The sequence below is a fragment of the Lacerta agilis genome, chromosome 6 (genome assembly GCF_009819535.1).
Source record: "Lacerta agilis isolate rLacAgi1 chromosome 6, rLacAgi1.pri, whole genome shotgun sequence".
Lineage (NCBI taxonomy): Eukaryota > Metazoa > Chordata > Lepidosauria > Squamata > Lacertidae > Lacerta > Lacerta agilis.
In genome coordinates, this window is record NC_046317.1 from 95,375,530 (window position 1) to 95,499,011 (window position 123,482).

The window sequence follows — 123,482 nt, forward strand, 5'->3', positions numbered from 1 at the left end:
GCAAGGGCAATTTTCCTCTCCAGTGGGAGGAGAAGTCATCCTTGTTTACTCAGAGGAAGTGCATTCGCTTGCGCAGGGATGACATGCAGGACTTCCTACATGGAATTCCAAGGCAAGGAGTCACCCCCAGAGGCAAGGAAACAGGTGGGAAGGGAGAGAAACTGCAGGAGGAAGAGAGAGCCTCTCTCCCCACACCCTTCCATTAGGCAGAGCCCTGCGTCTCCTTTATTGCACAAGCCCAGCCACCTCCCATTTCCTAATGGGGTTCCTGCCTGTGTGCAGACATCCCTTTGGCCTTCTTCCCTTCCCCCAGGAAGCTGGCATGACCCCCATTTGCTCCTCACAAGGTAACTGTGCTTCCAGCATTGCAGGGGGTTGGGCTAGATGACCCTTTGGGTCTCTTGCCAATCTACAGTTCTGCTCAAAGAGCCTCTTGAGGCAGTTTCAGCTGAGAGGGAGGGAAGGAGGGGCTGCTAGGCTGCATTGGCAGTAGCCTTGTTTGACCAGAGAGAGACCCAAAGCCACCAAGTGAGTTCCATGGCTGAGAAGGGGCCGAAGCCCACCCACCGCTGGCTCCATTGGGCCTCTTGCGCAATGCCCCATTGGCATCGACATTCTCTCCTCCCCATTTTCATTTCTCCTGGGCTTGAGGTAGTACCTCAGACAGCGGAGGAGCCTTTCCTTCTCCTCAGATGAGCTTTACTGAGGCTTCTAGAAATGGTGTTTTGGCCGAGGAAAGTGAAATACCTTTTGCCAGTGGAGTATTGATCTTCTCTGAGGGTCTCCAGGGGCCCTTGGTTGCTTTGCATCAAGAATGTCTTCCAGGCTTGGAATTCAAAAAGACTCAGTTAGGAAGATGTGAGAAAAGGAGGGAAGATGTGGCTACGTCACCTCTCATCAAGGCTTGTCTAACGGGTGACATTGCCATGGCCAACCTGGGGTCATACCTTCCCCCACCCCACTGGGTGCCCCAAGGGGTGCTGGGCTCCCTCCTTCTCTATCTGCTGGGGACCTTCATGGTACCCTCCAACAGGAAGGTGCCTTCCATCCTCTCAGGTCCTCTCCATCATTTGTCCAACCAGACATCCACTTTTCCTTCATCACTCAACAGACATCACACCTTCCTTTATCCTCTCAGGCTGATGCCTCCCCCCAGCAGGACCTGGAGCAATCTCCACACTACAGAGCCACAGAAGACAAGGAACTGCGCAGCCCTCCCCCCCAGACGCACCAGGGGAGCTTCACCCTCCCGCTGCCCCATTTCACCTGAGAGCATGAAAGAGCACTGTGGCTGGTTCTGGCCAATGGCTCACTCCACAATGGCCCATCAGCCTGTTGGGCGTGAGCAGCCTCTGGGCCACCTCTCTCGGTCTGGCTTCCTCTGGGGGCAGCCCCTGCTTCCTACCGTGGCACCTACTCCTTGTGCTGCTGCTGTGATGCCTTGGGGACGACCTGCCACCGCCTCCTCTTGCTGCTCAGGCAGTCTCAAGCGGTGGCGTTGCCTCGGTCGTGCTTTACTCACTCCACCCCTTCATTACAAGCCACGCGGCCGGGTGTTTGATCCCAGCTTCCTCCCAGCTCTGGGGCTCCTGCAAACTACCTGCTCTGAGCCTTTCGCCTGCTCAAGAACTTGACCTCCACACCTTTACTGCTGGCAGCCATGCTTGTCCCAGCCCAGAATTCCCAGCCCAGGCATTCTCCCCGCTGTGTGCAGATCCGTATCTGTCTGGCTTGACTTTCCAGTTTGGAGATTCATCTGCTGAACTGCAACTTTGTCCTTGTTTGCTTCCTGGATTCTTCACCGGGAATCATCCCCAGCCCAGCCTGAACTCCATGATGGCTTCTGGAAGTCTGCCACAGGGCTGGAGTTGAGCAATGCTGTTGCCACTTCCCCGCCCAACTTAATGGTCCTGATGTTGCTCAATGTCCTACTCAGGAGGAAGTAGCCTGCTCCAAAGCCTTCTTTGTGAATCACAGAATGCTGGGAAGATGTCTAAGGCTGTTGCTCTGCTCAATTTCCCCTCAGCATCCTCCTCCACCCCAGCTGAGCACTTCCAGCTGCCTTCCTCTTCTTCGGAAGGCTTCTGTTTCTGTGCCACTGCAATTACAGGGACCCACCTTTTCTCCACCTTGCACCCCTGCAACTGGGCAGCCGCCTGACATGGTTGCCTTACTCTCCTTCTACTGCTGCAAGGGCTGCATGTTCAGAGCAGGTACAGAGTCATTTCCCAGGGGATGGACAGCAAGCACACAGGTTCACAACAACACCCTCTTCCATTCGGAGCCTTATGTCCAAAAAATCAGCTTTATACCACCACCACCACCACCACCACCACTACTACTACTACTACTACTTATTATTATTATTATTATTATTATTATTATTATTATTATTATTATTATTTCATACCCAACCCTTCCCCCCTGACAAGGACTTAAGGCTGCTTACAGATACAATAAGAACAGCTAAAAATATAGGGGAAATCATTTTTTAAAAAATAAGCATTAATAAAATTTTGTACACACACTCACATAACAGACAGATAATTACAATAAAAACAGCACGGTGCCAACCCGTTCATTAAAAGCAGTCAGTTCCCCAAAGCCTGTTGAAACGAGAAGCGCTCCACCTACTGGTGGAATTGCAACAAGGAGGGAGCCAGCCTGACTTCTCTAGGCAGGGAGTTCCAAAGTTGCCTCTCTTCCAAGCTAAGCAGATTTGTTTTCCCAAAGCTGCTGGTTTCAGCCATGTTTGTTGCAACTACAACCTCTTGTTTTACTGTAACTTAGAAGTGTTTTCCTGCATGTAAACTTTTTTGTCTATCTTACTAAAAAAGCTGTGTGGTTCATTTTCTGCAATGGAAAGGTCAGAAGACCACAAATAAAAGCGGTAAAAGGTATGATTGCCTTGTTGCTAAGCTTTACTAAGCTGCAAAACATGTAAGCGTTTTACTCTGTTACAGAGGCTTCACAACCTGTTTACTTTTGCATTTTCCCCACACATGTGAGATAGGAGGTTTAAATTTTAGCCTGCAGATTTAACCCTCAATCCATCTCCCACAACCACCGCTGAGATAGCTTCTGATAGCTTGGACCTAAGCTGTGCAGGGCTTTATATCTTACAGCCAGCCCTTTGAAAAAAGAAAATAAATCTTTCATTAGCTAAAAAAAACTGAAATTGGATCTTATTTGTTTACCAGAAGCATGTATTAGGAAAAACAATATAAAATATTTGATTTAAAAAAAGTAGCTGAGGAAATTGTCTGCAGAACTGAAGGAAAAAATGGAGTTATTCTACATATACATTCCCAATTTTGCCCAAAACTGATATTTTCTGATGAACAAGGTAAATATGTTGGGGTGGAAGTTAGCATCCAAGGGAATAAAACTGTGGTTTTAGGCATTTATGCTCCAAATGAAGACAAATCAATATTTTATAAATGATTTATGAAAAGTTGGTGGATTTTTCATATGGAAATTGGTGCCTTATGGGAGATTGGAACGGAGTGGTCTTCACAATGCAGGACAAAGCTTCAGAGAAAAATATTAAAACTTCCTAGGGTAAGGCAGGGGCGTTCCTAGCCCCTTGGCTGCCCAGGGCGGGAAGCCAAGGGGCACCCCTGGGGGGCGGGGCATCGCGGCGCGTGCGTGCGTCATGACGTCATGACGCACGCACGCGCGGCGACGGCCCGGCATCCCCGGGGCGGGGCATCGCTGCGTGTGCGTCATGGCGCACGCAGCGACGGCCCCGCCCCTGGGGTATGCCGGGCGGGGGCTTGGGGGCATCGGCGGGCTACAAAGAGCCCCGAAGCCGCTGCCATAGCGCAAAGGGCTGCCAGGCTGCGGCTTCGGAGCTCTTTGCAGCCCACCGAAGCTCCGGAAGCGGCGGCCCGGCATCCCAGGGGGCGGGGCATCGCTGCGTGTGTGTCATGACACACGCGCGCGCAGCGACGCCCCCGCCCCTGGGGTATGCCGGGCGGGGGCTTGGGGGCATCGGCGGGCTACAAAGAGCCCCGAAGCCGCTGCCATAGGGCAAAGGGCTGCCAGGCTGCGGCTTCGGAGCTCTTTGCAGCCCACCGAGGCTCTGGAAGCGGCGGCCCGGCATCCCAGGGGGCGGGGCATCGCTGCGTGTGCGTTATGACACACGCGCGCGCAGCGACGCCCCCGCCCCTGGGGTATGCCGGGCCGCCACTTCGGGAGCCTCGTCCGTGCAGCGCTGCTGCTCCCGGGGTGACGGAGGGAGCGGTGGCGCATGGGAGTGGTGGGACGCGCCGCCGCTCTCTCCGTCACCCCGGGAGCAGCAGCACCGCACACACCCGCCTAGGGGCGGCACGAGGGGCGGCCCGCCCCCACCGCCCCCACCCTACGACGCCCCTGGGGTAAGGAACCTAAACATTAAAAAAAGATGGATAATTTGGAACTTGCTGATATCTGGAGAGATAAAAATGGAGATATAAAGCAATTTACATATTTCAGCAAAAGGCACAGATGTTTCTCAAGAACAGACATGTTATGGTGGACAGATATTGGCTACTTGGGTGCATAAAGTTGACATATAGTTAATAAGGAAAATCCTGGTGTGCAGGCTGACTCTGCTGCCCAGCTCGTTGGGGTGCCACTCCCCATGGGTCCCTCCAGTCAGTAAAGAAGGAATTTCCAGCCAAGTTTAAAAACCGAAACTGTAGCCAGTAGACCCAATCTTTATTGGGTCTCAAGGTTCAAACACACAAAGGGTAGGAACCTCAAACATGGGTTGCATGTGATCCCTCATAGCCAAGTAAGATTGTCTTCCATGAACATGGCCTTAACAGTGAGTTCGTAAGTGACTGTGGAGGCCAATTCTGGATCCACACGTCCTTCCACAGTGGGGACATTGGTTTCCGGGCAGGAGTTGGTCACGGTGTGGATTTGCCAAGCGTGCCTTCCTCTTAGTGTGTTTCTCCCTTGTGTCCTGAGTTCAAGTGTATTCAAAGCTCATGACACCTTTGGTAAAGGCTGTTCTCCTATTGGAGTGATCACAGGCCAATGTTTCCCAGTTGTTGGTGTTTATACTACTGTTTTAAGATTTACCTTGAAAGAGTCTTTAACCATCTTTTGTTGACCACCAGCATTACGTTTTCCATTCTTAAATTTGGAATAGAGTAATTGCTTTGGAAGACGATAATCTGGCATCTGAACAGCATGACCAGTCCAACAAAGTTGATGTTGAAGAAATATTGCTTCAACACTGGTGATCTTTCCTTCTTCCAGTACACTGGTATTAGTTTGCCTGTCTTCCCAAGTGATACGTAAATTTTTTGGGAGACACTGTTGATGGAATCTTTCAAAAAGTTGGAGGTGGTGTTTATAAGTGGTCCATGTTTCACAAGCATACAGTAAGGTTGGTAGTACAATAGCTTTGTAAACAAGTGTTTTTGTTTCCCTGTGAATGTCCTGGTCCTCAAACACTCTGCATTTCTTCTTCTTTTTTAAAAAAAGAAAAAAAATTATTCAAAAAATACAACATACTTACATTAACAAAATTGATATACATCATCACATCTTATAACACAAATAAAATTTAAAACTCTTAATTTTCCTCACTTGTTTATATGACTTCCTCAAATCCCTATTTGTTGAATTTCTTTATAATACATCTTTAGCAGTTTTCCAAATTCATTATTAAAATTTAAAAATCCTCAAGATTAACCTCCTTTTTAACATCTTCTATCTTTATTACCATAATTTTTTATTTTTGCTATTTTCATTTTAAACCTAAGCAGCCTCTAACTTCCAAAATCTTTCCAATTTTCAAATATTACAATATTTTTTAAAATATACTTAAAATTTTCTGCAATCTTCCTCCACTGTCTCCTCCTTCTGTTCTCGGACCCGTCCAGTCATCTCGGCCAGTTCCATATAGTCTAACATCTTCATCTGCCATTCTTCTATCGTCGGAATGTCCTGTGTTTTCCAATTTTTGGCAAGCAGTAACCTCGCAGCTGTCGTAGCATACAAAAAGAATCTTCTGTCCTTTCTGGGCAATTCTTCACCAAGTATTCCAAGTAAAAAGGCTTCTGGTTTTTTAATAATGTATTTTTAAATGCTTTTTTCAATTCATTATATATCTTTTCCCAGAAGTCTTTTACCTTTGGACACGTCCACCACATATGGTAGAACGTTCCTTCTTTCTCTTTACATTTCCAACATTTATTATCATATGAATGATACATTTTAGCTAATTTTACAGGTGTTAAGTACCATCTATACATCATTTTCATCATATTTTCTTTCAACACATAACATGCGGTAAACTTAACACCCTCCTTCCAAAGCCTTTCCCAATCTTCTAACATTATATTGTGCCCTATATCTTTTGCCCAGTCAATCATCACTGTTTTCACCATTTCATCTTTCGTATGCCACTCCAACAACAAATTATACATCTTAGATAGGTTTTTGCAATTTGTATCCAACAACTCCATTTCCAGCTTGTAAATATAGTAAATAGTAAAACCATTTTTTCCTATCTTGCTTAAACATTTCATTTATCTGATGGTATTGCAACCAGTCATTCAATTTGTCTTTCAATTGATCATAAGATTTTAACCTAAATCCTTCTTCTTTTTCCTCCAGTACATCCACATATTTTAGCCATTTACTCCCCATATTCGACTTTTTCTTAACTTTAGCCTCCAGAGGTGATAGCCACCTGGGTGTTTTTCTTTCTAAGAGATCTTTATATCTTATCCACATATTATACAAAGATTTCCTGATTATATGGTTCTTAAAACCTTTATGAACTGTTATTTTTTCATACCATAAATATGCATGCCATCCATAAACATTATCAAAACCTTCCAAGTCTAATATATCTGTATTCTCTAACAAAATCCAACCCTTTATCCAACAAAATGCAGCAGCTTCAAAATATAACTTTAAATCTGGCAGGGAGAATCCCCCTCTCTCTTTCACATCTGTTAATATTTTAAACTTAATACTGCGTTCCCCCCCCCCCACCAGATAAATTTTGACATTACTTTTTGCCATTCCTTGAAGCATTTCATGTTATCAACAATAGGTATAGCTTGGAATAAAAACAGCATCTTTGGCAATACATTCATCTTAATCACAGAAATTGTACCCAACAATGACAATTTCAAATTTGACCGTATTTCTAAATTTCTTTTTATCTCATTCCATAATTTATCATAATTATCCTTATACAAAGTAAGATTCTTATTTGTTATATTTACATCCAGGTACTTCATCTGTGTTTGAGGATTGAAAATAATATTGGTGGAATTCTGGGAGTTATCTTGGAATGGATGCTTTGAACAATTTTCTATATATAGCTGACAGACAAAAAATCAGACGTTATCGTTCTTCTTTATTTCTTTCTTTTCTTTTTTTGTTTGTGTTTTTGTTTAGATTAGTTTTTTATCTTTTATGTTGACCTTTGAATTCATTTTCAAACTTTAATAACATGTATTTTTAAAAAGAGTGAGAAAGAAAAACTTGTTTACATTGAATTGTACTTGCCCCTTTCCTCCCCATTCCCTGAGGGGAATGTTGGCATCCAGGGCATTGCATTCCTACTCCCCCCCCCCCCGAAGCTGCATCCATGTGCTGTTTGCCACAAGTTGTATCAATTCTGTAGGTTCTTGGCAAATCCTGCTCTTTGAGGCATTTTCTCTCAAACCAGTTTCAGTCCAAAACTGGATGAGGAGCAAGTGGTGACATGAACAGCAGTGGCTCAGGCAAAGATGGAAGCCTGGATAATAGGAGTTCCAGGTGGATTGGGGGAAACCAAAAGGGTCATGTGCTTCATTGGGTAAAGACATCCCCACCCCACCCCCTCTCTGGTGCAAACAACTGCTCTGTGCTTCAGTGTAGCCAGGAGGAGGCACGACCTCACTGCATGCCAAGCTGTTATTGTGAACATCCTCTCAGTTTGGAGAGTTCCTCACAGTCCTTCTTTGTTTCAACCACCTTGAGCAATTTGTGGGAAATTGTAGTCAAGCTTTTGTTGTTGTTCAGTCGTGTCCAACTCTTCGTGACCCCATGGACCAGAGCACGCCAGGCACGCCTATCCTTCACTGCCTCCCTCAGTTTGGCCAAACTCATGCCAGTCGCTTCGAGAACACTGTCCAACCATCTCGTCCTCTGTCGTCCCCTTCTCCTTGTGCCCTCCATCTTTCCCAACATCAGGGTCTTTTCTAGGGAGTCTTCTCTTCCCATGAGGTGGCCAAAGTACTGGAGCCTCAACTTCAGGATCTGTCCTTCTAGTGAGCACTCAGGGCTGATTTCTTTAAGAATGGATAGGTTTGATCTTCTTGCAGTCCATGGGACTCTCAAGAGTCTCCTCCAGCACCATAATTCAAAAGCATCAATTCTTCGGCGATCGGCCTTCTTGACTGTCCAGCTCTCACTTCCATACATTACTACTGGGAAAACCATAGCTTTAACTATACGGACCTTTGTCGGCAGGATGATGTCTTTGCTTTTTAAGATGCTGTCTAGGTTTGTCATTGCTTTTCTCCCAAGAAGCAGGCGTCTTCTAATTTTGTGACTGCTGTCACCATCTGCAGTGATCATGGAGCCCAAGAAAGTAAAATCTCTCACTGCCTCCATTTCTTCCCCTTCTATTTGCCAGGAGGTGATGGGACCAGTGGCCATGATCTTAGTTTTTTTGATGTTGAGCTTCAGACCATATTTTGCACTCTCCTCTTTCACCCTCATTAAAAGGTTCTTTAATTCCTCGTCACTTTCTGCCATCAAGGTTGTGTCATCAGCATATCTGAGGTTGTTGATATTTCTTCCGGGAATCTTAATTTTGGCTTGGGATTCATCCAGTCCAGCCTTTCACATGATGTATTCTGCATATAAATTAAATAAGCAGGGAGACAATAAACAGCCTTGTCCTACTCCTTTCCCAATTTTGAACCAATCAGTTGTTCCATATCCAGTTCTAACTGTAGCTTCTTGTCCCACATAGAGATTTCTCAGGAGACAAATGAGGTGATCCAGCACTCCCATTTCTTTAAGCACTTGCCATAGTTTGCTGTGGTCGACACAGTCAAATGCTTTTGCATAGTCAATGAAGCAGAAATAAATGTTTTTCTGGAACTCTCTAGCTTTCTCCGTAATCCAGCGCATGTTTGCAATTTGGTCTCTGGTTCCTCTGCCCCTTCGAAATCCAGCTTGCACTTCTGGGAGTTCTCGGTCCACATACTGCTTAAGCCTGCCTTGTAGAATTTTAAGCATAACCTTGCTAGCGTGTGAAATGAGTGCAATTGTGTGGTAGTTGGAGCATTCTTTGGCACTGCCCTTCTTTGGGATTGGGATGTAGACTGATCTTCTCCAATCCTCTGGCCACTGCTGAGTTTTCCAAACTTGCTGGCATTTTGAGTGTAGCACCTTAACAGCATCATCTTTTAAAATTTTAAATAGTTCAGCTGGAATATCATCACTTCCACTGGCCTTGTTGTTAGCAAGGCTTTCTAAGGCCCATTTGACTTCACTCTCCAGGATGTCTGGCTCAAGGTCAGCAACCACACTACCTGGGGTGTATGAGACCTCCATATCTTTCTGGTATAATTCCTCTGTGTATTCTTGCCACCTCTTCTTGATGTCTTCTGCTTCTGTTAGGTCCTTTCCACTTTTGTCCTTAATTGTGGTAATCTTTGTATGAAATGTTCCTTTCATATCTCCAATTTTCTTGAACAGATCTCTGGTTTTTCCCATTCTGTTATTTTCCTCTATTTCTTTGCATTGCTCGTTTAGAAAGGCCCTCTTGTCTCTCCTTGCTATTCTTTGGAAATCTGCATTCAATTTCCTGTATCTTTCACTATCTCCCTCACATTTTGCTTGCCTTCTCTCCCCCGCTATTTTTAAGGCCTCATTGGACAGCCACTTTGCTTTCTTGCATTTCTTTTTCATTGGAAATTCTTTCTAGTAGCACCTTAGAGACCAACTGAGTTTGTTCCTGGTATGAGCTTTCGTGTGCATGCACACTTCTTCAGATACCAAGAAGTGTGCATGCACACGAAAACCAAGAAGTGTGCATGCACACGAAAGTATCTGAAGAAGTGTGCATGCACACGAAAGCTCATACCAGGAACAAACTCAGTTGGTCTCTAAGGTGCTACTAGAAAGAATTTTCGATTTTGTTTTGACTATGGCAGACCAACACGGCTACCCACCTGTAACTTTTTCATTGGGGTGGTTTTCGTTGCTGCCTCCTGTATAATGTTACGAGCCTCCATCCACAGTTCTTCAGGCACTCTATCCACCAAATCTAAGTCCTTAAACCTGTTTTTCACTTCAACTGTGTATTCATAAGGAATTTGATTTAGATTGTATCTTACTGGCCCAGTGGTTTTTCCTACTTTCTTCAGTTTAAGCTGGAATTTTGCTATAAGAAGCTGATGATCTGAGCCACAGTCAGCTCCAGGTCTTGTTTTTGCTGAGTGTATAGAGCTTCTCCATCTTTGGCTGCAGAGAATATAATCAATCTGATTTCGATGTTGCCCATCTGGTGATGTCCATGTGTAGAGTCGTCTCTTGTGTTGTTGGAAAAGAGTGTTTGTGATGACCAGCTTGTTCTCTTGACAGAACTCTATTAGCCTTTGCCCTGCTTCATTTTGAACTCCAAGGCCAAACTTGCCAGTTGTTCCTTTTATCTCTTGACTCCCTACTTTAGCATTCCAATCCCCTATAATGAGAAGAACATCCTTCTTTGGTGTCATTTCTATAAGGTGTTGTAAGTCTTCATAGAATCGGTCAATTTCAGTTTCTTCAGCACTGGTAGTTGGTGCATAAACTTGGATTACTATGATGTTAAGAGGTCTGCCTTGGATTCGTATCGAGATCATTCTATCATTTTTGAAATTGCATCCCAGTACAGCTTTCGCCACTCTTTTGTTGACTATGAGGGCCACTCCGTTTCTTTTACGGGATTCCTGCCCACAGTAGTAGATATGATAGTCATCCGAACTGAATTCACCCATTCCCGTCCATTTCAGTTCACTGATGCCTAGGATGTCAATGTTTATTCTTGCCATCTCATTTTTGACCACATCCAGCTTACCAAGGTTCATGGTTCTTACATTCCAAGTTCCTATGCAATACTTTTCTTTACAGCATTGGACTTTCCTTTCGCTCCCAGGCATATCCGCAACTGAGCGTCCTTTCGGCTTTGGCCCAACCGCTTCATCAGCTCTGAATCTACTTGTACTTGTCCTCCGCTCTTCCCCAGTAGCATGTTGGACGCCTTCCGACCTGAGGGGCTCATCTTCCAGTGTCATAACTTTTATATGCCTGTTGTCTTTGTCCATGGAGTTTTCTTGGCAGGGATACTGGAGTGGCTTGCCAGTTCCTTCTCCAGGTGGATCACGTTTGGTCCAAACTCTCCACTATGACCTGTCCATCTTGACCTGTCCATAGCTTCTCTGAGTAATTCAAGCCCCTTCGCCACGACAAGGCAGTGATCCATCAAGTCAAGCTTTGTTGTTGTTGTTCAGTCGTTCAGTCGTGTCCGACTCTTCGTGACCCCATGGACCAGAGCACGCCAGGCACGCCTATCCTTCACTGCCTCTCGCAGTTTGGCCAAACTCATGTTAGTAGCTTCGAGAACACTGTCCAACCATCTCATCCTCTGTCGTCCCCTTCTCCTTGTGCCCTCCATCTTTCACAACATCAGGGTCTTTTCTAGGGAGTCTTCTCTTCTCATGAGGTGGCCAAAGTACTGGAGCCTCAACTTCAGGATCTGTCCTTCCAGTGAGTACTCAGGGCTGATTTCTTTGAGAATGGATAGGTTTGATCTTCTTGCAGTCCATGGGACTCTCAAGAGTCTCCTCCAGCACCATAATTCAAAAGCATCAATTCTACGGCGATCAGCCTTCTTGATGGTCCAGCTCTCACTTCCGTACATTACTACTGGGAAAACCATAGCTTTAACTATACGGACCTTTGTCGGCAAGGTGATGTCTTTGCTTTTTAAGATGCTGTCTAGGTTTGTCATTGCTTTTCTCCCAAGAAGCAGGCGTCTTCTAATTTCGTGACTGCTGTCACCATCTGCAGTGATCATGGAACCCAAGAAAGTGAAATCTCTCACTGCCTCCATTTCTTCCCCTTCTATTTGCCAGGAGGTGATGGGACCAGTGGCCATGATCTTAGTTTTTTTTATGTTGAGCTTCAGACCATATTTTGCGCTCTCTTCTTTCACCCTCATTAAAAGGTTCTTTAATTCTTCCTCACTTTCTGCCATCAAGGTAGTATCATCAGCATATCTGAGGTTGTTGATATTTTTTCCGGCAATCTTAATTCCGGTTGGGGATTCATCCAGTCCAGCCTTTCGCATGATGAATTCTGCATATAAGTTAAATAAGCAGGGAGACAATATACAGCCTTGTCGTACTCCTTTCCCAATTTTGAACCAACCAGTTGTTCCATATCCAGTTCTAACTGTAGCTTCTTGTCCTACATAGAGATTTCTCAGGAGACAAATGAGGTGATCCGGCACTCCCATTTCTTTAAGAACTTGCACTAAGTCAAGCTTAGTGCTCGTTAATGATCCATCAAGTCAAGCTTAGTGCTCGTTAATGCATGAAATGGTTAAGACCACAGAATTGTATTCCTAGACTCATCTATCTCACCCCCCTCACCTGGAAGGAAGTTTCCTCCTTTGTTCAGTCTCTTTGTCATGAGAACTCACTGAGATAGAATGGGCCGGAGCTTGCTCACTACCAGCTCAGACCACGTGCTTAGAGCTATTTCACTATATTTTGTCATCCAAGATTTCTGCTGCATCTCCCACAGGGCGTGTTTTCAGAAAGACTGGTCCAGCGCACCACTAGCGAAATGCTCAGTTTATCTAACATTCAACCACAAAGGGGTTCCAGCCCAAACACCCTTTCCACATTTGCAGTCCTGTCCCATCTCCTGTGAAATACAACTTGGACATAAAACTTGGGATAAAATCAAACAAAACTAATTAAATAAATAGATCAAAATACGAGCCATCTTCTTCCCTAGAAATGCTTTCAGCTGCTAAGATGGAATTAGTTTTTAGGTAACTGATCAAACCGCATGGTCAAATAAATTACCAAGTTTACCACAGAGGTATGCTGTTTTACTGCCAGAACTTTGCAGCCAATGTTTTGTTGTCGTTGTATGAAAGAAAAGGACCAAGATGCATAAGTGACTCAACAGGAATGTTCAAAATTAAAAGACAAATTAAAATACAACTTGGACTCAGAAACCCCTCCAATAGAAAGCAGAATGAGGAACAACCTCTGCTTTCTGGCCTCACCAGGCATCTTGGAAACCAGGGAGCCAGAGAGCAAGAAAATAAACTGGAAGGAGAGTGTGATGCTCAAGCTACATTTGGGGCACCTGCAAATTACAGGGACAGGAAGGTGTTCTGCCTTAGGCAACCTCAGTCTTGCACAGATCAATTCCATTAATGATGGTAATTTGCAGCATAAGTAGTTTATGTATGATGAACCAGAACCACAACAAGGAGCATTGAGAAATTCTTGTGCCAAGGGTTATTCCTCTGCAGCTTCTGTTTTCAGGTTCTGTTATTCTCCTTTATTCTGCAATATTTCTGGGGAAACTTGCCGGTAACTTTACTGCCAGCTTCCCAGTGGGAGAAGTTTTGTCTTTTTTCTGCTTTTAGTCCTACCAGTACTTTGGTATTACCCTCTGGACTGCCAATCCCAGCATCATAACTGCAGGTGAGGGGGAGGCATGTGGCCCTGTGAGGATTTTTCTTTTGAACATCACTGAGAGCTGGAAGGCAAATCCTCAGAGATGCCCTTCCCCCAAAGCCATTGGGCCCCATTGAGAGGAAGCGAACAAGGATTAGTCTTGATTGAATGTCTTCCTTCTTGCACAGTCCCTGGATTGGGGCTTACCTCAATAGGCTTGCGGCATTTGGCCCTTGGCTTTTATTCCTCTGCAGGCAAAGGCAGAGGTGAGAGTCTTGGACTGGGGCAGTGGGCCCCTTTCCCTGCACACTGCCAGAGGTTGGCGGGGCACAATGAGCCGCTAAGCCCTATGGCTCCTCTACCGCTTCCTAATTGATTTATTAGCAGCAGTTTAAGTAAAATAAGATGTAAGGTTTGATTTAAGAAGTAATATGTTGTATTATGAAGTAAAAATAAATATTAAGAAGTTATATTTTGGATATTTTGATGGTGATAGATTTAAATTTTAGAGATGAGAAGTTATTAAAGTAAATTAGAATTGGAAGCAAAGGAGAGAAAACGGGGGAAGTCCCCCAAGTAGATTCGAAACAAGATTTTTTAGTTAGTAAAAGGAATGTTGGTATTCCAGTTTAGGTTTGTATCTTTGTTTATTCTGTTTTAATTGTTGTATTTGTTGATGTTGTATTTGTTGTATTGTATTGTTTTTTGTCTTTGTGGAAAACCAATAAAATCTTTGAAGAAGAAAAAAAGTAAATCTCGCGGGCAGGGCCTCAGAAAGACCAAGAGATGTCCACTCTACCGACCGAGCAGAAACGCGGCCCATGTTCCATGTTTTTTTCGGGGGGGGGGGGGGGTCAGCATCTCTCCTGCACGTGTCAAGGTTCACGGGGTAGCTAAAGGCAGTTTGGATATGTATGAAGCCTCTTTGGAAAGGGGCAGTTTCAGGTACTGCTGGGGACAGAGGGAAAGCGGGGCATCTGGCCAGCTCTGTTGGAAACGGGGGATGGGGTGCTGTCAGGGCAGGACTTTGGGGGCAGAAGTCCATGACCCCATTCATAGGAAGAAGCACAACCCACACTATACACAGCAGGGCTATTAAAGCATTCCCCCCATTTTTTCCCCCAGAAGCATTCCCCCCCCCCCGGTTTAGCACCATTTCCCCCCCTCTCCCTCACTGCATACTCCCTCCTCCCTCCCTCCTCCCAGTGCAGCCATTGGCTAATTGAGGCACAGGCCAATGGGCGGGCAGCTCTGCATGGCTGAGAGCAGGAAGAGGGCTGGGATGAGCTGACTCAGCGCCATTTGCAGCAGCCAACCATGCCCAAGCCTGCTGTCAGCTGTTTCAGGTAATCTGTGCGTTTTTCCTTTGATTTTTTTTTTAATAATGGATGTGGATGGGGTCTGGATTGAAATGAAAGTTTTGAGCAAGTTTTCTTCAAACCCAAGAAAAATGATATTAGTATAAGACATGTAACTAGAATAAAAATTATTTTTTTTCCAAGCAAATCATTGTAATAACTACCGTAATAAAGCACTGCTATAATTATATATAATTTTCTTAAAATTTTGGTTTCATTCACCTTTTCCGTGCTGAAATGTCACAACTTGAACAACCATGGCTTGCCCCCCCTAGTTTTGATCCTTGGTACGCCCCTGGATCCAGTGGCGCTTCCCTGGCTGTGCCTCCCACTCTGGGAAGAGCCAGGCGTACTGGGCCACCCACAGAGCAAATCTCCTTGCCACACCTGCCCAAGGCGGCTAATCGGGAAACTGCTGAACATGCAGCCAATGGCTGAGGGGGCCAGCAGGACACCTGCAGAGCCTGAGCAAGAGAATCCCACTGCAGCCTGCCTGGCCCAGCAGCAGACGGGGAACAGAACAGGGTGTGCTGGGGCACAGGTCTGCTTGCCTCAGCTGAAAAAGTGTGGGAGATTAGCAGCCAAACAAAACAAAAGCCTATTCTTGCTAGTTAGCCTGAGAAGGGGCTAAGATCACAGAGCAGTACTGCTGACAGGCAGAGACTCAGACCATAGAAATACAATTAGTAGAGAGGGCTCTCTCTGAGGGTTAGAATAAAAAAAATACTGTATATACTTGAGTATAAGCCTAGTTTTTCAGCACATTTTTTGTGCTGAAAAAGCTGCCCTCGGCTTATACTCAAGTGAGGCGGGCGGTGGGGGCGGCGAGAAAGAAGCCCTTTCTCTCCGCTCGTGCCGCCACCCGCTCTCCCCAGTCAACCATTCCTTAAGAAGCGTACAAGAACAGCGGTTCTTTACTCTCCCCAGGCAGCTTGTTCCATTCCTGAACTGCTCGCATAAATGCAAACTTGGCAAAGGAGGAAGAGGAAGGAGCAGCCCAAAGGGCTGCTTTCGGGCTGCTCGTTCCTCCTCCTCCTCCACAGCGGCAAAGGTGAACTGGCTTATACTTGAGTCAATAAGCTTTCCCAGGTTTTTGTAGGAAAATTAGGTGCCTTGGTTTATATTCGGGTCGGCTTATACTCGGGTATATACGGTAAGTTTGTTCTGGGTATAACCTTTTGTGTGCATGCACAAACTAAGTTTGTGCTACTGGACAATTTTTTTATTTATTTTGACTGCGTCAGACCAACACGGCTACCTACCTGAATGTGAGGGTTGGGGTTAGGGTTAGGTTGGCAGTCCAACCTAAAAAGTGCAGGAGAATGGGCTAAGACTACAGTTGAAAGCTAAGGACCAAGACCATCAAAATGCAATTGGTAGAGAGGGCTCTGTGTGTGATGTCATTTCCCTTCCTCTCCTGGAGGAGGGGTACTTCCTCCTGGTACTACGTCCTGCTCCTCTCTCTTCCTTTGGCCAGCCAAGAGGACAGACATCCCCTTTGCCTGCTCCAGTTCAAGCAGATGCCAGAAACTGGTTATACAGTCAAACCTCGGCTCCCGAACGTCTCTGTTTTGGCTCCCGAATGCCGAAAACCCGGAAATAACTGCTCCGCTTTTTGAACAATTTTCGGAAGCCGAACAGCTTCTGTGCAGTTTTTTTCTTTTATTGCCATTGACTTTGTCAGCCACCCTTTGATCCTCGGTTGTCGAATGTTTCGGAAGTCAAACTGTCTTCCGGAATGGATTACATTCGACAGCCAAGGTTTGACTGTACTGTAAAGGTAAATATTGTTGGGGGATTGATCATTTGTTTTACAGACAACTGAGTGAGTTTCTGTTCTGTATGTGATGCAACTTTCAGATGCTGGCCAGAGAAACCAGAATGGTTACACAACTGCAAGATAAGAAGAATGAGATCATTCTGAGCTTGCAGCATCTGGAAGAATAGCCTTGAAAAACTGTGCTTTTATTATTTTATTATTTATTGAATTTATATACTGCCCTATACCTGGAGTTTCTCCTTAGACTACTGCTGTGTGCCACAGTATGCTAAGTGAGACGTTCCACTGTTGGGACCAGCAGCCATAAATGGACTTTCTGTATATATTGCAACAATTACGCTTAATACGGGCAATAAAGAGCTACAGTAATTGCCTGGTCTGCTCTTGCGTCTTGATAAGGAAAAGTTCCGGCTGTCACCTTCCCCCCCCCCCCCCCGACGATGAGCGGGCACCCCTTCACCCTGTTCTGGACTTCCCCACACACACAAGTTGCACAAGCACCCACATAAGCCCTTGCGATAAAGGGTTTCCCCAAACGCCCCGATTTGCGCCCCTGAAAAGCCTCTGAACTCACTCCTGTCAAGCCCGTTCCTCGCTCGGGCCATTTTATCAATGAACGGCAACCCACCAATCAGGAGCATGCATTCAGCTCAGCCTGCAAAATGGAACGTTCAGCTGCCGCTCTGCACGCCTCGTTTAACCCACTGACGAGGTGATGACAGGTTAACAATGGAACTGTTACTATGATGTTCTTTGAGAGGAAGTTATTAATTATAACTGGATACAATGTAACTACTGGACAATTTAGACTCTGGGATGGTCTGTTTGACATTACAAATGTTTATTATTGTAAAAATCCATATCTTCGGAACGCAATGTCCGATTTGCTCCATTCTGGTGTCTATCTTCTCCTTAGGAGATGGCCTCTCTATCCCCTCGGTCCCCGCCATTCTCCGACCATCGGAAGATTATTATTTTGATACTGTATGGTTTTCTGACATCCATCTCAGTGTCTTTCATAATCCCCTAAGCGGTAGAACACATACACACTAGGTGCTGCCCCCACCCAGGTGATCCAGTCAAACACCTACTAATCTGTTGCCATGGTTGCAGACATCCTCCTCAGTGTTTCCCCATTGTTCTCTCCCAGTAGAAGACCTGAATGTATATTGTACCCACCCTTAACCCATTCATCAGTTCCTGCCACCCTTCCTGATATGTAAAACTTGTTTACCCGTATGTAAATCTTGCTAGAACCTACTCTCTCCCCCTCCCTTCCCTGACGTAGTGATGATGTATTTTGCAGTGTATTCTGGGCAATTGCGGGAAGTTTTTAAAAGTTCATGACACGCTTTGTTCGGGGTTCGGATCCTCCTGAACCTTGTTGCGCAATAAACTCCTTTGCTTTTGCTCCAACCTCCGGCTGGTCTCCATTGACTCCGCAGTGAACCACGGGCTTCCTCCGTAGGACCGGGAGCTGAGCAGCCTCTACCCGGTAATTTCTGTAACAGTCTTGAGCTGTTTATCCATCAGGGCAAATCCGCTTGCAAAAGCTGCATGTTTACAACTCTGCTGGAAGTGTGCTGGGCGATTGGTTTATGGCAGGAGTTTGGAGGCCATAGGTATTTTTGCCTGCATAATTTTTACTCCTGCCATTGTTATGAACCAATGCATGATAATAAGTAAATTATATTTTAAACTTACTTCCCATGTTGTTGACTTTGTTAATCAGGGAAAGAAAGGGAGAGTCAGTTGAGTTGATAGCTGGACATGCTCAAAACAAGGTTTCATAGCCTAATCCCTGTGCTTTTAATGTTGCAGCCAAGGATGGGATTCCCCCCCCCCCCTTTGGTGTCCTCTGCTGTGGGCTGTCATTGGGGTCCAAGGATTACACACACATGAAGGAGATGGTTGGTTAGTGAAGGAACGGCCGCTGCTGCTTCAACCATGACGGTCCCTGGCAGGGCTTCGCTGCCCCACAGGGGACTTTCCTTGCCAGGTTCCAGCCCCCCTCCCTGCAAAGAGGCTGGAATCCTCCCCCCCCCCAGTCCTGTTGATTGCATGGGGGCTGCTTTTCATCTCCTGTTTCTGCCTGCTGCGTCGGCAGGCCGTGGTGTTCCAAGAGTCAAAATGACATAGAATCAGAGAGCCATAGAGTTGGGGGAGACCAAAGGGGTTAAGGTCTCAGAGCTAATGTGTTGGGTTTTGGGGAGGGGTTCTCAACGGCACCCACCAGCCAGAAGAAGAGGACATCACACAGTGGAGATATAAGAAGAAAACTTGTATTAAAATGCTTATGAAAACAATGGGGCTGAGGCCCCCCCCTGTGCTCAGGCTCCCCATTCCACCGCTTGGCTCCATCCTCCTGGCAGCTGCCCCATGGCTAGTCATGCTCAGGCAGACACGTTAATGGGCTCAAAGGCTTTGATATCTTGAAATTGGTCACAGGAGAAATTAACCAGCAGCTGCTTCGTCCCACTCTTGCTGGGCTTGACCTCGAACTCAAGGCGGGTGCTCTGCTTGGCCGGCAGGGGTGGCGCTCTGCAAACAAGGAGCAAAAGGAGCCAGTCAGCTGGTGTTCAGGAGGAGCTGTGGGCCTGGCATGGGCAGTGGCGGAGCTTCATGCACCGGCACCGGGGGCAGGGAGCTGGCGGGGGCGGGGCTGGCACGCGTCCCGGGGGTGAGGCGTGCTGCCTGCAGGGGCGTGGTGCATGTTCTGGGGTCGGGGGACGCCGCCCGCAGGGGCGGGGTGCACATTTTGGGGCGGGGCGCGCAACCTGCGGGGGCAGGGTGCCCAGTGCGGGCTGGGGGGGGCAGCTGTGATGGAACCCCACCGGGATCACGCCGCCCGGGGTTGTGCGCTCCCATGGCCCCCCTTCCTTTGCCCCTGCGCATGGGGGCTGCCTGGCCCACCTCTGCCCTTCAGGACTCCAGGGCTAGCTCCAGCAGCAGCAGCCACCAAGCCAGAGGCTCTCCCAGGCCCAGCCCACCAGGCGGGGTCTCCCTCTGGCTGCTGGGCTCCCATGCACAGGCTAGTCTGCTTCTTCATTTGTTTTTCACTACTACTTAGATTAAGCACAATAACTGTGAGTTGGGGGAGGAGCTTGGAGGCTAGGAGGGCAGCTGCCAAAGGGACCAGGGCAGGGGGGTTGGGGCTAATGGGGTCCATGTTGGACATGCCATGATCATTCAGGTGGATCAGAAGGTACAGCCTGAGGTACAGCCAGTGGGGGGACTCTGAGCTTGGAGAAATGATGAATGGCAGCCCTAGGCTGAGCATTGCCCAAAGGGATTGCATGATGGACCCACTGGGGGGGGCAATGGGTGCTGAGCAATCTTCTATTACCCACCACCTCCCTCTCAGACCACTCTAGGAAGAGCAGCTCTGGACGGCCCCTCCTTCCCCCATCACCTTGTGGCAGCGGCAGCAGATGGCAGGAAGGGTTGGAAGCTGCCCAGAGTGGCTGGGGAAATCCGGCCAGATGGGCGGGGTACAAATAATAAATATTATTATTATTATTAAGGGTATTTTGGGGGGCGTATGCCTGGGAATTTATCCTACTTCTGATTTGAGGGTCAAACTAAATGTTCCCCAATTAAGCAGCTCAGGCTGAAGGTAGCCATGAGCTCCCACATACACGCCAGCCAGGTGGGGAGCCCGGGAGCCAGCCTGGGCCCAGTTGAGCACACAAGTGGCTTGTGGGACCTTCATTGCTCCAATATGGAACACGGGTCCCTCTCCCCACAAAATACTTCAACATCCCATGGAAAGCTTGCTCATGAGGAAGCAGGGACCCAGGGTCCCAATTCCTCTCTGGAAGGATCCTCCTTGAAGTCTTTCTTCCAAGATCACCTTTCTTCCTCAGAGTAGTTTGTCCTCATTGGCTGCCCAGCCACCTCCTGACTTTGGGTGTGCCAGAGAAACAGCAGCCCAGCTCTGCCTTTGCCAGTTCCTGGCTGGAGTGTTGAAAGGCAGTGTGGACACCCAGCCCCAGCCCCACACAGCTGCCACCAGGTGGGGTGAGTGACAGCACCAGTGCTAAGCACTGCCTGGGGTGGTTGGCAGGCAGGGATGGGGTACAAATGAGCCGTTTGAGCAGTGGGGTACTGGTGGGGGGGAGGGTTTTCACCACTATTCATGCAAACATTTCTAAAAGGAGGCAGAAACCCATGACTGCAGCAGAGGCTGTCTGTACACAGCTCTCTCTCTCTCTCTCTCTTACACACACACACACACACTCATGATTCCCTGAAGCAATTTCTCAACTATTAAAAGACATCTCTGAAGCAAAAGGCCCCCACCTCTGTCACTGACAATTCCTGGCACACGTAGAAAAGTGGCCTTGGAAGGTGATAGAAAAGTGGCCTGTGACTCTTTCGGGTAGTGAGCAAAGGAAGCCCCACATGGCCAGGAAGACACAGGAGTCCCTTCTGGGCGCCCCTTTCCAGACCCCCCCAAGGAGACTGGAGCCCCAACTTTGCCTGCTCTGGAAGTGCAGCTGAGGAACTGGGAGGTCGGAGCACCACAAGGGAGCACCCCAGCAGCCACCCCCAGTCCTGGGGAGGGGACATGGCACCCCTTGGAGGTGGCCGCCTGTCTGGATGTCCCAGGTACTTACTCCAGCTTGAGCTTCTCTGTCAGCAAGTCACTGCCCTCTGCCTGCAGCACACAGTCCTTCACTTCTTCATTGAGAGGATTGGTGAAGACTACCTCCACCTTCAGCGGCTGGTTCACCTTCGCCGGTCCCAGCACCTGCCCAGAGAAAAGTACCCATTGAGCAGGATGGCCACTACCCAGGCCTCCCAGGGGGCAGGCCAGGGGGCAAAGCCAGGAGGGCACAGACCTCCAAAGGCATGCCTGGGAGGGCCACGCATCGCCCAGCAAGCAGAGAGAGAGAGAGAGAGAGAGAGAAACTCGAGAGGTAATTCTGTGAGCATCAAGGCAGGGAGGCACTCAGGAGCCTCTCCTGGGCACAGAGACAGCTGAGGAAGGCTTACTTTCAAGGTGATGGAGGGGTTGCTCAGCGTGATGTCTCCTTCCACCACAGCTTCGCTCCCCTCTGAGAGTTGGCACAAGGCTGTGGCTCGAATCATGTTGTCTGGTGTCAGGCGTTGCTGGTACTCAGCATATGAGATCTTGAGAGGAAACTTTTTCTCTGAAAGTGACAAGTAACCAAAGGCCCACATCATGAGATGTGGGTCACGCAAGCAGGCAGGGGCAGACTTTGGTCTTCCATAGTTCAGCACAGGGCCGTCTCATCATAGGGGCTGGGTGGCGCGGTGCACCAGGGCGCCAGGCCCCCCCAGGGGCGCCCCCGCGAGCCCGCCGGCATACCGGGCGCCCCCTCCCCAACCCATGCCCACCCCTACGGGCGGGCTCTCGCGCACCGGCGGGCGAGTTACAAGCCAGCCGCCCTCCAGAGCCCCAGCTGGAGCGCTGGGAAGGGCGCGCAAAGCCCCGCGCAGCGCCACGCCCCTCATCCCCCGCTCGCCTCCCTCCCTCCCACGCTGGCCGTCCCCTTAAGACGGCCCTGGTTCAGCAGCACCCGTGGAAGGCCAAATTTGGCCTTCCTACCTCATGCACATGCACTGCATCATAGTTGCAACACCTTGTGGCTCAGCAGCTGGTGCAGAGGAACCTCTCGTGGTGCCCTAAATCCCCCTCTGAAGCCAGGAAGAACCCCAAAGCGTTGCCCTTTCTTCAGGGGAAGATGAGTCCCATAGCCCTTGGTGGAGAACAGTCAGGGGCTGCCAAGGCAGGAGCTTGGCTAGTGGGGGGGGGGGGGTCTGGGGAGCATTGATCCCCCTCTTCCATGTCCCCTGCTCCCCAACATTGCCCATGGGTGCAAAAAGAGGAGGCCCCCATCTCTTGGGGTAGAGCAAGTGGGAAAAGGGGGCAGGCCAAGCACAGACGTCAGCACACACCAGCAGTGGGTGTTCCTTGCACCCCAAGATCTGAGGAGGTCGCTGGAACTCGCCATCCCCTGCCCCAGCAAGCCAAAATGGAGACCTATGAGAAGTGCCTCTACCACCACCCCCACCTGAGTGGGGCTTCTCCAGATGGCCCGGCTGTGGCTTGGGGGCGAACTGAGGAAGAGGGGGCATTGGAGGCTGCCCCTTTGCTGTGGGGAGCCCACAAAAGGCTTACCTTCTTGCGGGCCCAGAGTCACTGCGAGAGAGTCCTTCCAGACTTCATGGATGGGCTTCCCATTGTAGACAATGGACCAGGCGGTCATCTTGGCCGTCAGGCTCCTGGCCTCAGAGGCGAGGTTCTTCAGGGTGAAGACCAAGTCAACATCCTGACCAACCTTTGGCTCAGGGCTCTTGGACTTCAGAGTCCCTGAGAGGTTGGGGTTCACAGCATCCGGACCCTTGGCAGATATGGCATTGAACGTGTTCAGGTTCAGCTTCTCGCTGGCCTTTTTGAAGATGGCTCTTTCCTTCTCTGAGCCTGGAAGAGAAACAGCAGGTGGCAAAGCCCAGCGGGGCTGTCAGGCCCCAATGCAGGAACCGTAGGGGCCAGCAGTTGCATGAAGGGCACCATCCCTCTCCTTCCCCAGGCCAGGGGCTCTTGGGGCCTCGGTCTCGCAGCCATCCTAGCAGTGCAGGGCCTGGTGGCACAGAAGGGCTGGGGTCCTGAGGGCTGGCAGGCAGGCCATGGGGCTCTTTGCTCAGGCCTGGCTTGGGTGTGGCGCATGGACTGAAAACCTTTGCCTGCCCTCCCTCCCTCTCATTGATGGGCAATGCCACCCACGTTCCACCCTCCCTGCCCTGCCCAATCTGCTGACAGGGCGCCCAAAGTAGCTTCTGGGAATTGCTTCTGAGAAACACCTGAGCCTCCATGGGTGTAGCCAAGGGGGAGTAGGGGAGCAGCTGCCCCCCCATCAAGTAAATCCATAAAAAATATTTAACTGAGGTTCTGCCCCCCCCCCCAACAAAAATACTGGCTACACCCATGTGAGCCTCCCTCTGCTTTTCTCTCCTGATGGGCCAGTCTTGCTCCCCACAACTTGAGTGAGTGTTCATTTCCTTGGCAATAATCCAGATACCTCAACATTTCCAGTTTCTGTCTCAATTTGCATGCCTTACCTTCTGGGTATTTATAATTGTTGGTGACATCCTGGCGGGCGTAGCTGCCCACGGCCTTGGTGCTTGTGTTTTGGCCAATTGTCTTGGTCTCAGAGTAGACCTTTGTTTTCTTTCCCGTGTCCGTGTCATACGTCCAGGTGACGCGGTCGGCATTGACCTCTGCATAGACGAACGGGCAATCGTAGTTCAAGTCGACGTCTCCTTCCTTGATGGCTGTCAGCGAAGCTGGACCACACTGGAAGATGCCTGCAAGAAAGAAAGGGAAGGAGAACCAGTGGGCATTCTGCACCTCAAGGCCACATGCAACAAAACAGTATTTTTGGGGGGGGCAAACGAAACCCCAGCTCGCAGATACATTTAAAACACAATGAAAAGCATACAAATAAGTTTTCATAGCAAAGACCCACTAAGTCAGCTGGGAAAGCCTGTCAGAACAAAAATATATTCAGCTGCTTCCAAAAAGTGCAGATCACAGCTGCCTGTCATATCTCAAGAGGGATGCTACTCCACAGAAGTTGCTTTTGGTGAAAACCATTGTTGTAGGCATTGTGAGTTTGGGGGTGAGAGAAGGGGCAGAGAGAGAGGCAGGGGAGATTTTTGGAACTTGCAGGAGAAACCTGCCAGCTGCAGCCACCTGCTGGACAGCCAGTGCCAGATTTACGTAGAGTCAAAAAAAGCTTTAGCTTAGGGCCCCACTCACTTGGGGGCCCTCAAAAAAAATTAAAAGAAAAAAACCTGGATGTACATTTCCAAAATATAAGATAAAAAACAAATAAAATAAAACCTACATACAGCAAAAGTGTTTTGTGTTGTGTATGGACCTATTAAAATTAATTTTATGTATATTGGTAATTCAAAATTATTTTGATGTGAATGGACAATTTGTTGTTGACAAAGGACAGCTGGACATATAAAGGGCCCCATTACCTTCTGTAGCTTAGGACCTCATCAAACCTAAATCCGGCCCTGTGGGCAGCAAAGGGATAAGATGGTCTCTCTTGCAAGGAACCTGGTTCCAAGCTGTATAGGGGCCGTGTATTTAAGTACCAAGGCCTTGAACTTGGCCCGATAGCAGAATGGTGGCTGGTGCAAATTCCAAATGTTGCTTCTGGTTGGTCCCTACAATCAACCTTTTTTCTTCTGCACCCCACAAAATCTTTCCTTTCAAAAAATACATATTATTGTACACAACACTCCAGCAGGTTCCGTAATATGATGGGCAAAAGGTACCCCTGCTTAATTTTCTTTAAAAATTAATTCCATTTTTCATTCATTTTCCTTCTGTCATTGACTGCTCCCACAAATCCCCCACCAGGATGACATTGCAGCAAAAGGTTGTGTGCGCCCCTTTGCCAGGCCCCCTAAAATCGGTACATGTAAAACAAAACAATCAACATTTAATAGTGAATGATACAAAATTATATTTAAAAATAAGAATAGCTGGTGGGAAACCTTGCGAATCACTGTTCCTATAGCACTGACTATTCCAAAAACACTGGGGGGAGAAAAATTATGACTCCCCCCCTTTTTTTTAGATAGCATAGGTAAGCTTCCCTAAAACAAGAGCTCCTGGACCTCTTTGTCTGAACTTTGGCAGGTTTCTTAAATAAGGGCGGCTCCCAGTCTCAGGTTCCCAGTTGCCCACATAAAATGGGGAGAGGCAAGGGGGCTTCTCCCCACCTGCCCCAAATGCCAACGGCAGCCCCTGAGGAGGGACCACTGCCCTTCCTTCTGAACCTTCACAGAGACATTTCGTTGTTTCCCGCAAGGGGACAATGACAATAAAGATTTATTCTATTCTATTCTCTCAGGACGGGATGCCTCTTATTCCAATTCTGCCACAAAATAAACAAGCAACCTTCTTTTGCTCCCATGGAGAAAAAATAACCCTTAAAGGTCTTGTGGGATGTGATCCATGGGTAGCAGTCAAGTACAACATTCCTTCATAGAATCATAGAATCCTAGAGTTGGAAGAGACCCCAAGGGCCATCCAGTCCAACCCCCTGCCAAGCAGGAAACACCATCAAAGCATTCCTGACAGATGGCTGTCAAGCCTCTGCTTAAAGACCTCCAAAGAAGGAGACTCCACCACACTCCTTGGCAGCAAATTCCACTGCCGAACAGATCTCACTGTCAGGAAGTTCTTCCTAATGTTTCGGTGGAATCTTCTTTCTTGTAGTTTGAATCCATTGCTCTGTGTCCGCTTCTCTGGAGCAGCAGAAAACAACCTTTCTCCCTCCTCTACATGACATCCTTTGATATATTTGAACATGGCTATCATATCACCCCTTAACCTTCTCTTCTCCAGGCTAAACATACCCAGCTCCCTAAGCCGTTCCTCATAAGGCATTGTTTCCAGGCCTTGGACCATTTTGCTTGCCCTCCTCTGGACACGTTCCAGCTCGTCAGTATCCTTCTTGAACTGTGGTGCCCAGAACTGGACACAGTATTCCAGGTGAGGTCTGACCAGTGGTACTATTACTTGATCTAGATGCTATACTCCTATTGATGCAGCCCAGAATTGCATTGGCTTTTTTAGCTGCTGCATCACACTGTTGACTCATGTCATCCACCTTTGCAAAAATGCAGGTGGAGAATTATTGCTGATTTTAGATTTCCCATTATAGTCAAGGAGTAGGGGACAGAGCTTGGGATTTAGCAGATCAGAATTGGTCCCAAATAGTGAATTGAACTGGAACAACACAGATCTTTGATTCTGCTGCCTGCCACTTAGCCCCTTGCCAAACGTGGGCATTTCTGCCTTGGGGAACAGTGTGGCAAGAAGGCAAAACCCAAATCAGCCCCCCGCCCCAGTCCTCACCTGTGCTCCTCTCCTGGGGAGTTGCGTCCAGAATTTGCCACCCATTGAACTGGGATCCAAGGTCCGGCCGGACAAACCAGCCTTCATTCCAGACATGGAAGTTCCTGGGCCAGAGAATAAACAAGCCTGAGCTGAAGGTTTGCAGTGAGATGAGGGCAGATTGCGGCTTCCACCATGGCAACTTCCTCCTGCCGAGGGAAGCAAGGAAAGGACCAAGAGATCCCTTTCACCCTCCCCCCCCCACCCAGGGCCCTGCCTCTCTCTGCAGAAATGCGACTGGTGCTGGTGCAGGTGCAGGTGAGGTGGGGGGAAGAGTCAGGCTGAGTTACCAGACACTGTCGGAGGCAATGTTCACGGGGTTCCCAGAGCTGTCATAGTACTCGTCCACAGTCAGGTTTCTGTCGGTATCGTGGGCAGAATTGAAATTAGAGATCATGCGTGCTGGAATTCCCAGGCATCGGAGGACTGAGAGGGAATGAGAGAGAGAATACGAACTTTGTGAGGCTGTTCTGCAGAGGCAGAGGCAATGGCTGCAGAATACTCTTGGCTGAAACATCAACTTCTCAGGCAGGTGCTCTTTGCTCTGTAGCCTGTGAGCGCTCCTTGGGAGACATTGCCATTGACCAAACCCCCCCCCCCCCCGGTGGACTGGCACAACAGCAAGCATGGAAAGGGGTTGGAGACCAGGGAGGGGTCACTGGAAGGAAGTAGAGCAGTGCCTGCCATTCCCACTTTCAGGTGCTGGGTGCAAGAGGCAGGTGCAAAGTTGAAACTTCATCACTAGATAGATGGCTGCCTCGTGCCCCACTGCCCTCTTTGTCAGGGCCAGCACTTTTTCTGCCTCCTCACACATCTGAAATGCCAGGGGGACCCAGCAGAGCCTGTCAGATGACTGAGACCACCAGCCCGGAAAGAGCCCCACCAGGGGAGTTTGCAGATCCAGAGAGGGTGACGCTTCTCTCCCCAGTCACAACACACACAAACACACCCAGCCCAGTTCCATGCCCAGGATCCTAGGCAGAAATGGCCACAAGTCTGAATCAAAGCTCAGACGAGAAGGACAAGTGCAGGTTGCTCTGAGCCATGAGGAGGAAGGGGAGCCGTGGAGCAAAGGGCTCTCTGGACCCAGCTATGGCCCCTTCTCCTTACTTCCAGTCTTACTGGTGCAGCACATCCTTCTGTCCAGCTCCTAGGCCTGTGTGTGATTGTGACCCCTGGACTGGACATTTCACTTGCCACAATTACATCAAATGATAGGAACATAATGAAATGTTGAAGCAGAAAAGCATAAATCAAGGAGCTGGAAGGGACCCCAGGGATCATCTTTCTAGTGCAACCCCCTGCAATGTAGGAAACTCAGCTAAAGCATCCCTGACAGATGGCCATCTAACCTCTGCTTAGAAACCTCCAAGGAAGGAGAGTCCAGAACCTCCCAAGGTTTCATGTATTATAAAAAGTAAACACTTATTTGACCTCAGTTATTGACATAGAGGGGGATACCTACAAATACAGTCCAAAAGGCACACAGGGAGTTCTGCATGTATGGGAGAAATTTAAAAAGCAAGTGATCTTCACTGACCTGGTGCAAAAAAATCTTGTCATCCAGAGGAGCCCTGGCTGCCTAGATAAAACACTATAGCGTGCGCCCCCCCCTTACCTGAGAGTAAGGCCCACTCACCTCACAGAGTGTTTGTTGTGGGGGAGGAAGGGAAAGGAGAATGTTAGCCGCTTTGAGACTCCTTCGGGTAGGGATAAAGCGGGATATCAAATCCAAAAACTCTCTCAGTGCAGCTTTCTTCTGAGTAGATAGTTATTTGCTAGATGCAATTCAGCTGCACCAGATGACCTTGTTTAGCTAGGAGCTGGGGTGGATTTCACCCCACGCCTTGCAGAGCTGAGCAGACGCTGCCAACGGGCCTTGTGCCCCTTGGCAACATCCGAAGACCCTGATCCACCTGATCCAGTGCTGGGTGGATTGGACACTGTGCCTTGCAGAATCAGGCCCAGGCTGCCACTGGGCTCAGCACTGGTGGCAGCAACAAGCAGCTCTGGTTCGCCCAGCCCTACCCATTGCCACCCCACCTGATCTGGGGGTTCTGAATCAGTAGCTCTACTGGTCAAAATGGGAGCATCAGCGATCGCCCTCTCCCAGCAGAAACAACCCAGGACTGCCCCAAGAAAACACATGTGGCAAAGAGGAGTGCTAGGCCCTAATGGGCCTCCCCCTTATCCACTTGCTATTGACCAAGCGGATAGCTAGCTAATCAGGAATATATATATAACCTATCCATTCTTAAAGAAATCAGCCCTGAGTGCTCACTAGAAGGACAGATCCTGAAGTTGAGGCTCCAGTACTTTGGCCAGCTCATGAGAAGACTCCCTAGAAAAGACCCTGATGTTGGGAAAGATGGAGGGCACAAGGAGAAGGGGACGACAGATGATGAGATGGTTGGACAGTGTTCTCGAAGCTACTAACATGAGTTTGGCCAAACTGCGAGAGGCAGTGAAGGATAGGCGTGCCTGGCGTGCTCTGGTCCATGGGGTCACGAAGAGTCGGACACGACTGAACAACAACAACAAATATATATATATATATATATATATATATATATATATATATATATATGCCTTTCCCCCCTTCCCTTCTCACTTCCCTCTGTGGCCCCCTAGCCTTGTGCTATGGTCCCCCATTTATGTGATTTTCACCTGTGGCCCCCTTGGAATATCCTGGGGGCCCCCAGGGGGTCATATGGTCCCCGGTTGGGAAACACTGCTCTAGAGAATTTTCTGTGACCCCTTGGTTGTGGGGGTTTGTCATCAAAATAACAATGCATTATTGAGGTTGAGTAAATCTAGAGACTAACAACCATAGTTCTGCAAATTTCTGGTTAGACAGATTGCAAAGAAAAGCAATGTAATTTGCAGACACAGAGCTCTGTTTGACATCACTTCCCTTGAGTTCTCTAGCAGGAAAAAGACAAAGGGATTTAATTTTTTTCTACTTCCTCCTGCTTCAGAACTCATTATCTTTTCCGCCATGCTTCTGAGACAGATGGATGTCTGTCTGGTCTCTGCTCCAGTGGAGATTCCATTTTTGAGCTCAACTATGCATTGTAATCTAGAAGCAGAATTTGCCTATTTGTAACTTCTGGAGTCAAGTGCAAGACTTTATGTAAGTACCATTTTACTTGTGATTCTTTTATTAAGAGGGAGAAAAGGGGAAATCATGTATCCCATCCTTCCCACAAAATCCATCCAACAATGGTTCCCTGGGGACTCTGAATGTTCTGGGGGTGGTGGGGGGCAGCAGCAGAGAAGCTGCTTGCAGCAAAAAGTAATGGCACCCTTTGCACTCAGCCATCCATTTTGCCCAGACTAAACGCTTGCTGATTGACGAAGAATTGATGCTTTTGAATTATGGTGCTGGAGGAGACTCTTGAGAGTCCCATGGACTGCAAAAAGATCAAACTTATCCATCCTTAAAGAAATCAGCCCTGAGTGCTCACTGGAAGGACAGATCCTGAAGCTGAGGCTCCAGTACTTTGGCCACCTCATGAGAAGAGAAGACTCCCTAGAAAAGACCCTGATGTTGGGAAAGATGGAAGGCACAAGGAGAAGGGGACGACAGAGGATGAGATGGTTGTACAGTGTTCTCGAAGTGACTAGCATGAGTTTGGCCAAACTGCGAGAGGCAGTGAAGGATAGGCGTGCCTGGCGTGCTCTGGTCCATGGGGTCACGAAGAGTCGGACACGACTGAACGACTGAACCACAACAACAACCAACGCTTGCTGCATGCCTGCCACCTGTGGTTTGGCTGCTGACCAGAGGCAGCAGAGCCTGCCATGAAAACCCACAGCTGGTGCTTGAGCTAATTCCTCACCCCAGCAGCTTGGTGGTTCATGCCGGTGGTTCAGGCAGACCTACCTGTATTCAGCACTCCAGCAAACACCCAGCACTGCCCATACAGGACAGGTCTAAATCCCGCATCCTTCCATTTTCTCAGTATGTCCACACTTCCATTCCAGCTGCTTGGACTCTCCCCACCACTGTAATTCCCACTCCAGTTTCCTTGCAGTACTCCTCTGTCGTCATTGCTGTTGACCTGCAGCAGGGGAGGGGGGAGTTGAGAGAGGCCAATGAGCTGCTCCTGCTCCTCCCCCCTTTTTGCACAGGCTGGATTGGACCAGGGAGCAGCAGGAAGGGATCAGGGGGCTGCCTGCCTTCCCCTTTCCACCCATGATCCCACCTCCACATAATTTTGCAAAGCAGTGAGGAAAGTTAATAGAATCATAAAATTGTAGGCAGGCAGGCGACAGCCTCCTCGTGTCTCCTCTCAGGGACACTCGCTCCCATCCGTTGGGGTAGGTGGGAGGCTGGTTTGTGCTGGGCTTTCCTTACCATGGCGCTGAGCACCCGCCCAATGTATTTGGGGTCATTTCGTCTGCGCACATCAGCAGTTGGGTCCTTGCGGTAGCTCAAGCTCCGGTCTAGGATGGCAAGGCAGATGTCCAAAACCTCCTCTTGAAACTGAACACAGAGAGAAAGACAAATGAAATGTGGCGTCCTGTGGCAGCATCACCCAGTGCTGCACACATAACCTGGAGCTCCCCCAGGAGGCATCTTGGCCTGGCCAGGAGTTCCAGGCTCCCCAAGGGAATGGCTGAGCTTCAGCCTGTGGGATGGGTTTTAACTGCGATTTATCCCTCCAAGTGGCCATGTCTGTTTCAAAACCCCATCCTTGGCAGCAAAATTAAATGCACAGGAATTAGGCTGTAAAACTGCATTTTGAGCGAGTCCAACTATGAACTGGTTGAAGGGAGAGAGAGAGAGAGGACCAGGAGGTACTATTTGTTCCTTCCTCTGCAGGAGAGGAGGGGAAATGACATCACACAGAGCCCTCTCTACCAATTGCATTTCTATGGTCTGAATCTGCCACTCAGCAATACAGTTATGTGGAATTAGGGCCTTCTCATGTGTTGGGGGAATTACTGGCTTCTTTTGTGTTTTGATTTTGTATTTTTCTGTTGTGAACTGTGATCTTTGGAAGAAGGCCAATATACAAACTTAATAAAATAATTAATTAATATAAATATAAGATATCAAGAACACGTGCTTGTGAGGTTTGGCTGGTAATCTCTCACAGGGCCTGGGTGGGCGAGAGGGGCCCACAATGGCTCCAAAGGTTTCCTGCCCCTCTCCCTCCCTTGGGCAGAGGCTTGGGAGAAAGACTGTCCCAGAGAATGTTCAGCTTGTTAAGACGACCCAGGCAAGGGGCTCCTCTTCCTCCCTCTCCCCCCCTTCCTGGGATTGCCATATGCCCTCCTTTTCCAAGACATGTCCTCTTTTTCATGGGTAGAGTCATCATGTCCCCCCAAAAAACAAAGTCTTTGAGCTTTTGGTGGATTTTTACAGCATTTTCCTCAAAAAGTGCCCTAGTTGCCATACGTCTGTAGTTTTCTGGACATTTCACCAATTTGGCAAAAAATCCGCCCAGACACCGTTTTGACAGTCCGATTCACCGACGTGTTTGGGGAAAACCGAGATGTATGGCAGCCCTATCATGGTGATCCATAGTTAAAAGTGTTGTTGTTCAGTCGTTCAGTCGTGTCCGACTCTTCGTGACCCCATGGACCAGAGCACGCCAGGCACGCCTATCCTTCACTGCCTCCCGCAGTTAAAAGTAGAAGTCGGTAAATGTGTCCTGTTTTTTGCTCTTCAAAATATGGCAACCCGAAGACCCCCAGGGACCGTCCAGCCAGCCTGGGAAGTGAGCTCTGGTCGAGGGAGAGGAGACATGAGGCATTGCCATCCACACCTGGAATTGAGGAGCAGCTGAAAAAGTCCTTTGTTTTCACACCCAGCACCCGTTTTCTCTCTCTTCGTTTGAGAAAACAAAATAAAAAATTCTTTCCAGTAGCACCTTAGAGACCAATTAAGTTTGTTCTTGGTATGAGCTTTCGTGTGCATGCACACTTCTTCAGATACACTGAAACAGAAGTCACCAGATCCTTAAATATAGTGAGGGAGTGGGGAGGGGTATTACTCAGAAGGGTGGTGGGAATGGGTGATCAGCAGATAGGTGTGGAAAACCTGTTGACGACTCTTAAGACTCTTAACAGCTGCAATTAGTCTTGCAGGGAAAGGCAAGGGGTGAGATGGCTAAAGATAATGAGATAAGAATCCAATGTCTTTGTTCAAACCAGGTTTCTCCATTGCTTTAAGTTTGGTGATTAGTTGCAATTCAGCCACTTCTCTTTCCAGTCTATTTCTGAAATTTCTTTGTATTAAGACAGCTACTTTGAGATCTTTTATACAATGTCCTAGGAGATTGAAGTGTTCTCCTACTGGTTTCTCTGTCTTGTGATTCCTGATATCAGATTTATGTTTTCGTTTGAGTGGGGAAACGGGATTTGGAGGGCGTGTGTGTGCGCGTAGCTGAGCTCCAGTTGCTCTGGGCATTTCTGGACGGGGCCGGTACCGTCTCTCCTAACCCCACCCCATCCCGGTGTCCAGCCCCCGCCCAAAGGCTCCCCTCTACCTGGCCAAAGTTCCACCCGAAGCTTGAGATGCGGTTCGCACTGCCCACGAAGACAACGCCAAACTCGGAGAGGACGTATTCCTTGCGCTCCGCGTCGTTGCCCATGAAGACGTCGTCTCCTGCAAGCGAAAGGAACACACCGGTGCTGAGGGGCCATTTGGGTGGGGAAGAACTAGGAATCCCCAATACCTCCTTGCAGGGGCGTAGCAAGGTAAATTGGTACCCGGGGGCAAAAAAAAATTTGTCACCCCCCCCCAGGCATGGGAAGGTCAGGTGGTACCCGGTGCGGAAAATTTCTTGTCAACCCCCCCATTGATTTCCCCCCCCCCCACAAAAATTGTTTTACGTTATTTCAGATTTTCTTACAAAGGAATAATAACAAGTAATAATAAAAAAAAACTTTTATTTATATCCCGCCCTCCCTGGCCAAAGTCGGGCTCAGGGTGGCTAACATCAGATACATAACATTGGTATAAAATCAAACAATAATTAAATTACCTCCTAAAAACATCTCAAAATGAAATTAAAGTCTAATTAGATGGCTTTCCACAGGGTTAGGGTTGGGAACAGTAAAGTGTTCTCTGAACTGATATTTCAGCCTTTATAACATAGGAAAACAGCCAAGTGAACAGCTATTTTGGTGGAGGAGGGTCAAGATATTAACCGATATGCATGAAATTTCATATATAGCTATATAATCCCTAGTATAGTAAGATAAGACCTTCGGAGCAGGTATTTTCCAAAAAAAAAAAAAAAAAATTCAAAAAAATTGTTCCTTGATAATTTGTCACCCCCTCCATTATGGAACCCAGGGCGGCCCGCCCCCCCTCGCCCCCTTGCTACGCCCCTGCCTCCTTGGGACACCCCCAGCCCTTCTCCCTGTAGCTGCAGGTGGCCCATCCTGTCCCTGCACGCCTTGGGTGCAAGAGGCCCCCCGGTGCCACTCCTGAGCCACCCTGAGGCCGCTTCGTGCAGCTGGAAGCACCTAGCCAGGAGGAGGACGAGGAGGAGTCTTGGGTGGGTCCCCGCAAGAAAAGGCCGTGGGCCGAGGGGGCATTCGTCGGGGGAGGGGACAGTGGGATGGGGTCGCTGGCATCAAGCGCTGGGGTGCCATGTGTTTTTGGTTTGTTTTCGTTCTTGTTTTTAATTAAGTATTTTGTGTTGTGAACCGCCTTGAGATCTACGGATGAAGGGCGGCATACAAATTTAATAAATAAATACCTGTCACCCAGGGGTTAAAGAGCAGCACGAAAGTGCCAAGGTGGGAGGCGCCGGCGTTCGTTTTGATCCCCAGCCGGTAGCGCCCGATGGCGGCACTCGCAGGGCTGGAAATGGCGATGTTCAGGGAGTTCGAAGCCGCTGGAGAGTCCTGGACGGCGCCCCAGGAGCCGCCGCTGGGTGCGGCGCTGGTGATGCCAAAAGCCACGCGGGTCTTGTCGTGCAGGGCAGAGGTCGATCCTGGCAGCAGGAGGAAGGCGATATGAGCTTTGGGCATAGTGGAAGACGTCACATCTTGGGCAGCCCGCACTCCGGGGTGGGGGCCTTTACGCCAAGTGGCTCCCTCGACATGAAGAGCCAAGGAGTCACCCAGCTGGGCTCTGCATTTCGGTGGCTGCGCACAATGCAACCCAGAGGGTCAGCTCCCTTCGAAGAGGGTGGTGGCTTACCTGTTTCGACGGTGAACGTGAGGCTGCCTGGAGCTGGTGCTGCTCCCCCGAAGGCCAGAGAGATACTGAAAAGTTGTCCCCGTCGCACCACCAGCTCGGTGCCAGGGTACTGCTCGGTGTGGTGCGCGCTGCCATTGGCTTTCCGCTTCCAGTCAATCTTTGGCACATCTGCAAAAGCGGGGACAAGACCACAAAAGTTGAGGCAGAGAGAGGCTCGCTTGAGCCTTTCCTAAACAGGTCATGCCCTAGCAGCGACCCAGAAGGCACCCTTCAGTCACAGGGCACTCCTTTCCCTGAAGACCAAGAGCCAAGGGACCGCCTTTCCTAGCGCCCCTTTCCCTCAGACCGGCTGGAAAAAAGCGCGTGAAATGGAGCTCTTGATGCTCAACTTCACCGCATTTGACACCAATGCAAAAAGATCTCCCGTGCGAGAGGAGGAGGAGATCTGTGGCAGCTGCGGAGTTGTGGGCAGGAGGGTAGGGCAGGCCCTCCATGTGGCGCTGCGGCACTTCGGCAAGAGCAGCCGCTGCGGAGCAGGGCCTGTCCCGGCCTGGCGCCAGCTGAGCTCAGTCGCTTTCTGCGGATTCACGTGTGTTGGGTTGCGTATACAGAACCCTGACAGAAACCGTCGTCCCCGGTGCCAAAGTATTTAGTCTAGGGATGGATTGTGACTACGCAAAAACCACTCACGAATTTGAGGGCTCAGCACTTGCTGGGCAGCTCCGGACCGACCTCTCTTAGCGCCTAGGACGGGTCCGGGCGGGCGAGCAGTTCATCAGGGACGGAGGGGAGTGGGGCACTCGCCCAGTCTCTCGCCATGGGAGTCCGGCCACATTCTGGATGCGGCCAAACCTGCACACGCGCGCTTTCTCTCTGCAACCGTCCCTCGCGTGTCCTGCATCGCCCTGGCAAGACTCCAGGCCCCTCCGCTCCTCGGCCCGGGGTGCGGAGCGCTGTGGCTGGGCTGCAGACCGAAGGAGCTGGGCCCCGAGGCCCCGAGCCCAGCCGCGTCCCGCAAGAGCCGGCTTGCCCTGCCACCGCCTCTCGCTGTAATTACGGCTCTTCAAACGGGGCGGACAGCGCACGGAGCGTGTCCCGGTGGGAAGAGGCAGCCCCGGGTCCCAGCCCAGGAGGCAGCCGGGGACTAAAGATTTGCCTTTGGGAAGCTGCTGCTTGGCGGGGGACGCCCCATAACGGAACTGCCGGAGCTTCGTTGGTCCCCCCAGCTGGCGAGGCTCCTCGGAGAGAGCCGGCCCCGCCTTGCGGAACACGCTGTCACTGGAAGTCCAATGGACGCCTGCTGAAAACTTTTCCGCGCTGCCCAGCTCATGCAGACAATTAAGACACCACCTTTCAAAGGTTCATAGAATCGTGGAGTTGGAAGGCACCCCAAGGGTCATCTAGTCTACCCTCTGCACTGCAGGAATCTGTTGCCCAAGGTGGGGCTGAACCCATGACCCTGAGATTAAAAGTCTCATACTCTACGGACTGAGCGATCACTAGAGAGGGAGTTCCAAAGGTTGGAGCAGACATCATAATACTGTGGTTAGTGGAGGATCCCTGTGTTTAGATTTTCATGTGCTTTTAACTGCATATAGATGTTGTAAGCACGGGCTCTTTCTGTGATATAGTGGTATATACATATTCCTTGGGGTCAGGATAGAGGTTAACTTTACGCCCCCCCCCCAGGCGATCAGCCTCCCTGCCCTGCCCCTGGTGGTCCCCTTTCCCATCCATGTCCTTGATGAGCTGCCTGGTTCTGCTTTGCTGCCTGCCCAGGATGAGCCCCACCGGTCTTTATCCACTCTAGAAAGCAGACCACCCTCACCAGCCCCTCCAGGCTGTGCTCCCAGCAGCAACAGGACTGGGGGGAATGGGCAGGGCTGTGCCTAACCCCTCTGGGCAGGGGGGGGGCAGGTGTACTGGGTCCGTCCGAGCAAGGTAGGGTGCATGGCTAGAGGAAGGCCAGCCCACCAGGGAGATGCAAAGGCTCCCCCTGCAGAGGAAGAGGCAGGAGAACCCAACTGGCTTGTATTCTATTAGCTGATGCTGTGGAGGGGTAGAGGAGAGGGAAAAGGCAAAGGCAAAGCCTTGATTTGCTGGCATGCCCAACAGGTCCATGAAATGATGGCCAAGCCTTCCCTATTGACACCTGCCCAGCTCTGCAGGCAGCCCATATTGGAGCCTTGCCCAGGGCAGCTTGTACTCACCAGCCATGCTTTCACTTGTTCTGCTGCTCTTTGGGTCCTCCGGAGAAGCTCCTAGGGATAGGATGAGTCTCCCAATGGGTTTGGAAGCACCTTATATGCAGCACACTGGAGACTCCTCCTTTTTGTCCAAAGGTGGGCGAGGCTCACAAGCCACACCAACAGTGCTGCAACCTTCCCTGACAGTGTGCCTGCCATGGGAGGGGCAGGCAGGAGTGATTCTGGGTGGCTCTTCACTCCAGGAAATCTGATGACAGAAAGGGTGCGTGCAGCAGGGTGTCATTTCCAGGTCAGAAGAAAGGGACCTGAATCAGCCAACAGTAACCTTTTCCCTAGTCTTTCTAGGAAGGCCTCGGCACAAAGCCCTCAAGTGGCCAGCTCTCTGGGACAGGTACACAGGCCTCTGTACAAGTAGGGCAAGGCATCTCTTAACTCATGCAGCCATGAAGCCAGCATTTCCCACTGGGGAACAGCTGGGTGGTGCAAACAAGATGAATTTTAACAGGGATAAATGTAAAGTACTACACTTGGGCAAAAAAATGAAAGGCACAAATACAGGATGGGTGACACCTGGATTGAGAGCAGTACATGTGAAAAAGATCTAGGAGTCTTGGTAGACCATAAACGTGACATGAGTCAACAGTGTGATGCAGCAGCTAAAAAAGCCAATGCAATTCTGGGCTGCATCAATAGGAGTATAGCATCTAGATCAAGGGAAGTAATAGTACCACTGTATTCCGCTCTGGTCATACCTCACCTGGAGTACTGTGTCCAGTTCTGGGCACCACAGTTCAAGAAGGATACTGACAAGCTGGAACGTGTCCAGAGGAGGGCAACCAAAATGGTCAAAGGCCTGGAAACGATCCCGTATGAGGAACGGCTTAGGGAGCTGGGTATGTTTAGCCTGGAGAAGAGAAGGTTAAGGGGGGATATGATAGCCATGTTCAAATGTATAAAAGGATGTCATATAGAGGAGAGAGAAAGGTTGTTTTCTGCTGCTCCAGAGAAGCGGACACGGAGCAATGGATTCAAACTACAAGAAAGAAGATTCCACCTAAACATTAGGAAGAACTTCCTGACAGTGAGAGCTGTTCGGCAGTGGAATTTGCTGCCAAGGAGTGTGGTGGAGTCTCCTTCTTTGGAGGTCTTTAAGCAGAGGCTTGACAGCCATCTGTCAGGAATGCTTTGATGGTGTTTCCTGCTTGGCAGGGGGTTGGACTGGATGGCCCTTGTGGTCTCTTCCAACTCTATGATTCTATGATAACCTCATTAAGCTGCACTCCTTCCTTAACGCTAATTCCTTGCTGCATCCCACACTCCCTGCATGTCAGACACTCTGCCAGCTGCAGTTCTGCTGAGTGGGAGATGGCGGATGGCTGCAGCTGCCTGTGCACAGGTCAACTCTTCCCTGAACTTGTTACCAGAGAAGTCAAGGCCATTTCTGACAAATGCAGGAATGCACCGCCTCCTCCCTCCAATATGCCCATCCCAGCACAGGATTGATGACAGGCCTGTGGCAACAAAGCACTCAAGGAAGGAGACCCTCCAAAGGCACATCAGAAAGGGTCCCTTTCACTCCCTCCCTCCCTCTCTCCAGTATTCTTGGGCAACGCACATGCAGGAGAGGCTCAAAGCTTCTTATGTTAATAGGCTTCTTAAACAACTGATGCATATTCATGCACCAACTTATTTTTGCTGCCACACATGAAACAGGCCTGGCTGGAGCCTCCAGAGGTGGCTCTTCCTCAGCATTTGTCCCTTGCTCTCTCGGCCAGTGCTGGGAGCAAGCAGGCAGGGGAGCTGTGATGGGGCCTGCTGGATTACAGGATCCAGCCATTTGCACCAGTGACTGTTATGGAAGTGACTAAGAAGTGCTTCCTTATGTCAAAACCCTCCATGAAAGATTGTGTGGCAAGGAACCACTGTCCATATGCGTTTCTACTCATGAGACGGATGTGACTCCACTGAGTCACGAGCTGATACCTCTACCAATTCTTCAAGTGTTCCAGTTTCACTCAAAGGAAAAGCAGAGGGAACCCTCTTCCTGCTAATGGGCCTTCCCATTGAAACTGGAAAGCAGCCCTCTTTCTACAGGAAGTCAAGGCAGAGCCTTGGTGCCACTTGGGAGCACATGGCAGGCCAGCCTTGCCTGCTCTTCCTCTCCTGATGCAGCGGTGCCAATGCCATCCCTTTGCCCAACAAACATCTGAAGACAGCAAGTCCTCCGACCAGTTTGTAGACTGGGCATCTGTACAAGGAACTGCATCCCACAGAGAAAGCCTCACTTGGGGAGGCACATGGCAGAGTGTGGAGCAAGTGGCCCAAGAGCTGCCTTCTCTCAGGGCAGAGCTCAGAAGCAAAGGTGTGCTCTGCTGTTGGCTCCACCATCCTCCAGGCCACGACAGAGGAAGCAATGCTGGCATTTCCCTGCTCACCTCACAGTGACTGATCCAGCCAGAATCTCCTTTATGTTGCTCCATTCAGGCTGCCTCAGCACTGAGTGGCAACAGAGGCCAACGGCAAGCAAATTATTATGAAGGGCCACACCCTGAGCTGATGGTTTTCCTGTCCAGGGAATCTTGTTATATCTAGTTCTGCATGTTCACCAGTGACTGTCAGGGATAAAAGTGTGGAAAAGATCACTCCTCCCCAGGACTGTGGCTCACCCGCTTACCTGGAGGGAGGGGCAAGGTGGGGCTCAATCAAGGGACAGCGTCCGTCTCTCTCTCTCTCTCTCTCTCTCTCTCTCTCTCTCTCTCTCTCTCTCTCTCTCTCTCACACACACACACACACACACACACACACATGTGCACACACACACCCTCCAGCTGCCATCAGGTTGACTGGACAGGATCATTCCTGCCACAGAATCCTACATCTTCAGACCTTCCACTGCCCTCAGATGAGGAGCACCTGGGGTGGGGTGGGGGCATGTGCTGGCCTGTGGCTACTGACAGTGAGGTTGGCAAGCTTGGGGGGGGGGGAGGGAAAGAGGAGAAAGATTGCCTTTCCCACCCTCTCAGTGCTTTGTCCCCCAACAGAGTTTCTCCTAGACCTTATTGCAGGTGGTGAGTTTGCTCAGATCCTGGCCACCCCCCTCCCCGGCAGTGCTCCAGGAGAAGGTACAGTTGTCCTCACCTGTTGATGGAGAGGGGGGCCCCCATGCTCTTGGTTGCCCTGACACTGGCCTTGGGGTTGGGCTGTGGTTGCTCTGGCCCTCCACCTCCATCTGGGCCCAACTCCTTGTTGTTTCCAAGGTACTCTTAGTCTTGTGCCTTGTGGAGGGGCAGCAGAAACCCCCTCCTGGCACCTCCCTCCCAAATGAAGGGGTCCGGGAGTTTGGGAGCCTTCCTGCCTCTTTGGCCAGAGATATTGCCCCACTTCAGGGTGACTCGCGTGACACAGTTATGAAAGTCAGATGGGGAGGAAATGCTGGAGCAATCTGGCCCCAAATGAGCAAGAGCGAGGGAGGAAGAGCTGCTGGGGCAATCCTGCTGGGGAAGGGATGTGCCAACCCCACAGTTCTTGGCTCCTGCTCAGCCTCTCCTGGGGTGGACAGGCTGACTGGCTCACGCACCCCAAGGATGATGCTCACAAGGCCAGGAGCAGATTGGGTTGGCTGTGTGTGCTTTAACCAATGTGAGGAAATATTTAACCATCAAGTGGTTGCTGTTTGAATTGCAAAACGGTTGACCCAAAGAAATCCTGTTCCTTGCAAGGAACTGGCTATGGGTTCAAGGTGTGGGCCAGGACTATCCACCCCCTGTTCAAAACTCACCTTAGCCACAACCTTGCTGCCACCAGCTCTGATGGCTTCACTGGCTCTAAAAGGAGAGCAGACTAATATTCATAGCGCTGGAGTGTTTCTAATAGTAGTCATAGCAGCAGCAGGGACTCTCAGAATTATACGTAGAGTTGGATAGGGTCCCAAGGGTCATCTAGTCCAATCCTGTCATAGTCCCATGCTGCTCAACCAGGCAGAGCTCAGTGGCAGGAGAGGCCAGCTAGCCAGCTGAGTCTCAGGGGGTACTTGCCTGGAGGCAGAGTCTATATGCAAGGTTCAGTCCAGTCCTAAGGTCAGAAGTAAGGGATGCGGGTGGCGCTGTGGTCTAAACCACAGAGCCTAGGGCTTGCCAATCAGGTTGGCAGTTCAAATCCCTGCAACAGGGTGAGCTCCCATTGTTCGGTCCTTGCTCCTGCCAACCTAGCAGTTCAAAAGCACTTCAAAGTGCAAGTATATAAATAGGTACCACTCTGGCGGGAAGCACAACTTCAAGCAGTACCAATGAGAGAAGGAATGTAGTGGAATCTCCTTCTTTGGAGGTCTTTAAACAGAGGCTTGATAGCCATCTTTCAGGAATGCTTTGGTGGTGTTTCCTGCTTGGCAGGGGGTTGGACTGGTTTCTATGATTCTAAGGAACGAGGAATATTGTTTCCAGCAACTGACTGAGGCTGGAAACCCTGCTGAAGAAAGCTGGAGCCAGCTGGTTCTCATCAGGAGCAAGAAGGCTGATCAGTCAGTGGCAGGTGCAGTCACTCTGCCTTCTGCTCCTTCAGGCTGCTGCTCAACAGGTGAAGCTAATTCCTGGCTCATGACAAAATCCCTGCAATGCAGGAATCACAACTAAAGCCTCCCTGATAGTTTGTGATCGAGTCTCTGCTTAAAGCCCCCCAGTGATGGAGAGCCCAGCACCTTCCAAGAGAGTCTGCTCCACTGTCCAACAGTTCTTACCCTCAGAGTGTTTACTCCCATGTTTGTAGGTGATCTTGCCTGATAGACACTTCTTTGCAAAGTGCTCCCCCCAAATAATGGATTTTTGTATGTTGTTTTCACCAATGCATGCACTTTTATGTACACTTGATTACAGTATGTGCATTTTAGTATACATTACTTGGCTGAAGAACTCCAAATTCCAAAATTGGGGGGGGGGGAATGTGAATTTTAAAGGATAGCTGTGTTTGAATTCTTGCAAGGTTTGCTTCCCCTTTCAGTGGAAATTGAATCGAGTTTCTCCATCTACAGAGCTAGGGGGCTCCTGCAGGTGGGAGAGGCGGCTCCCACTGCACCCCGATACTCCACTGGACTTTCCTGGGTGCTGCCAGGGTGGGTGGGGGAAGAAGAAAGGTTTTCTCAGTGGCAGCAGCAGGACACACAAACAGCATTTCTGATGATGGTGAAATTTCAGCTCTGCTTTCTCACAGGAGGTGGCTGTTTGTGAGGGACGGATCTCTTTCTCTCGGCTGAGCCACAGTCAGGCCTCTGGTTGACGCTTCCCAGCTGCTGGCCACATGTGCAGCACCTGAGAGACTGCTGGTCTTGCTCCACTCTAGGTCATTTCATCCTCTTTCGAGCTGCCTGCCATCAGGAAGGTCTGGTCCAGAGGACGTAACATGTACGGATTCTGAAACCATTTTGAAGACATCTCACACCAAAGCCCCCTGCCTTGAGATCACAGTGGATGGAAGCTTGGATAAGTACATAAGACAAGCCTGCTGGATCAGGCCAATGTCCCATCTAGTCCAGCATCTATTCATTGTGTTGCTCTCCTACCTCATTTCTCCAAGAAGCTCAATGTGATATTTGTACCTGGTTCTCCCCTTCCTCATTTAATCCCCACAACCCCATGAGGTTGTTTAGGCTGAGAAGCCACCAAGGTCACAGAAAGCTTAATGGCCAACTGGGGATTCAAACCCTGGTCTCCCAGTCTGACACTCCTAGTCTGACACTCTAATATACCACACTGGTTCTCATTTCCCACTGGGGAAACTAAGAAATCTCTGCTCTGAGAAGAACTCTCAGGTAGACAAAATCTTTGAGGTGCTTAAAAAAAACACAGCCATGTGTTCCTCTTGCTGAAGCTTCTAGCATTGGAGCTGAGCACTTGGCCCCGGTGGCAAAAGATCCAGCAGACCTCAGGCTCAGTGCAAGGCTGGCCCTGAGACCAGCAAGTATCAGCCGAGTGAGGCTGGGATGTGGCTACGATGGTATTCCACAGGTAATTTAAATGCTTTTTTGAAATTGTGTTTTTTAAAGGATGTGACCAGTGTAACTGTTTTGCAACTTCAATAATTCATCTGTAATTTGGAGAAATATTTTCTCTAAAAGTACTTGAACAATTAAAAATCTGTGGCAAAAGGACAAAGAGCTAATGCTTCATGGGCAAGTGCTGAACATATGGCAACGTTTGTTGGAAACTGTGGGGAAAAGCTTTTCCGGCAAAGAACCTGTGGCCAATGTAACATAACTGATGTGACATGTGACAATTCAAGCCACATAAATGTTTCCAAAGCAAAACCCTGTGTATATGACACTTCACTCTGCAGTCACAGGTTGAAGGTCAGCATCAGGTCTACGTGGAAGTTGTAATGTGGAGAAACAGACACTTTGCTTTAGCAACACCCTAATGATGTGTGACTTTTCAACCCAACGTTTATTATCGTTTACAGGGAAGACAAATGTCAAGGAAGTTCTCTTTCTCAAGAAGAAGAGGATTTCATACCAATAAATATTGTATTGCATCATCTGGCCAACCAATTTCCTTTTTAGTTTCCCAGGTTCAACAATGTCAGAGATGCCAGCTGACACCAGCACTCTAGGGCCGCTTTCTGCTTCTGCAGGACAATCAGTTTCCATAGGCAAAACGAAACAAAACAAAAAATTCCTTCCAGTAGCACCTTAGAGACCAACTAAGTTTGTTCTTGGTATGAGCTTTCGTGTGCATGCACACTTCTTCAGATACACTGAAACGGAAGTCACCAGACCCTTAAATATAGTGAGGGAGTGGGAAGGGGTATTACTCAGAAGGGTGGTGGGAATGGGTGATCAGCTGATAGGTGTGGAAAACCTGTTGACGACTGTTAATGACTACAATTGGTCTTACAGGGAAAGGCAAGGGGTGAGGTGGCTAAAGATAGCTTTGTCATGTATAATGAGATAATAATCCAATGTCTTTGTTCAGACCAGGTTTCTCCATGGTTTTAAGTTTGGTGATTAGTTGCAATTCAGCCACTTCTCTTTCCAGTCTATTTCTGAAATTCCTTTGTATTAAGACAGCTACTTTGAGATCTTTTATAGAATGTCCTGGGAGATTGAAATGTTCTCCTACTGGTTTCTCTGTCTTGTGATTCCTGATATCAGATTTATGTCCATTTATCCTTTGGCGTAGGGTTTGGCCTGTTTGTCCAATATAGAGAGCTGAAGGGCACTGTTGGCATTTGATTGCATACACAATGTTGGAAGATGAGCAATTAAATAGTCCTGAGATGGTATGTTTGATGTTGTTGGGGCCAGTAATGGTGTTGTCCGGGTTTATGTGGCAGCAAAGTTGGCATCTGGGTTTATTGCAGGCTCTGGTACCAGTGTCCATGTTGAGTCCTGTTGTATTATTGTGGGTGAGGAGTTGTTTAAGATTGGGTGGCTGTCTGTAGGCGATGAAGGGTCTTCCTCCCAGAGCTTGAGAAAGAGAACTGTCATTGTCTAGGAGAGGTTGTAGATCTCTGATGATGTGTTGTACTGTTTTAACTTGGGAGTTGTATGTGATTACTAGTGGTGTTCTGTTATTTTCTTTTTTGGGTCTGTATTGCAGCAAGTTCTCTCTGGGTATCAGTCTGGCTCTGTTGATCTGTTGTTTAACTTCATCAGGTGGATATTTTAGTTCTAAAAAGGTTTGCTGTAGATCTCTTAGGTGAGAGTATCTGTCTGTAGAGTTGGAACACATGCAGCTGTAACGTAGGGCCTGGCTATATACAATGGATTGTTTGGTATGTTTGGGATGGTAGCTAGAAGCATGTAGATATGTTTGTCGGTCAGTTGGTTTACGGTATAAGGTGGTGTCTATGTGTCCATCCTGTATTTTTATAGTAGTGTCCAAAAAATGTATTTCTTGCATAGATTGCTTCATTGTTAGGTTGATGGTTGGGTGAAAGTCATTGAATGTCTGGTGGAAGGTGTCCAGGGTCTGTTGACCATGTATCCAGATAATAAAAATATCGGCAATGTATCGCAGGTACAAGAGAGGTTTGAGTGGGTAGGAGTTTTGGAAACATTGTTCTAAATCTGCCATGAAGATGTTGGCATACTGTGGGGCCATGCGGGTGCCCATTGCTGTGCCGCTGATCTGAAGGAACAGATCCTCACCAAATTTGAAGTTGTTGTGGGTAAGGACAAAATGTTGTGGGTAAGGACAAAAAGTTTCCATCGGGACATTATTCCGTGTCTTGCTGCTGCTTGTTTTAAATTATGTGCCAAATTCATGTACACCAGGCATGTCCAACCAGTAGATTGCGATCTACCGGTAGATCCCTGGCCGATTTGGTAGATTGTGGGATCCTTATCATGTACAAAAAGTTATGAGGGGGGAGCTTAAAAACTGTGCAATCCTCCCCCCAAAAGCTCAACAACTCTGGGCAATTCACCCACCCCACGTACGTTCCTCCTCCCTCCAATGACAATGGGAAGATCACTGCCAGTTTTTTTTTATACTGGAAGTAGATCGCAGTCTCTTGGGAGTTGGATATGCCTGATGTACACTTTATGTTTGAGACAACCTTCAACCTGCCACAGGGTTGTATTTGTCCTCTGAGGCAAGTTAAGAGACTTTTGGCTCCCAAAAGGATCTCTTGATCCTCTCGATCTAGAGTATCTCCAGCCTGTGGGGCAGCCTTGGCCCACCAGTCTTCCTTCATTGGGACCATGAGGCCATTATTCTAAGCTTGTGTGATCCTAATGCAACATTTATTCTCAGTTCAGCAAGTAAGAAAGCAAATCTATCAGTATAATAAGGGGTCATTAACCTATTGTCTAATTTTTGGAGTGATATCTAGAATCATAGAATCATAGAGTTGGAAGAGACCACAAAGGCCATCCAGTCCAACCCCCTGCCAAGCAGGAAACACCATCAAAGCATTCCTGTCAAGCCTCCGCTTAAAGACCTCCAAAGAAGGAGAGTCCACCACACTCCTTGGCAGCAAATTCCACTGTCGAACAGCTCTTACTGTCAGGAAGTTCTTCTTAATGTTTAGGTGGAATCTTCTTTCTTGTAGTTTGAATCCATTGCCCCATGTCCGCTTCTCTGGAGCAGCAGAAAACAACCTTTCACCCTCCTCTATATGACATCCTTTTATATATTTGAACATGGCTATCATATCACCCCTTAACCTTCTCTTCTCCAGGCTAAACATACCCAGCTCCCTAAGCCGTTCCTCATAAGGCATCGTTTCCAGGCATTTGACCATGTTGGTTGCCCTCCTCTGGACACGTTCCAGCTTGTCAGTATCCTTTTTGAACTGTGGTGCCCAGAACTGGACACAGTATTCCAGGTGAGGTCTGACCAGAGCAGAATATAGTGGTACTATTACTTCCCTTGATCTAGATGCTATACTCCTATTGATGCAGCCCAGAATTGCATTGGCTTTTTTAGCTGCTCCATCACACTGTTGACTCATGTCAAGTTTGTGGTCTACCAAGACTCCTAGGTCCTTTTCACATGTACTGCTCTCAAGCCAGGTGTCACCCATCCTGTATTTGTGCCTTTCATTTTTTTTGCCCAAGTGTAGTAGAAGAAGAAGAAGAAGAGTTTGGATTTGATATCCCGCTTTTCACTACCCAAAGGAGTCTCAAAGCGGCTAACATTCTCCTTTCCCTTCCTCCCCCACAACAAACACTCTGTGAGGTGAGTGGGGCTGAGAGACTTCAGAGAAGTGTGACTAGCCCAAGGTCACCCAGCAGCTGCATGTGGAGGAGTGGAGACACGAACCCGGTTCCCCAGATAACGAGTCTACCGCTCTTAACCACTACACCACTACACCACAAATTCATCTTGTTTGCTTTGGCCCAGTTGTCTAATCTGTTAAGGTCATTTTGAAGTGTGATCCTGTCCTCTGGGGTATTAGCCACCCCTCCCAATTTGGTGTCATCTGCAAACTTGATCTGGATGCCCTCAAGCCCATCATCCAAGTCATTGATGAAGATGTTGAATAAGACTGGGCCCAAGACAGAACCCTGTGGCACCTCACTAGTCACTTCTCTCCAGGATGAAGAGGAGCCATTGATGAGCACCCTTTGGGTTCGGTCAGTCAGCCAGTTACAAATCCTCTGAATGGTAGCATTGTCTAGCCCACATTTTACCAGCTTCTTTACAAGAATATCAGAGCCAGCTACTACAATGATTTTTTATTTCTTCATACGGTTTTAGGAAGATATCACCTTCCTTTTCAAATAATAATTGTTCATATGTAGGCCATTTTATATCTGAATTTATTTTCTTCAATGAGACCGCTTCTAATGGTGATACCCGTTTGGGGATTTTCGATTCCAATAACCATTTGTACTTTACCCATGTCTTATATAGGGCCTTTCTTATTGTATGATTTTAAAATTCTTTGTGTACCGTAACTTTCTCATATATTAAATAAGCATGCCAGCCGTATCTGTTGTTTCAGCCTTCCAGATCCAGAGGTCCGCCATTGTCTAGATTTATCCAGTCTTTTAACCATTCCAAGCAACATGCTTCATAATAGAGCTCTAGAAATACAGCCATACTACCCTGAACATGCCTGATCTCATCTGATCTCGGAAGCTAAGCAGGGTCAGGCCTGGTTAGTACTTGGATGGGAGGCTTTCTTGAGCATTTGAAGGCTGACTGGACAATGCCTCAAACTGAGATAAGCAACTCTTCATCAAGGATAATAAAATGCGAGAAAATGTTGTTTCTCCAGAATTTCAGGAAGGCAAGGACTAGCTCCACCACCAGAAAAGGCTTGCTGCTGTTGCTGCAGTCATCCCCAGTCACTGACAAACTCATGGATGGCAGGACCGACTCCCTTTCTCAAGATCTTCTCCCTGAAGAGCTGGTTGGACCCGCATAGCTAAAGCTGCCCCATGGCTGGTCGCTCCTGAGACTGCAGCGGACTTCCTATATAAGCACAGAGGAGCCCCTGGCCAGAAAATTACTTGCTTCTCATCTCTGTGATGCGTCTAACAGACTTGGCTCTGAAATGCCCTAGATTTCTGCCCCACGTGTCAAGTAAGGAATAACCTCAACTTCAAAAACTCTCAGAGGCGGCACTACAATATCCCCACCCTTCACTCTGGGAAATGCAAACACTGACTGCGCCAAACTCCAACTATTCCAAAGACCATTTTGGGCAAAAGAAATCTCTGGTTTTTGTTGTTGTTGTTCAGTCGTTCAGTCGTGTCCGACTCTTCGTGACCCCATGGACCAGAGCACGCCAGGCACGCCTATCCTTCACTGCCTCTCGCAGTTTGGCCAAACTCATGTTAGTAGCTTCGAGAACACTGTCCAACCATCTCATCCTCTGTCGTCCCCTTCTCCTTGTGCCCTCCATCTTTCCCAACATCAGGGTCTTTTCTAGGGAGTCTTCTCTTCTCATGAGGTGGCCAAAGTACTGGAGCCTCAACTTCAGGATCTGTCCTTCTAGTGAGCACTCAGGGCTGATTTCTTTGAGAATGGATAGGTTTGATCTTCTTGCAGTCCATGGGACTCTCAAGAGTCTCCTCCAGCACCATAATTCAAAAGCATCAATTCTTCGGCGATCAGCCTTCTTTATGGTCCAGCTCTCACTTCCGTACATTACTACTGGGAAAACCATAGCTTTAACTATACGGACCTTTGTCGGCAAGGTGATGTCTTTGCTTTTTAAGATGCTGTCTAGGTTTGTCATTGCTTTTCTCCCAAGAAGCAGGCGTCTTCTAATTTCGTGACTGCTGTCACCATCTGCAGTGATCGTGGAACCCAAAAAAGTGAAATCTCTCACTGCCTCCATTTCTGGTTAATTAAATCTATCAAATTGCTTCAACAGATGCCTGCTTGACTGCTATTTGTGCTTAACTGCTCAGTTGCCAAATACGTCTAAATTGGTCTTGGCATAATTGACACATAACTGTTGCTTATTGCATACTTCCCCAAATGATTTCAGCAATCTCCTGCCAATTAGGGTCTGGGAAAACAGGTTCCTGTTGTCCGTGTGTAGCAGCCGCAATGCCAGTGCCATGCTATTTTTCACCCTAGGCAAGGCTAACTACACACACACACACACACACACACACAAATTTCAATTTTCATAACAGATGTAATGTAGAAAAAATGATAAGCGCAAAACTTGAAACTGCCTTGGTCAGACCACATCTGGAATACTGTGTCCAGCTCTGGGCACCACAATTCAAGAAGGATGTCCACATGTGGTAACATGTAAAATAGTTTAAAAGTATCAGGAAATTATATATGATGATATATAATGATAATGATATGTGATGAGATGAAAAAATGTTTAAAAACCTTTTCCCCAGAACCCATTTCTTTTGGGAATGGTACATATTTATGTATGCTACTACAGCAGCTAGGATTTTGTTTGCCCAGAAATGGTGGGTGAGTGAGGTCCCAAATAAGGAGGGTTGGCAATTAAAAATGACGGAATATGCAGTTAGCGGGTCTAACAAGTAAAATAAGAGAACAAGAAGATCAAGTATATACAGTAAAGAGGAATGGAAATTTTTTGTGTAGTATCTGGAGAACAACTGTAAACATGTGAACTAGTTAGTAGGATAAAGGTAAATTCAACAGTGTAACACATAACAAAGGAATAATAAAGGAATAAGGGAATTAAATAGATATATAAGAATATGTGGGGTAGGTGGGAAAATTAAAGGAACCAGGGAAGGGGAAGAAGGGAAGTCGTAAATGACTGGTTGGTTTTAAAGAGACGTGGTGTTCACCTCTATGGATGTGGGTGATCTGACACTAAGTAAAAGCGAAACAAAAGAAGTGCCATGGTCAGATCACTTCCTGGAGCAACTGGACTTCTCCATGACCCTTCCCCTCTGCAGGGAGGTGGGACTGAAATGGATCGTCTGCCCTCACCACTGAATGGATCCAAATGGTTTCCAGAGGTAGGGGATGTTTATCCCATGTTGATGGCCTTTCAGCTGATTTCCTGGTAGCCTGCTGGAATGCGGAGTTAACCAGGACTATTGACTGTTTGGCTCCGAAGCGCCCTCTCTGATTGTATGAAGCCCGGACAGCTCCATGGTTTTCCCCAAAGCTGAGTCAATGAAACAAGCCGCTGAGACGGCAGAAAACTCATTCTGAATTGGACCGGACATGGGTTAGAGCTCAACGTCAAGCCTACCGAGTGGCGACAGTGACAGCGAAGAGGACCTTCTTCACTGCCTCTATTGCCTCTGCAGAAAACAGCAGCAGGAGACTCTTTCAGGTGGTTCATAATCTAAAAGCCACCTTCACCACTGGGGCCAGGTAAGGACCCAAGATCCCATCTAGTCAAGTTGCATGGGATCAATTCCAATCCGTGACCTCCGAGGATGTGGACAGGCTGCTTGAACGAGTGAAATCGACCACCTGTCTCCTTGATCCTAGCCCATCTGGGCTCATAAAAATGAGCCAGGAAGGGCTGGGCGATGGGCTCTGTGGGGTGGTGAATGCTCCCTCTGTGAGCAAGCCTTCCCAGACCCACTGAAAGAAAGCGGTTATTAAACCGCTTCTTAAAAAATATATTTTGACCCGGCTAATACGGCCAACTATCACCTAGTCAATTCTTGGGCAGGGTGATTGAGCGGGTGGCTGCTGAGCAACTCCAGGCATGCCCCCATTGTTCAGCCCAGACACTGAGGTCCAGTTCCAAGAGTCTTCTGGCAGTTCCCTCACTGCGAGAAGTGAGATTACAGGGAATCAGGCAGGTCTTCACGGTAGTGGTGCCCTCCCTGTGGAATGCCCTCCCATCAGAGTCAAGGAGATAAAGAACTATGTTGGACTGCATGGCCCTTGTGGTCTCTTCCAACTCTATGATTCTATGTGACTTTTTAAAAGACATTTGAAGGCAGCCCTGTTTAGGGAAGTTTTTAATGTTTTATCATGTTTTTAATATTTTGTTGAGAGTCGCCCAACAAATATATATATATATATGAGATGTTGACAAGCTGGGATATGTGCAGAGGAGGGCAATCAAGATTATCAAGGGTCTGGAAACCAAGCATTATGAGGAACAGTTGAAGGAGCTGCGTATGCTTAGCCTGGAAAAGAGAGTGAGAGGAGATATGATAGCATTTTCAAATATCTCAAGGACTGTCACATGGAAGAGGGAGCAAGGTTGTTTTCTCCTGCTCTGCAGGGTAGGACTTGAACCCATGGCTTCAAGTTACAAGAAAGGAGATTACAACTCAACACCAGGAATAACTTTCTGACAGTAAGAGCTGTTTGACAGTGAAATGGATTCCTTCAGAAGGTGGAGGACTCTCCTTCCTTGGAGGTTTTAAAGCAGAGGTTGGATGGTCATGTCATGAGTGCTTTAGTTGAGTTTCCTGCATTGCAGGGGGCTGGACTAGATGAAGCTTGGGGTCCCTCCCAACTCTTATGATTCCACGTTGTTTCTCACTTGCCTTTTTCTAAACCAGTAAGTCCCAAACACTGCAGCCTTTGTTCATAGGGGTGTCATTCTATCCCCCTACTTAATCATTTGGGTTGCCCTTTCTGAACCTTTTCCAGCCCAACAATATCCTTTTATGAGGTATAAATAATAAAATTATTATTATTATTATAGGAGGTTATGATCAGATGGGCCAGAGATATGGGCCATACAATCCAGTTGGAACAACGGGATAATTTATGGAGACAGAACATTAAATTTACAGCATGCTCCATAATTAGAGAAAACTTAATGAAAATGATATACCAATGGTATTTAACCCCGGTTAAACTGGCTATATTATATAAATCAAAAACCAATGTGTGTTGGAGATGCAAAAAAGACATTGGAACAATGTATCATATGTGGTGGGAATGTGTACATATTTAAAAAATTTGGACCACTATACAAGAGGAACTTTAAAAAATGCTTAAAATACCGTGCAATAAAAAAACCTGAAGCATTCCTCTTGGGAATAATAACAAATGACATTACTGCGACCAAGAGAAAAGTATTCTTATATGCAACAGCTGCTGCCAGAATACATATAGCAAAAAATTGGAAGGGGGGGAAATCCCATCTGTTCGAGAGTGGCAAGTCAAATTTTGTGAATATATAGTTTCAGCTGGACTTACGGCAGCGATAAGAGGACAAACAGATCAAAAATTAATTGAAGAATGGGATTGTGTAAAGGAGTATATAAAAAACATTGTTCTGGGACAAATATATCAATATGCAATGAATAAAGTTTACAGGGTAGAAATATTGAGGAAATGGATGGAAGTGGAATAAAAACAATGTAATATTAATAAAACAACGAATAAAAGAAGATTAAGGGAAAGACGTCAAACATGGGTGGAGGCAAGTCTATGTTTTTATTTATTTATTGGTGTGTTCTTTTTTATTTTATCTTTTGTGTAATTTGTTATTTTTCTTTTTTGCTTGAGATTGTTTGGTTTTTGTTACTGCAATTCAATAAAGTATTTATTTAAAAAAAACAATTATTATTATTATTATTAAAAGTGAAAACAGTATTTTAAGTGAGGCCATTCTATAGATTTCTATTTTATAAATAAAACCCACATATTCCTTACAGCTTATCAGCATTTCAGATCAGTTTTCCTCACAAAACTGTATGACTTAATTGGGCCAGCAATTTCTTACCTGCAGATATTTGAAAATGGGGTACTTGTTGTAGTTCTGTTTGCATGCTGAAAGCACACTTTTAAACGGATATGCCACCCCATTGATGCTCTTGGTGTCATGGTGAATTTAATAGCTGTTCACTATGATAAAGATCCTGAAGTTGAGGCTCCAGTACTTTGGCCACCTCATGAGAAGAGAAGACTCCCTAGAAAAGACCCTGATGTTGGGAAAAATGGAGGGCACAAGGAGAAGGGGACGACAGAGGATGAGATGGTTGGACAGTGTTCTTGAAGCTACTAACATGAGTTTGGCCAAACTGCGAGAGGCAGTGAAGGATAGGCGTGCCTGGCGTGCTCTGGTCCATGGGGTCACGAAGAGTCGGACACGACTGAACGACTGAACAACAACAACATGATAAAGAAATCATGGGGTCACGAAGAGTCGGACACGACTGAACGACTGAACAATATGATAAAGAAAATAAAAACTGTTGGTTCCATTTAGTTATTTGACAAAATGTAGATACTGCTTTATCAAGAACAAAATTGGGAAGCAGTGGCACCCACCCTGGGCAACGCCCTCCCACCAGATGTCAAAGAGAAAAACAACTACCAGACTTTTAGAAGACATCTGAAGGCAGCCCTGTTTAGGGAAGCTTTTACTGTTTGATAGATTATTGTATTTTAATATTCTGTTGGAAGCCACCCAGAGTGGCTGGGGAAGCCCGGCAAGATGGGCGGGGTATAAACAAACAAACAAACAAACAAACAAACAAACAAATATTATTATTAAAATATTCATTAAAATAATAAAATCAAAGATAAAAATAAATCAACCTAAAATTTATCAAAATACAAATAAAACAACCCATTTTGAAACAAACATCTGTAATAAAATCACATATTAGCATCTGGGAAAAGCAGTACAGCAAAGGTGCTTGCATAATGGCAACGATCAGGGCATTTAAAAGATGGTTTTGGGGGCAGAGGCCAAACTGCAGGGAGGGCAGTTGTTTTTGTGTGCTCCCTGGGGGCACCTGGTTGGCCCCTCTTGGTTGCTGGCCCCGGACAGAAGGCGCTTTGGGCTCTGATTCACGAGAGCTGGGCTTAGAACATGGTCAGCAAGAGGCTCCACAACAAGATCTGACTGCACCGTTTGCTTCAGCCAAGGAGGCTGTGGCTTTCTCTCAATTCCTTGAAGGTGTCATAAAAGCATCACAAAGTCTGCTGGCGCCGTCTTCTGGGGAACTGGCATTAGTGCTACAAGACAAAAAAGGCAGGACGGTTTCGCTGGCAAAGCACCAGAAACAGTCACCAATCCCTAATACCAGAACACCAGTGGCTAAGTGTGCACCATCGCCCCAGAAGTCACAATGGACTAGCATTTGCATGAAGGCGATGCAGGAAACTAACAAGGGCAGGACGAATTCTGAGGTTCTCCAGAAAGGCCTGGCAGAGCCAACGCTGAACTGAGGGGAAACAGGAGTTTTCTGGGTTCTCTTGGAGATGCCTTGAAGCAGAGCTCCTAGGTTGAACAATGTGAGACAGGAATAGGAGAGACACATGGGATTAAGTGTAGAGGGGCAGTATATTAAAAGCTCTAAAAGAGATTCTTACACTAATTATGTTTAGTTTCGGAGCTTAAAAAAGGAATCTTGAAGAAAATACAAATTTATCAGGAAAATGAAGGCAAAGTTACAGGAAATTTGGCAGGTGTACTTCTGCCAACTCCTTGCTCCAGTCAGGGCATGTTTTTGTGTAACATGATCATGTCTGCCTTATTTTTTTCTTCTCCCACAAACTCCTGAGCCCCAAATGTTGTAGCCAACAGGGGACTCACTCCATCCCCTTCATGCTTTCGCTGGCCCTTGCGTGAACCTTCCCCGGCTCTCTCCTTTTTGAGGTGGGGCGACCAGGACAGGACAGGCTTCCAAGTGCGTAAAGCTGCCTTGACAAGTCAAGTGGACTTCGGGGTTTGGCTGAAGTGCCCACCAAGCCAGAGTCAGCCGTGCAATGGAGCTGCAGGCAAAGCGGATGCGGGGTTTTGTTGCCTGGACCCAAGGATCATGTCCTCTGGATGGAGAGAAGCCGTGGGAGGGCCTTGGATCCCCTTCAGGGGTGGAAGCCTGCAGCCAAGGTGGCGAAGCGCAGATGAGGGCCGGCCGAAGGGGCTGAAGGCCAGGCTGGCCAGCAGAACAGCTCTATGGAGCTCCTCAAGAGCAGGCCTTTCAGGGGACCCCGGGATCCCTTCCAGCAGGCAGGGGCTGGAGCTGCCAAGTGTGGGCTTGGCTCCTGCAGGCGAGGGGCGGGGGGGGGCAGGGATACATTGCTGGGCTCAAGCGCTTTGCCAGCCCAAGGTACCGCCAGTCAGTTCTGCCCCACACATGGTTGGGTCCCAACAGGGGCGTAGCAAGGTGGCCGGGCCGCCCCGGGCAGCACCCTGCTGGGGGTGACACTTCAGGTGGTGGCCCCGCCCCCTGGGCTTAAAAAAAGTTTTTAAAGGCTATTTTTGCCCCTGCAGCACTGAAAATAGTCCCCAACTTCCAACGGCTTTTTTCGCCGTGGCATGGAGGCAAGGGGCGGGCCAGCGAAGAGGGGTGCCACCCCCTCCTCGCTGGCCTGCCCCTTGTATCTATGCCGAGCTCCGCCGCTGGCTGGCTTGCGGAGCCGGGGCATGGAGAGGGGCTGGCCCATCCCTTTCCCTGCCCCAACTTGCGCTCTGCCGAGGGAGCCTGGGCGGCAGCTTAGGGTGTCTCTGCGAGCTGCAGAGACTCCCAAATCCACCGCCCGGCACCCCTTCGTGCAGTGGCTTCTCGCGCAGGCATGAGCAGCCGTGGCACGAAGGGGTGCTGCCGCCGGGTGGTGGATTTGGAAGTCTTTGCAGCCCGCAGAGACTACCGAATCTGCCGCCCAGTACCCCCTCAAAGCATTCCTGACAGATGGCTGTCAAGCCTCCGCTTAAAGACCTCCAAAGAAGGAGACTCTACCACACTCCATTGCCCCGTGTCCGCTTCTCTGGAGCAGCAGAAAACAACCTTTCTCCCTGCTCTATATGACATCCTTTTATATATTTGAACATGGCTATCATATCACCCCTTAACCTTCTCTTCTCCAGGCTAAACATACCCAGCTCCCTAAGCCGTTCCTCATAAGGCATCGTTTCCAGGCACCCTTGACCATTTTGCTTGCCCTCCTCTGGACATGTTCCAGCTTGTCAGTATCCTTCTTGAACTGTGGTGCCCAGAACTGGACACAGTATTCCAGGTGAGGTCTGACCAGAGCAGAATACAGTGGTACTAATACTTCCCTTGATCTAGATGCTATACTCCTATTGATGCAGCCCAGAATTGCATTGGCTTTTTTAACTGCTGCATCACACTGTTGACTCATGTCAAGTTTATGGTCTACCAAGACTCCTAGATCCTTTTCACATGTACTGCTCTCAAGCCAGGTGTCACCCATCCTGTATTTGTGCCTTTCATTTTTTTGCCCAAGTGTAGTACTTTACTACACTTGGGCAAAAAAATGGGCAAAAAAAAAGGAGAAGGGGACAACAAAGGATGAGATGGTTGGACAGTATTCTCGAAGCTACTAACATGAGTTTGGCCAAACTGCGGGAGGCGGTGAAGGATAGGCGTGCCTGGCGTGCTCTGGTCCATGGGGTCACGAAGAGTCGGACACGACTGAACGACTGAACAACAACAACAAGTAGTACTTTACATTTCTCCTTGTTAAAATTCATCTTGTTTGCTTTGGCCCAGTTGTCTAATCTGTTAAGGTCATTTTGAAGTGTGATCCTGTCCTCTGGGGTATTAGCCACCCCTCCCAATTTGGTGTCATCTGCAAACTTGATCATAATGCCCTCAAGCCCGTCATCCAAGTCATTGATAAAGATGTTGAATAAGACTGGGCCCAAGACAGAACCCTGTGGCACCCCACTAGTCACTTCTCTCCAGGATGAAGAGGAGCCATTAATGAGTACCCTTTGGGTTCGGTCAGTCAGCCAGTTACAAATCCACTGAATGGGAGCATTGTCTAGACCGCATGTTACCAGCTTCTTTACAAGAATACCATGGGGCACCTTATCAAAGGCCTTGTTGAAATCAAGATAGGCTACATCCACAGCGTTCCCTTCATCTACCAGGCTTGTAATTCTGTCAAAAAATGAGATCAGATTGGTCTAATATCATATGACTTATTTTTCAGAAACCCATGCTGACTTTTAGTTATCACAACGTTCCTTTCTAGTTGCTCACAGACCGTTTGCTTAATGATCTGCTCTAGAATCTTTCCTGGTATTGATGTCAGGCTGACTGGGCGGTAATTGTTTGGGTCTTCTCTTTCCCCCTTTTTGAAAATAGGGACAACATTTGCACTCCTCCAGTCTGCTGGGACTTTGCCTGTTCTCCAGGAATTCTCAAAGATTACTGCCAGTGGTTCTGAAATCACCTCTGCCAGTTCTTTTAATACTCTTGGATGTAGTTCATCTGGCCCTGGAGACTTGAATACCTCTCTAGCCAAGTATTCTTGTACTACCTCCTTACTTATTCTGGGCTGTTTTCCCCCTGCTGAATCATCTGCTCCATATTCTTCAGGTCGGGCATTGTTTTCTTTCTTGGAGAAGACTGAGGCAAAGAAGGCATTGAGGAGTTCTGCCCTTTCTGTCTCCTGTTTGCATTTCACCATCTTCTCCTCTAAGTGACCCCACTGTTTCATTCTTCTTCCTTTTGTTACCGACATACCCATAAAAGCCCTTTTTACTGCTTTTAACCTCTCTAGCAAGCCTGAGTTCATTTTGTGCTTTAGTTTTTCTGACTTTGTCTCTATACGTGTTGGCTATTTGTTTGAATTCCTCTCTGGAGATTTCCCCCCTTTCCCATTTTTTGTACATATCCCTTTTAAATCTTAAATCAGTTGAAAGTTCTTTAGATAGCCACCCTGGCTTCTTTAGGCACCTTCCATGTTTTCGTCTCATTGGTACTGCTTGAAGTTGTGCTTCCCGCCAGAGCGGTACCCATTTATCTACTTGCACTTTGCTGTGCTTTTGAACTGCTAGGTGGGGAGGAGCTGGGACTGAGCAACGGGAGCTCACCCCGTGGCGGGGATTCGAACTGCTGACCTTCTGATCAGAAAGCCCTAGGCTCTGTGATTTAACCCACAGCGCCACCCGCATCCCTTATATAGCACATATTCAACACAAAAAACAGTGACTATTTCTTGTGAACAAAGGACAGCTGAACATAGAAAGGGCCTCATTCCCTTCAGGTGCTGAGGGCCGCATCCAACCTCAACCCGGCCCTCGTCGGGCCCCAAGCGGCAGAACGGACCGGCCCCCTCTTCCGCGTCAACTTTCCCCCGGCGGCCAAGCGAAGGCGCCTCCCTCCCTCCCCTAGGCCGCGACGGCGCCCGGACTCCGCCCCCCCCCCGCGAGGGGCGCCCTTCCCCTTTCCCCTCCGGGCCGCCGCCGCCGCCGCCACTGGGCCGTCCCCTTGTGGCCGCGAGGAAAGCAGCGCCGTGAGGCAGCCGCAGGGGCCCGAGAGCGAGCGCAGGGGCTGGGCACGTGTGGCGCCTGCGCAGTGCCGCTGGGAGCCGCGTGCCGGGCAGGCGAGCTGGGCGGGGACGCAGCCGCGTTTTCCGCGCAGTTGCGCTGAGGGAGCGAGAGGAGCGGACGGCGAAGCAGCAACGGCAGCCTCGGAGGAGAAAGCCTCAGCTCCGCTCGGGTCCCGCCATGGCTTCGCCGGCCAGGGCCCTCCGGCCGCGCCGTTCGGCCCCCGGCCCGCCCGACCCCGCGCAGTGAGTCCTGGAGGGCCGGGGGGGGGGGGCTTTCCTGGGCCGGGCGAGGGCGGCGTCTGGGCCGCGCGGAGCTGAGCTCCCTCTTGGTCCGCAGGGCGACCGGCAGCGACGACTCGGAGGCCTCCGATTCCGGCGGCAGCGCCTTCGAGGAAACCCTTCGCGGCAAGGCAGGCAAGCGGCAGCCGGGGCCCCGCAAGCCGCAGGTAGGTCCCGCCCGGCCCCGAGGGAGGGCCCTGGCTGGGGCTGCTGTTTCGTGGGGCGCCGCCGAGGCCTGGCTGGGGCTCCCTGGCTTCTCCTGCCCCCACTCTCTCCTTTCCCCTCAGGCGGCGAGGCGAAGGGCGGCCCCGAAGGATCTTCTGCTTGCCCGCGCGGAGCCCAGCGGCCTCTTCCAGGCGGTGAAGGCAGGCCGGAGCGCCGCGCAGGTGAGAGGGCGGGGCTGGCCGGGGCTCCTCCCCCTTGGTGGGGGCGGGGCAGCCGAGGGCCGCTTCTGAGCGCAGGAACCACGCGGAGAAGGCCCTGCTCTGGGCGGAGAGCGGGGAGGGCCCATCATGGAGAAGGCACCACCTCCTGCTGGACTCCAACGAGCTGCTTGATCTCCATTGGATGCAGTTTGGGAGCAGCCTGGGAGCGCCAGCAGCAGGAGCCGTCCCCAGGGGAGCGGAAAGGGGGCCCCAGGAAGAGCAAGCTCACTTTTCCAGAAGCAGTGAAATGTGGTGGAGGCTCATCCTCCTTTGCAGGAAACTTTGCGAAGCAACTTGATGTGGAGAGGCTTGGGGTTCCAGTGGAGAAGCAGGGTGGGGTGTCTTCCACATGTGGGATTTTACAAAGGAGTCAGTGAAAAGATTTCTGGTCAGCTGGCCTACAGTCAAAAATTAGTTGAGGGGCAAGGTAAATGTGACCTCATTGCATTTTAAGAATGACCACTGGGAGCTAACTGGAAGATTAGCACGGAAAGGGTGGCTTTTGAAGGAGAGGGAAAGATGTGCCCCCACCCCTGTCCTATGTGCTGGAATGGGATAGCTGGCATGGTGGGCTGCAATGGAGCAAGGGTTGGGTTTTTGAAAGGAGACTTGGGGCAGATGAGAGTGGCAGGGTTGGCTGGAGAAAGATAAGAAGCAGGGATATGCTGGAGGGAAAGGGCAGAGGAATGTGGCTTAGGGGAAACTCAAATCCTCTAGTATACTAGTGCTGTTGTGGGCTCTCACTTCTCTCTCTTGTTTCTATGTACATGTTCTTGCCCTGCTCCCTTTGCCCACTGCCAACCTCTGTCAACTGCTACAGTCTGTAGTTGATGACTGGCTTGAGAGTTACAAGAAAGACAGGGAATCTGGTTTCCTGGAGCTGTTCAACTTTATTGTCCACTCCTGTGGTTGCAAAGGTGAGTTTAGAGTGGAGTGTTGTGCTTCTGCATACTCTTGCAAAAGCTGTCCTGTGCTCCATCCTCCTTCCAGTTGCATGCTTGCCCTGCAGTGATGTGAGACTGGACTGGCGCTCTTCTCCCTCTCCACGGCCCTGCAGGTGTAGTGACCCTGGAGATGCTGAGAGGCCTTCAGAACTCAGAGATCATCCAGCAACTGACAGAATCATTTGATGAGGTGAGAACTAAAGGAAGGGGGTGTTTCTGGGGAGGTTAAATCCAGTCACCTTGGAGGGAGGGTGGCAGAGACAAATGGTGGACTCAGACAAATCTTTTCCCAGGGCTCAGCAGAGTACCCACTGTTGTTGAACACCCCAGTCTGGCGGCGATTTCGACAGGGGTTCTGTGAGCTGTTGGCAGTTCTTGTGCACCGTACACAACATGCTGTTCTCTGTGATGAGTATTTGATGGGTAGCCTCATCGCTCTGCTTACTGGCATGTCTGACTCCCAGGTGCGTGCTTTCCGCCACACGAGCACCTTGGCAGGTAGGAGAGTAGTCTGGGTTTCGGTGGGCAGATGCATCCCTTTCTGAGAGGAGCTGAGAAATGCCATGCTATGCTTCATCTTTTCCTGTAGCCATGAAACTAATGACAGGTTTGGTGCGTGTAGCTCTGAGTGTCAGCCTGCAGAAGGACAACAGTCAGCGGCAGTATGAGGCTGAGCAGGCCAAGGGATTGAGCTGCCGGGCTCTGGAGAAGCTGGAAGGGCTGCTGGAACAACACAGAGAGGTGAAGGTGGCAGGGCTGCAGCACAAGGTGGCATGGGGTGGGGCGGGAGAGCAGGCAAATATGACCTCATGGAAATTACTGAAACCTCGTGGAATGAGACTCATAACTTAACATCATCCACCTGTTTCAGGACACAGTGGAGAAGGGCATCTTTGGAGGTGGGGTAAACTGTTGGAAGGTTACAGCACCAGTTCTGGCTGTAGAGACCAATATGAAAGAGATGTGTTTTGTTGCAGCTGGGGCAGATGAAGGCATCTGGTTGTGATGCTGCGGATGCACTATGGCGTTTCTTCTCTCTCTGCTCCTTTCAGCGGTCATCCCTCTTCTGGTCACTGCTATGGATGCAGGGCCTGTCTGTCTCCAGGCATTGTGGTCATCTGCAAACCCACACGTTGGGGTTGATGTTTCCAGCCTTTATGTCACACGTTTGCAGGCATCTTTGTAGCGCAGAGTTGGTCTGCCAATGGGTCTGGTGCCTGAAGCCAGCTGCCCATAGAGCACATCCTTGGGGAGCCTGCCATCTTCCATTTGTGGACAAGACCAAGCAAGCATAGGCATCGCTGAGACTGGAGTGTGAACACGCTGGGAATGTGGGCTTGAGAGAGCACATTTTTTGGTTGGAATTCTGTCCTGCCATTTGATACCCAAAATCTTTATGACACAGTGTGTGTGGAAAGTGTTGAGGCATCGCCCCTGGCGGTTTCCCACGACTTGCTTCCATAAAGCATTGTGCGCAATACACAAGCCTGGTAGACCTTCATCTTGGTATTGAATGTTAGCATTATACAAAAAAAAAATTGTCCAGTAGCAACTAAGTTGGTCTCTAAGGTGCTACTGGACAATTTTTGTATTTTTTAATTTTTATATATTTCTACTGCGTCAGACCAACACAGCTACCTACCTGAATCTTGAATGTTAGCTTCACATTCTCCCATGCCCTTTTGAAGAGGTGAACCATTGCCATAGCTGCTTTGCCCATACGCTTGTCCAGCTCAGCGTTACTGGTTACGGTGGAACCAAAGTAGACAAAATCTTCTATCACCTCAAGTGTGTGATCACCAGTGCTGATGTGTGGGGTGCTGGCAGCATCCTGACCCAGGATGATGGTATTTGTCAGGCAAATAGGGCTAAACTCCTGCAGACATGGGCAAAAGTATATATATATATATATATGTGTGTGTGTGTGTGTGTGTGTGTGTGTGTGCGTATAAATATAGAAATTGAGGGATATAAATTGATCTATGAAAAGGAGTAGACCCAACAGGAAGAGAGGAAGGTGTAGCATTATATATAAAGGATGTGTATACTTGTGAAGAGATTCATAACCTGGAGCATAGAAAGCAGATTGAGAATATATGGGTAAAAATTACAGGAGAGGGAAACTACAGTGACCTTATTGTGGGTGTCTGCTGTAGACTTCCAAGCCAGACTGAAGACTTGGTTGGCGTCTTCTCAGAGCAGATTGTCAGGGCTGGTCGATTCCTCTTCACATTACCACACAAACGTCTCTTGGTCTTTATAATTTTTATTAAGAATTCACAAACAGTATTTATAAATAGTTCTTAACTTCAACTATCACTCCACAGAGTCATTCAGTTCAGATACCTTCTGAGCTCTGCTTCTCCCCTGACCAGCAACTCTCAAAAGGCTTTCCCCGCTCTTTTTCTAACCTCCTCCTCGTGAGCACTGGCTTGTACCTCCCCTCCCCCGAGTTGGAGTCATCACTTAACCCTTGCCTCTGGGAACATTCTAACTCTCTTTCTAACTCTACTCTGACACAGATTATCAAACATTTGAAAAGGAGAGCTATGGTAGTCATGGGAGACTTCAACTTCCCCAACATCTGCTGGAATTCAAGCTGCCAAGAATGTAATGCCCAACAAATTCCTCACTTGGTCCTCGCTAACAGGGATGAACTGATCAGCAAAGTAGAAGTTCTGGAAGCCTTGGGAGGAAGTGATCATGTTCTCTTGGGTTTCATAATGTAGAGGCAAGGAAAAGTGTGCTCAGACATGCACTCTGGACTTTAAGAAGGCCAATTTCAAAAAGTTGAAGGTGAAATATCAAAAGCTTAAATGCAGACAATTCCAACAAGAATTGGATGCAGAATGAGCTTACAGATGAGTTGAAATTTGAGAAGGGAAGAAAGGAAATCATGGAGGAGTATATATAAGTAGCCAACAGTTGCAGGGTGAATCTCAAATGAGCTAAAGCTCAGAATGAATTCGGGTTTGCAAGAGAGGTTAAAAAGTTGGGTTTTTTTTACTGTGTTCAAGGCAAGAGGAACAAGCAAGTGGCAGGTCCTCTGTGTGGAGAAGATGGAGAAGTGCTATTGGATGAGAGAGAATGCAAATATCAAAGAAGTTCCTTCACTGACAGCAGAACTGCTCAACACCTCCTTTACTTATTTCTTCACCCCAAAGAAAAGCAATGCCCAACATAGTGATAGCATCATAAGTGAGGGAGGAGTTGCAGTCCAAGATAGGAAAAGTGATAGTAACGGAACACCTAGCAACATTTTTTGTTGTTGTTCAGTCGTTCAGTCGTGTCCGACTCTTCGTGACCCCATGACACGCCAGGCATGCCTATCCTTCACTGCCTCTCGCAGTTTGGCCAAACTCAGGTTAGTAGCTTCGAGAACACTGTCCAACCATCTCATCCTCTGTCGTCCCCTTCTCCTTGTGCCCTCCATCTTTCCCAACATCAGGGTCTTTTCTAGGGAGTCTTCTCTTCCCATGAGGTGGCCAAAGTACTGGAGCCTCAACTTCAGGATCTGTCCTTCTAGTGAGCACTCAGGGCTGATTTCTTTGAGAATGGATAGGTTTGATCTTCTTGCAGTCCATGGGACTCTCAAGAGTCTCCTCCAGCACCATAATTCAAAAGCATCAATTCTTTGGCGATCAGCCTTCTTTATGGTCCAGCTCTCACTTCCGTACATTACTACTGGGAAAACCATAGCTTTAACTATACGGACCTTTGTCGGCAAGGTGATGTCTTTGCTTTTTAAGATGCTGTCTAGGTTTGTCATTGCTTTTCTCCCAAGAAGCAGGCGTCTTCTAATTTCGTGACTGCTGTCACCATCTGCAGTGATCATGGAACCCAAAAAAGTGAAATCTCTCACTGCCTCCATTTCTTCCCCATCTATTTGCCAGGAGGTGATTATAGATAGCAACATTAAATGCCTTCAAATCTCCAGGGACTGATGAGCAGCACCGAAGGGTACTAATGGAGCTTGCAGATTTAGTCTTGGAGCCTCTATCTATAATCTTTGAGAATTCTTTGGAGTTGTCATTCATGAATGTCTGGCATGCCACAGGTCTAAAGTTTTCTAGGCAAAATACATCTTTGGATTTTGAGTTTCTTGGCAGCATTTTGGGGCTCACCATGTTGATCTAGTATTTCTTCAGGTGAAATTTTAGAACAGAAACATGCAGATTCAGCACAGAAACCACCAGGACCCAAGCAGGCCCTTTACAACATGTCTTTGGGGAACGTATCCCCGTGCTCACAAACCAGAGCTCCGCAAATCCCTCGGTGTACTTAAGGGAGCAGCTGCTGTTACACAAAGGCTGTCCACTGCGACTTCCCTAGACTCTTGGGGAGTTAACATTTCTTACGGGTATCTGCTGGATCCCTTCCCCTGTCACAACTTTTCCTTGTGCTCTCTTGATAAAGGCTTCAGGGCATCCAGGTGTCTGTGCTTGGGATCATGGAACTCTGGGGTTCTAATGTATCACTAAAAGCATTGGCTGGGTTCATTTCTCATAGACAGGAGGGGAAGGGTTCAATCTTCCTGTCACGGAACCCCTAGATTAAATATTATAGCACTACAGCTACTGAGCTGATCTTCTGTGGGCTGGTTTTTACTCCAGGCCTCTGTAGAGATTCATTCTAACTCATATAGGAGGCAGTTTTGACTCAGTGTCATTTTTACATGCCAGAGACAGAAGATGTGACTGTGCTTCAAGCAGGGCAGACAGCCTGCTCCTTGTGAGAGTCCCTCTGACATGTCAGATGCAGGTGGCAGTGCACACAAGTGCCTGGCTGGAGATTTAAACCACTTGTGTCCTGTTTTGTGTGTTGCCAGCTCCAGGAGAAACAGGAAGAGCTTGAGAATTTGATGAACGCTATTTTCAAGGGGGTCTTCATTCACCGCTATCGGTGAGTTGTGAGGGCAAGTTCAGCTAGAGCAGGGACCAGTGAGCTACACTGTCCATCTTAACACTTTCTTTGTTATTTGCTTGTCAAGGGACCTTATGCCTGAAATCCGTGCCATTTGCATTGAAGAGATGGGCCAGTGGATAGAGCATTACAGCAACTCCTTCCTGACTGACAGCTATCTCAAGTACATTGGCTGGACGCTACATGACAAGGTAGGTAGGTGGAAGAAGGTGGGTGTACCCATCTGCTCAAAGGCAAACAGCTGTAGACATGTTCAGGGCCTCCATGGGACTGTGATGGAGAACTTTTCTTAGCCTGAGAGTCAGATTTCCATATGGCCAACCTGACAAGGGCCAGGGCACATGCATACATCTGGGCAGGCAGGCATGCCTCTGTGTGATCTCTAACAGGAAGAAACAGCATTCACACATCCAGCCACCTCTGTGCTGGGGTGGGAGGAAATGCTGCTATTTCATTTTGAAAGGTTAGGCAGCATTTCTCTTGTTTCTGATCTTGGAGACATTTCAAATGCATTATTTCAGTAATAATTAATAGCAACGCTGCAAGATAAGCCATATTATCCTCTTATTGAGAACGGGGGGGGGGGGGGGTCTGAACCGCAAGCCCAAAGAGGTGCTGAGTGAGGGGTTTGATGTAAGGATACCAAAGGAGGATGTCAAAAACACCAGAATGGGCAGTTCTACTGCCTTATTAAAGAGAGGTATAAACATACAACACAGCATGCAGAACCTCACTACCTGTACAGAAGGGATGGACACCGCAAAAGCGAGAGGTCGTCATGACTTGTTTGCAGCTGAGGAAACGTATGTATCCTTTATGCACAAAGTAGCATATATTAGTTTCCCTTGGTCATTGAGGCCAGAGTTGGCAGCTGTCCAGAGCTCCTCTCTTCCTGGGCCAAGAGCCCAGCATCCCAAGGCTTACAGATAAGCATAGCATCGAAGCCAGCCAATTTGCATATATCAAAGCAAGTGAATATAAACATGAGCTTGTTCTTGCACCAACTACCTGTTGTAGTTGTTGCTACAATTGGTCGTTGTTGGAACATTTCACCTTTGGTTCATCACGGGGATTGTCAGAATAGCTGCTTTTCTAGTGGATATATTTTTGGAGGGAAAGGTTTGGAAGAGAGATTATTGCTCTCTTGTTGCAAAGTTAAGTACAATTGTGATTGCACATTAAAACTTGGTGAGATTTGCATCTTTAAATAAATGTTCTCATACATATTAGTGCAGTGGTGGCGAACCTATGGCACGCGTGCCAGATTTGGCACGCAGAGCCCTCACTGTTAGCATGCGCACGATCCGGCGAGAGCAAACGAGGAGAGGGACGCTCGGTCAAACGGGAACGCCGATCTGCGCCTTGGAGAGCAGAGGCGAGGCTGGCGATGCCTCCTTGGTCGCTCCAGGTCTCCGATCTCCCACAGGAACTGGGCTCGGCCGTCCTCCTTTGTCCCGCCCGCCACATGCCGCCCGCTGGTTGCCGTGCTCGCCTGCTGCCGCCTCCGCCGCCTCCTCCAGGGCGCAGTTGGCTCAGGGACCCGCCTCCATGTGCGCCCCCGCCCTCGCCTGGGACCCGGACAAGAGGAGGAAGAGCCGGCGAAGAGGGCGAGAGAGACGATCCACCGAGACGGCGCCCCCACCTGGCGCTTCCAGCCCCACCCCGGGGCTCTGCGGGTTGCGCGTAACGCGCAGTCCTCCGGGCCCCTGCCGTTAACATGTTTGCTAAGGGGTAAGGCACGCTGGGGTGGGTGGTGTTAGGGTTAAGGGAGAAGTCATAGTTAACTGTCGAGTTGGAAGGGCACCCCAGGGTCATCTAGTCCAATCCCCTGCAGTGCAGGTCTCCACTTTCAGCTACTGCCACTGCCCCTTGAGCGCGGTGGGTCTCGCTTCCTTGCAAACATTATTATGAATTCCTTATGCGCAGGATTGTGCTGTAGTCGTTGCAACACACACTCTCTTTCTGTGTGAGCTTAACGAGTTGTCTGTGCCCCCAGCCCAAATTATTAAGAATGTAAATGGAGGTCAGGAAAGATCCATACGCAACCAGCGTTCATTAATCATCAACCACCGTTGCCAGGAATCATAAAGTAAAAAAGAAAAGTAAAACTAGTGAAAATAATGAGGTCGCCCTGCTTTTTAATCTCCTCTCTAATGAGATGGACGGGGCTGATAAAGCTTTAACAAGCATGTGACTGTTGGGCCTTAGGGTTTTGAGTTCGAGTCATAACAGCGTTAGTTTTTTTAACCCTTATTGTGCTGTGTGTGTGTGTTTTTGGCGCTTTGGCAGACAATGATGTCGGCGCTGCATGTTAGTTCCAGCGAAGGTATTATTTGTCATTTATTTCTGTTCTCTCCCCCCCAAAAAAGCTCAGCAGCTTTGGGGTGCGCCCCCAAAAAGCAAAGCAACTTTTGTGCGACCCCCCCCCCCCAAAAAGCTCCAAACTTTGGTTGGCAGCTCCAAGTTTGGACACTTTGTCATAAATAAGTGGGTTTTGGTTTACAGTTTGGGCACTCGGTCTCTAAAAGGTTCGCCACCACTGTATTAGTGTATGTACAATATACAAAATAGCGTACAAGTTATGTATATGACACAAGTTTAAGAGTATTTTTATTTATACAAATTTGTATATACATATATAAGCCATAAATGTTGTATATTATTGTTTAAACTATAACTATGAGAAAACTTAATAAAAATTAAAAAGCAAAAAATAAAAATAAAAATAAACAAATGTTCTCCACAAAAATACTTTGGCTATAATAAATCACAGACACTTAGCTTTGCAAATAGGTGAATATTTTGCTAAGGAGTTATAGAAGTTACAGTCGACGTCGACATCTGCTGGTAGTGAAATGAAGATGAAAAAGGTTCCAAATGGGGACTTCCGGTTTACCGCGGCTGCAACGGGTGAGTCCCGACAGCAGTTGCTGAGTTGGGTTGTCCACTGGGAGTTTTGGAGGGCAACGCAAAGCTGAGCGACCCCCAGAAAGGCTTGGAAGGAACCCCAAGCCGAAAAATAGCTTCAGCAGTGCCTTTAAAGAATTCCGGCACCCCTCACCAAAAACAACGCACGGCTGAGGTGTGGGGGGGGACTCTAGGCACAAAGAAGAGACAACTTACCACCTGGTGAAAAGCCTCATATTCCTGAAGCAGCATTGAGACGGTAAAGTTTCCATTTATATATCAGAATCGAACGTAAAATGGTAGTGACATCATAAAAAAATTAAGAGAAAACGGATGGACAAAAACGGGAAATATAACGTAAAATAGAAAAATCTGGGAAGAAATCAACATCAGAAATAGAGACTGAGAGTAAGGGAGGCTGGAGGAAACAAGCGCTACCAAGAAAGATAAGATAAAGAGATAAAGAAGAGCTTTTTAGATAACAAAAAGAAATCACAGAGTTTGTATTTAGAACTTTTAAGAGCATATTATTTAAGATGGACTTGTGACAATAAGGAAGTTGAAAAGGAAAGCACGGTGTACTAGCTTCAAAGTTCAAACTGTGAAGCGTAGGAAACCGTTTCTGAAAAGTGGAATTTTAAAAAGAAGGGTGACAGAAAGGAAAATATAAGTGCCAGCCGTGTGGTTAATAATGGAGTAGAAAGCATAAAGATGGCGACGGAGGTTTGAGAAAGTGCTGAGCAATAACAAGAAGCTAGACAGCAAAGGAAGTGAGTGGAGGAAGTTAAAAGCGGAGAGGAGAGATCAAAATAAAGACAGACACTTGTTGGTAGAACTAATGAGAATACAGTGACACCCACAGGACAGAGTTGGGAAGACAACGCCTGAATACAATTGACAAATTTAAAATAAATAGAGGGCATCTAGTGGCCAAGAGAGGAAAGTCAAGAAAAAGGACTTAAAGTAACTTGAACTGATGTGGATGTTCTGATATTTTATTCAGAGCATTGGAACAAGACTGGATTGTACTAAATTAAGACTGGCTGCGCTATTACTGTATGGGATCCCAGGATATTTTCTGATTAATACTTATTGATTATTGACTAAGATACCTTCTGTGCAAACTCTATTTGCCTATTTATCCAAGATGTCTCATGGGATAAAAAAAACCAGGAACAGGATGTCCACAACAATCAAGAAGCAATTCAGGTTTAGACCCGGAAATGGACTTGAGAGACCTTATTTGGAACCTGAAGGCGGACATCGGAGAAATGAAAAAAGATTTGGCCGATATTAAAAAAGAGATGAATGAAAAATAAGAACAATTGATGAAAAATTAGAGAACAAGTTGGAAAGGAATGAAAAAGAAAATGGAGAAATTAAAATACAATTAAAGGAAGTGCTAGAGGGAGTGAAGGACTCAGAAAAGAAAGTGCAAGAAATTAAGAATAAAAATCAACAGATGGAGGATGTAATAAAAAGAATAAAGAACAGAAAGATTCCAAGAAAGAGATGGACAGGTCTAAAAAGGAAATGGAAGAACAAAAGATAATTCAGGAGGCTATCAGTGATGCTCTTGCGATGATCCAGATGCAAGTTAAAGAAAGGACTCTGAGAAGAAGACAAGGAGGACTTAGGGGAAAATATGATTGGAATTTTGGCGGAATGGCTACATCTGCAAGAAAGGGAAGTAATGCAACATATAGTAAAGATCTTCAGAGTGAATTCTAAAAAGGCTAAAATTAATAAGTAGCCGGCAGACTGTATAATCACATTTACATCTAACTGGATAAAAGATAGAATTCTACCAACAAAGAGCAAGACAAGTTAATTAATGCCCAACCTGAAGAATATGGGGCAGATGATTCAGCAGGGGAAACACAGCCCAGAATAAGTAAGGAGGTAATACAAGAATACTTGGCTAGTTTAGATGTATTCAAGTCTCCAGGGCCAGATGAACTACATCCAAGAGTATTAAAAGAACTAGCAGAGGTGATTTCAGAACCACTGGCAGTAATCTTTGAGAATTCCTGGAGAACTGGGGAAGTACCGGCAGACTGGAGGAGGGCAAATGTTGTCCCTATTTTCAAAAAGGGGGAAAGAAAAGACCCAAACAATTACCGCCCAGTCAGCCTGACATCAATACCAGGAAAGATTCTAGAGCAGATCATTAAGCAAACGGTCTGTGAGCACCTAGAAAGGAACGCTGTGATCACTAAAAGTCAGCATGGGTTTCTGAAAAATAAGTCATGTCAGACCAATCTGATCTCATTTTTTGACAGAATTACAAGCCTGGTAGATGAAGGGAATGCTGTGGATGTAGCCTATCTTGATTTCAGCAAGGCCTTTGACAAGGTGCCCCATGATATGCTCGTAAAGAAGCTGGTAAAATGCGGACTAGACAATGCTACCATTCAGTGGATTTGTAACTGGCTGACTGACCGAACCCAAAGGGTACTCATTAATGGCTCCTCTTCATCCTGGAGAGAAGTGACTAGTGGGGTGCCACAGGGTTCTGTCTTGGGCCCAGTCTTATTCAACATCTTCATCAATGACTTGGATGATGGGCTTGAAGGTATCCTGATCAAGTTTGCAGATGACACCAAATTAGGAGGGGTGGCTAATACCCCAGAGGACAGGATCACACTTCAAAATGACCTTAACAGACTAGAGAACTGGGCCAAAGCAAACAAGATGAATTTTAACAGGGAGAAATGTAAAGTACTACACTTGGGCAAAAAAAATGAAAGACACAAATACAGGATGGGTGACACCTGGCTTGAGAGCAGTACATGTGAAAAGGATCTAGGAGTCTTGGTAGACCATAAACTTGACATGAGTCAACAGTGTGATGCAGCAGCTAAAAAAGCCAATGCAATTCTGGGCTGCATCAATAGGAGTATAGCATCTAGATCAAGGGAAGTAATAGTACCACTATATTCTGCTCTGGTCAGACCTCACCTGGAATACTGTGTACAGTTCTGGGCACCACAGTTCAAGAAGGATACTGACAAGCTGGAACGTGTCCAGAGGAGGGCAACCAAAATGGTCAAAGGCCTGGAAACGATGCCTTATGAGGAACGGCTTAGGGAGCTGGGTATGTTTAGCCTGGAGAAGAGAAGGTTAAGGGGTGATCTGATAGCCATGTTCAAATATATAAAAGGATGTCATATAGAGGAGGGAGAAAGGTTGTTTTCTGCTGCTCCAGAGAAGCGGACACGGGGCAATGGATTCAAACTACAAGAAAGAAGATTCCACCTAAACATTAGGAAGAACTTCCTGACAGTAAGAGCTGTTCGACAGTGGAATTTGCTGCCAAGGAGTGTGGTGGAGTCTCCTTCTTTGGAGGTCTTTAAGCAGAGGCTTGACAGCCATCTGTCAGGCATGCTTTGATGGTGTTTCCTGCTTGGCAGGGGGTTGGACTGGATGGCCCTTGTGGTCTCTTCCAACTCTATGATTCTATGATTCTATGATTCTATGATTCTATGATTCTAATTATAGATGGAAAATAAATGATAATTTTGAGAGAAATCCCCCCAAGGCTGATAAAGAAGAGAGAACAATTTCACTTTCTAACAAAAGACCTAAAGGCCAAATTATAATTTTTAGATGGGAATACCCAGCAGGACTATCCTTTATCTTCAAAGGCAAAAGGAGGAGATTTGAGACCTTTGAGGAAACGGACATGTTTTGGAGAAAATATTGGGGAGAGCTGGGAGGAGGAAAAAGTGGAATCAGGAACAAAGAAGAGAAGAAAGAGGCATTGTCTGGGTCAGAGGAAGACAAGGAAGGAGACCAACAGGTGGCAGAAGGACAAAGGACTGCGTTGCACATGTTGTTAGATCACTAATATTCTGTGTTCTCTATTTCTTTTTTTTTTCTTTTCTCTCCCCCCCCCCCGGGTCAATTCCGATATTCTCTGTTAATCTTAACCAATAAAGAATGAAATTTAGCTTAATATCTAGGAATGTGAATGGCCTAAATGATAGAAGGAAACGACAGAAGATAGAGTGTATTTTAGAAAGACAGAAATGGGATCCGACTTGCTTGCAGGAAACTCATTAATATCAATCATAAAAGAGTATTGGTAAAGCCAAAGCTAGGAAAGGAGTTCATTGCATATGATGTGAAAAAGAAGGGGGTGGTGATCTATGTCAAAAGTAAATTTAAGGCAGGATAAAGAGGGAAGTATTGTCATAATCAAAATAATAGTGGAGGGTGAATCTATTATAATAGCTGGAGTTTATGGTCCAAATAGGAGAAAAGCTGAATTTTATAATTTGAGAATATTGTTAATGGATCACATAAACAAAAGAATTGTCATAATAGGAGATCTAAATGGAGTGACGGAACCAGAACTGGACAGATCACAGAGAGGAAATGGAGAAAATGAGGGGAGATTACCAAAAAGCTTTACGGCCATGGTAAAAAAATTTGATCTTGTAGATGTGTGGTGGTATGAGCACCCTATCGAAAAAGAATTCACCTATTTCTCCCAACCAAATCAATCGTATAGCAGAATAGTTGGGATATGGATAAGTAAGGATCTGATGAATAAGGTTGAAAAAACTGAAATATTATCTAAAACAATCACGGACCATAACCCAGTCTCGGTGATTTTGTTTTGTTTTGTTTTTTTAATTTTTTAAAATAAACTTTATTATTTTAAAAACATTCATACAATTCACACATTTAATAAACACAACAAAAAAGATGACACACTATACAGAAAAGGAAAAAAGAAAGAAAAAAGAAAAAGAAGAAATCACAAAAAATTCAAAAAACAAAACGACACAAAACAATTTTTTTTACATATTTTCCAAAATTTAAAACATTCTTGTTTTTAAATAAAAAGACTCCCAATTAGTATCGCTATATATGTTATTCTTTACCCAAGTTTTCGCACAGTTATACATTTTTTTATTCCCTTCTTTTTATCTCTTACTCTGATTTAATATCTTGGTTCAGTCTAATTCTGCTAATAGAAATTTTCCTATACCATTATTCTCCATATACTCCTTAAACAATTTCCATTCTTTCAGTCTCGATGGTTTTGAGGGGAAAGGACAGTAAAAATGACAGAAGATGGAGAATGAACATTTTTCTATTAAAAAATGACAGTATACTTCAAGGAGCCAGAAATCTAGTGAAGGAGTACTTTGAAAATAATTGGAGAAAAGGGATAGATATGAAAATAGTGTGGGATGCTGGAAAGGCAGTGGTAAGGGGGTACTTTATACAACAAAATTCTATTGCCTAAAAGAAAAAAGAAAAAGAAGAGAGAGAAAAATGGCTTATATCAGTAAGAATAAGGAGAAGATAAATCAAGAAATCAAAGTATTGAGAGTGGAATACAATGCAGTCATAGAGCAGGAGGTAGAGCAACAGGTGCAATTTTGGAAGTATAAAAATTTTGAATGGGCAAACAAAGCCGGGAAAGTATTGGAAAGTATATGAAATAGAGGAATGAAAAATTAATAAATAGAATAAGAGTGGAAGAAAAAACAATAGTGTCAAGGAAATAAATAAAACTTTTGGTAAATATAAAAAATTGTACCAAAAAGATGAAATAATAATAGATGAAATGGAGGATTATTTAAAGAAATATAAATTATCAGAAATATCAAATGAAGATTATAAAATATTAAATGAACAGATATCAATTACAGAAATCAGGGGGGGAAATGAAAATAGGGAAATCACCAGGCCCTGATGGATTACCAGCCGAATACTATAAAGTTATGGAAGATCAATTGATTGAGCCGCTAAAGGAAGTTCTGACAGAAGCAGTAGACAGAGGGTGTATTCCAGAATCATGGACAGCTGCTTTCATAACTCTTCTACCAAAACAGGGTACGGATTTAGAATTAATTTCAAATTATAGGCCTATTTCATTACTTAATTCGGATTATAATTTTTTTGCAGGTTTATTGGCGCATAGATTGAAAAAAGTAATAGGGAATATAATACATAAAAATCCAGCTGGTTTTGTTGGGGGAAGGCAGATAAAGGATAACATTAGGAACATAGTGGATATTTTAGAATATCTGCAATTTAAAAAAGATAAACAACCAGCATTAGTATCAATAGATGCGGAGAAAGCTTTTGATAGATTCCACCTAAACATTAGGAAGAACTTCCTGACAGTGAGAGCTGTTCGGCAGTAGAATTTGCTACCAAGGAGTGTGGTGGAGTCTCCTTCTTTGGAGGTCTTTAAGCAGAGGCTTGACAGCCATCTGTCAGGAATGTTTTGATGGTGTTTCCTGCTTGGCAGGGGGTTGGACTAGATGGCCCTTGTGGTCTCTTCCGACTCTATGATTCTATAATTCTATGATAAAGTTTCATGGGATTTTATGAAAAAATTATTAAAGGAAATGAAATTGGGTGAAAAAATTGAGAAAGGTATCGATGCAATCTATAGAAAACAAAAAGCAAATTATTAATGGAGAGATGGGAGAAAGTGTCAATATTGTTAAAGGTACAAGGCAGGGTTGCCCCCTTTCACTACTGTTATTTATAATTGTTTTAGAAGAATTATTAAAGAAAATCAGGCAAGACAGACTAATCAGAGGAATAGTGGTAGGGGAAAGAAAATAAAAGATCATAGCCTTCGCTGATGATGTGATGATCACGACGGAAGATCCTTTAGAAAGCATATCCAGAGCACTGGAGAGCATAAATGAATTTGGTAAATATGCAGGATTTAAATTAAATTATAAGAAAATGAATGTATTGGTTAAAAATATGGATGAGAAAGGGAGAACTGAACTACAACAGATAACTGGATTGGAAATTAAAAAGAAGATGAAATATCTGGGAATAAATTTGACATCAAATAATATAGATTTAATTAATGAAAATTATGGCAAAATATGGAAAGAGGTTAAAGATCTCTTGGAAGTATGGGGAAATTTTCGGTTATAAAAATGAACGTACTCCTGAGAATGATGTTTTTGTTTCAAAGTATTCCTTTACTGGGTGGGGGGGAAATGCTTTAACAATTGGAGGAAAGATTTGGCAAAGTTCATATGGTCTGGGAAGAAACCAAGGATTAAGCATAAAATTATGATTGATAAAAGAGAAAGAGGGGGATTTGGTCTTCCTGATTTTGAATTATATCACAATGCATCAGGATTGGTCTGGCTAAAAGAATGGATAAAACTGGATGACGCTGATGTGTTGGATCTTGAGGGAGTGGGAACAAGGTTTGGTTGGCACACCTATTTGGTTGATAAAAAAGTAAGGGTCCATAAAGGATTTTTGGAACATATAATTAGAAAGTCATTATATAAAATTTGGGAAAAATATAAAAAAATACTAGAACCGAAAATACCCTGGTGGGCCTCACCATTAGAGATAGTAGCAGTAAAAAGATTGAATATGAAAGATAATTGGGTTACATATAAAATTATATTGCAAGAATCTAATAGGGAATTAAAATTAAAGGATTATTCAGAGATCAAAATTTATACTAATGATTGGTTTCAGTATACCCAAATTAAGTATAGATTTATTAAAGATAAACAGATAGGATTTGAAAAAGAAATTTCTAATTTAGAGAAGTATTTAATTCAGGAGAATTCCAAAAGTATAGCTAAATTATATAATTTGATTCTAGAATGGGAGACAAAATATGAATTAGTTAAGGCCTCAATGATTAAATGGGCGCAGGATTTTGGCAAAAATATAATGTTTGAGCCATGGGAGAAGTTATGGAAAAAAAGATATGAAGTTCTCCCTGTAATACATCTTAAAAGAAAACTTTCTCAAGAAGCAACACAGTTGGTATTTAACACCAGAAAGAATCGGTAAGATGAACAAAGGCTGCAGTGATGTATGTTGGCAACAGGCTCTATGTTACATATTTGGTGGGATTGCCCCAATATTAAGCAATTTTGGGATGTTATATATAATGAAATGAAAAAAATATTTAAATATTCATTCAGGAAAACACCCGAAGGATTTTTATTAGGAATAATACCAGAAAGCCTAAAAGAAGTTGATAAAGTATTATATCTATACATAACAGCGGCTGCAAGGCTTCTGGTAGCAAAGAACTGGAAGAGTGTCCTAATACCAACTAAAACGGAATGGTTAGTGAAATTAATAGAATATTATAATATGGTGAGATTGATGGAGAGGGTTGGAGGGATCCCAAAGGAAAAAGTGGAGAAGGAATGGAAGGCATTTAGAGAATATTTAAAAAACTATATTGAAAAACCAGAACTGATATCAGATTAAGGCGAGTTCCAGAATTGGGATAAGGAAGAAACGGAAAATGAAATACGGAATGACATTTAGCTATCATATTCTATACAGATAATAATGGTATTTGGAGGAATAAGAAATATACAAGGTTATTAATATGCAAGGGAAATTAACAGAGATTAAAAGATACTACAATTTACGGGGGTAGGGTGGAGGGTGGTGGTGGGTCTATGTATCGAGGATATGTAAGATGTGGTACTGTAAAGTTGATAATGTAAGTGTATGTATATATCACTGTATGTAAGAATTAGTATATGAGTGTTAAATTTTTCAATAAAAAATTATTTAAAAAATAAAAAAATGAAAACGGTTCCAAACAACTTAAAAAGAAATGTACTTGGTTTCATTACAAAAAGGTTCATGCAATCTTTGGGTTAGCAAAAGTGCAGGCAATGAAACCTCCTTATAGAGAGATTCTTCATTCACATGCAGCATTCTAAAGTTGTGATCAGGGAGCAGGAAGACGTGAGGGCCTCAGGTTAACCCTTTCATGCACACAAATGTGAGGCAGTAACTGTATTACAACGTATAAGGCTGAGATGAGATTTGAGCCCAGGCACTTCTTAAGTCGAAGTTAGTTATGAGTGAATGTAGTTCAGAGGAAAAGACTAAACAACTTACTGTTTGCCATATGGAGCTTTCAGGTAGAAGTTACTTGACTTAGGACAGCTGTCTTGTAGTCCTTTGAAGTCAAGGCTCCTTAAAACCCATTGAAACAAATTTTAACTGCAAGATTGCAGGCTTGTTTAGGTGACTATAAGAATCTGTGGTTATTCTAGTTACTTGTTCATCAGTGTGGGTAGTGCAGGTAATATTCTCAGTTGGTTCTGTGAAAGTAGAAACATGTCTGTGAAAGTTGAGGTTCTCCTGGGAGAATGTCCACCTTAGGGTCTGGCCTTGCTGATCTCTCTTGAAGGAGCCCAAGGAGTCGGCCTGGCAGCTGCTAGTCTCTTGCTCCTAATCTCTTCCTGTCTGTCTTGCAGCAGGGGGAGGTCCGGCTCAAGTGCCTGCTTGCTCTGCAACGACTGTATCACAGCCAGGAGAGGGCTGCTCGCCTGGAGCTCTTCACCAGCCGCTTCAAGGTAAGGGTCTTGACCCAAGAATGCTGTCAACTGGATGTCTTCCACACCTTCTTGGCCTTCCTCTGACTGGGGGATTATGTTCCTGTACCTTCTGTGGGCTCCTTGTATCTCTGAAGACATGGTGGGGAGGTGCGTTGCTCCCCCACCCAATGCCTGCACTCTTCCCTGCAGGAGCGAATGGTGTCCATGGTCCTGGATAAGGAGCCCCAGGTGGCAGTGGAAGCTGTCAGGCTGCTCACCCTCATCTTTCAGTAAGTGTTGTGGGGGGGGGGGGGTGCTGCTGCTGCTAGGGCCTGAATCCCTTGGATTCCGCCCCGCCCCCAAGTCCATAGTGTGCACACAGGAAGCTTCCTTGGTCCATTCAATGCAGTGTTGTCTGTGCTGACAAGCAAGATGCCTCCAGGGTTGGAACAAGGTGTTTCTCAGCCCTGCCTGGGACCTTTGCATGCAGGGCATGTGCTCTGCCACTGAGCTCCAGCCTTCGCCCACTGATGAGTGGATGCTTGATCTCCGTTCAGGAATATGGATGACGTGCTCACAGACTCGGATTGTGCAAGCATCTTTCCACTTGTGTATGCTTCTAACCGTCCTCTTGCAGCAGCCGCTGGCGAATTCTTATATAACAAGTGAGTGTGTGTCCCCTCTCTACCCCCCCCCCCGGAACTGCAGTATCTCAAGCAGAAGATCAGTTTGTTTTTTCATATATCTTGTAAATCATGTGTTTTGCTGCAGTCAAGCGGTCTATAAATTTTATTAAACAAACGAGACTTGATCTTGCTCTGCTGCCTCTTACAAGCCTTCCTGCAGAATCCTTGATTCCATCTTCCCTTTCTTAACAATAGTGGTTTGGCCCCTAGGTTGTTGGCTCCCACCATGTGTGCCAGGGGTACAGCAGGGAAGCAGCACACCAGAGCCGCCTTCCAGCTGCTGCTGGCCTTTTTCATTCAGAGTGAGGTGAGGCAGCAGGGGGGTGGGGGCAGGAGAGGCCTTCTCAGGCAGGGGCATGACATTGCTCTCCCCACACAGTTCCACGACCATGCCAGCTACCTGGTGGACAGCCTGTGGGATTGTGCGGCTGCCTTGCTGAAGGACTGGCAGCTGCTGACTGGGCTGCTGCTGGAGGATCCCCCTGTGGAAGGTGAGGAACAGGTGGGGGGGGGCTGAAGGGACACCTGGAAGCAGTGAAGAGCATTGACACCTCTGCCCAGCTTGCACACGTGATGGTGGAGGTTGGCTCTTGCTGGGCACGTCTGCCAGTAAAGTGTCCAAGGTGAAAAGTTTCAATCTGGTGTGGTCCAGAACCCACCTAGCTCTTCAGTGATCAGCTCACAACTGCAAGGTCTGAGTAGAATCATGGAAGGGGAGGGGTTACCTTGGATCGGGTGTCTGCTTGTCATTTTTAGCATCGCCTGGACACATTCCTAGCAGGTACATGTCCAGCCCTCCTTTGGCTGCTTCCAAAGGTGCCAGGGGAGGAGTTGGAGTGGTTTGCATGTTGGCAGTTTTAAGCAGTTTCTCTGACTGTGAAGAGATGCAGGAGCAGCTTTTGTTCTAGTTGCCTATTTTTTACCTTCACACGTCGAGATGGAGACATAATGGCTGCTTGGTGAAATGAAACCTCTCCTTTGAGACTTCTCGCAGGGTAGGCTAAAGTTGGAGTGGGGAACATACAAGGTGGTGAACTACAACTCCCATCAGCCTTAGCAGGCGTGGCAAATGACCAGGGATGATGGAAGCTGCAGTTCACCAACGTTGAGGTGGGTTTAAAGGGTAGCCCAGACACAGACAGTGTATGAGGTGTACAGTGTGGAACAACTGCATTGCGCAGGCCAGCAAACGGCCTGCAGAACTGCTTGGGTGAGCCGCCTCGCTCCCTGGCTCAGCTGCCGTCTTACTCCACAGGCCTCGGAGACCGAGAAGAGAACAGCCTCATCATGTTCTTGGCAGCCAGTGTGCGGCAGGCCACCGAGGGGCAGCCACCTGTCGGCCGGATCTCTGGAAAGAAGGTAAAGGAAGGGTTGGGGTGGCCGCCTGAGGTGTTCTCAGCTCAGCTCCTGCCCTCCACTGGGCTATTCTTCCCATCCTTTCTGCTCTGCAAGGTGCTTTCTGCTCGGGAGCGCAAGGTGCAAGTGGAGGATCGCCACAGACTCACCCAGCACCTCATCCCCCTGCTGCCCCTGCTGCTGGCTAAGGTGAGCCCTGTGAGGATTGGGGGCCTCACTCTGTGTTACTGGGGGGCATGGAAGCATTCTGGGGTGACTTACGTGTCCCTCCCTGTTGGGGTGTGGGCTCATGGCACTTGACATTCTTGGCTTCTGCAAATGCAGACAAGATGGTTTCCCTTGCCCTGGGCAGTGCCCTCCTGTTCATGGCTCCTCTTGGCTATGCGGGAGCCTGAATATCCCTTCTCTCTGCTCCCTTTGGCCAGTTCTCAGCTGATGCCGAAAAAATGGTTTATCTGCTGGAGGTCCCACGCTACTTTGACCTGACTCTTTACAGCAGTGGCCGTCTGGAAAAGGTGAGGGAGCCCTGAGCCTGCCCCCTCCCTTCGCCAGACCAGGGCTTGGGCGTGGGGCTGGGCCTGCCTTCTCCCCCTAGATAAGCCTGTCCAGAGCTGCCAACCAACCAGGCTGCTGCACTTTCCCCAAGCATTTAGAGCTGCTGCTGGCCCAGCTGTGGGAGGTGATGGAAAAGCACACAGACTGCGAAGTGCTGGAGGCTACTTCTAGGACTCTGCACATGCTCTGCTCTCCAGAACTGGCTTTCTACAGCCGGGCAGATTTTGCCCGTAGTTGTCTGGTAGACCATCTGGCGGATAAATTCCAGCATGAGGTGACTGAACTGTTCCAGGTACAGAGCGCTGGTGGCCGTGACAGCTTGGAATGGTCAGTGGGAAGGCAGTGGCCAGACCACAGATGGGTGGGTGCAGCAGAGGTGCCTGGGAATGGGGTTGGTGGCTGGGTTAGGCAGTGCATGTATGGAGCAATGCTTTTCCTTCATTTCTCCCTCCTCCACATAGGAGGAGTGCTGAGGTGCTGGGTTGCATTCCTGCTTCACAGATAGACAGGGCATCTTTGTCATTGCAGTCCATAGAAGGCCAAAAGACTGCAATGATCAAGGAGGAGGAGAAACGGGCATTGTCAATTAGGTTTTCTTTCTCTTGGTTCCTGTTCAGTCACCCTGCTGTCTGGAGAATGAAGATGTGTACCGTGTGGCTGCCACTCTCAAACGCATTGCCATCCTGCACAGGTGAGCACAGGGAGGAGGGAGAGAACCAGGCAGTCCTGTTGTTCTGCGGGCCCCATCCTGGCTAGCATCCCAGCCCAAGGCTTTCAGACCTGCCGGGGTTCGGTGCTGGAGCTCCCCGTGCGTGAGTTTAAGCTACCCACGCACGAGGTACCAGTTGCGGGGGAAAAGCGGCCAGCGTTCCGTGTGCTTATGAGCACGGGCGCCGGCCAAGTCTCACAATCTGAAGGTAGCTGAGTAAGGCGGAAAATGACTCTGAAGGTGCGTGAGTGAACGAATGCCTCAAAACTAAATGAATGCCTCGAAAACTAATGGATGCCCTGAATCGGAACTGGAACCACTTGTCATTTAATAATAAAGGAAACCAAACCAAGGATGTTATCTAAGTTCTGATTGAAATTAAAAATTCTTAAAAACCTTTACTCTTTTCCCCAAAGGACGACAGACACAGAATCTTTCTTTAGTGGCTTTGGCCAAACCCGCGTAGGCTCGTTTTCTTGCCCTAAGCTAAGTTTCCCTAAGCTCTCAGTCCCTGCGCGCCCAATCTTCCGCGATACTAAACTAAATAAAACTAGACCGATAAATCTTCCGCAAATCTAGCCCTAGGCTAAACCTAAAAGCCTAACTAAAATCTCACCGAAATATCTTCCGCGAACTAAACCTGACTAAAAGAAAAACCCATCCAGCCCATCCAGCCCGCTCCCAAAAACCCTTAAACTAAAACTTGACCTCAACTGAACAAACGTAAAAGAACGTAAAAGAACGTGCCTAAGCGGGGAGCCTCAGCCTTTTATTTGGGAACAGATATGACATCATGATCAATACTTTAACCAATAAAACCACTGTTGCTGCCCTCCAAAAAGGCGGGAAACAGGATAAACGTTCATTGATAACTTTGAAACATTACCGGGACTACAAGTTAAAGGCGGAGTAATCCTAATGGCAAAATGACTCTTCATTCTTACTTTCACTTTCACTTTTAAGTGTAAGGATACGAAAAGTAGTTCTCAATAATCATTAAAATAAACAAATAACCGCGGATCTCTAACGGATCCACGAAGTGTATTCCGACACAGACCCTCCCTCTGCTGCTCTGGAGCAGCCTCATGCTGCTTCTGTTGCATGGAAGGAAGAGGCAAGGACTGTCTTTTGCTTTTTTGTCTGCAGTGCTCATGACCTGACCCCGTGGAATTTCTTTGACCCCTGCATCCGACTCCTGCGCCACACGGTGGACACAGAGGAGATCCCCAAGCAGGTACTGCAGGGTTGCAGGGAGAGAGTGGCTTGAACTGACGAGTGCCCTGGAAAAGTGGAGATGAACATAGGCGCATGTGCTCACAGTTGCATGCCTGTGTGTCATCTCACTGTTGCTACCACATCCTACCATTTTTGGGGGTGGGTGCAGTCTTGCAGCTGCAGAGTGGAAGGCTCCTCCCCACTCCAAAAATTATTGATCTTGCTTTGGCCACTCCCATATCTGCCTGACTTCCTTTGTTGCAGTTGGTCATCTCTGCCATATCCTGTTCATACTTCTCACTCTATTGGGAGCTGTCCCACCTCTGTGCCACTGCCACAGCCTCTGACCCCCTTCCCAGACAGGTGAGCAGGGCTTTTAGAGAGCGTGGGTCTCCCTTTGCACCACCACACGCTCATGACACCACTCCTCCTTCCAGGAGCAGCTGCTCAGCCTGAAGGAAAAAGTGGCTTCCTTCTGCTCCCTCTGTCAGAACTACCTTGTGGACATGGACCCCGGTGTTCAGGAGCAGGTGAGAGCAGGAGACAGGGTTCTTGTGTTCCCCATGGGAGCTGGGATTCTGGTTCTTGCCTACTTCATGAAACACTCAAAAGAGCTGGGCTTCTGCTGTTGGCCACAGGGATGCTTGCTCATCTCTTGTTCACATTCTCTCTTCACATGAGAGAGAGAAGTTGCCAAATCTTAAAAGCCCACTGGCCACAACCCCTTCCTCCTTATTCATGTGGGTACAAGCAGTACTGCCACACAACCTTCAGCATATAGCAAAGGACTCTGATACTCTGGGCAGGAAGCTGAAGGACCTTGGGGCACAGGTGGTCTTTTCATCACTCCTTCCTGTTGAAGGTTGTGGCCCCCAAAAAGAGAGAAATACTGGAGGTCAACCACTGGCTGTGCAGGTGATGTCAGGAAGGGTTTGGCATCTTGGATCATGGTCTCCACTTCTTGAGGAAAGACTTCGGGCAAGAGATGGGCTGCACCTCACAGCAGTTGGCAAGAATGTGTTTTCTAAGAGTCTCACAAACCTGATCAGGAGATCTTTAAACTAGACCCTGAGAGGGAGGGAGACAAATTACAGTCAGAACACCAGTTACTGGGGACAATAACTTCATTGATGGGCAGGAGACTGAGGTGGTGCTCCAGAAACCTGCTAAAGGGCAGGAAACTACAAGAAGGAAGCAGCTGGAGGGAACGACTCATGGTTTCATTTGTTGCATGGCTTGGCCTTGTGCAGCTGATTTGAGAGAGAGAGTGCAATGGTGTTTGGGAGGCAGCAGCCCCAGGCAGGAGTCATGGAGGAGGAGAGGCATTGATTTCTTGCCCCAGCCACAACTGCAATGCAGTGGGTGGGAGCTTCCTTGCCTGTTGCTGCTGGGACAAGGAAGAGGCTACTCCTCTCCTTTGCCTGCCCTGTTGATTCCAGAGGAGGGGAGTACAGAAATGAGGCAGTGTGTCCCTGCTTGCTGCCGTTTTCCTGCCCCCTCCCCCTTCTAGGACTTGCTCCTGAATCGTGCAATGTCCCTTCCTGCCCCCTCACTTTCACTCTGGTTTCCCTGCCAGGCCTTTGTGGTGCTGACTGACCTGCTCATGATTTTCGGGCCTCAACTGCCGTATGGGGGCCACCGCCTGCTCCGGGAGCTGGTGTACGAGCCGGATGTCGCTTTGCAGTCACAGCTAGCTGGCTTCCTTGTGGACCACGTCTTCAACCACGACCAGGTCGAAGGTACTGGGCTGTGCCCATGGAGCCACTGGCTGCAGGAGGGCAGGGGGTCCCTGGGCAGAGCAGCCTCACCCACCCTCCCCCTTGTTGGCCTCAGGCAGCCAGGATGAGATGCTCCAGATTGAGCAACTGCACCAGCGCCGCAAGCTGCTGGCCGGATTCTGCAAGCTCATTATCTACGGAGTCCTGGAGCTGAGTGCTGCCTCAGACATCTTCAAGCATTACTCCAAGGTTGGTGGTGGCAGCGGCGGATGTGCCCAGACTCTTGGCTCTGACATGGGTCCCCTTCCTCTTGCTCAGTGATGTTGCTGGACAGCTGGTTGGGTGCCAGATTAGCCGTTCCTTCCCCAGCAAGGCCCCAAGAGACCCACATCTGGTCCTCCATGTGCAGCTCTGGTGAGCTGCGGTTGGGGGGGGAACTGTTGCTTTCGGCATTATCTGGAGCTGTAATGCACAGCAGCTGCCTGATGGTAGAGGATGGGGACATTCTCCCTCCCAGGCTCCCAAGGGATTCTTTCCCCACCCTGATGGGGAATATGTGTTACAGTTCAAAAGATTGCAGGCTCAGGGTGCAAGTGCAAAGCATTAGGCACGTAGCCAGAAGCGCACTGAACTCATGGATGATCAGGCAGCAGCAGATTTAAAAGACCCTATTACCTCACCCAAAGTCTCGCCACTACTCACGAGGCTGGTCGGGCCTGGCTGGGGGTTTTCTGTGGGCAGGGGATCAATTCTGGCTACCTTTTGTGCAGCATCCACCTGGGGACAAACCCTGGGGTTCTCTGTTCTACATGATGATCAGCAGAGGACTGTCATAATAGCTGTCTTTGACCCGGTCTTTCTGGCATCCTAGCATGTCCCATGTGAAGCACTTTTACCTTGGCAAAGAGCACCAACACAGATAGTCCAACTAGCAACCTTGCCTACCATGGCCTACGTGTGCTTGCCTATCATCTCTGCAATGCACTTACTCCAGCAAAGCAGTTGTCTCTTACTCTAGAGCAGCACATTCCCAGGGAAGCTTCCCAGTACAATCTGAGCAGAAATTCAATATCCTGATTGGCACAAACCTCTTTGCATGCCTGAAAGAAACGAAATATTTTTGGTCACCTGACAATGTGATGTCAGGGGATTGAGGGGTAGGCAGATGGTTGGGAAAGGTTCCATCTGCCTGTGCTACAGCCCAGCCCCTTTGCAGCCTTCACAGCCCAGTGGTCCCAGTCAGACGCATCTCAATGGCCCATGAATGCTGCACTTACCAGGCCTGATGTGTCTCCAGCAGGTTGCCAGCTGCTGTCTAGCTGCCTGACTTTCCAGTTAACCAAAATAGCCAGCCAGTGTATTGTTCACAGAAGCAAAACTTGAAATGCACAAGTCATGGCTCTTGGGTACAAGAGGATGTTTGGAAGCCCATTTCCAGTTATACCCTAGCCAAGGAGTGCTGCCTGCTAGGACTATTGCCCTTCCTTACCCATCCCATAATAGGGAATAGAACTTTCCGTGTTTCTCTATGGCTTAAGCCTCTGCCTTGGTACTGGAGTGACTTTAGTGTTCTTCCCACTGTTGCTTCTTTCTCTGAATCACTCTTTGCCCTCACCAGTCCTACAACGACTATGGGGACATCATCAAGGCAACACTGAATGAGACCCGCCAGATTGACCGGACCGAATGGGCTCACACGCTGCTCCTCACTCTGCAGCAGGTAATGGGGGGAGGACCTTGAGCCAAGAGGTCGTGGAGAGGCCTTGGGTGACGCTCCCTTGCTCTTCCTCCTAGTTGCTGACTCAGCTGCTTCTGGAGCAGGGACCTGCAGGCGTCAAATCGGCCACCTTCCTGGAGATCCGGGATTTGGCACGTCGATTCTCTCTGCTCTTTGGGCTGCACCAGCTGCAGAACCGCTCCGCCCTTGTCACTCTGCATAAGTGAGGATGCTGCTGCTGCCAGGGCCTTGCAGGGTGTGGGAAGTAGTGGGAGGGCAGGATCTGGTCCAAGAGCAGCCAATGCCTGACAGGAAGCCAGCTGAGCAGGTGGAAGGGTGGGACTTGGGAAGCCAAAGATGGCTGGTCCACTGGCTCAGTGCTCTCTGCATCAACTGGCAGTGGCTTTCCAGGGTTCTGCCTGCAATGCACCTGGGCGCAAAGTGGCTGCTTCTGCCTTGAAGCACAGCCTTGCCCAGTTCCCGGGTGTGGGAAGGGCAAGCCAAGAGGGTAGCTCCCCAGGCCCAGGAGGCATCCCTGCTGCACTTTCATTTGCTGTAGGGATGGGATAAAGTTTGCCTTCCAGGAGCAGGTGGCCTCCGACTCCAGGCTGGACCTTATCCACCTGCCCTTCTTAGAGCTGCTGAGCGAGTTTTCTCCACGGCTGGTGCCTCCCGACAAAGCCTTGCTGTGAGTGACGTGCGAGGGAAGATGGGGAGGCTGGGAGGTCCCTGTGCCCCTCGGCTCCTTTTTCTGTTGTTAAGCCTAATGTAGCTCCTCCCTCTGGCAGCCTGTCCTACCTCAAGAAGATCAGCCAGGCGCACCTGTCCTCCCAACGCGGAGAGGAGCACCTCTGGGCCTCGCTCCTGGTCTATCAGCGCTCCCTGAGCCCCCAGGAGGAGACAGCCCCCTCACCAGATGTACCTGCCCAGCAGAAGCCTGGACCACCTGCCAAGAGGCGGCACCTGGATGGTAGGAGGCGGAATGGAGGGGGGGCAGGGTGGTGGTGGTTGTATGGCTGCAGTTGGAAGTGGAAACGGCCATGTTTCTCCTGCCTTGGCAGAGTCCCCTGGGCATAGTGATGCCAGTTTCTCCTCCACTTCCGGCAGCCACTTACAGAGCCCCTTGATGACATCCACCACCCTGCGGAAAAAAGGCCACTCGGCTGCCCAGCTGCTGGGCCAGGAGGACTCAGGCTCCGAGTTGGAGTTTGTGCAGAGGTGAGCTGGGCTGTGGGTGGGCTGGGACTCGCTAGCACCCTCCCTGCAGGAGGCTTGACTTGCTTCTCTTCTGCCTTTTCAGCCAGCCGCAGCAGGGCCGCAAAGCCCCTCGCAGCCAGCTTCAGCCCAAGAACCGTGGTAGCCTAGGCCGGCAGTTGGGGCGGTAAGTTTGTCTGGGCCCTTGAGTTGCTGCAGGCTGGAGAGTGGGCAATAGGGTTTCACCACGAGGCCTCTGCCAATTTAAGTAAGTGGAAGTAACGTTTTCCATGACAGAACAACAAGTGATAGAAGAATTTGTATGCGCTATTTTATGGGTTGTTGGTTTTATTCATTAATATGAATAGTAATTATTACAATAAAGCCAAGATGTTTGGCGTCTGTGCATCCAGAGAGAGATTCCTGTGACCAGACTGTCTTTGCAGGGCAGGTGTGGAAAGGCAGAGAACGCAGAGGCGGGGCAGGCACCAGATTGGAGCCATCCAGACTGCCTCCCCCACCCCCAGAATAAGCTTTAAGTTCCCCAACATGGCCAGGCAGCAAACGTCCCTTTGCTGTGCCCAAGACATGCCTCTGTTTCTGCCTCACAGGCTGACCCTGATGGAAGTGGGAGAGGCGGTGGTGGAAGAGCCAGAGACCAGCGAGGAGGAGGTCGCCTTTGGCAAGGTGAAAAGAAGCCCCTGGCAATGGGGGGGGGAGAGTGCTGCCTGCCCCCAGGTCCCGAGAGCCCCAGCCAGCCTGACCTGCAGCACCTCCTCCTCCTTGCGCCCCCTCGGCTGTTTTCTGGTTTCCCTCTTGGGGGCGGGAGGAAGGGCTGCGTTTGGCTTTGCTGGAGTGACTCCACTTTGGGCAGCAGGCAGTGAATGGGCAGCTGGCCTGCCTGGCTTTTGTCCGCAGGAGTCAGAGCTGAGGCCTCTCCTTGCCTGCAGGATCTTTCCTAATGGCTTCTTAAAGGAGAGATGAGTGGGGCAGAACAAGATGGCTCCCCCTTAACACCTGCTTTCCCTCTTCCTGCAGGATTCCCGATAGGCTCCCCTCCTCGCAGTTTCTCAGGGGGCTCTGCTGCGCTGCCCCTCCTGGGGTTGGAAGCTTCAGTTGCTTGTTGCCAGTGCTGTTTGTCTAATTGACGATCTGGTTTTGGTGCCTTAGGGGGCTCTCCTTGCCCCCATTTCTCAGGGACAGTTTTCGTTGTGTAGCACTTGAGGTTTTGCCTCAGCTCCTCTCACTTGTGGGACACTTTCCATTCTGCTATTTCTGTTCTGCTGTTCCTTCTTGATTGGGTTTTGTGGAGCTGTTGGCTGAGAAATAAAACTGTTTACGGACAACTTTGGGTGCCTGCAAAGAGGCTGCTTTGACGGGGGCCGGCGAGGGATGTTGCATGGTCGGGCCCTAATGCATCTAGCCTGCGCTGAGGCGGATGACATAGGAATCGCTGTGGGTCACATAGCGCACCCAGCGGTGAGGGAGGCTCGGGTGCGGCCCCACAAAGCGCAGGAAACGGATCTGCAGACCAGAAGACGTGTGTGCTGGCACCTCAAAGGAGAGGTTGGCGGGGCCCACCTCCAGCAGCCGCGCCCGGCTCGGCCCTGGCACCTCCAGCTGCAAAACAGACACATGATGGGGCAGCAGCAGCTGAAGGGCCACCATTGTGGGGCTTCCCTTCATTGCTGCACCAACTGCTGGGCCCCCCGGTTAACCCCTTACCTTGAAAAGGGCTGAGAGCTGGGAGCCACCTTGGACTCTGGGAATGACCCACTCGATGGACTTTGTGGAGGGCTGGAAGGTGGCGGACTGCTCAGGACTGCTGAGCTCCTGGGAGAGGCTGGGGGTGGGGGAACAGCCGTGAGAGGGGGAGGGGAGCACCAAGCAGGGGCACAAGGACACCTGCCATGTTGGAAGTGGCCTTTGCAGCAGCCACCCCCCTCAACTTACCTTAGAGTGGCCTTAGGTACAGGCAAGTGGAGGTGGATGTTCACTGCGTGGCTGAAAGAGATGGGACCCATGAGTGGAGCAGAGCAGGGTGAAGTGGGTGCCCCCTTCCTAGTTGCCCCCCCCCGAACTACAGGAAAGGACTGTACCTTTTTGGTGACAAGTCACAGCGAAGCTTGAGGTAGATCTGCACTCTGCAGGGGTGGAAAAGGTGCAGGGTGAGGCAGGGCTGGGGGGGCGCCCCCTTCTCCTCCCTTGCCTGGAGCACTTTGAGGGCTGCTTGAGGTGGCAGCCAGGCCCCACTCACCGGCCATTGGGGTTGTAGTTGATGGTGGGGAAAAGATGGAAGGGCAAGGCCGCAGGGGTGTCGTCCACCAGCTGGTACTGCATCAGGGTCAGCTGCTCAAAGAAGGGCAGGGCTCAGCATGTGGGCTTCTCCCAATCCCCATGGGTCAGCCCCCCCCCCGCTTGCGTTTACCTCCCCTTGGCTGGGGTTCACGCGGAGGATGCGGCTGCGCTCAAATTCGTCCAGCTTGACGGAGCTGTGGAAGGAGCACTCGTCCACCCGCACTGTAGTGCCGTAGCCTGGGGGCAAAGCAAGAGAGGTTTTAGGGGAGGCAGGTCCTGAGGTTCTGTGGGGCGCAGGGGGCACACTCACCTCGCAGCTCAGTCTTGCCCACACAAAACTCTTCAGTGAGGCCAACCCGCATCTCTGCAGGAGAGAAAAGGGCACAGCCTCCATGAGCTCTCCTGGTTCCTCAAGGGGCATTTCCCCCCAGGGAGGAGAGCCCTCACTGCCCCGTGACTCCAAGCAGTAGCTGCTTCTCTTCCTCACAGTTGCTGTGTTTTTATCCTTCAGCTTATTTGCAACTGAGGTTGCCCTGCCACATGGTGATGGGGCAGTGGGTACACTTAACTTGCATAAAGCCTGCCTAGTGGGAAAGTGGGAGGGGGGAACCCCCATTCCCTGCAAGAAATGAACCTTCACAGTAGGGCCAGGGTCACATCTCCCTGCAGCAAAACTCTCTTTCTAGGCACCCCCTCCCCCCAAAAAAACATGGCATGGATTCCTTGGTCACTTTGCACCACCCTTTGTAGGAGCCTCCAGAGACATATCCTGCCCCAGACTGGCAGCCTCTTAAGGAGCAGCCCCCTGGGACAAACCTGCCCCCCCAAGTGGTGTCCAGACAAGCAGGAGGTCCTGGCTTGTCCTCTGAAAACCAGCCAGGCACTTTACTTTCTGATGGGCAGAGAAAGGGAGGCGCAAGCAGAAGCTATCCGAAATGTGAGGGCATTTACTCACCGGAGCAGCCAGGAAAGAAACTCTTGAGGCGGATTTCCCCTTGGATGTCAGTCTTCATGGGGGTTCCCTTGGGAGGGAAGAGGCACAGGGCTCAGGGCCTCCACCTGGGCAGTTCTATGGGTTCAGGGAAGGGCTGTGCAAAAGGGAATCTCTGGCACTGCTTTTGACTTACGTTGGCTGCAATGATGACCGTGAGACGCTCCACTACGTCCAGGAAGACCTCTGGCCGCGAACTCTGGAGGAAGAGACAGGACAGCTCTGCTGGGGCTCTTGCATTGCAGGGGCTCAACTAGATTGTCCTTGGGGATCCCTTCCAACCCTACTGTTCTGCAATTCTGTCCCCACAGTGGCCAGGCAAATGCTTCTCCAAAGCCCACAGAAGGCAAAGCATGACAGCAAGTCCCCCTCTCATGCTCTGTGTTGGGGGCCAGGGGAGGATTCTGGCTGGGTGAAGGTGCCCTTCCTCCTGCTTGCCTGAATCTTCCACCAGTTTCTGGGCCCCATTTGGGTTCTGATACCAGAAGAGACCTTCATGGATCACTGCCTTGTCGTGGCGAAGGGGCTTGAATTACTCAGGGAAGCTATGAGCTATGCCGTGCAGGGCCACCCAAGATGGACAGGTCATAGTGGAGAGTTTGGACCAAACGTGATCCACCTGGAGGAGGAACTGGCAACCCACTCCAGTATCCCTGCCAAGAAAACTCCATGGACAAAGACAACAGGCATATAAAAGTTATGACGCTGGAAGATGAGCCCCTCAGGTCGGAAGGCGTCCAACATGCTACTGGGGAAGAGTGGAGGACAAGTACAAGTAGATCCAGAGCTGATGAAGCGGCTGGGCCAAAGCCGAAAGGACGCTTGGTTGCGGATATGCCTGGAAGCGAAAGGAAAGTCCAATGCTGTAAAGAAAAGTATTGCATAGGAACCTGGAATGTAAGAACCATGAACCTTGGTAAGCTGGATGTGGTCAAAAATGAGATGGCAAGAATAAACATTGACATCCTAGGCATCAGTGAACTAAAATGGACGGGAATGGGCGAATTCAGTTCAGATGACTATCATATCTACTACTGCGGGCAGGAATCCCGTAAAAGAAATGGAGTGGCTCTCATAGTCAACAAAAGAGTGGCGAAAGCTGTACTGGGATGCAATTTCAAAAATGATAGATTGATCTCGATACGAATCCAAGGCAGTCCTTTTAACATCACAGTAATCCAAGTTTATGCACCAACTTCCAGTGCTGAAGAAACTGAAATTGACCAATTCTATGAAGACTTACAACACCTTATAGAAATGACACCAAAGAAGGATGTTCTTCTCATTATAGGGGATTGGAATGCTAAAGTAGGGAGTCAAGAGATAAAAGGAACAACTGGCAAGTTTGGCCTTGGAGTTCAAAATGAAGCAGGGCAAAGGCTAATAGAGTTCTGTCAAGAGAACAAGCTGGTCATCACAAACACTCTTTTCCAACAACACAAGAGACGACTCTACACATGGACATCACCAGATGGGCAACATCGAAATCAGATTGATTATATTCTCTGCAGCCAAAGATGGAGAAGCTCTATACACTCAGCAAAAACAAGACCTGGAGCTGACTGTGGCTCTGATCATCAGCTTCTTATAGCAAAATTCCAGCTTAAACTGAAGAAAGTAGGAAAAACCACTGGGCCAGTAAGATACAATCTAAATCAAATTCCTTATGAATACACAGTTGAAGTGAAAAACAGGTTTAAGGACTTAGATTTGGTGGATAGAGTGCCTGAAGAACTGTGGATGGAGGCTCGTAACATTATACAGGAGGCAGCAACGAAAACCATCCCAATGAAAAAGAAATGCAAGAAAGCAAAGTGGCTGTCCAATGAGGCCTTAAAAATAGCGGGGGAGAGAAGGCAAGCAAAATGCGAGGGAGATAGTGAAAGATACAGGAAATTGAATGCAGATTTCCAAAGAATAGCAAGGAGAGACAAGAGGGCCTTTCTAAACGAGCAATGCAAAGAAATAGAGGAAAATAACAGAATGGGAAAAACCAGAGATCTGTTCAAGAAAATTGGAGATATGAAAGGAACATTTCGTACAAAGATTACCACAATTAAGGACAAAAGTGGAAAGGACCTAACAGAAGCAGAAGACATCAAGAAGAGGTGGCAAGAATACACAGAGGAACTATACCAGAAAGATATAGAGGTCTCATACACCCCAGGTAGTGTGGTTGCTGACCTTGAGCCAGACATCCTGGAGAGTGAAGTCAAATGGGCCTTAGAAAGCCTTGCTAACAACAAGGCCAGTGGAAGTGATGATATTCCAGCTGAACTATTTAAAATCCTAAAAGATGATGCTGTTAAGGTGCTACACTCAATATGCCAACAAGTTTGGAAAACTCAGCAGTGGCCAGAGGATTGGAGAAGATCAGTTTACATCCCAATCCCAAAGAAGGGCAGTGCCAAAGAATGCTCTAACTACCGCACAATTGCACTCATTTCACACGCTAGCAAGGTTATGCTTAAAATTCTACAAGGCAGGCTTAAGCAGTACGTGGACCGAGAACTCCCAGAAGTGCAAGCTGGATTTCGAAGGGGCAGAGGAACCAGAGACCAAATTGCAAACATGCGCTGGATTATGGAGAAAGCTAGAGAGTTCCAGAAAAACATCTACTTCTGCTTCATTGACTACGCAAAAGCATTTGACTGTGTCGACCACAGCAAACTATGGCAAGTTCTTAAAGAAATGGGAGTGCCTGATCACCTCATCCATCTCCTGAGAAATCTGTATGTGGGACAAGAAGCTACAGTTAGAACTGGATGTGGAATAACTGATTGGTTCAAAATTGGGAAAGGAGTACGACAAGGCTGTATATTGTCCCCCTGCTTATTTAACTTATATGCAGAATTCATCATGCGAAAGGCTGGGCTGGATGAATCCCAAACCGGAATTAAGATTGCCGGAAAAAATATCAACAACCTCAGATATGCTGATGATACAACCTTGATGGCAGAAAGTGAGGAGGAATTGAAGAACCTTTTAATGAGGGTGAAAGAGGAAAGCGCAAAATATGGTCTGAAGCTCAACATCAAAAAAACTAAGATCATGGCCACTGGTCCCATCACCTCCTGGCAAATAGAAGGGGAAGAAATGGAGGCAGTGAGAGATTTCACTTTCTTGGGTTCCATGATCACTGCAGATGGTGACAGCAGTCACGAAATTAGAAGACGCCTGCTTCTTGGGAGAAAAGCAATGACAAACCTAGACAGCATCTTAAAAAGCAAAGACATCACCTTGCCGACAAAGGTCCGTATAGTTAAAGCTATGGTTTTTCCAGTAGTAATGTACGGAAGTGAGAGCTGGACCATCAAGAAGGCTGATCGCCGAAGAATTGATGCTTTTGAATTATGGTGCTGGAGGAGACTCTTGAGAGTCCCATGGACTGCAAGAAGATCAAACCTATCCATTCTCAAGGAAATCGGCCCTGAGTGCTCACTAGAAGGACAGATCCTGAAGTTGAGGCTCCAGTACTTTGGCCACCTCATGAGAAGAGAAGACTCCTTAGAAAAGACCCTGATGTTGGGAAAGATTGAGGGCACAAGGAGAAGGGGACGACAGAGGATGAGATGGTTGGACAGTATTCTCGAAGCTACTAACATGAGTTTGGCCAAACTGCGGGAGGCAGTGAAGGATAGGCGTGCCTGGCGTGCTCTGGTCCATGGGGTCACGAAGAGTCGGACACGACTGAACGACTGAACAACAACAACAAAACCAGAAGAGAAAGAAGACCCTCTCCTAGCCCCTTTCTCTGCACTTCTGCCTTTTTTCTGAGCTTGTTGTTGTTGTTCAGTCGTTCAGTGGTGTCCGACTCTTCGTGACCCCATGGACCAGAGCACGCCAGGCACGCCTATCCTTCACTGCCTCTCGCAGTTTGGCCAAACTCATGTTAGTAGTTTCGAGAACACTGTCCAACCATCTCATCCTCTGTCGTCCCCTTCTCTGTCGTCCCCTTTTCTGAGCTACCAAGCCCCAAATACAGCAACTTTCCTCACGGGAGTTGCTCCACATCCTTGATAATTTTGGTTGACCTTTTCTGAACGTTTCCCAGCTCTGCAATAATTTATCTTGCAGGGGGGTTTGCCTAGACGATATTGGGGTACATTCAAACTACAGTTCTGGGATTCTAGGTGCAACAACCAGAACTGAACTTGGTGTGTTGGGTGTGTTAATGCCATAGAATCGCAGGCTGATACCATGGCATTATGATAGTGGTGGTTTCAGATTATGGGTGGGAGACTGAGGCATTTGTTGCATCATAAATGTTTGTTGGCAGTCGGCACAACTCCAGCCCTGCCGGCACCTTTGGGGAGCTTTTGCTGAGTGACTCAAGATACGGGGATCTTACCTGTTCCCCCCGCAGGGACAGGACAGGACGGGCAGCTGCGCAACTGGGGGCCACCTTGCTTTGCTGTGTATCTGCTCCAAACTGGATCCACAAGAAATAATAATTATTGGAAACGGATATTAATCTGAGTCCTGTGAAGCTGAAAGAGTCCTCAACTCTGTGAACAGCAGAGCAGCTTATTGCTGACTCTCAGTGACAGGTGTGTGAGATCTTGAAGAATGCCACAACATCCACATAAGATGCTACAGAACACAAAGAGGAAAAGAGCAATGGCACCCCAACAGGTTTCCATTCACTCCCATGGAGCCCATTTCTGGGTCTCACACTACCAGCCCCACTCACCAGGCCCACTGTACTGAGGTCAAGAAGGCTGAAGGGCTGGCTGAGCACAGGCTCCATCTGGATGAAGTTCTTCAGCACGTCAGGCGCTGTTGTCTGGATGTAGCCATAATCCTGAGGGGAGGGGAGAGTTGTAGGAGCAACCAGTTCCCTCCTTCCCTTCCCCTTTGTGCCCCAAGAGAGAAAACACCTGTAAGCATCTATGCAGCAGGATTACTAGCCACATACACATTTGATCAAAGGAAATCACTTAAGATGGAAAGCCATTAATGGCCATGGGGGTCAAGTGGTAGCCTCCTCACCCCAACTTCAGATAGAACCGGATCCAATGCCAGACTCTGCCCTTTTAAAATGGTTTGCATGAATGGACCCTGCAATGGTCCTATTCTGGTTGGGACCATGGTGCCCCCCTACCCAACTTTCCTGATGAGGTGCCACACATTTTGATCCTTGAAGCTAGATGTGAGGATGTTGGCACCTCTGGTGTCTTCTTCCTCTTAAGCGGTGGATGTCCTTATCCTGCGTTTGATATTGGAGCTTTTTGCACTGGCTGGCCATCCTGACAGGTGTCATTTCTTTGCATGAGGCGACTGGCTTGCTGTCAAAAGGGGCCTGGGTGCACCCCCACCCCCACCCCACCTACCAAGAGCTCATCCAGGAGCTCGTAGATGAGCGCAAAGTTCAGGCTGACCGTCTTCTCACTCAGAGAGCCGCAATAGTCGCGCAGGAGAGTCACCAGCCTGGAGGCAGGAGGGAGTACTGGTGTCAACGAGGGTCCCCTCAGCGCCCCCGGCCCCCCCCCCCCGTGCTCCGCAGGCGGCAGCCTCACCGGTTGAGGAACTCGACAGCTGCAAAGGGAGAGGCGCTGGGCAGCACCGTCGCCACGAAGTACAGCCCGGCGTGGCGCACGTGCGCAAAGTGGAGTCTCTGGCTCGCCTTCTGGAAGGAAGGAGAAGAGGGGTGTCAGTCAGCGTTGCCCCGCTTTCCCTTGCAAGACACAGAGCCCCCCCCCCCCTGCCCGCTTCTCTACCATGAAAACGGGCGCCTGGTCCCCCTGCAGCGCGGCGATCTTCTGGCAAAAGGTGTCGACCAGCTCGGAGTCGCCGTCGCCGCGGACTGAGGAGGGGCGTCAAGGAAAAAGGGGGGAGTCAGAGCCCGCGAGGTCCCCCTGCGCCCGGGGGCCCCTCTGCCCTCCCCTACCCCCTCGAAGCTGCCGGGCGCTGATTCCCTGCCTGGCCGGGCTGTTGTGCGGGCCAAGGAGCGCGCGGAGGATACAGTCCTTGTAAAGGAGGCGGTCACCCTTGGCGGAGAGCACGAAGACCTGAGGCAACATCGTCACGGGGGGGGGGGCGAGCTGGGCACTCTGCACATGCCCCGGAGAGGCCGGCGGAAGGAGCTTTCGGATCTGGGGCGGGGCATATACACCCCTATCATGGAACGCCCCCTATATCCGGGACCTCCGCTCTTTTCGGAAGCGGGCCGCCGTCAAGTGACAGCTTGCCGTAAAGAGGGAGAGGAGGGGGGAAGTCGGTGGGTGGGACTTCTGCTGAACGTGGGGACTGATTGGGTGATGTGGAGGGGGGAGGCGGGCGTTCCTTCCCGTGCGGGGATTGGCCTTCCTGACCGGGAGGAGGTGACGAGGGCGGCCATAGGCAGAATTGGCGCCACTTCCCGCGTCACTCAGTTCCGTGGCGGGAAAAAGGAGAAGGAGGCTAAGCGGCCAAGATGGCGGGAAAAGGTGGAGGCCGCGACTACGCGGAGGAGGCCGGTGAGCGGAAGGGCGGCGGAGGTGGGCGAGGGCGCGGGTGGAGCCGAGCTGACCGTGTCTCTTTCTCCGCAGCGAGGGCTTCGGCGTTCCTGGAGGGCTTCTACCGGCAGAGCGAGGCGGGGAAGGAGTTCCCTTACGTGGAGCAGCTGGTGAGGCGGGGCGCGAGGCGGGCCGGCGCCGGAGCATGTGCAGAGTGCGGTGGCAGGGGCCCTTCCTAGCCCCTCCGCCGCTCACGCCCTTCCCTCCCTGGCTCCTTCCCGGCAGCGGCGGGTGGCGCAGCGGGAGCAGGTGGCGTTGCGCGTGGATCTGGACGACGTGGCCGAGGAGGACCCGGCACTGGTGGACTCGGTGTGCGAGAACGCGAAGCGCTACGAGAAGGTCTTCGCCGACGCCGTAGCGGAGCTGCTGCCCCGGTATCGACAGCGGGAGGTGAGCCTCGGCCCCGCTCCCCATGCCCTTCCCCAGGCTGCGGCCTTGCTGCCGCGGGGAGTTCCTCTGGTGACCGCCGCCTTGCTGCTCTCCTCTCGCCCAGCAGGTCGCCCACAAGGATGCGCTGGACGTCTACATCGAGCACCGGCTGCTGCTGGAGGGGCGCGGGCGGGAGCCTGGCCAACCCCACGACCCCCAAAACCAGTTCCCGCCAGAGCTCATGCGCCGCTTGTGAGTTCCTCTCCTTCCAGTAGAAATGGAAGCTGAGGAGGCAGAGCATGGCTCCTTCGGGGCCAGGGAGGGCAGGGGATGGGGGTGTCCTTTGCCCCACCCCCATCTTACCTCCAGATGTTGCTGCAAAGCTGCAGAGGAGACACCTTAGACACGTGAGCCCCCTTCTGGCTTTTCGGGCAGAGGCAGCTCTCTCCCAGGGCGCCTCATGGCCCACCGTGGTCTCACTCTGTCTCCCCCCGCCCCGTTTCATAGTGAGTTGTACTTCAAGGCACCATCGAGCACCAAGGCCCAGGTGATCCGGGAGGTGAAGGCTGATGCCATTGGGAAGCTTGTGGCCATCCAGGGCATTGTCACCCGCGTCTCTGAGGTGAAGCCTCGCATGGTGGTAGCCACCTACAGCTGTGACCAGTGTGGTGCAGAGACCTATCAGCCGGTGAGGAGACAGCCTTCCAGCGGGAAAGGAAAATGCACAAGGGGGTGATACCCCAGCTGAGGCTCCTTGCACCTGACCCCCCTTCCTCCTCCTCTTGCCTCCTCCCAGATACAGGCTCCCAACTTCACCCCTCTGCTGATGTGCCCCAGCCGGGAGTGCCAGACCAACCAAGCTGGTGGCCGACTCTACCTGCAGAGTCGTGGCTCCAAGTTCATCAAGTATCAGGAGCTGAAGATCCAGGAGCATGTGAGCCTCTGTGTGTTTCTGTCAAAACAATGGGCCCTTCTGCTGCTGTATCCATTTCCCCACTTCCCACCCACAGTGTTCCAGGGGTGGGGTGGAGAGCCAATATCTAGCTTCTCAGCCACCAGTGGAAGCAGCGTGGGCCAGTGGTTGCTTTCACAGGCAAAAGGTCCCCAGCATCTCAAAGGAAAGGTTGTTGGGTTAGTATGATGGGCAGGGGCGTCGCTAGGGGGGGTGACAAGCGACTGGTGGGGGGTGACAAGCGGCGGGCGGGCGGGGGGGGGGTTGACAAGCTGCAGCCCCTCCCGCCACTCCCCACGCAACGCCGGTCACCCTGGGAGCAGCAGCGTTATGACGCACGCGCACAGCGCGATGCCCCGCCCCCAGGGGTGCCTCTTGGCTTGCCGCCCCGGGCAGCCAAGGGGCTAGAAACGCCGCTGATGATGGGGAAAGGCACAATTTTACTTTAAGTGCTTCTGTCTTGCTCCTCAATTCCCAAAATCTTTTAGAGTGGCTTACAATAAAAGAGTAAAAGGCAATGTTAGTTGAGTGGTTAACATGCAGAACTGGTCATTGTGCACATTCACTGGACTCCCTGAGGGTGTGCACATAATCTAGCTATAAGGAAGGAATTCTCCACATTTCCCAGTCAATGTGCACCTGTCAACTGGCCCAAAGTGGTTCTGGTCCTTGGGCCCCAAGGAAGGGCTTCTTTTGGAGCAGCCCTGTGATTGGCTGCCTCCTTCACAGCAGGTGAGCCTGTCCCTTCCCTCAAGCAGGCACTCACCGCTTGTGGAGACTGAGCTATTCCATGTCCGTATCCTTGGGGCACAGCAAGTGACATTCAGACATAACCCAAGACCAGATGCTACACTGGAAACATCAGGCACCCCAAAGCGATTTGCTTAACAAGACAAGCAAGGGAGGAGTTGCTTTCCTGCCATCTCTGCCACAGAGCACGCTTGTCAATGGGCTAGATCCTGCAGGTGCCATTGTGGTGGCTGTGCAGCTGCTGCCTCCACAAGCACCTCCAGGTGGGGGGCAGGGACTCTTTGCAGTCTCTGGGTGCGTGGTGGGGAGGTCTTGGGCAGGTGCTGCGGTCAGAGCAGGCAGGTGGGTGGGTGACTGGATGTTCAGAAACCTCCAATGAAGGTGATGGGCTCTCTTTCATTGAATGTTTTTCTTTTTTTTCTTTTTCTTTTTAAATAATATTTATTGCATTTTTTATAACACAACAACAAACAAACAAGACATAAAAATTTCACAATCCATCACATTGCTATTTTCCATTGTGTGGGAACTTCCCTCAGTCCCCCTCTCTGAGCTACATTGTCCGATTATCTCTTATAGCAGGTTTCTCTTCTAAAATCTTAAATTTAAAAAAAAAGAAAATCAATTAATTCTGACCAAAAGTTAAATCATAAATATTACCGAAAACCTATCTGTACTTCCATAAGGATACATTATATATTACAATACTTCTTCAAATACTCTCTAAGTTTCTTCCAGTATTCTTCCACCCTCTTTCTGGTCGCGGATCCTTCCAGTCATCTCAGCAAGTTCCATATATTTCAGCATCTTTATCTGCTAGTCATTTATCGTAGGCATCTCTTGCATTTTCCAGAATTTGGCTATTAATAGCCTAGCTGCTGTTGTGGCGTACAAAAAGAATGTATAGTCTTTCTTTGGGATCTCGTCTCCTACAATTCCAAGCAAAAAGGCTTCTGGCTTTTTAATAAACGTATTTTTAAACACCTTTTTCAGTTCATTATAATTTTTCCCCAGGAGTCTTTTATCTTGGGGCAAGTCCTCCACATGTGGTAAAAGGTACCTTCTTTTTCCTTACATTTCCAACACTTATTATCAGATACATGATGCATTGTTGCCAATTTCACAAGTGTTAAATACCACCCATCATTTTCCACATATTCTCTTTCAGTACATTGCAAGCAGTAAATTTCATTCCTTTTTTCCACAATCTCTTCCAGTCGTTCAACATAATATTATGCCCCACATCTTTTGCCCAAACAATCATCACTGATTTCACTTGCTCATCTTTCGTGTGCCACTCCAGCAACAAATTATACATTTTAGATAATTTTTTTGATTTTGTATCAAGCAACTGTATTTCCAAACGTGACTTTTCAAATGAGAAAACATTTTTCATGTCCATTTTAAATACTTCTTTAATCTGATGATATTGTAACCAATCATTTAACTTATCTTTAAGCTGTACATATGGCTTTAACATGTATTTATCTTCTAGCTCAATCAGGACATCTCTATATTTTAGCCATTTGGCCTTTGTAGTCAACCTTTTATGGGCCTTAGCCTCCAACGATGAAATCCACAAGGTTGTTTTTCTTTCTAGCAAATCTTTATATCTGATCCAAACATTAAACAACAATTTTCTAATTATATGATTTTTGAAACCTCTGTTGGCCTTTGTCTTGTCATACCAAACATAAGCATGCCAACCAACCACATTATCAAAACCTTCCAAGTCCAAGAGATCTGAATCTTCCAAAGTAAACCAGTCTTTCAACCAGCAAAATGCTTCAGCTTCATAATAAATTTTTAGATCTGACAGGGAGAGTCCACCTCTTTCTTTTGTATCCACTAACAATTTATATTTAATTCTTGGCTTCTTCCCTTGCCAGATAAACCTAGATAATACCTTCTTCCATTCGCTGAAACATTTCACCTTGTCTATTATAGGGATCACTTGGAATAAAAATAACATTCTTGGTAGCACTTTCATCTTAAGATAAATGTTCATTGAATGTTTTTCAGCAGAGGTTGGGTGGCTAGGGATTCTTTATGTATGATGCCTGCATTGCAGGGAATTGGAGTAGATGGCCTTCCTGGTGCATGGGCAGAGGGTCTGGGTGCACTGGAAGAGCAAGGAAGGGGCCCTGCTCTCACCTCCCCCTCCCTCCCTCATAGAGCGACCAGGTGCCAGTGGGGAACTTGCCGCGCTCCATCAGCGTCAGCGTGCAAGGGGAGAATACGCGCCTTGTGCAGCCAGGGGACCACGTCAGCATTACTGGCATCTTCCTCCCTGTGCGGCAGACAGGATTCCGGCAAGTCCTGCAGGTGGGAGAGCAGTAGGTGAAGCTGGGAGGGGTCTGGAGGTGGTGCTGGGGCTCTGGACTGAGCACATCTCTTGCTGTATTGTAGGGCCTTCTATCAGACACATACCTGGAGGCCCACCACATCGTCTGTGTGAGCAAGAGCGAGCAGGAGGAGCTGGGTGGAGGGGGGCTCACGGAGGAGGAGCTGCGCCAGATCACAGGTGAGGGGCGGCTTCATCCTCCCTGCCCCTCTGGCCCCATGGGGCTTGGAAGGGGCTTCCAGGAAACTGGTCGTGGTGTGGAAGTGGTGCTCTGGCCTGCCTTGTATACTCTGGTTCCAAGATGCTTTGGGCAAAATCCCTTCTCAGAAGAGGTACCTCAGAGCTCGCAGCGGAACAGAGGAAGCAGCTGCCTTATACTGAGTTAGACCCAGGGTTTAAGGCAGAGAGTCTTTCCCAGCCCTACCTGGTGATGCTGTTGGCAGGGATTGAACGGGGAAGCTTCTGCATGGCCCTTGGGCAATGACTGTCCAGGAAGACAACCTTGGGGTCATGGCAGAGATCTCGCCCAAAGCGCTGCCTCCTTGTTCCTGGCCGAAGTGAAGCCAGAGTCTTGCCTTGCTGGCCCCTCCTGTCGGCATCTCCTCTCAGCTGGAATCTGGATCGTAACCGCCTCTTTCACACTGATTTGGAGAGTTTCTCTGGAGGTCAGCTGGTCACAGTTGGGGTACTTCTGTCCCTCAAGCAAGATTACTGGCAAACCTGCTTGTGGGGTGGGGGTCTGTCTGTCATCATCCCATGCAGTGCCTCCAAGGCCCTTCGATCCTGAATTGCCCAAGGGGCTGGCATGGTCTGGTTGAGTGCCTGGAAGGTGCAGTGCAGGGGCCCCTCCTTCGGTCGCTCTAGGAGGGGCCCCTGCCCTGCACTCACATCTACCTCCTGCTGACTCTTGCAGAGGAGGACTTCTACGACAAGCTGGCGGCCTCCATTGCCCCCGAGATCTATGGCCATGAGGATGTCAAAAAGGCCCTCCTCCTCCTACTGGTGGGGGGCGTGGACCAGAACCCCCGGGGCATGAAGATTCGGGGTAAGGCCTCCATGGCTGCAAGCAGCTGCTCTTCTGCGCCACCTTCCTCCCTCTGCTGCCATCTCTGCTCTGGGGCCTTTTCTGCAAAGTGCTGCCTTTTCTCTCAAGGGTGGGGAGTTTTCTCCAGAGGCCAGAGACACCCCTGGATAACGTGCCCTCTTCTTCCCACTCCCGGACCTTGTAGGGAACATCAACATCTGCCTCATGGGGGACCCTGGTGTGGCCAAGTCCCAGCTGCTGTCATACATCACACGCCTAGCGCCACGCAGTGAGTACCACTTCAGGGTCCACTGACTGGGATGCTGCATGGGACTGAGCCTGGGACCTTCTGCCTGCAAGGCAGATGCTCTGTCCCTGAGCAGCGCCTGTCTGGCTGACGTTGCAGCTGCTTAGTTGACTTCCTCTGGAGAGGGTCCAGAGTTACCCAGCTCCCGCTAAGGAGACCTACAGGCTGCCATGGTGGGGGGAGCAGGGAATGCAGGAAGAGACCACCTGAGGTCTCCGCTTCAGAAGAAGCTACATGGGGGGGCAGAGGGGTCTGCCCAGGGTCTTCCTTCTCACGGCTCTTAGCCAGATGGGCAGGTTCTATGGAAAGTAATGCTGCTTAGGCCATGAAGGCACACCTGAGCAGCCCCTGGTCTCAGAGGCCACTTCTGCTCCTTGCTTTCAGCTTCCTGCCATGTGTGTGTGTTGGGGGAGAGTACACAAGGCTTTCTCTGTGGTGGTCCCCTTGCCTCTAGAAAGGCCTCGTTTCTGAGGTGTGTCTCACCATGATACTGATGTTGTTTTGTCAGTTGCTCAAGACACCCCTTTTGCCCAGGTTTTGGGGGAGGGCCAAGGCTTATGAGGCCCATGGATTATTTGTGCAGCCAGGGGCCTTATTTTGTGTCACCCAGTGCTTGAAGCTTAGCTCTGGGGATGGATGTTTCCTGCCCTGGGCCCAGGAGCATTGGGTGAGGGCAGAGGAGAGCTGCTTTAGTGACGGGCCCAACTTCTGTCCCGTTCTCCAGGCCAGTACACCACGGGGCGCGGCTCCTCTGGGGTGGGGCTGACAGCTGCTGTGCTGCGTGACCCACTGACGGGGGAGCTGACCCTGGAGGGGGGGGCGCTGGTGCTGGCTGACCAAGGCGTCTGCTGCATCGACGAGTTTGACAAGATGCTGGAAGCAGACCGGACGGCCATCCATGAGGTGATGGAGCAGCAGACCCTCTCCATTGCCAAGGCTGGCATCCTGACCACGCTGAATGCCCGCTGCGCCATCCTGGCGGCCGCCAACCCCACCTATGGCCGCTACAACCCCAAGCGCAGCCTGGAGCAGAACATCCAGCTCCCGGCTGCCCTCCTCTCCCGCTTTGACTTGCTGTGGCTCATCCAGGACCGGCCGGACCGTGACAACGACCTCCGGTGAGCAGGGGCTACCAGGCGCTGCAGACGAGCCCCCCCCCCCCCCCCGTTTTGCTGCTTTTTCTTAATGGTTGCCTGTTTCCCACAGTCTTGCCCAGCACATCACCTACGTGCACCAGCACAACCACCAGCCCCCCTGCCAGTTCCAGGAGCTTGACATGGGCCTCATGAGGTGAGGGGGAAGGGCTTGCCAGCCCCAGGGGCCACACAGTGCCTGAGCATTGGCGCATAGTGCAGGGAGGGCGGCTCCCAAGGAGGCCTTGGGTCAGGGCTCGTCTCCTTGTGTCTCCTGCCAGGCGGTACATTGCCATGTGCAAGCAGAAGCAGCCAGCAGTGCCTGAGGCTCTGGCAGACTACATCACGGCCGCTTACGTGGAGATGCGTAAGGAGGCCTTGTCCAACAAAGACACCACCTACACCTCAGCCCGCACCTTGCTGGGGATCCTGCGCCTGGCCACTGCCCTGGTGAGTAGAGAAGAGCAGAGAGTCCTGCAGCAGCTGACCCAGGCCAGAAGGAGCCACCGTAGCCCCATGTCCGGGAGCCCAGCTGGCTGCCTTTTCTGGGAAGCCCACCAGCAGAGCCTCAGGGCAGCAGCAGTTCTCCCCACTTACAGTTGTCAACAGCTGCTACCCAGCTCTGATGATGGAGGTGGAACATAGCCATTGCAGCTAGAGGCTACCAGTAGCCTTTTGCTTCCCCCCGGTTGTGTCGTCCTTTTAAAACCATCTGAGCCAGAGGCCACGAGCACTGCATCTGTCTGCTCCAATTCTTCCAAGGTTCAGCTCTCCCCTCCCCCACCCCAAAATAAAATAATTGTAGTTCTGTCATATCTAGTTTCCTCCCAGCAACTGTAGTCGTAGTCTCCATGCTGTCCTCTGGCTAATACTTCAGAGGGAAACAGGTTAATCCATCCCAGGCCACCTGCTCCACTCTCACTTCCAGAAATTTGTGTGTATACAGCAGAAATTGCAGTGGGCCAAACATCTTTTTAGAATACTTTGCTTCCCTGTATTTCTTTTTTTAATCCTAAGAAGCCCACTTAGGGTTGACCGCTGCAATTCTGGTGCCTGCACTGAAAGGGTTTCAATGCAGCGGCAGGACCTTGCAGGGCATCGCTTGGTGGTTTGGAGCAGGAAGGGAACTGTTTCTTCCGTGCAGTGTTGGTGGGACCGTGGGTGAGCCGGCTGACATTGTGGGACTCCTCTTTAGGCTCGTCTGCGGCGTGTGGACTTGGTTGAGAAGGAGGATGTGAATGAAGCCATGCGCCTCATGGAGATGTCCAAAGACTCCCTTCTGGCAGACAAGGGGCAGCCAAGCAGGTATTGTATTTTCACTCCCTCATGCTGTGGAGCGGGGAAATCAGACTTCTCTTGTGCTACTGGATTGACCTTCCCCTTTCCCCCCTCCCACTGCAGGACACAGCGCCCCTCTGAACTGATATTTGCAGCCATCAGGGAATTGGTTCCGGCTGGGGGGCCTCGCTCTGTGCACCTGGCGGCAGCTGAGCAGCGCTGCGTCTCCAAGGGCTTCACTCCTGCCCAGTTCCAGGCTGCGCTCTCCGAGTATGAGGAGCTCAATGTCTGGCAGGTGAACCAGAAAAAGACCCGCCTCACTTTCGTCTGAGCCCTGCTAGCCTGCAGGAGGCGTCTTGGTGCCTGCTCTCTCCCACCTTGGGTTGGACCTGGGCTGGGGGAACGCTTGCAGGGTGTCTCCTGCTATTGCTTCTATTAAGATTTTTTCACAATAAAGCAATTAATTTGTATATCTTGTGATCTAAATAATGCCAATGGCTGAATGCTGACCCCTTCCATCTCCTACCAGCCCTCTGCTTCCAGGGCTCTTTCTGCCTGGGGGCGGGATGGGCAGCCTGCTCAAGGTTGCAGTGTCCATTGAGGAGAAGAAGCAAGGGGGGTGTTGTAGGATCGCCTACACACACTACCACCCCAAAGAGGCCAAAGACATGAACCACACACAAAGTCTCTGCCATCACAACTGCTTTATTAGGAAGAGCCATCATCTCAAAAGAAGAGCCCCCGCATTCGCCGGCCAATGCCCTGGCGGTCATATAGAATGTTAAACTTGTTCACAAACTGGTTCATGGTGTTGCAGGTCTTGGTGATGGTGCCAAGGTATGTCATGAGGCCCACGTCATTGCATTGCTGAGAGGGAGACAAAAGGAGGCCGGCTGATCACAGAGGGGACATCCCAGGTAAGGGCAGCTACTGTGGCATGTGCCCTGTACAGCTCTTGGAAGCACTTCTTCCTCCCACCTTCCCATGCACCAGAGCTCTTCTCCAGCTGCCCTCAGATCAGGCTGTTGCAAGCAAAAGAACAGCTTTGCCATAATCGTAGCATTGGAAGAGACATTGAGGATCATCTAGTCCAACCCCTTGCAATGCCAGGTGCATTTCCAACCTTTTGCTTTTGTGGAGGTCTCTCAGATTCAAGAACCCCCCAGGCCAGAGGAAAGCACTTTAGCCAGGGGAAGTAGAAGCAAATTACAACATTCCTGCTCCATCCCTACCCCCCATTAACAAGGGATTCCTCTCCCTCACTCCAGTTTGACATGTACAGTGGTACCCCGCAAGACGAATGCCTCGCACAACAAAAAACTCGTAAAATGAAAGGGTTTTGCAAGTTTTTAGTTGACTCGCGAGATGAATTCGTCTATGGCTGTTTTTCACAAGACGAATTTGTCTGGCGAGGTACCACTGTAAGCCGGCACCGTACCGTGCCGCGCCGCGTTTTAAAGCTGCAGCGAGCGAACAGCAGTGCTGCTGTTTGCCCGCTGCAGCCTTAAAACATGACGCGGCGCGGTCCGGTGCTGGTCGGAAGGGGTGTCGGCCGATCGCGCCCGCCATCTTGGGTGGACATGCGCAGTCGAACCAAGATGGCGGACGCGTTCGGACGGCACCCCTTCCGACCAGAGCCAAAAGGTAAGACTTTACAGCTATGGCGCCGCGCCGCATTTTAAAGCTGCAGCGCTGCTGTTTGCTCGCTGCAGCCTTAAAGCGCAGCTCCGGTGCCGGTTGGAAGGGGCGCCGGCCGATTGTGCCCACCAAGATGGCGGGCGCGATCGGCCGGCACCCCGGACTTTTTTCCCATAGGAACGCATTAATTAAATTTTAATGCGTTCCTATGGGAAACGGTGCCTCGCAAGACAAAATTTCCGCAAGACGAAAAGTCTTGCGGAACGAATCAATTTCGTCTTGTGAGGCACCACTGTATTCCCACACTCAGCAAGAAGCAGACAAGTTTCCCTTGCCAGGACACTCACATCATAGAAATCTGTTTTGAACTTGTCAGTGCTCAGCACAGGCAGGCAGTGGCAAAGAGCATAGGCCTCGCGCAAGATCTCGTGGTTGAAGGGCACCTCCCCTGGTGAGGGTGGGAAAAGAAGCAACAAGTTAGAGAGGAGGCTGAGGTGCTTCCCACCTGCAGAACACTGCTGCTTCACCCACAGCCCTCACCTGCTTCCGAGGCTTTAACATACTCCAAGATGAGCTTGACACGGCTGTGAAGCATCTTTATGGCACTGTGCTGGGCAATGAGATGCTCGGCCACTACAGTGACAAGTGGGGGGGGGAGAGTCAGGGGGGAGAAAACTGAAAACTACCCTAACATCTGTCTCCCCTGAGGCATGAAGCAGGGCAGGGACAGCTTCCACCATCCTCTCATGGGAGACCTTGCAGCTCCAGCCCAAAGTTAGCACTAACTGCCTAACAGCCCCACTGCCCGTTGCCCTCCCTTGCCTGTGGAGTTCTCGCCGCTGCCTGTCGCTGTCATCCGTGCCACATGATCAACCCCAATGCGCTCAGCCTCCTCTGTGGCCAGAGTGTACATCAGTTCAGCAAACAGCATTGTAGCCTTGATAAGAAAGGGGGAAAGAGACAATAAGCCCGCAGATAAGCCTCTCCCATTGCGCAGGCAGCAAGCAGGGCTCCCTCCAAAGGTGGCCAGCTTTCCTTCCTTGGAGATTTTGAAGCAGAGATTGGATGGCAAAGGATCCTTTAGCTGTGACTCCTGCACTGGGGATTTCTCCTCCCGTACAGGAAAGATTGCCCGCTTTACCCAAGTCCTTGCAATACACGCCTTTCTAAAAAGAATGAGATGGCGCAAGAGTGGTGGGTATTACCTCTCCATTGATGATGTCAATCACCGACTCAAAGACACTGACAGGCAGCTGAGGGAGAGAGAGAGAGAGAGAGAGAGAGAGTGCACAGCAGCTCACTCAGATGTCCCTTGGTGCAGCTGTTTGAGGTTTCAGTCATGGAAGGGAAGAAGAGCAGGTACTCACATCCGTGTGTTTCGTCATTGGGTTTAGCTTGAGGAAGAGGGGGCTCTCGATGATCTCACACACCTGAGGAAAAAATGAAGGTGCTATCAGGAGCGGCAGAAGTCCGGGCCTCTTCCCTTGGCAATGTGAAACTGGAGGGCTGCTCAGAGGCCTCTGCCCACCCGTCCCACAGCCAGTAGGCAGCAAAGAGGATGGGGGCAGGGCTCACCTGCTTGTGGACATGGATGTCAGACTGGTCTGGGGGGCCGCCTGTTGTGTACCAGCCTAGGAACTCCAAATCTTTGAAGACTTGTTTAACTGCAGGACAGCGGAAGAAAAACAGCTATCACAACACATAGTGACAATGGTCAACTACGATGGCTGCAAGAAGGCATTAAAATAAATAAATAAATTCCGGTAGCACCTTAGAGACCAACTAAGTTTGTTCTTGGTATGAGCTTTTGTGTACATGCACACTTCTTCAGATACATTGAAACAGAAGTCACCAGACCCTTATATATAGTGAGAATCCAATGTCTCTATTCAGACCAGGTCTCTCCATGGTTTTAAGTTTGGTAATGAGTTGCAATTCAGCAACTTCTCTTCCCAGTATATTTCTGAAATTACTTTTTAATAAGACAGCTACCAAACTTAAAACCATGGAGAGACCTGGTCTGAATAGAGACATTGGATTCTTATCTCATTATACATGACAAAACTATTTTTAACCTTCTCACCCCTTGCTTTTAGCCATTCCCACCACCCTTCTGAGTCATACCCCTCCCCACCCTCTCACTATATATAAGGGTCTAGTGACTTCTGTTTCAGTGTATCTGAAGAAGTGTGCATGCACACAAAAGCTCATACCAAGAACAAACTTAGTTGGCCTCTAAGGTGCTACTGGAAGGAATTTTGTTTGTTTGTTTGTTTGTTTTGACTACAGCAGACCAACACGGCTACCTACCTGTAACTGGCATTAAACTAAGTTATGGAGGAGGATAATAATAATAATAATAATAATTTATTTATACCCCGCCCATCTGGCCGGGTCTCCCCAGCCACTCTGGGCGGCCTCCAACAAATACCAAAATACATTACAGAGTCACAAATTAAAAACTTCCCTAAACAGGGCTGCCTTTAGGTGTTTTCTGAATGTCAGGTAGTTGTTTATTCCCTTGACTTCTGATGGGAGGGCGTTCCACAGGGCGGGCGCCACTACTGAGAAGGCCCTCTGCCTGGTTCCCTGTAGTTTTGCTTCTCGCAGTGAGGGAACCGACAGAAGGCCCTCGGCGCTGGATCTCAGTGTCCGGGCTGAATGATGGGGGTGGAGACGCTCCTTCAGGTATACAGGACCGAGGCCGTTTAGGGCTTTAAAGGTCAACACCAACACTTTGAATTGTGCTCGGAAACGTACTGGGAGCCAATGCAGATCTCTCAGGACCTGTGTTATGTGGTCCCGGCGGCCACTCCCAGTCACCAGTCTAGCTGCCGCATTCTGGATTAATTGCAGTTTCCGGGTCACCTTCAAAGGTAGCCCCACGTAGAGCGCATTGCAGTAGTCCAAGCGGGAGATAACCAGAGCATGCACCACTCTGGCAAGACAGTCTGCGGGCAGGTAGGGTCTCAGCCTGCGTACCAGATGGAGCTGGTAGATAGCCGCCCTGGACACAGAATTAACCTGTGCTTCCATGGACAGCTGTGAGTCCAAAATGACTCCCAGGCTGCGCACCTGGTCCTTCAGGGGCACAGTTACCCCATTCAGGACCAGGGAGTCCCCCACACCCGCCCGCCTCCTGTCCCCCAAAAACAGTACTTCTGTCTTGTCAGGATTCAACCTCAATCTGTTAGCCGCCATCCATGCTCCAACAGCCTCCAGGCACTCACACAGGACCTTCACCGCCTTCACTGGTTCTGATTTAAAAGAGAGGTAGAGCTGGGAGGATAAGACTATTGCTTGTGAATATGACGACGGATCTATTACCTTTGCTATTGGAGGCAGGATTCTTCTGAGTACCATTTGCCAGGAATCACCCCGGGGGGGGGAGGGGTGCAGCTGCACCGGGGTCCTTCTTGCCAGCACCCAAGGGGGTGTGCCTCTGGTTTACCACTGTGGAGAAAGAGTGCTGGGCTCTGTGGGCCCCTTGGCCCCCTGCTACCAGCCTGGCTGCTCTGAGAGGCCCTCTTTGGCTCATGCCTGTCCTGTGAGTTGCCTCCACCAGCCCCCCTCCTCTTCCTGGCAGGCCCAGTTGCCGACTCACACTGTTCCTCCTTGGTATAGTAATACTCCTTGTCGATGACCACGTTCTCCCCCACCGTGTGCGAGAGCAGCTCGAAGGAGTTCATCACCTCGATGTTGCGCCCCTCCTGGCGGCCGATCAGGGCCCCGATTACTGCGGGGGGGGAGAGGGGGAGTCAGGGCGCCTCCTCCCAACAGCTCCAGCGAGGGTGGCTTGTGCTCCAGGAAGACGCGAGTTCGAGTCTTGCCACAGATTGTGGGGGGCACCTCTCTCCGCTCCCTTCCCGGGCGGGCGGCCTGGGGCTGCAGAAGATACATTCGCGTGCCCCCCCCCCGCGCCCGCCGGGCTCTGTCCCTTCGCTCCCGGGTCCCGCGGGTGGCCGCCCCTTCCCGGCTCGCAAGCAGAAGCCCACCGGGTGCAGCTCCCCTCCTCCTCCCCCCGCTCACCTTGGACGGGGCGCCCCTCCTGCGAGCGCATCCGGATCCAGTGGTCGCTGATGTTGAGGATGACGAGCGGGTGCAGCGCCACCGACACGCTCCCAGTCACGCCCGACGCCATCACCGCCGGCGCCGCTGCGGAGACCGAGGGAGCCGTGAGGACGGAGGGAGGCCCCGAGGGCGCCGCCGCCGCTCTTTCCCGCCGCCCCAGCCAGGCCCCCGCCCGCCCGTTCGCCGCCTCCCGGGCTTACCCGCCGCGTCCACCTCCATTCCGGCCCCGTTGCTGCTCCCGGCCGGGCAAGAACCGCCGCCGCTGGGAGCAGCCGCCATCTTGGCCGCGTATGTCCCGTCGCGCTCTCCGTAGAGAAATCTCCCCGTTGGACGAAGGGCGCATGAGCGTTGAGAGTGAGGCCAAAGAGATACGAAGGATGTAGAGGGATCCCGAGTTGGAACTTCCGGGCTCTTCTCAAAGCGGCTCGGCTTCTTCTTTCCTTCCACGAGGCGGGCGAGGCGACTGCGCAGCTGCGGGGGGGGGGCGGGGAGTAGGAAAGGCCCTTACGGGTCCCGGGTGCCGGCTGCCCTTGCTGCGGGTGGCGCAGGAGGAGCAGCTGCCGTCCCCAACACCCGCTGAGATTTTCATTTCTCGACCGCCTAGAAAGACACTTATGTTATGCCCTCCCCCCCCCGCCGGGATCCCTTTCCTGGAGTCCCACTGGCAGCGGGGTGTGGGCGGCGGGGCTGGAGCTGGAGCTGCGCGCAGCCCGCCCCCCCCCCCCACTCCCCAAGTAATAATTCCACATCTGAAATACCGTGACCAGCTCTGGACGCCACAGTTTAAAAAGGATATTGACAAGCCAGAAGGTCTGCAGAAGAGGGCAACCAAGATGATCAAAGGTCTGGGAAACCAAGCCTTATGAGGAATAGTTGAAGGAGCTGGGGATGTTTAGCCTGGAAAAGAGGAGACTGAGAGGAGATACGAGAGCAATCTTCAAATACCTCAAGGGCTGGAAAGAGGGAGCAAGCTTATTTGCTGCTGCTCTGGAGGGCAGGACTCGAACCCATCCCTTCTAGTTATAAGAAAGAGATTCAGACTCAGCATCAGGAATAGCTTTCTGACAATAGGAGCTGTTCGACAGTGGAACGGTCTCCCTCGGGAGGTGGTGAACTCTCCTTCCTTGGAGGTTTTTAAACAGATGGCTATCTCTGGTGAATGCTTTAGTAAATATTCTTGCATTGCAGGGGGTGGACTAGATGACCCTTGGGTGTCCCTTCCAACTCGACAATTCTGAGTCTAACCTGTGCTCTGTGTTTCTATGGATGTTCCAAGCTGCAGTCCTGTAGGTGCCAGGCAAAACCTAGTCCGGCATTCTAACCACTACAAAATCTTGGCTTTTTAAGCAGGCATTTAAGCTTCAGTGTTAGGTTCAGTACTACTGTACTTTTCGATTTCATTTCCTCTCCGCTGCTTTCTTCTCTCGCTCTCTGTACCCATACACGCACTTAGGTAGCCTATGTGCACAAAGCGAACAAATATTCCTGCAAACTGGATCACCGTTCAAGCACCTGATAAAGTGGAATATAATCCACGAAAGTTTCTGTCGCAAGACAGTGGCAAATCCTCGTGTCGGGGCGCCCCAGGACTCCTTTCTTTTTATGTGGGAGGCAGGATGGGGAACCTCTGCCTCTCCAAGTTCCCTCTTTCTCGACAGCTGCGTCTGCTCTGGCGAGCGGGAAGAGGGGGCTGCCCCAGCCCGACTTAAACCTCAGTTTCTCCTCCTGGCCGCACGGAAAGGGGATTTCGCCCTCCAGGGCCAGCTCAGCAGGCGGGGAGGGAGCTGATTCAGCGAGGTTGGAGGGAGGCGCCCGCGCTGCTTTCCCTGCCTCCTCTGGTGTCGGCAGCTGCTTTTGGGCGCGCCGGTCTCAGCAAACAGCGCCTTGCGCAACCCGGGCATTCCCGGCTCAAGAGCGGCCGTGGGGAGCGGCCTCTGCCCTGTGTTGCCACGGAGCGCCCAGAGTGGAGGGTAGGGAGGCGCCTTCAGCATTCACAAGTGCAGACGAGCTCACGTGTTTATGGGGAGAGCAGGTGCCTGGGAGCACCTCTCTCTTTTAGGAATCATACAACTGTAGAGTTGAAAGGGATCCTGAGGGTCATCTAAACACATCAGTCATAAGGACATCAGAAGAGGCCGGCTGCTGCATCAGGCCAAAAGGCCCATCTAGCCCAGCATTCGGTTCTCCTCCCATCCAGAGGCCCGCATGGAAAGCCCGCAAGCAAGACCCGAGTGCACCAGCCACTCGCCCCAATCTGGATCCCCAGCAACTAGGGTTCAGAAGCATTGCTTATAATAGCCTTAGCCTCCATGATTTTCTCTAACATTCTTTTAAAACCAACCAAATCGGTGCCTATTTCTGACTTTTGGGGGAGCGAGTTCCATAGCTTGACTTTGCGCTGCGTGAAGAAGGACTTTAGATTATTTGTCCCGAATCTCCCAACAATCAGCTTCATTGGACGGATGCCCCTGTATTCCAGGGTCACGAAAGAGGGAGAAAAACTTTCCTCTTTCCACTTTCTCCATGCATGGGCTTAGCCAAGGGGAGCCCCCTCCCCATCCTCAAATATTATTGAAAAGTATTAACCGAGGTTCTCCCCCGCCCCCAGCAGAAGCCTGGTCCCCCTATCAAAAGCCTGGCTACGCCCATGTCTCCATTCCATGCATAATTTTATAAACTTTTATCCTGTCGCCTCTTACTTGAATGTTCTTTAAACTAAAAGAAAAAATCCCTATGAGGAGCTGGCGAAACTAACAGCAAAAATAAGAAACCAACATGAGGGACTAGTCATGGAAACATCTGAAAAAATAAGCAGAGCAGGATTTGAAATATGAGCAGCGATGGACGATTGAAGAAGAGTTTGGATTTGATATCCCGCTTTTCACTACCCGAAGGAGTCTCAAAGCGGCTAACATTCTCCTTTCCCTTCCTCCCCCACAACAAACACTCTGTGAGGTGAGTGGGGCTGAGAGACTTCAGAGAAGTGTGACTAGCCCAAGGTCACCCAGCAGCTGCATGTGGAGGAGCGGAGACGCGAACCCGGTTCACCAGATTACGTGTCTATCACTCTTAACCACTACACCACACTGGCTCTCAAAGCAGAATAAGTTTGATAATATATGAAATAAAGGAATATGTTTTTGCTGAATTTTTATTAGAATGCGTTATGTAAATGGGATGGGATTAAGAACAGCATGGAGGGAACGGTGGGAAGTCAAAGTTTAAAGAGAAATGTGAAACAAATTTGGAATCTGGAATATATGTATATTGTATAAAGTTTAATTTAAAAAACTGACTTCAAAAAACTAAAAAGTCCCAAACGCTGCAACCTTTCATCATAGGGAAGCCTCTTCTTCCTCTTTATCATTTTGGTGTCCCTTTTCTGACCCTTTTCCAACTATGCAATACAATATCCTTTCTGCGGTAAGTCGACCAGCACTGCACACAGCATTCCAGAAGCGGTGGCACCATAGATTGGTACAAGGACATGATAGCAGCAGTTTTATTTTCACTAAGTTCTTCACCTTCCAGAGACATACAAACACAATATAAACCGCAGAATCAATGGCAGCTGTGGGGCTTCTCCCCCCCATGCAGACTGGCGAGAGACGCGGCTTGTGGTTTACCCCAGCCGGAGACGCCGGAGGGCGGGGGGAGGAAGTGGGTCCGAGGCGAACCTTCCCGGAATGTGCCTGGAGGGGTTGAGGTTGCGCAAGGGGGCCTAGAGTTGCCGGGCAGTAGCAGCAGCAGCAGCAGCCGCAGGGCAGGCAGGCGAACAGAGACCCACATGGAGGTCCTGGAGGTAGGAGGGAGTAGGACTGGGGGCGCCGGTTGCTTGGCTGTGAGCCAAGGTGAGACAGGGAGACGGCGGCAGGACTCGTTTGGCTCCGACGGCAGGACTCCTAGGTCCCGTGGGGAGGAAGGAGTCAACTCTGCTCCTGGGGCTTGGGGGAGGGCGGCGGAGACGGCTTTCTAGAAAGCGAGAAGCTCCGGGAGAGTCATCAGTACCCTGGACAGCCGGGAGTGGGGAAGAAAGGTACTCCCTCCCCTTCGACGGCCAGCGCTCCCTCCCACCTGCCCACCTACTTCTCTCGCCCCCTCCCCGCTTCCTTTCCAAGGGGCTCAGCCAGTAGCTCCAGGGAGGAAAAGCTCCATCAGCCTCCGCAGAGGGACTGCCTGTGAGCCCCGAGAGAGAGAGAGAGATGGGGGGCAGAGGGGCAGCTGCCCCCTCCCAGAAGCAAAAAAAATAAATAAAATTTAAATGGTTATCGGCAGCCTAAAGAGGGAAAAAAGCTATCCTCCTTAAGCTCAACTACTGGTCTTTCTCCCCCTCCCAAAATCTAAATAACAATTGAGCTCTTGCGCCGACATTGTGTGTGTGTGTGTGTGTGTGTGTGTGTTGCGCCAGCTGATCATTGCAAGGGAGCTTTGGAAACTGAGTTCCCTTGCATGGTGAGTAGTTCCTTTGGAGGGCTGAGGATCCTGGGAAACCGAGTTTTTCAGCCATTTGCGGCTTTCTGTTTGGGGGGGGGGTTCTGTTTTTTGAAGCTGTTTTTGTTTGCTGTTTACATAATGTGGTCAGTAATCAAATAATTCAGGATTTAGTGTGCTCTTGCTAAAGTTTCTACTGCTTAGAAAATTAATTAAAAGGAATAAATATTTTTTTTAGATAATCATTGAGCATTTTTTGTTATCAAAGAGGGTAATTGAGCCATTGGTGCTTCAGCTTGTCCCAGGTTCCTTTTGTGGGGCAGGTTCCAGCCTCCATTGGGGGTGGCATTGTTTTGCAGCAAGGTTTGATTTCTAGGTGGTTTGCCTGTGCAGTTGCAGGGGAATACAGATTTTGTTTTAAGTTCAGTTCTGAGGTTTGCTACTGCATTTGCTTTTAGCTTTTTTGTTTACTTTGGAGGTAGTGTGGTGTGGGTACAGTTGTTTGGGCGCCATATGTGAAATCGAAGGCCTAGCACACATCAACTGGCTCCTCAGATCTGTGTAAACTAGTTAGCTGAGTTGGTTTCTCTTGTCTGGGTGTTTTGTACCACAAAGGTTGTCACACTTTACAAAGCAGGCAGTCTTCTGTCTTGCTGAGTTAGTTTTTAAATCAATTATTTCAGAAGGTCTAGTCCCTAAAAAAAGCTCAACAACTAATAACGAAACAAACCCCTAAAAAATGGGGCATTCCTCATACCCAAAAAAGGTCAACAACTTTGAACTGAACCCCCAAAAATGGGGGTAGATCACTGCCAGATTTTAATTCTGAAAGTAGATCACAGTCTCTTGGGAGTTGGCCACCCCTGGTATAAGACATGTAACTAGAATAAAAATTTAAAAAAAAAAATCAAGCAAATAATTGTAATAACTACCGTAATAAAGCACTGCTATAATTATATATAATTTTCCTAAATTTTGGTTTCATTCGCCTTTCCGTGCTGAAATGTCACAACCTGAACAACCATGGCTTGCCCCCCCTAGTTTTGATCCCGGGTACGCCCCTGGGGAGAGAGAGAGAGAGAGAGAGAGAGAGAGAGAGAGAGAGAGCGTCCTCTGCAGGAAGAAGACCACAGCCTCCCCGTCCCCGCAGTCTCAACTGAGCGAAATGCGGAGATGTCAGGATTTGAGGCTTCCTTTTAGTAAGGACGCGGGTGGCGCTTTGAGTTAAACCACAGAGCCTCTTGGGCTTGCCAATCAGAAGGTCTGCGGTTCGAATCCCTGCGACAGGGTGAGCTCCCATTGCTTGGTCCCTGCACCTGCCAACCTAGCAGTTTGAAAGCACAAGTGGAAGTAGATAAATAGGTACCACTCCAGCGGAAAGGTAAACTGCGGTCAGTGTGTTGCTCTGGTTTGTCAGAAGCGGCTTAGTCATGCTGGTCACATGACAAGGAAGCTGTACCCCCGCTCCCTCAGCCAGTAAAGCGAGATGAGCGTCCTCCGTGACTGGACCTAATGGTCAGGGGTCCCTTTACCTTTACCTAGGGGCAGAGCATGGGGGTGGGGGCGGGCTGCCCCGGTACCGCCCTGGGGGAGTGACACAGGGCGGCGCACCGCCCCACGATCGGTGCCTCTGGCGCACTGCAAGTTTTAAGGCTGCAGCGCGTGAACAGCAGCACAGCGTCTAGGGGGCGCCGCCGTGCCCCCGCTTTGCCGCCCCTGCCTTTACCTTAAGTAGGGACAATCTAGGATAGAAGAGCCACCAACCAGATACCCCAAAAGAAAACCTGCAAGCCAGACTCAGGCACAAGAGCATTCTCCTCTCTTGCGTTTTCTGGGAACTGGTATTCTGAAGCATTATTGCCTCAAGCTATTTAGGTAGAGCAAAGCCATCATGGCCAAGCAGCCATTGAAAGAGCATCTCCAAGCACCGCAGAATCCTAAGAAAGGGGTTCAGGTTAAAAGGGAGAGTCAAGATTGTCAAATATTTCGAAAGTGCTTGGAAGTTATCTTAAATGGGAAGGGGGATAAAATAAACAAAGAGCCATTTAAAGGAGGAAAAAGTAGGTTTGTAGCAGGCAAAGTTTCAGGGCACCATCACCCCAGTGCACTACAAAAACAAAAGGAAAGAGCACTCTCTGTCCGCTCCCCGCCTTTTTCTTTCTTTTTCTCCTTTGCGTCCATCTCTGTGGAAAACCCAGGAGGCCCGAGACAGCTGAAGGTTTTTCCAGCACAGATGATTGACGGGTACATTAGACAGAGAGGGGACAACACCCCCTAAGAGAGGAAGAAACACGCAGTAGCTGTGGGAACGTTTACATAATATAATATAGTTGTTGTTGTTGTTGTTCAGTCGTGTCCGACTCTTCGTGACCCCATGGACCAGAGCACGCCAGGCACCCCTATCCTCCACTGCCTCCCGCATTATAATATAATAAATATAATATAATATAATATAATATAATATAATATAATATAATATAATATAATATAATATAGTAGCAGAGTTAAACGTTCTTTATTTAAACCTGCACAGCGGCAAACGGCTGCTGCCTCGTTTGAGTCTTTGCTCCTTTTCTTGATTGTCAATCCCTTTATCCCTCTCAAAATAAAGATACACATGAATCTGATTAATAACTGAAATAAAGTAATTTACTTGGCAGGGGGTTGGACTGGATGGCCCTTGTGGTCTCTTCCAACTCGATGATTCTATGATACTGACAGATTCATTCATGTACATATTTACATGACACAAAGTGGCAGTTGGTCCTCCCTTAGAATGTTGGACTTGACTGATATCCCACAGTAGCTGAGGAACAAGCATCCCGAACAATGCGTGTTTGGCCTTTTAAATGTGTTGTGGGAGTGAGAGATGCTTGGTTTGTTTTTGTTCTAATTTTTATTATGTATTTTGTGTTTTTTATGTTGAATTTTTATTTTGTGAACCGCCCTGAGCAATACGGATGAAGGGCAAATAAATAAATAAATAAATAAATAAATAAATAGCGGTTTTCTTTCATTTTTTCCCAGCGGCCGCCGAAGAATCTCTCAGTGCCGCTCTCTGGTGGCTCCGCGTGGAACAGCAGCAACAGCACCTCCGGCTGCTTGGAGAGCGCCGACTTCCAGTACCTGCTCTTCCCCGTGGTCTACAGCCTGGTCTTTGCCTTGGGCCTGGCGGGGAACCTCTTCGTCCTAGGCTACTTCTTCCGCACCAAGTCCGCCACGGAGCCCGCCAACATCTTTTTAGTGAACCTGGCCGCCATCGATCTGCTCTTCGTGCTAACGCTGCCCTTCCGTATTGCCTACCACGCGATGCGCAATGACTGGGTCTTCGGCGAGGCGCTGTGCAAGGTCACCGGCTCCCTCTTCTTCGCCAACCTGTACGGCAGCTCCCTCTTCCTGGCCTGCATCTGCCTGGAGCGCTACGTGGCCGTCGTGCACCCGCTGCGCCACCTCCGGCTCCGGCAGTTGCGCTACCGGGTGGCGGCCGCCGTCGGGGTGTGGGCGGTGCTAGTCGCCGCCATCCTGTACCTGGCGCTCCGCGGCCCGCTGACCAGCCGCTTCCCCGACGGCCGCACCGCTTGCTTGGAGAATTTCTCCTCGAGCTCCTGGCGGGGGCGAATCTCCTCCGTCAGTCTCTTCGCCGCTGCCGTGGGCTTCCTGCTGCCGCTCTTCCTCATCGGCGTCTGCTACCCGCTCATTGCCTGGCGGCTGCTGGCCACTCCAGGGATGCAGCCTGGCTCACGAGCGGCGCGGCGCAAGGCGCTGCGCACGGTGCTGGTGGTGCTGGGCGTCTTCCTGGTCTGCTTCGCGCCGTATCACCTGGTGCAAGTGGTGCACACGTTGGGTCGCGCCGGCGTGCTGGGCGGCTGCCCGCTCATTCGCGCCACCTACGTGGCCCGCCGGCTCACCATGGCCCTCACCAGCCTCAATGCCTGCCTTGACCCGCTCGTCTACTACTTCGCCGCCGAGCGCTTTGCCTGGCAGCCCGGTTGGTGGAAATGCTGCTGCCGCCGGCTAGAAACCGCCCAGCCGTCCCTGCTGAGACTCCGCGGGTTTGTGGCCAGTAAGCAGGGGTCCTCCTCGGGGGGAGAAAGCTGCGCTCCCGGCACGGCGCAGTGAGCTCTCCAGCAGATCGTTGATCGTCGGAGGTGCGCGCGCGCGCCTCTCTTCGGGCATTAATTTCTGGCTGTTCCTCAGCCTTAGACAAACATCCCATTTCTGACAAGCGTCCAGAATATTGAGGACCAGTTAAACTGCCCTGGAGGCGGTCACTTCGCCCTCTTCATTTACACACCCACAGTCCGTTCGTCGCTAGCACCGTGTAAGAGATGGGAATGTGAAAGGCAGAGAGAGAGAGAGAGAGAGAGAGAGGGGAGAGACTTCCCTTCCCTTAAAGGGGTTTCTAGAGTTGCTGCTGCGGGTGTTGGGGCTTCTTACTCCCTGCTTTCTACACACCCATTAGAGCAAAGGTAGGGAGGGCCTTCCACACCCAGGCAGAAGAAGGGGAAGAGAGCATCTTTTGCACGCAGAGGGGCCCAGCTTCAATTCCTGAAGTCTCCAAGAAGGGCTGAGACTGTAGGCTGAAATCTGGAGTGCTGTGCCCAGTCAGTGCAGACAGCAATGAGCTAGATGGTCTGTCTCAAAATAAGGCAACCTTCTATCCTGCTAATGGATCGAAAAAAGGAGGAGTGTTGTATGGGCCTATGTACCCCTTTGCCTCACACCTTCCTCAGCATCTGATGTGACCATTCTGTGCACACACACACACACACACACACACACATACAAATATTATGTCTGAATGGCCAAGTTTGCCAGGGAACCTCCCAGCAGCCCTCATTGCCACTTAGCTGTGAGTGCAGGGGTAATAAGTGGAAAAGAGAGCCTCATCTTGGCCAGCAAAGTGGGCGGGTGCTTCTAGGGACCAGTGTTAGTGTCAGAGTAATGCAGTTCAGGCAAAACACAGTATTCACATATTGCAAAGAAGATGGGGAGAGGGTTACTTACAACATACAATATAGGTTGCTATATTGCTCCTGCCCAAATCTCTATTTTTATTCTAGAGCCTTTCCATCACAATACCAAAACAACAACTAGGTAAACAGCAAAAGATGTTAAATAACTTTATTTTGCCGGGGGGGGGGGCAGAGTAAGTGGCAACACATTCTACTGAGAATGGAACAGGTCGGTCTGGGAATCCCAAACCTGAAACAGTATTACAAGGCATTTTGGTTGAGACATGTTACACAGATCATTAGATGTGTAGGAGTTAAGTAAGATCAGTGGGCATGCTGTGAGTTGAGGGGAACAGTTTGTCAGTTTAGTAAGACAGTCAGTGTGAGAGCTTTAGCTGGTCAGACAGTGTGTGAGAGTCTGAGTTAAGAACCTAGACAGTTTGGTTGGGAACTGGGAGGTGGTTAGTTTGATAGGAAGGTATAGGACGGTATAGGAACTAAGTTAAGATACTGACAGGATATTAAACCATAAGCTTGTTACTGTTTGAAAAATAAACTTGTTCTTTTTGGTTCAATTTTAGAAACCTGACTGGACTCAGTGATTTACCAGGGAGTACCTGGTTGGTGGCAGCAGGAAAGAGGGACTGTGGTGGCACAGGGATCAATAGACCATTAAACATCTGGGGACCCTGTGTGAATGCCATAATACCCTTCCCTAAACAGGGCTGCCTTCAGATGTCTTTTTAAAATAGGATAGCTGCTTATTTCCTTGACATCTGATAGGAGGGCATTCCACAAGGCAGGGGTGCCACTACCGAGAAGGCCCTCTGTCTGGTTCCCTGTAACCTCACTTCTCGCAATGAGGGAACCACCAGAAGGCCCTTGGTGCTGGATCTCAGTGTCTGGGCTGAACGATGGGGGTGAATACTGTTACGGAAAATCCAAGTCTGAGACTACTTGGCCACCTGGCTCATCGTGCAAGAGCCTACGTACTTTGCGGAGCAAAAGAAGGAGTCCAGCCACCAACGGAGCAAAGTAAAACACGAAGTTTATTGTGCAACAAGGTTCAAGTAAAAACTGAACAGTGAGAACAGGGATACAGGGGTTTTTAAAACTTCCTTCCATGTCCCAAGATACAGTTCGGAAAGCATCATGACTACATCACTACTACATCAGCAAAACGTCAGAAAAGGGGTGGTAAAGGGATGGTTCATACATAATTAACATAGGGGGAAACAAGATTAACATAAGGTAATGACTCTGGGCAACATGTGAATTTGGAGAAGACCATCTTGAGCACCTACTGGGAAGGGAACAATGGAATCCTAGTCTGCATAGTCTGTCAAATAGGAAAACCGGGAGGAAACATTTGCCCAGTGATTTTCAGCATTATCTGCAGATTGCCCACTGGGGTGCTTCCAAATGAGTACGTGTGTGTACGTGTCTCTACGCTTGAGAGATCATGGCGGCTACTGATTTACCCAAAAGCCCGTGCTCTCCAGAGCAAAATGACACCAGAATGGAGAAAAACCATGAAAGTATGGATTTAATATGAATTTCCTAAGATCTGAGGCTTTTACAGCAACGGTCAATTCGGTAGCGGTCTCTAGGCTGCCAAATTTAACAATTTTTAAGTGTTTAGTTTCAGTTCTATTGTAAAATGTTGCAACCTTGATCGGATTATATAGATACAGAGTTTTGACTTCTGGTGTGAGCGCCATGCTGAGCAGTTGGGAACTGTCTCGGCTCTGAGACAGCTCCAGTTTCCTCGGGGGTAGGAGCGTCCGCAACTGCTCTGCGGGCTCCGTTAAACCACGGGAAGAGCGTCCCGTGGTCCAGGGTTTCTACCAGGCTCCAAGGTGCCGACCTGTTCTCAGGCTTCCCTTGTAAAAGGGAGGCTTGAGTGAACGGGCTCCGGTACGGGGCTGAAGAAGCCGTCTCCAACCGAAGGAACGAAGTGGCGGCAACTGCCGGATTTTGAGTGCTCCGCTTTTCCTCAATTGGATCTAAAAGAAGATCTCTGTAAGTACAGAGCTTAATTTGGACCTAAAATATTGAAATTTGGTTTACAGAGAGAGAGTTAAAATGAGGAAGTCCATCTCTCTCTGACAGCGGCAAGATCAAAGTAACGTCAAATCTAGCTGTAGCTACTAAAGACTGGTTTGAAAGTTTCATGCTGATTCTAGTTACTTAAGAAACCCCTGTTTGGGGCAAGACTGAGAATTTGGATTTATTTCTTCCTATGGATTGTGAATTAAAGAGATAGAAAGTTAACCCTCTGACTAAAGGGGAAATGGCGGCTGGGATCTGGTTAGTGAAGATGGAAAAGTACTGAAACTTTATCACTTCCTGCCTACTCCTGCCTATTTAGTTCCCACGGACTCTCCAGACTCAACAATGATTCCAGTACAGGAGAAAGTACTGTTGGATTTTCAACTTTTGCAACAGAATGTCAATGATAAGTTTACTCAGATTCGAATGACTTGGAAGAAATGTTTTGATGATCTACTCAAAGAAATAGGTGGAGAGAACTATATTCCAGAGATTTTAGCTGATGAAGAAGAGACACAAGTACAAGGAAAGGAAAGGTTTCCAGGACGTGAGAGGTCGGAAGCCGGCAATTGGGACAGTATAGAGGGTTTCTGGGGTGGCAGCTCAGAAACTTTGGAACAACAACTCTGGGAATTGCAACTTGAACTGGAGAGTGGAGAAAATATATTTTGTGACTCTGTCTCTGTCATTAAGTACCAAAGGATGTGACATTCTGGAGAAAGAAGGAAAGTGTAACATTCTGGGAGAAGAAGAACCTGGACTGGGAAAATGTGGGGGGGGGGAGACTGGTGGGAGATGGGAATGGGAAGGGGGAGGATGGTGAGGAGGGGGGTGGGGTAATGGGATTTAATAGACGTATTATGAAGGCTGACCATGGTACTCCGACATCAGAGGGAAAAATGGATTTTGAGAATGGAAGAAATACCTAGGTTTTGTTAAATGGTATTGATTTTTATATGTTTGGAAGTTGGATTCAGAAGCAACAAGGGCAACAGCTTTACTAAGTTAAGTGAAGAAACGCTATAAGAAGTTAAGATTTGTAATTTGTAATTTTATTTGATAAGGATAAATTGTATGATTTGAGATATGTGGATTAATATTGCAAGAATAAGATTAGTTGATAGAAATAAGATTTTACAATGTTACAAAGTTACTAAAGAAGATTAGAAATGAACGCATAAGAGAGGTCGCGAGGAAGTCCCAAGTTTAGGATTTTAAAGAAGTGAAGGATTTTAAATAAATTTTGTGTTTTGTGTGTATTGTGTGGTTTTGTGTGTATGTTGTGTATGTGTAATTTGGTTAATTTTTGAAAATCCAATAAATTCATATATATATATATATATATATACACACACACACATACATACATACATACACACACACATAGAGAGAGAGAGAGAGAGAGAGAGAGAGATACGGAGTTTCGGTTCCTATTGTTCAGCTGTCAGCACCTTGTTAGGGGTTAATGAGGCGTGCAGAGTGCTGTAGCTGAGCGCTCTCTGCAGAAAGGCATGCAATCCTCTCATTGGCTAAAGTGCGCTCCATTGAGAAATATTGCTCATTCATAACATACGGAGTGGTGGAGTGGTTCGTTTCAAAGGGAAAAGGGAGAAGAAATCTTTATTAGCGGGGTTTTTAGGGATTTTGACGAGAGTCTATGTGCTGCTTGTGTGAAAACGTGTTAACCTGTGAGGGAGGCATTTTCTAGGGGGGATCCTTGAGGGCATTTGTCCGTTCCCGTGTGTTTACTCAGGAGGAGCCTTTGTCTTGGAGGACCCCCCCCCTCACTTTCCTTATCAATACACTCATTCAGCTATATAGGACCGAGGCCATTTAGGGCTTTAAAGGTCAGCACCAACACTTTGAATTGTGCTCGGAAACAAACTGGGAGCCAATGCAGATCTCTCAGGACCAGTGTTATATGGTCCCAGCCAGGGCCATCTTAAAGGGATCGGCCGCCCTGGCGTGACGATCCCTCGGCGCCCCCCGGTGGGCCGCCTCTCCGCGGGAAGGGGGTGGGCGAGTGGGAGATGAGGGGCGTGGCGCTGCAAGCCGCCCGCCCTCTGGAGCCCCAGCTGGAGCGCTGGGAAGGGCATGCAAAGCCCCGCGCTGCTCCAGCACCACGCCCCTCATCCCCCGAGGGGTGGCCAGCGCGGGAGGGAGGGTG

The 123,482-nt window shown here is 49.2% G+C and overlaps 7 protein-coding genes across 15 annotated transcripts in view; 3 read left to right on the top strand and 4 right to left on the bottom strand.

Annotated features, from left to right (window-relative positions):
- Window positions 1–1,697, bottom strand: part of LOC117049219 (protein-glutamine gamma-glutamyltransferase E-like) — a 17,204-nt gene extending 15,507 nt beyond the window's left edge. The window contains exons 1-2 of one of the 4 annotated variants that reach the window (XM_033153950.1): window positions 1,644–1,697; window positions 748–826 (exon numbers count right to left, since the gene is read on the bottom strand). The gene's annotated coding sequence lies outside the window, so the exon portion shown is untranslated. Of the gene's footprint in view, window positions 53–747; window positions 835–1,643 lie in introns of those variants that run through there. The other 3 variants (XM_033153949.1, XM_033153952.1, XM_033153951.1) reach the window with 3 other exon arrangements.
- A 17,437-nt stretch (window positions 1,698–19,134) lies between these two features.
- LOC117049220 (protein-glutamine gamma-glutamyltransferase E-like) lies at window positions 19,135–37,204 on the bottom strand. The gene is made up of 13 exons (XM_033153953.1): window positions 37,159–37,204; window positions 34,949–35,116; window positions 34,503–34,739; window positions 33,282–33,400; window positions 31,142–31,270; window positions 30,668–30,845; window positions 27,072–27,207; window positions 26,743–26,846; window positions 23,922–24,167; window positions 22,981–23,283; window positions 21,831–21,988; window positions 21,452–21,585; window positions 19,135–19,373 (listed from the first exon to the last, which is right to left on the bottom strand). The coding sequence occupies exons 1-13, from the start codon at window positions 37,163–37,165 to the stop codon at window positions 19,226–19,228; spliced, it is 2,067 nt and encodes a 688-aa protein (XP_033009844.1). The 5' UTR covers window positions 37,166–37,204; the 3' UTR covers window positions 19,135–19,225.
- Window positions 37,205–55,559: 18,355 nt separating this feature from the next.
- Window positions 55,560–87,568, top strand: LOC117049285 (cohesin subunit SA-3-like). Its single transcript, XM_033154023.1, has 32 exons — window positions 55,560–55,649; window positions 58,002–58,108; window positions 58,531–58,732; window positions 58,853–58,951; window positions 59,811–59,907; window positions 60,048–60,124; window positions 60,228–60,432; window positions 60,524–60,675; window positions 64,763–64,836; window positions 64,925–65,048; window positions 77,016–77,114; window positions 77,286–77,365; window positions 77,633–77,740; window positions 77,972–78,068; window positions 78,141–78,252; window positions 79,017–79,120; window positions 79,214–79,306; window positions 79,543–79,632; window positions 79,764–79,964; window positions 80,290–80,363; window positions 81,528–81,615; window positions 81,861–81,959; window positions 82,034–82,126; window positions 83,173–83,335; window positions 83,430–83,563; window positions 84,933–85,034; window positions 85,109–85,254; window positions 85,591–85,719; window positions 85,820–86,001; window positions 86,093–86,249; window positions 86,332–86,412; window positions 86,837–87,568. Exons 1-32 carry the CDS (start codon window positions 55,560–55,562, stop codon window positions 87,207–87,209), a joined length of 4,032 nt encoding a protein of 1,343 aa, XP_033009914.1. The 3' UTR covers window positions 87,210–87,568.
- On the bottom strand, window positions 87,353–95,548 carry AP4M1 (adaptor related protein complex 4 subunit mu 1). The gene is made up of 15 exons (XM_033153956.1): window positions 95,480–95,548; window positions 95,235–95,320; window positions 95,034–95,143; window positions 94,848–94,944; window positions 94,208–94,318; window positions 93,866–93,946; window positions 89,651–89,713; window positions 89,479–89,545; window positions 88,834–88,887; window positions 88,654–88,760; window positions 88,483–88,574; window positions 88,325–88,369; window positions 88,179–88,229; window positions 87,951–88,068; window positions 87,353–87,845 (listed from the first exon to the last, which is right to left on the bottom strand). The coding sequence occupies exons 1-15, from the start codon at window positions 95,535–95,537 to the stop codon at window positions 87,645–87,647; spliced, it is 1,341 nt and encodes a 446-aa protein (XP_033009847.1). The 5' UTR covers window positions 95,538–95,548; the 3' UTR covers window positions 87,353–87,644.
- A 280-nt stretch (window positions 95,549–95,828) lies between these two features.
- Window positions 95,829–104,579, top strand: MCM7 (minichromosome maintenance complex component 7). 3 transcript variants are annotated; one of them, XM_033153958.1, is made up of 15 exons: window positions 95,829–95,972; window positions 96,045–96,121; window positions 96,237–96,401; window positions 96,508–96,632; window positions 96,888–97,068; window positions 97,177–97,314; window positions 100,258–100,407; window positions 100,492–100,606; window positions 101,340–101,471; window positions 101,656–101,739; window positions 102,482–102,875; window positions 102,964–103,047; window positions 103,172–103,340; window positions 104,086–104,195; window positions 104,292–104,579. In XM_033153958.1, the coding sequence occupies exons 1-15, from the start codon at window positions 95,930–95,932 to the stop codon at window positions 104,497–104,499; spliced, it is 2,175 nt and encodes a 724-aa protein (XP_033009849.1). In that variant the 5' UTR covers window positions 95,829–95,929; the 3' UTR covers window positions 104,500–104,579. The 3 variants fall into 3 exon arrangements, with proteins under 3 accessions (XP_033009849.1, XP_033009848.1, XP_033009850.1); XM_033153957.1 differs by having other exon boundaries at window positions 95,830–95,972; window positions 96,505–96,632; window positions 104,292–104,578; XM_033153959.1 differs by lacking the exons at window positions 95,829–95,972; window positions 96,045–96,121 and having other exon boundaries at window positions 96,254–96,260; window positions 104,292–104,578.
- A 276-nt stretch (window positions 104,580–104,855) lies between these two features.
- On the bottom strand, window positions 104,856–110,205 carry COPS6 (COP9 signalosome subunit 6). 4 transcript variants are annotated; one of them, XM_033153960.1, is made up of 10 exons: window positions 110,078–110,205; window positions 109,836–109,961; window positions 109,411–109,542; window positions 107,382–107,470; window positions 107,174–107,236; window positions 107,012–107,059; window positions 106,629–106,743; window positions 106,347–106,439; window positions 106,154–106,254; window positions 104,856–105,035 (listed from the first exon to the last, which is right to left on the bottom strand). In XM_033153960.1, the coding sequence occupies exons 1-10, from the start codon at window positions 110,154–110,156 to the stop codon at window positions 104,895–104,897; spliced, it is 987 nt and encodes a 328-aa protein (XP_033009851.1). In that variant the 5' UTR covers window positions 110,157–110,205; the 3' UTR covers window positions 104,856–104,894. The 4 variants fall into 4 exon arrangements, with proteins under 4 accessions (XP_033009851.1, XP_033009853.1, XP_033009854.1 ...); XM_033153961.1 differs by lacking the exon at window positions 104,856–105,035 and adding an exon at window positions 105,360–105,447 and having other exon boundaries at window positions 106,104–106,254; XM_033153962.1 differs by lacking the exon at window positions 106,347–106,439.
- A 3,419-nt stretch (window positions 110,206–113,624) lies between these two features.
- LOC117047839 (lysophosphatidic acid receptor 6-like) lies at window positions 113,625–118,566 on the top strand. The gene is made up of 2 exons (XM_033151065.1): window positions 113,625–113,679; window positions 117,336–118,566. Exons 1-2 carry the CDS (start codon window positions 113,665–113,667, stop codon window positions 118,425–118,427), a joined length of 1,107 nt encoding a protein of 368 aa, XP_033006956.1. The 5' UTR covers window positions 113,625–113,664; the 3' UTR covers window positions 118,428–118,566.
- Window positions 118,567–123,482: the final 4,916 nt, after the last annotated feature.

Coding starts and splice junctions, on each gene's coding strand:
- LOC117049220 (XM_033153953.1), bottom strand. Junction 30,846..31,141: donor GGCGGGTGCTCAGCGCCATG/GTAAGGAAAGCC, acceptor CCCCTGCTGCAG/GTCAACAGCAATGACGACAG. Junction 26,847..27,071: donor ATTGCCTCCGACAGTGTCTG/GTAACTCAGCCT, acceptor TCTCTGGCCCAG/GAACTTCCATGTCTGGAATG.
- LOC117049285 (XM_033154023.1), top strand. CDS start 55,560: ATGAGCAGCCGTGGCACGAAGGGGTGCTGCCGCCGGGTGGTGGATTTG. Junction 83,564..84,932: donor TCTTCAAGCATTACTCCAAG/GTTGGTGGTGGC, acceptor TGCCCTCACCAG/TCCTACAACGACTATGGGGA. Junction 86,413..86,836: donor CTAGGCCGGCAGTTGGGGCG/GTAAGTTTGTCT, acceptor TCTGCCTCACAG/GCTGACCCTGATGGAAGTGG.
- AP4M1 (XM_033153956.1), bottom strand. CDS start 95,537: ATGTTGCCTCAGGTCTTCGTGCTCTCCGCCAAGGGTGACCGCCTCCTT. Junction 88,888..89,478: donor TTTCTTTCCTGGCTGCTCCG/GTGAGTAAATGC, acceptor TCTCTCCTGCAG/AGATGCGGGTTGGCCTCACT. Junction 88,069..88,178: donor GTACCTAAGGCCACTCTAAG/GTAAGTTGAGGG, acceptor CCCCACCCCCAG/CCTCTCCCAGGAGCTCAGCA.
- MCM7 (XM_033153957.1), top strand. CDS start 95,930: ATGGCGGGAAAAGGTGGAGGCCGCGACTACGCGGAGGAGGCCG. Junction 96,633..96,887: donor CCAGAGCTCATGCGCCGCTT/GTGAGTTCCTCT, acceptor CCCGTTTCATAG/TGAGTTGTACTTCAAGGCAC. Junction 100,408..100,491: donor GATTCCGGCAAGTCCTGCAG/GTGGGAGAGCAG, acceptor GCTGTATTGTAG/GGCCTTCTATCAGACACATA.
- COPS6 (XM_033153960.1), bottom strand. CDS start 110,156: ATGGCGGCTGCTCCCAGCGGCGGCGGTTCTTGCCCGGCCGGGAGCAGC. Junction 109,962..110,077: donor AATGGAGGTGGACGCGGCGG/GTAAGCCCGGGA, acceptor CGGTCTCCGCAG/CGGCGCCGGCGGTGATGGCG. Junction 107,237..107,381: donor ACATCCATGTCCACAAGCAG/GTGAGCCCTGCC, acceptor TTTTTTCCTCAG/GTGTGTGAGATCATCGAGAG.